The sequence below is a fragment of the Anguilla anguilla genome, chromosome 8 (assembly GCF_013347855.1).
Source record: "Anguilla anguilla isolate fAngAng1 chromosome 8, fAngAng1.pri, whole genome shotgun sequence".
Classification (NCBI taxonomy): domain Eukaryota; kingdom Metazoa; phylum Chordata; class Actinopteri; order Anguilliformes; family Anguillidae; genus Anguilla; species Anguilla anguilla.
The window spans coordinates 24,926,287-25,041,286 of record NC_049208.1 but is presented as its reverse complement, the minus strand read 5'-3'; the positions used below and the strand labels follow the sequence as shown (position 1 = coordinate 25,041,286).

General features: G+C 46.3%; 7 protein-coding genes and 2 long non-coding RNA genes across 14 annotated transcripts in view; 1 reads left to right on the top strand and 8 right to left on the bottom strand.

Annotated features, from left to right (window-relative positions):
* The window catches only part of LOC118234725, a 33,628-nt gene extending 24,546 nt beyond the window's left edge, over positions 1–9,082 (bottom strand). The window contains exon 1 of the long non-coding RNA XR_004766706.1: positions 8,513–9,082. This is a non-coding gene — a long non-coding RNA (uncharacterized LOC118234725). The remainder of the gene's footprint in view (positions 1–8,512) is intronic.
* A 1,178-nt stretch (positions 9,083–10,260) lies between these two features.
* On the bottom strand, positions 10,261–14,699 carry LOC118233601 (probable G-protein coupled receptor 139). Its single transcript, XM_035429389.1, has 2 exons — positions 14,339–14,699; positions 10,261–11,448 (listed from the first exon to the last, which is right to left on the bottom strand). Exons 1-2 carry the CDS (start codon positions 14,421–14,423, stop codon positions 10,388–10,390), a joined length of 1,146 nt encoding a protein of 381 aa, XP_035285280.1. The 5' UTR covers positions 14,424–14,699; the 3' UTR covers positions 10,261–10,387.
* Positions 14,700–14,815: 116 nt separating this feature from the next.
* yrk (Yes-related kinase) lies at positions 14,816–45,356 on the bottom strand. Of its 2 annotated transcripts, none has more exons than XM_035429386.1 (13): positions 45,096–45,356; positions 30,892–30,951; positions 26,770–27,026; positions 25,773–25,875; positions 25,326–25,424; positions 25,143–25,246; positions 24,461–24,610; positions 21,432–21,596; positions 19,208–19,387; positions 18,938–19,014; positions 17,999–18,152; positions 16,971–17,102; positions 14,816–16,503 (listed from the first exon to the last, which is right to left on the bottom strand). In XM_035429386.1, the coding sequence occupies exons 3-13, from the start codon at positions 27,017–27,019 to the stop codon at positions 16,295–16,297; spliced, it is 1,623 nt and encodes a 540-aa protein (XP_035285277.1). In that variant the 5' UTR covers positions 27,020–27,026; positions 30,892–30,951; positions 45,096–45,356; the 3' UTR covers positions 14,816–16,294. The 2 variants fall into 2 exon arrangements, with proteins under 2 accessions (XP_035285277.1, XP_035285279.1); XM_035429388.1 differs by lacking the exon at positions 21,432–21,596 and adding an exon at positions 21,001–21,156 and having other exon boundaries at positions 45,096–45,355.
* A 2,240-nt stretch (positions 45,357–47,596) lies between these two features.
* Positions 47,597–58,018, bottom strand: sesn2 (sestrin 2). Its single transcript, XM_035430715.1, has 10 exons — positions 57,181–58,018; positions 55,191–55,256; positions 53,966–54,154; positions 53,561–53,743; positions 53,006–53,224; positions 51,900–52,041; positions 51,067–51,182; positions 50,284–50,474; positions 49,692–49,836; positions 47,597–47,748 (listed from the first exon to the last, which is right to left on the bottom strand). Exons 1-10 carry the CDS (start codon positions 57,505–57,507, stop codon positions 47,662–47,664), a joined length of 1,665 nt encoding a protein of 554 aa, XP_035286606.1. The 5' UTR covers positions 57,508–58,018; the 3' UTR covers positions 47,597–47,661.
* On the top strand, positions 55,911–66,016 carry LOC118234284. 3 transcript variants are annotated; one of them, XR_004766641.1, is made up of 3 exons: positions 55,911–56,154; positions 60,238–60,555; positions 64,632–66,016. It is a non-coding gene; the product is annotated as an uncharacterized LOC118234284 (long non-coding RNA). The 3 variants fall into 3 exon arrangements; XR_004766643.1 differs by lacking the exon at positions 64,632–66,016 and adding an exon at positions 61,339–61,432; XR_004766642.1 differs by lacking the exon at positions 55,911–56,154 and adding an exon at positions 57,226–57,325.
* On the bottom strand, positions 60,550–67,552 carry matn1 (matrilin 1). The gene is made up of 8 exons (XM_035430716.1): positions 67,300–67,552; positions 64,679–65,028; positions 64,065–64,287; positions 62,681–62,815; positions 62,028–62,432; positions 61,331–61,483; positions 61,088–61,168; positions 60,550–60,658 (listed from the first exon to the last, which is right to left on the bottom strand). The coding sequence occupies exons 1-8, from the start codon at positions 67,478–67,480 to the stop codon at positions 60,609–60,611; spliced, it is 1,578 nt and encodes a 525-aa protein (XP_035286607.1). The 5' UTR covers positions 67,481–67,552; the 3' UTR covers positions 60,550–60,608.
* Positions 67,553–70,408: 2,856 nt separating this feature from the next.
* Positions 70,409–79,783, bottom strand: LOC118234333 (lysosomal-associated transmembrane protein 5). Its single transcript, XM_035430800.1, has 7 exons — positions 79,629–79,783; positions 77,941–78,046; positions 76,458–76,534; positions 74,128–74,259; positions 73,528–73,623; positions 71,660–71,749; positions 70,409–71,439 (listed from the first exon to the last, which is right to left on the bottom strand). Exons 1-7 carry the CDS (start codon positions 79,713–79,715, stop codon positions 71,365–71,367), a joined length of 663 nt encoding a protein of 220 aa, XP_035286691.1. The 5' UTR covers positions 79,716–79,783; the 3' UTR covers positions 70,409–71,364.
* Positions 79,784–83,571: 3,788 nt separating this feature from the next.
* Positions 83,572–96,968, bottom strand: LOC118233775. 3 transcript variants are annotated; one of them, XM_035429706.1, is made up of 9 exons: positions 96,927–96,968; positions 96,792–96,835; positions 93,954–94,694; positions 93,446–93,552; positions 92,690–92,808; positions 90,440–90,540; positions 87,027–87,261; positions 84,751–85,103; positions 83,572–84,245 (listed from the first exon to the last, which is right to left on the bottom strand). In XM_035429706.1, the coding sequence occupies exons 2-9, from the start codon at positions 96,823–96,825 to the stop codon at positions 83,806–83,808; spliced, it is 2,130 nt and encodes a 709-aa protein (XP_035285597.1). In that variant the 5' UTR covers positions 96,826–96,835; positions 96,927–96,968; the 3' UTR covers positions 83,572–83,805. The 3 variants fall into 3 exon arrangements, with proteins under 3 accessions (XP_035285597.1, XP_035285596.1, XP_035285595.1); XM_035429705.1 differs by lacking the exon at positions 96,927–96,968 and having other exon boundaries at positions 96,792–96,885; XM_035429704.1 differs by lacking the exons at positions 96,792–96,835; positions 96,927–96,968 and adding an exon at positions 95,373–95,514.
* A 6,519-nt stretch (positions 96,969–103,487) lies between these two features.
* The window catches only part of sdc3 (syndecan 3), a 33,414-nt gene continuing 21,901 nt past the window's right edge, over positions 103,488–115,000 (bottom strand). Inside the window, exons 2-5 of the mRNA XM_035429708.1 lie at positions 109,991–110,102; positions 106,103–106,986; positions 105,367–105,598; positions 103,488–104,113 (exon numbers count right to left, since the gene is read on the bottom strand). Of these exons, the coding sequence (XP_035285599.1) occupies positions 103,947–104,113; positions 105,367–105,598; positions 106,103–106,986; positions 109,991–110,102 (1,395 nt within the window). The 3' untranslated portion in view covers positions 103,488–103,946. The remainder of the gene's footprint in view (positions 104,114–105,366; positions 105,599–106,102; positions 106,987–109,990; positions 110,103–115,000) is intronic.

The following is a 115,000-nucleotide window of genomic DNA, read 5'->3' as shown; positions in this document are numbered from 1 at the left end:
AAGACGAGGGCTTCACTTCCTGTGAGCTTCGTGCTGAACTTCCTGTCACAGTGACATCACCAATCTGGAGTCCTGTCAATCATGAAAGGAGTGGGGGAGGTGATAGATCCATACTCTAACGCTGTCCTGCTGTTTCGTATTACTGAAAAATTAATTAGATTATGTTAGATATGATAAATTCCTTATGTCAACAAAGTTCTATTTTACACCATGCTATTTTCATTCATTCTAATGAAAAACTCAGAGCAGGTGGACTTGCATTATCGACGGGGGCAGGAGGGACTGGCTCTAGACTTGTAGAACGCAGACCGGAATTCTCAATCTGGCTACAAATACTCGATAAGCATCACAGAAAAAAAAAAAACATAATTCTTGGATGGAGTTCTCCATTAAGTGCAGCAGTATGGTGGTCTGCACCTCAGAGAGAGAGAGAGAGAGAGAGAGAGAAACAAAACGGGGAAAAAAGCGAAATTCAGAGAAACGGGCGAGACAGAAATAACAGGAGCCGGGCCGTGGTCTCTGTGGGGCTGAGCAGCGCCGTTTCATTTGGGAAAAGAAACTCGCCGACTCCCCCAGCCCGCGCAGTTTCCACGTCCACGCTGGAGCCGACAAACAAGGCTCTGACCTCTCTGTGCGTGAGAACTTTTCTACAAGGCGCACAAGATTGGCCAGATCTCCGCTAGCACACGCTGCTGCAGCTGGAGCTGCTCACAAAGGTGAAGCCAGACAGCAGAAGGCAAGCAGAGCAGACTGCCCTGTCCCACAGGCGTCTCACAGCAGCGGATGTGAAGGCCTGTCACGTGTACCTGTGTAAAAACGGTGAGACATCTGCTTACATCCATCCAGAGTTTGAAACATCCACTGGTTCCTTCCTTACCACTGCACAGTACTTGACCATTAGTGGACAGGAACTACTGGAGTGGCCAGTGAGCTATCTCTCTCTCTCTCTCTCTCTCTCTCCCTCCCTCTCTCTCTCTCTCCCGCTCACTCTCCCTCCCTCTCTCTCTCTCTCCTCCTCACTCTCCCTCCCTCTCTCTCGCGCTCACTCTCCCTCTCTCTCTCTTCCTCTCTCTCTCTCTCTCATGAAAAATTTATCTTTTGTGTCAGTGTGCTGAGGAGGCCTAAACCCCAACATCCCCCATGAGCTGAATTGTGTGTGTGTGTGTAGGCATGCGTGCGTGTGTTTGTGTGTGTGCGTGTGCATGCGTGCGTGTGTTTGTGTGTGTGCGTGTGCGTGCGTGCGTGTGTTTGTGTGTGTGCGTGTGCGTGTGTGCGTGCGTGTGCGTGTGTGTGTGCGTGTGCATGCGTGCGTGTGTTTGTGTGTGTGCGTGTGCATGCGTGCGTGTGTTTGTGTGTGTGCGTGTGCGTGTGTGCATGCATGCGTGCGTGTGTTTGTGTGTGTGTGTGTGTGTAGGCATGCGTGCATGTGTTTGTGTGTGTGCGTGTGCGTGTGTGCGTGCATGCGTGCGTGTGTTTGTGTGTGTGTGTAGGCATGCGTGCATGCATGCGTGTGTGTGTGTGTTTGATTATGCATGTGTGTTTTATTATGCATGAATACAAACACACAGACACACATATGCACACAGATATACACACTCACATGTGTAAACACAAACACACACTCACATAGACACACATGCACACACATACATGCATACTCACACACGTATAAACACACAGACCGCTGCATAATCAAATGCACACACACGTATAATCAGACACACACATACATTCACACACAGACATGCAGTGCACACACTCACACACACACACAAACACAATCACTCCCTTACACACAACTCACACACACGCATAATCACACACCCATGCGTACACACATACTGAAATTTAACTTATACATGCTTACAGAAATACAAGCACCAACTGACACACACAAAAACTCATACACACACACACACACACACACACACACACACACAGTACTCTTCTCATCATCCTTAATCTCAAACTATCCGTTTCCATAGCAACGCCTGGCCTGGTGGTTAGTCAGTTAGCTTGGACGGGGTGTGGGGGGTTGGGGTGGGGGGGTGCTGGTGGTTTGGTTACGTGAGATACAGAGTGAACAGGAGAGAGAGAGACAGAGACACATACAGAGAGACAAGCCAGAGAGAAGAGAGGGACAGAGACACACACAGAGAGACAAGCCAGAGCGAAGAGAGGGACTGAGACACATACAGAGAGACAAGCCAGAGAGAAGAGAGGGACAGAGACACATACAGAGAGACAAGCCAGAGAGAAGAGAGGGACAGAGACACATACAGAGAGACAAGCCAGAGAGAAGAGAGGGACAGAGACACACACAGAGAGACAAGCCAGAGCGAAGAGAGGGACTGAGACACATACAGAGAGACAAGCCAGAGAGAAGAGAGGGACTGAGACACATACAGAGAGACAAGCCAGAGCGAAGAGAGGGACAGAGACACATACAGAGAGACAAGCCAGAGAGAAGAGAGGGACAGAGACACATACAGAGAGACAAGCCAGAGCGAAGAGAGGGACAGAGACACATACAGAGAGACAAGCCAGAGAGAAGAGAGGGACAAAGACAGACGAAAGAGGCAAAGAGAGAGTGAGAGAGACAGAGGAAGAGAAGAAGAAGACGAGAGAAAGAGTGCATGAAAAGAGTAAGACGGTCATGTCAGGCTGCTCCAGTAAACTCAGCCTAACAGAAGCGTGTGCGTGGTCTCCCCTGGGTTTCTCTCCTTCTGTTTTCGGTCAGTTTGAGTATGCGAGACTCTGGTTAGAACAGCGCCCAAAACGGGAAAAGAAAGCATTCCCACAGCTGAGTGTGGGGGAGAGGGGGGCTGACTGGGCCCTGAGGTTCTCAACCTGGAGCACCAGCGCCTTTGCTAAGAGCCCCGACAGCAAGAGAATGTCCCAACGCTCATGGTAAATTTACCCACAACCAACACCCTCATCAGCTGGCATTGCAACTCTACTGAAACTCTCATGCTTTCTGTGTTAAAGGCACCTTTATAACACCTTTTTTAATAACCGAGATTATTATTACTGTGGACCATGTCTGACACAGAATGCCCGCGCACACACACACATGAAGACACACACATACACATGCACATACAAACACACATACACAGTCCTCAGGGACCAAATGCCCTGAATTTAATACTCAATAACTCTGAAGGCCCAGCAATTAATACATATTACGCACAAATTAGTGCCTAATTGCAGAAGCTCATCAGCAACATTAAACATTTCTGAACCTTAATGGACATTAAGTGACTACAATTAGGCAGTAATGACATTATGTCTAATAATTAAGTAGTAAATCCACACATTTCCTTACACTTTTAATGCACACGCACATACGCACACTCCCGTACTTCACCGTCCCTCACTTCCGGATTCTTCAGGTAAAGCAGATTGGTCGTTTTTCTGTTTTCTGTCCATTTATCTGTCTGTTTGTGACATCCACCCCTTTTCTCTATTCACTTGTATTTTCCAACAGGAATGCCATTCTCTTGAATATTATTACATGGTCTTAGCAAAACAGCCAATATTATTTAACAGCACATATATAACTACAGATAACCTTGTTTCAACGAAGATACACTTGGCTGACTGGCATTTTAGTAGTTCTAAATGGAACACAAATAGCTGTCTAGCAGACTCCAAGTCAACTGGACAGAATCTAAGATCATGTAAAGATAAGATGCAAGAAGATGTTTTATTATCTATTTTCTGCAAAATAACTTCAACTAATATTTGGGACTAAAGCTAAAATATCCAATAACCAGCTTAATTTCATCAACACAAACAACAAAAAATTATAAGTAACAATGTGAATGACAGGATTTGATTACGTCATGTTAATGCCCTTGAATGAGGGAACAGGATAGTGTTCCTAAATAACAGTTCAGCACACCACAGCAGTCATGTGTGACCCAACAGTGGTCAAATGGACAACATCACCAAATAACCACATTAAAAAACAAATCTCTTCATTGTTGCTTGCTTTGAAAAGCGCAAGAATAATTTCCACTCTCAGTAGTAGTAATGACTCACAAACACTGACTCCCATCACACACACACAAGCACACACACACACACACACACACACAAGCACGCACACTGACTGGATCACAGTTCATTGACACTCCATGCGGTGGTACGGCCATGACACTGCAGTGTTTTGGGTGATGTCATGCACTGCACCGAATGTGCTCCTGGTGTCACAGCCGTTAAGTCACTGCAGTTAAGTGCAATAAGCAGCAGACAACAGGCAGCCACTTACCATCATCTCGTCAATTATTCATTTTTAATATGTAGCATATGTCACAAACATATGAAACCATAACATTACAACCATATAAATATTGAATAGAAAATGCTTTAATAAATATAGGAACTGCAAGATTGTTTCAGTAAAAGATGTGTTTCCATTAGGTCACAAATGTAAGAAGCTATTTTGCATGTCAGGGCATCCCTGTCACAGGAAAGGTAACAGAACTCACAGCAGCGCATGTCTGCAAAAGGACATAGTCGAGAACAGGTCTCTGTATTTGCTCATCATGACAAGTGAAGGGATCTATCCTTCTATGCTCTGCAGCAGTTAAGTTCAATCAAAGTGGCAAGAAACAGTGTCATTCAGTTCTGGATTCATTCAGTTCAAACGTAATTGCATAAACTATTTGGTTTACGTTCACATTTTACCAGTCATTTTAACTCTGAACATTTTCTGAATGATCAGAATTCGTCATCAATATTGCATTACGCTTTTCCATAAATGTTTGCATTCCAGCAACATGTTGTTTTCCAAGAATGTTGCAATGACTTATTCAACAGAATTTATTGGTATGAAATATACATTAAAGAACTGCCAGCTCTGGGAATTTAGCAGAAACATCAGGATTGGTTAAGACTGCTCGGAAAGCCAACAGAAAAAAAAAACACAGGTCAGTATGCCTACAGGACAGGGGGCAGTCATCTCTCAGCAGAGGATAGAATGGAGCTATGCAGACCACATTCAAAAACCAGCCAAACCCTCCTCAACAACCCACATGCACTAACACCTCCAGCAACCTCAGACACACATTTTAATTCTGAAAATATATCCTCCCCAGATCTGCTATGAAGATTGCCATCTTGATTTTAACAGACCGATTTTTAACAAAATTCAGTAGAACAAATTCAGAGCACAGCATTTTGATGAAAATCAAGATACTGAAAATCTCTGGCAGTTTCAGTAATGTATTTCTCTTATAATATCACACTAGATTTTGTACTGCAAAACTTATTAGCTCTACATATACACCAAGCAATTGTGATTAGAATTTTGTATCCCAAATCAGAACAGTATCCCAAATTTTTATCCCAAAACAAGAACAGGTTGCACAAGGTCAATAGATTATTGTGACACAAACTAAAACAGGCATAAGACAAACTAAAAAAATACATTCAAATATTAACTTTTTAATAACAGTTGTAATACGACTATAACAAAAACATATCAGCATATTCACAGGACAGATGAGGCTGCATCAGCTGTACTACAGTAATTAGCACATAATTTGTACAATTGGGAAACTCCTTAATGTACATAGAAACAAACACCTCAAACAGATACCAACACTCCTCACAAACTCACAGAAACAAACACACACACACACACACACACACACACACACAGTTTACTGACTTGGTGGAATCAGTGCAGTGGTCCAAAACATTTACCGAATGTATGCGTGTATGTGTGCGCGTATGTGTCCTTAATGCATGTGTGTTTGCGTCCATACGTGATCACACGCGTACATGTTTGTATGTTCACTTGTCCATGCGCGTGATCACGTGTGGGCATAAGTTTGTGCGTGTCTGCGTGAGAGCGCCTGCACCTCTGCCTCTCCTCCACTGCTAAATAATTGAACTGATGCTGGACCCACTCATTAAAACCCCGCTCGTTAGTGTGCACCGAGGAGCCAGAGCAGGTATAGAGCACCTGCAGCACCACAGTCTGGATAATGAACCCCCCCTCACCCTGCCTCCCTTCCTCTCTCTCTCCCTCCCTCCCCCTCTCTCTCTCTCTCTCTCTCTCACTCTCACTCTCTCCACCTCTCTCCCTGCAGAGACGGGTCAAGGGTCACAGCTTCTTCTATCCACAGTCGACTTCAAACCTGCTGCTACCAACCAGGCAGGGAGGCAAAGGAGAGACAGCGAGCAAGAGGAAGGAGGGGTGGGGGGTGGGAGGAGAGCCAGGAGGATAAAGAGGAGTAAAGAGAGACGGAGAATGAAAAGGGAAAACGAACCAAGAGTGAGGCAGGCCTCTGTGTCCTTGTGATAAACAATAATACACATCTGTTACTGTGCCTCTCTCTCTGTCTCTCTTTCTTTCTCTCTCTCTCACACACACACATTTTCATTTAGCATATGCATGTGCACTCTCTCTCTCTCTCTCTCTCTATCTCTCACACACACACATACACAAAACATACACAGTCATACACACACACATACATGCACAAGCACGCACAGCATGAGTGATATTATGATTAGTTTGATACTCCTACACACAGCATCTCTGCTGAGGGATTGAAGGTGGAGGGAACCCATTTCTTACCACAGAAGACTTGGTTATGACATCATCATGGGGGGGGGGGGCAATCTGAGTGTGGGGAATGGTCTTCTGTGTTCTGTTTTGTTTTCAGTGAGTCAGTTTGGTAGAATGGCTCAGTGCATTGGTGCTGGCCTGCAGAGTGTTCTAGAGCTCAGGGTATCAGCAATATGCTGCAGTGGTTTTCGCTGCAGTGTGTTCAGTAAGTGACTCTGGTATCTAAGCACATTCATATATTGGTGTGTTGGGCACCAGAATTCAGTGTATTCAGTAGCTTGGTATGTTCAGGCAACAGCCACATAGGGAGAGAGACACTGCTGACATGCCAGCCACAGCCAAGGTCTGCCTTGGCCAATCATCAGTCTCTCCTCTCCCTGCCAATCAGCTGCTACAGCTGCTCCGGCCAGCCAGGCTTCCTCTTAATAAAGGTCGCCATGGAGATGTGAGCTGTCAGATTGGCCACAGAAGACTACTGCCATAGTGGACACTTTCACTTGCACTCACTCATTCGCACAAACAAACACGCACAAAACTGGCCAAATATACAAATCCATAATGTCTGATCATAAAAAATACTTTGCAGCAAGCAAAAAGCTTAATATTTATGAAACCTGGGCTAGTTTTTAGAAAATCCATAAAAAGTACCAATGAAAAAGGAATCCGTTCCGTGTAATGAACTGTTTTGATTTTACTCCGAAGAATCAGGGGGAAACAATATTTTAGTGTGTTGACTGCGGCGTTTCCAGGAGAGACAGCAAAAAAAGTCGGCATATAGAAAAGTAAACGTACACTCAGGTGAGTTCCAAGCTCTCCGATGAACAAATAATAGTTTGAAGATGACCATTCAAGGCATATCACAAACATGCGCACGCGGACCAGGCGCGTATTATTACGCACAACGGTGTGTGCTATGAATAAGAGAGGCTGTCACAATACAAACATTCGCCAATCGCGCGCCTATGTCTCGCAGATGGAATGGGGTTATTATCACCACAATGAGCGCGGCGTCTCGCGCTGCCGAGGTCATCATTAGCTTGCCGCCTCGTGGCCACTGCCCTCCACGATGGCTGTCACTCAAAAAATCGGAGTCTCGGAGGATAGTTGGTAATCTTAAAATCATCCGTATACGGGGTGTCTAGGTCAGCGTCTCTTTGTTATCGTTTCAATCATAATCACGCCAGGACACACAGGAGGATTAAAAACAAATAGACATAGTTGCACATAGCTACGTACCTCTCAAAATTACAACAGACAGCTGTCAAATTCGTCCTGTCTTCGCGTCTTCTCTATTCATAAATTTTAAATACGTAGAGATTGCGCGTGCGAAACAAAATAAAAATGGATACATTTCTTTCCTCATTACATTGAATAGGCATAATTCGTCTTATTTATATAGCATCTAGTAACAGCAATTATATAATTGCAATAAATATTTAATTGGCCTTCTGGTAGAATTTAGCTTAATTCACAATGATTAACAAGACTGAGAAAACGCGTTTTGAAGTAAAAAAAAAAAAAAAAAATGAAAAAAATATATTTTTTGAAAACCATTAGACAATATATTGATGAAATCAAACTCACAACTAAAAATCACTAAAATAACAACTCAAATCACTGCTAAACAATCAGGCTCCAGAAAAATTGTAATTATGTGTTTTGGATGATCTCCACAGTTTTATATTTATATAAAATTAACCCAGCCTTTTAATGACCAGATGCGTCTGTTGGACGGAATGTGCATGTCACTGCATGAACCTCATCATATATGAATGGCAGCGACGAGGTTAATAAAAATTCCCTCAATAAAAAAATACTACTGCTCGTGAAATGCAACGCAGCACGCCGCGCATCTGGCTCCGATTGAAAAGTATGCAAATATTGGTTATATACACAACGCGCGGTGAGAAGACGCAGCGCACTCACCGGGTAGCGCCGAGCTCGAGCTTGCTTCGACGTTGTCTGCTGCAGCGGCGGCGACGTTCTCGATCTTTTCTCTTGGCTTCCTCGGCTGGGTCACAGAGCCGTCGGCATCGATACCACCCTTCATAAACAGCATTTTCTGATAATCAGAGTCCGGCGGGGAAGGACATTCTTCCCGCTGAGTATTTAAATATCCCTTCTCTGTTTCTGCGTGTCTAACCTACCTCTTCTGTCAGCACACCACTATGCTATATTGGAAACGATCCTCTGTTTTTTTTAAATCACCACATATGACAACTAACACCAGAAAACGGGGAAAACGGAGAAAGAATAGTAAAAAAAGGAGCCAGCAAAACCAAATACTAATGTTGCTGTTCCCTTCGAAAAGAGCACGATTATCAATTATGTTCTCTCTTGCACCCACTACAGAACGCCCGGGGATGCAGGGAAAGGGTGAGAGAAATGAAGAAAGCCGATATGCGATGTTACTCGCCCTCCGCAATTCCGACTCGCAAGGTATCTGCCCACCACCGCTGTTCCACCTTCTCCAGACGTGTCTGGCTGTCAGTAGCATCCGGGACCCCGTAGTTTTTTTTCTTCTTCCCAAGCGCACTGGGAAGTGTAGTTTTTATGCAGAGTAGCGTCAGAGTAGCCACTAGGTTTTTAAATGAAAGACCAAGTGTCTATCCTTTTAATCCAAACCACAGCACATGTTCACCTGTGAAGAGCAGCTGGGCGCATGAAGGGAAGCGGGTCGAGCACAGGGCACAAAACTGATCACGCAGTTGTACTGTGCAACGAAATGTTATCAACGGTTCACCACCATCAACATTATCATAATTTCAGTCTTGCGTAGTGTGTTTGAGTTCCCCTAAAGCGCGCTCGTGTTCTGTTGCCTACAGGTCAACTGTCCGTAGATGATTCACGAGCTTCATTCTGCTATTACCATGGGACTCATCCAGTTAATGAGCTTAAAAAGGACTCTTTTAAAGTGGAAAATTTGCAAAACCAAAGATCTTTGGAGTTTGGCGAACCAGATTCAGGAATGCCATCAACGGCCATTAATGTTTAACATACTGTGTACGACGGGTCATCTAGTGACAGCTATTAATTAATCAATTAAATCGTTTGACAAAAATGAGATCTCATTTGTCTCTGCTTGTTTTCATCACATAATTTATTACAGGGCATTTTCCTGTCCGTAAATGTATTTCCCACACTACTTTATGAAATATGAGTTTTGGCGGAACATGTCACGATCCGTTTGAGCATTAAATCCAATATCCAGGCTGGCTGTGTTTACCTTTATCACATCAACACTGGCGCTTAAATGTAGGCTACTTCACAAACATGCAAACACTTCACTTGTACACGCAAAAATAAACATCTGCGTACAAAAATTAGATACACAGACACACAAAATTACACGTGTGTATGCTTGATGCACACACATTCAAACAGGCGTTAAAAGAGTTGGATGCACACACGTCACTGCTGTACCCTGGGGCGCGCTCCAAACGCTGTCACAGCCTCGCGGCTAGAAGCGCGATCGAGCAACAATGAGTCCGTTCTGCCATCTAGTGGACTGTCAGGGAAGTTTCACATAGGGACGCTTGATAATCATGTAAGACTCCTCATAAGTCTCTGAAGGACAGGAAGTCATTGAGAACAAGCTGTACTGTGAGTTTTTCCCAGGTAACCAAGGACTAAAATTAGAATGCTGTAAATTTTGCTTCAAGAATTAACTGTATTTAGGGTAAGTTCAATGACCCAAAACATAATCACTATCCTCCTCAAGTCCCATTACCTCCCATTCAGCCCGTCCTGCTAACATTCTAGCACGGAGGGGTGGGGGGGGGGGGGGGTGGGGTGCGATGTTCAGCTCTGCCATTTTCCGTGGTCATCCGGAACCTCCTGGACCAGCCACACCTCACAGGGTTGACTCGTGGGTGGACGTTGGGGTCGCTGGGGTCGCTGGGTGCAGCGGTTGCTCCAGGGGTATCGAGACACTGGGCTGCACCTGCAGAGTCGCCTCAGGAGGGCGAGCGTCTCGCGGCGGAAACCGGACGAGAGGAAGCAGTAGAGCAGGAAGTGAATGACCATGCTGAGCCACTGCAGCATCAGAGCCGCGCCCACCGCCACCCCCAGAGCCCCTTCCACCCTCCTGGCCTGCTCCAACAGGGCGGCCATTATGCCCTGCGTCACATAGTGGGGGAGGTTGAGGAAGACCATCACCAGCGCCACCACGACCTGGATACGGCCAGACCGTCGCATCCGCGACCCGGCGTCCCTGAAGGGGGCGCTGCTGCGCGGGGCGACCAGGGAGCGGGCGCGCTTGTGGAAGTGGAGGGACAGGAGCACGCTCAGAGACAGCGTCAGGCTCATGGGCAGCCAGCTGGACAGCAGCAGGTAGGACCAGACCAGGCCGGGGACGCGGGGAGCGTGGAGAACCCGGCACCGCGACGACAGCAGGACCTGAGACACGTTCCTCCACAGCAGCGATACGGGGGTCCAGCTCTCGGCCTCGTCCGTCGCCTCCGGGGCCTGGTACAGCCAGCAGTAGGGGAGGCTGAGGACCTGCGAGCCGAACGCGGACGCCAGCACCAGCACCAGCGCCACCTGCGACCGGGAGAGTCGGCAGGAGAGGCCCGGTCTCGGGCCCCGCCCCCGGGACACCAGGTAGCGCTCCAGGGTGAAGGCGGTGACGATCCACTGGGAGCTGCACTGCGTCCACTGCTCGTTAAAGGTGACGAAGCCACAGAGGAGGCTGCTAGGGGCCCGGGAGGTCACAGACTCCTGCCAGCTGGCCCCAACATCCACCAGCCCCCCCAGGACCATGAAGACTGTGTCCACGAGAGCCAGAGAAACCAGGTAGATCACTGTGCTGCGCGACATGCCACAGCGCTGAGAACAGAGGACCACTATGGACAGCAGGTTTGCTAGAGGTGAGCAGAGGGAGGGAGGTATGAATGAGGGAGAGAGAGAGATAAACAGAGATAAAGCAGAGGTGGTATCGGGGGGGAGAGAAAGAGAAAGAAAGAAAGAAAGAGAGAGAGAGAGAGAGAGAGATTGGTCAATTTGTCATAAGATGACAAATCAGTCATTCATCCTGCCTATCTTTATATAATTATATTTTAAAAAGCAGATTTCCTCCAAGCACTTTGTTTACACTTGGCTTTGTGTTAATCTTAAGGTAGATGTGATTAAGGTAGTGACACAAAGATCCAAGCACAATAAGAAAGCCATTTTGCTGTATCAGAGTAGACAATCATTTTGAGGCAGGACTGGGGTCGATTCCATTACAAGCCTGTCAATTTATTCATCGCAAAGTGGCCATAATGTGCCATAGAGATTTTTCAATTAATTTTTTACATTTCTATACATTTCCTGAATTTATTTATTCATATCTACATACATTTATTTTCCATTTTAATTGAATTGGCTTCAACCCTGTTGTAAGGACATGAGAACACATGTTTGCAATGTCTCCAGTCCACAAAGAGAAAGAAATAACAACTCCTTACTTCATGTCCGAAAGTCTATGGTCCAAACCTTTTGTTCTGAACTCTATGCCCAACATAAAATGGCATGTTTAATGATTGTGCATGCTTAAATGGGGCATTGAACAAGAAGGCTGCATGTTCAAATCTGGACATTTCACTTGAATTGCTTTGTTGAATGTCTGTTGATATAAATTGATAAACTTGTACAAGCACATTGCTCAGGATAAAGGCTTTTCCCTTGCAAATGTCAATATTTCTTTACAAAATTGTCATTTTTAACCATTTGTACTATCTAATTGTAGAATGCTTTTAATAAATTCATGTAATTGGTTACACTGATAGGAATTATAATTCCAATCTTTTTTTCCCCATACGCACTATCTGTTTACAGTCATTGTGGAGTAACAGTTTACATATACATATATATGTACAGTGAGCTCTATAACGTTTGGGACAAAGCCATATTTGTTTTTCTTCCTTAGCATAGCAGGCCCTTTGTGATTACTGAGCTCAGCAGTGCTCTCTTTCTTCTTAATGATGTTCCAAACAGTTGATTTTGGTTAGCCTAAGGTTTGGCCTATGTCTCTGCATTGGCACAACTCTGGTCCCCATGCTGAAAACGCCAGTAACAAAGGCAATCCAAAGCCTTGAATTAAAACTAGATATTGGAAGCTCTCTTATACCTTCACCAAAGAAGCAATTGAACACACCTGACTTGTCCCAAACTTTATGGTGCATATGGAGAATCTGAACTTTAACCACATGTGCATTGTTTGATTGCAAATCTAAAACAGTGGAGTACAGAGCCAAATCAAGAAAAAATATGTCTGCCCCAAACATTATGGAGCTCACTGTATATGTGCCTTCATTACTGAGTACATCTCAGTGAATGTTGATCAGAGACACTGAAGACTTCGGAACAGCTTCTGCAGTCTCGTTACAGCTCATTTAAATGGGTGGTTGCTTCACAACAATCGTGCAATTGTACACTGTAGATGGAAACGGTGACTTTTCCATTCAATATCAGTGTTTACCAAGAGAGGAGCCATACTTTCTATCTCATTCAGTTTGTGCACCCAATATTGTAGGCACATACAGGTACACACACACACACACACACGTACACTGAACAACGGCACTACTACACCTACGTTGTGGGAGATGACATTTGTGTATTTAGATTATGACTGTGGTCGTCTACAGATGTGAATACTCTGTATTTGTTTCTGTCATCATTTCTCTTTGTGTTCGAAAGTATCAGCCTGTGTAAGTTGGTTGTAGCTGTGCTAGTACATTACTGGTTTTTTAGATGTTCTTGTCCAACTTCTGCACAGTGACAATGCAGCCTATTACATTGACAATATATGACAGTTTTACACAGTATCCATTTATGCAGCTGATACATACTGAAGCAATTTTGGTTAAGTACCTTACTCAAGAGTAAAACAACAATGTGCTGGGAATCAAATCTGCAACCTTTGGATCACAAGCTCAGTTCCCTAACCATTATAAAACACTGCCACCCTCATAGCAGTACTGAAATTAACCATCAAGGGTCGACAATCAAGACAGGAGGGGCCTTCTGCAGAAAGAAGGCAAATGGATCCACTTCTTACTCTACATGCTGTTGTCTCTAATGGTCTAATGGAGGATATGATCTGGATTAATCCTCTTTCTTATGAATTCTGATCTCTGTGTCATGTGGGGACTTGAAAAGCAACTCTAACAGAGTTAAAAGGTTAAAAGAATGTTTAGAGTTGAGCATAAACTCTTGTTAGATTTCACACTAATAAATTCTGTGTATTCGCTACATGTTAAGATACATGTATGTATGCATATACATGCATTTTTGTATGTCGTGTTTGATAGCTCGGTGTACTGCTCTCCTATCTTCACTCTCTGTCCCTTGGCTATGCGGTGTGCATCATGCTGGATTTCAATAGCAGATGGACAGCTCACACATTTCAGCTTGAATAACATCAGACCTGTTGCAGCACATTAGTGACCACTATACTGAGTGCGCATTTCCACACGTCTTTATCGACAGCTCATTTGGCCACTGGTTCCGAGTTCTCCTCACACATTGCGCACGTCATGCTCGGCACCATAATAAACAGACTCTAATCCTCCATTCGCCACATACAGTTTGCTTGCATCCTTTCTATAGGGTTCGCAGCTGTGTTAGCACGCATGTGGTGTGTGTGGGTGTTTGTGAGCGCATGTTAATGAGCACACGCGTGTGTGTGTGTGTGTGAGAGAGAGAGAGAGAGAGAGAAAGTGGGTGAGTGGGTGCCATTATGTGGAGTATCTGAAGAGTGGTACTTACATGGGATTCCCAGGCTAGCCACCAGTATGTAGTAGATTCCCTCAGAGATGGAGAAGGGAGAGTTATGGTCCAGGAACTCTGCCATTTCTGATCAAGACACCACATACAACCACAAAAATAAAACTAAATAAAATAAAATAAAATAAAATAAATTTACAGACTAAAACACAATGAACGGAACCCCACAAACAGAGGATCACTCACAGTCCTCTGGGGAGTAGGCTGTATGTGAAAAGGACAAAGGGAGTGGCTTAGAAAAGGCAGAAAGGAAAAGGTGTGTGTGTGTGTGTATATGTGTGTGTGTGTGTGTGCATATGTGTGTGTGTGTGTTTGTGCATGTGTGCTTGTGAGCGTGGGAGCTGTACATCTGGCTATAGGAGCAAACACACATTGCTTGCCCTCTTGCATCTGTCCCCGCCCACACCTGTCAGTCTTCAATGTGCGTGGGACAAATAAAGAGACGGACCCTGCGGTGAGTTTCTCTGGAAAAGCCTTTTACATAATGTACACCTGAAAGCCATAAGGCCACAAGTCCTCACTTAAACAGGGAAAAACAAAATAACCAGCATTAAAAAAACATTTAAATCAAATCAAATAATCACCTTCATCACATAATCATAAGGCAGAGATATGATGCCCTTTAGGGTAAAAATGGTTCCCAACTAAGCAAATAACATCTTTTTTAGGCCATTGGAAAGTTCTAGAGCATTGAGGTCTTGCGGTCCTGACAGGTTGTAAATGTCCTTAACATGCTTTTAAAATTTTTTTTTTAAATTTTTTTTTTAAATTGTGACGTGAACCTATAGCTGGAATTATATGATTTTTCGTAAGAAATGAAAAACAAAATGATAAAAACACTGCTACAGCATTGCCACAACCTTACCACACTGTTGGAGTAACATGTGCTAGCAGTGTTTTTCCAAATATTACTGGGCACAGCAAGGCACAAGTGGCACTGTAGTCATGTAAATGGACATTTATATAGCGCTTTTATCCAAAGCGCTTTTATCATGTGACAAGATGCCTGCCCTTTGACCTCAGTGACTCTTTATTCTGGGAGGTTATATAGCACAACTGGCACAGGACAAATAAGACTACAATAAAAGCATGTATTAAATAATAATCACACTTATACAATATCAAATAAACATTAATCACAAAGATAAAGAGCCCTCTATTGAATTATAGCACTGCATGATGACTTTGTTCCCCCAACCCTTATTTATGAAAGTTCCCAACATTAAGTAAAAAAAAAAAAATGAAAGGAGAGCAGAAATAAAGTGACATATTTGCATGAAAGGCTCCATAGTTCTCTGTCTGCAGTCTGTGCAGATCAGATCCACACTCGTTCTTGGGCAGGCCGAAGCAACAGAGCTCAGAGCAGAGTCCAGAGTAACAGAGTCCAGACAAAGTCCGTCCATCTAAATCAAAGGAAAGAATAAATCTGAAGGCTCGGTATCCATTGTTCTGTGCCCATGGATAGCAGGAGAGAGAAAAAGAGAGGCTGCTTGTTCAGGACTCAAGGTCTCTACGGCAACAGGAAACAGGAGTGGGAGGGAGAGAGAAAGGGAGGGAGAGAGGGAGGATAGAGAGAGAAGATTTATGGCAAGACAGGGTAAGCAGGAGTAAGCAGAGAAAGAGGGGAACAGGGAAAAAAGAAAAGTTTTAAAAGAGAATAAATGAAATGGAGAAAAGAGGAATAGAGGAGAAAGGCAGGTAAATGGATTGGAGGAGGAAAGAGAAGGGGAGGGAGATGCAGAGCAGCAGAAAGAAATATCACAGTGGTTGAGGCTAAGGGTAAAGAACTGAAACTGCTTGGAGCACAAGGCACTCTTCATTAAATGTTGTGCAAGGGGGGCATTTGGAGGCGAGGGGGAAGTTTGGGGGTGGGGGGGGGCGTTTGGAGGCAAGGGGGGCATTTGGAGGCGAGGGGGGCGTTTGGGGGGACGTGCCCCCTCACAGGTTCTCTCCTGGCTGGTACTGGGGTTCTGTGGCAGTGAAGTAGTCCTCCAGGAAGCTCTGCAGGTACTCAAAGGTGTGCCGCTCATCCGCCTCCTTCCTCCAGCACTGCACCATCAGGTCATGCAGCGAGCTGGGGCAGCCCACCGGGCACGGCATGCGGTACCCCCGCTCCACCTGCTCCAGCACCTCCCGATTATTCATCCCTGAAGAGCACACACACACACGCACACGCACACGCACACGCACACACAGCTCAGTTTAGGCACCTACACAGATACTTATTTACACATACTGTATTTTGCCAACTTGAGTGTGTGCATGTTACATGTAGGAAGGACAATATGTGAGCATTGGTGGTTCAGTGGTAGAATCCTTCTGTTACCCATGTTTTCCCTTCTCAACCATTCATGCATTGGTGGTGCAGTGGTAGAGTTCTCGCCTGCCCCGCGGGAGGCCCGGGTGCGATTCCCGGCCAATGCAATCTACCCTTTTCCTGCTGCTCTTTCATTCGTATGTTAACACCTTAACAACCGCCACCGCCTACCTATATCGGCTCAAGTCAAAGCCCATTGGGCACCTAAAGGGACACCGTGAGCGTGTGTGTGTGTGTGTGTGTGCGTGTGTGTGTGCGTCTGCGTGTGCGTGAGTGTGTGTGTGTGTGTGTGTGTACCTGGGTATGGCACACGGCCCTTGGTGATGAGCTCTGTGAGGAGGATGCCAAAGGACCAGACGTCAGACTTGATGGTGAATTTGCCAAAAAGTGCTGCCTCAGGTGCTGTCCATTTGATGGGAAACTTCGCTCCTGTGACGAACAGCGACACATTTCAGTCAAACGCAACAGAGCTGCAGAGCAGGCGAAGGATGTTTCATTGTTTTCTGTCTCCTCTCTCTTTAGCCATCTGCAGTCACAATGAACTGCCCTCCTGAAAGGCGGCTACTTAGCAACAGTTTGGAAACAACAATTATTACGCTACTATTCATGGCATATATGTGGTGTGTTTTTCTTAATTGTGTTTTAATTGCCAGCGGACACAATGTATAAACAGGGTTATATTTGCATAGCATATTAAATTCCTGTTGAAAAGCTTTGCAGTGATGAGGATACTTCCTTCTCCCACAGTCAGTGTGGGACAGCAGTAAAGGTGGTGTCCAGTTTCCACTCCAAGTTTCTACCCAGGACAACCAAGGTTACATCCATGTGTTCTTTTTCTGCCACTCCTCTGCATGGCCAGTCTCACCTGAGCCTAATTTCTCTGGACAGTGACTCTCACCTGTCTGAGTCTCTGGACTGTGACTCTCACCTGTCTGAGTCTAATTTCTCTGGACTGTGATTCTCACCTGAGTCTAATTTCTCTGGACTGTGACTCTCACCTGTCTGAGTCTCTGGACTGTGACTCTCACCTGAGTCTAATTTCTTTGGACAGTGACTCTCATCTGTCTGAGTCTCTGGACTTTGAATCTCACCTGAGTCTAATTTCTCTGGACAGTGACTCTCACCTGTCTGAGTCTCTGGACTGTGACTCTCACCTGTCTGAGTCTAATTTCTGTGGACTGTGACTCTCACCTGTCTGAGTCTCTGGACTGTGACTCTCACCTGTCTGAGTCTAATTTCTGTGGACTGTGACTTTCACCTGTCTGAGTCTCTGGACTGTGACTCTCACCTGTCTGAGTCTAATTTCTCTGGACTGTGACTCTCACCTTGCCGTGCTGTGTACTCGTTATCCTCGATGAGTCGCGCCAGGCCAAAGTCTGCAATTTTGCACACCAGGTTGTCCCCCACCAGGATGTTGGCGGCACGCAGGTCCCGGTGGATGTAATTCATCCTTTCTATGTAGGCCATTCCAGCTGCAATCTGGACAGGGAGACGGACAGACAAACGCAGGCATTCAGCTTACTCACAGACTAACTGCTGGCCTTTGAGCAGAGCGCACAGTGTGGTTTCAAGAAGTACGGCATGGAAATGGCTGCTGGAATGAAACATGGAATTTGTGAGGGGGGCGTGGCTATAAATGTATATGGATATGATAAGGTAGTGGTGGTGTAAAAAGGGTGTCGCTGTTAGACTGACTGTGAGGGGGTGGGACTGTAGGAAGGGGTGTAGCTGTAAGGGGGTGGGACTGTAGGAAGGGGTGTAGTTGTAAGGGGGTGGGACTGTAGGAAGGGGTGTAGTTGTAAGGGGGTGGGACTGTAGGAAGGGGTGTAGCGGTAAGGGGGTGGGACTGTAGGAAGGGGTGTAGCTGTAAGGGGGTGGGACTGTAGGAAGGGGTGTAGTTGTAAGGGGGTGGGACTGTAGGAAGGGGTGTAGCTGTAAGGGGGTTGGACTGTAGGAAGGGGTGTAGTTGTAAGGGGGTGGGACTCTGTGATGGGTGTAGCTGTAAGGGGGTGGGACTGTAGGAAGGGGTGTAGTTGTAAGGGGGTGGGACTCTGTGATGGGTGTAGCTGTAAGGGGGTGGGACTGTAGGAAGGGGTGTAGTTGTAAGGGGGTGGGACTGTAGGAAGGGGTGTAGTTGTAAGGGGGTGGGACTCTGTGATGGGTGTAGTTGTAAGGGGGTGGGACTCTGTGAGGGGTGTAGCTATAATGGGGTGGTTGTAGGAGGGGTGTGGTTGTCAGGGGTGGGACTGCATAGATGCAGGTACCTGAGCAGCCATGTCCACAAGCTGTGGCAACTTCAGAGCCCTGCCTTCTCCATCCTTCAGGAAGTCCAGCAAGCTTCCTGTCCACACACAAAGCATTACTGCTGAGCCAGACAGAGAGCACGCTTGCATGTGCGTGTTTGTGTGTCTGTGAGCATGAGTTAGCGTGTATGCACATGAGTACATTTGCAGATCTAGTCTAGTTGTGAGTTTTTATAGGGCTGTACTGTACACATTTCTGCGTGTGTTCAGTGTAGACATTAGTATTCGCACCCTGGCTCATAAACTCAGTGATGATGTAGATGGGCTCCTCTGACACCACGGCGTACAGCTGCACCAGCTTATCGTGGCGAAGGCGCTTCATAATCTGGGCTTCCTCCAGGAAGGCCTCCGGAGACATCGTCCCGGGCTTCAGCGTCTTCACCGCTACCTTTGTGGTGCCGTTCCACATACCTGCCACAAGGGGAAGCAGTGGAGAGGAGGTGAGTGCGACAGAATAGCCATGATCCTCCAGGATTCCTGCATATGCTGCTCCTCCTTCCAGTAAAGTTTGAGAGTGAAAGCGTCTGCTAAACTGAACCTAGGTTACCGGTTTTTAAACAAGGCCAGAGAATATACAAATATAAAATGGGCACATACAGTCTTGGTTGATGAATTAAGACCACATACCAATTAACTGTGGGACCATTTTTGAGAAAGTTACTATCAAACCAGTATTGCATGAGAATTTTAGGAAAACTGCCCAATGACCGATAAGCTAAACCCGATATGACAGCCATTTCCTCAGCCAGAGCTCAGTGGTGCGGAATAGAATTGATTGAAGTTATAATGAGTCTGACTTTATGTGCTCTGATCAGTGTAAGCGTAATTGAGAGTAAGTAATGGCAGACAGAAGGAATCTGATTCCTTCAGCACAAGAACACAGCGGGGTATTTCAATGAGAAATTACTCATTACCTCCGCTATTATTTTTTTTAAAGAAATCTCACGTTAACATTAGTCCTCACTTATCTGAACAACCTCACAGAAGCCGATTAAATGTTAAATTAAGCTGCAGAGTAGAAGCTACATTTTCAATTGAAGAGAGGCCAAATAAGTAAAATGTACTAGAACAATAATGGTGCTACTAAAGAATCATAATTCTATGTCCTTCTGTTTACCACTGCACACAAGCAAACTATACTCACCATTAGACCAGTGGGTATATTCAAGGCTGTAATTTGAATGAATGTAGTTTTTTTGTAATTTATCCTTTCTACTGTGCTGTCCTATATTGTGTTGTTACTTGGCTGATTAAATACCTTCTACTTGAATGAAGAAATATTTAATATTTCTTAGTTGTTTTATGGCACTAAATGGCTGTGCTTGTCTCCTTGACTATGGGAAGTTCATCCGATCTGGAATGAGAAGCAGCATAAACAGGGAGATCCCACAGCAGGATGGACGGACGGACGGACAGATCTGTGACACACGGACACATAGGCATGCAGGAGAGGGGAGTATGGAGGGAGAGTGGAGGCAAGGAGGAGGGAGTGTGGGGGGGTGCATGAGAGGAAGGTGTCAGATGGGAAACTGAGGCAGAGCTGGACGTTGTGGAGGCAGGGCTGGATGCTACTGATTGCCAGGCACAGGTTCTGGACAGTGCGACATTAGCGGATGGACAGGGCTGCTGTGCGCTGTGGACAGTGCTGAACACTGAGGACGGCTGAGATAGCTCTGCAGAAAGCCAGGTATTCCTGGACAGCGCTGATCATTGGAGACAGCTCAAGACAATGCTGATCACTGATCACTGGAGACAGAGCAGGACAATGCTGATCGCTGATCACTGGAGACAGAGCAGGACAATGCTGATCGCTGATCACTGGAGACAGAGCAGGACAGCGCTGATCACTGATCATTGGAGACAGAGCAGGACAGCGCTGATCACTGATCACTGGAGACAGAGCAGGACAATGCTGATCGCTGATCACTGGAGACAGAGCGGGACAATGCTGATCGCTGATCAGTGGAGACAGAGCGGGACAATGCTGATCGCTGATCACTGGAGACAGAGCGGGACTCTCTCACCCATCCAGACGTCCCCAAAGCAGCCATGTCCCAGCTTGCGGGTGAGCTGGAGGGTGGTGCGGGAGATCTCCCAGGCGTCTCGCCCCAGCCCCATGGTCTGGGGGGTGGAATTGGGGCAGGGCTTGGTCAGGAAATAGCAGAGGCCATCGTTATTGCCTGGGAAGGGGGGGTGGTGAAGGGAGAGGGGTGAAATGAACTGGAGTCGCATGCAATGATGGGGGGGGGGGGAGGGGGTTAAGAGGGAGGGAGGGAGGGGCAGCAGTACATCTCCAGGAAGGGTAACTCAGGATGCTAGGGCACGGCCCCAGTGGACCTGCACTAACAGGCCCCACACATGGCTAATGGATGACTTCCTGTTTTCCTGGAGGGACTGTGCAACCCATTCCCTCGCCCCCTCTGGTGCACATTCCACACTGCAGTGTGGTTCCTACCCATCCAAACTTCCCCAAACTGCCCATTCCCCAGCTTCTTAATGAGCTGGAGAGACTCTCGCGGAATCTCCCACACGTCCTTTGTCTTGACGGACAGGTCCGCCAGCTTGGGCATTCCCCGACGACAGCTGCCAATCAATCGACAGCACAAGCCTGCAGCACGCTCTGTGATACAGGGTCCACGAGAGAGATACAGACAAAAGAGCAAAAGAAGTAGCGAGAGAGAGAGGCAACAAAGAAAAAAAGAACCCAGACAGTGAAACAGAGGCACAGGAGACAAAGGCAATGTTACACACAACCAGGCAGGCAGACAGTGCACCCAAAGCAGCCATAAATCTACAAATCCAATCAGCTCACATCAGTTCTGCCTGAGGTGGCTTGCGCTAGCAAAGCACACCATCAGTGAAAACACACAAGCATATTCGCTGGATGTGTTCTCAAGCACATGCTAGTATTCTACCTCCTAAACGTAGAAGTACAGATGTTCATGTCTGACGAATCACCGGCCATTTCTAGAATGCCTGGCTACAGGAAGTGAACAAATAATAGAACAAACGCTGAAGTCACTGAACGGGATGTTGAGCCATCAACAGCGGCAAACATGGCCTGTATGCACGTAAGAAAGCGTGCACTCTCTCCACAAGAAAACGTGCATTCTCTCCACAAGAAAACTTGCACTCTCTCCACAAGAAAGCATGCACTCTCTCCACAAGAAAGCATGCACTCCCTCCACAAGAAATCATGCACTCTCTCCAAGAAAGCATGCACTCCCTCCACAAGAAATCACGCACTCTCTCCAAGAAAGCATGCACTCTCTTCAATAAGGAAATCAATTAATCTACTTTCCAGAAGTAGAAAGCCATGCCTCAGCCATCATTATAAAAAATTCTCAGTATGGCACAGAGCTGGTGACTGAGAAGGCTGTGGCATATGCATATCATCAGCGCTCTGCTTTTCAAACCTCTGGGTGACTGCTCTTGTTCTGCGAATGCTGTCTACATACTCACAGGCACACATGGCATTGCACTATACCAAGGGTGTACGTTTCTGAACTAGGTGCAGTAACAATCTACATCCAGCAGGGTGCAGTAGTGCAGTCTATGGCCTTCGAATGAATGATGGAGCCACAGAACTGTGGGTGCGGCCCATTGTCACAGTGGGGGGTATGAAGGCCTGACTGAAGTTCTAACTGAAATGTAGAATTATAAGGAGATGCTCACCCACACCTGTAACCTTCCTTCACTGCATTGTAAGATATGGTACAAAACATATTCATGCAGTAGTGCCACTGTGAGCCTTATGACACAATTACGGACAGCGTTAGAAAAGCGGCTGTGGTTAATACAGTCAGACAAAGAGTTAGACAGACACTTAACAAAAGAAGTGAGACAAACACAGGTCCGGTTCTGATAACTCTGTTTCTTCTACCCGTAAAACCCTCACTTCAGTGCAGTAACACACACTGCTGAGCCCTAACCTGAGTACACTAACAGACACTGCTGAGCCCTAACCTGAGTACACTAACACACACTGCTGAGCCCTAACCTGAGTACACTAACACACACTGCTGAGCCCTAACCTGAGTACACTAACACACACTGCTGAGCCCTAACCTGAGTACACTAACACACACTGCTGAGCCTTAACCTGAGTACACTAACACACACTGCTGAGCCCTAACCTGAGTACACTAACACACACTGCTGAGCCCTAACCTGAGTACACTAACACACACTGCTGAGCCTTAACCTGAGTACACTAACACACTGCTGAGCCCTAACCTGAGTACACTAACACACACTGCTGAGCCCTAACCTGAGTACACTAACACACACTACTGAACCCTAACCTGAGTACACTAACACACACTGCTGAGCCCTAACCTGAGTACACTAACACACACTACTGAACCCTAACCTGAGTACACTAACACACACTGCTGAGCCCTAACCTGAGTACACTAACACACACTGCTGAGCCCTAACCTGAGTACACTAACACACACTACTGAGCCCTAACCTGAGTACACTAACACACACTACTGAGCCCTAACCTGAGTACACTAACACACACTGCTGAGCCCTAACCTGAGTACACTAACACACTGCTGAGCCCTAACCTGAGTACACTAACACACACTGCTGAGCCCTAAACTGAGTACACAAACACACACTGCTGAGCCTTAACCTGAGTACACTAACACACACTGCTGAGCCCTAACCTGAGTACACTAACACACACTGCTGAGCCTTAACCTGAGAACACTAACACACACTGCTGAGCCCTAACCTGAGTACACAAACACACACCAGCAGGAAGACACAGGAGCAGAGGTTCACACTAAGACCGGTAATAGAACAACACAAAATGAAGAAGAGCCACCTTCCATCTGTTGCAAACAACTATTTTATAGATAATTTATGAACCCCAACCTACCAGGGAGACAGTCACCCTTCAGAACATGATTTAAAATCTGAGGGGAACCATAAATAAAATGACAAAACATCAGTACATTTGAGCAAAATAGGATGAATAATGGATAAACACATTTACTATGTCGTCGATGATGATGATGATAAATTAACAAATTCTAGATCGAGAGGCAGAGCTATATTTCTCTGTGAATGTCAAACAAGTTCAGCTGAATCAGTAAAACCTTTGATAGCTCAGTTTAAAAAATAACAAATACAATAAAAAGGTAGATTTAGCTCATTTTCATGTAAGAATACCTTGTACACAGCCTACGTTCTATACATTAATGTAAGAATACACTGTACCTGGCCTAAGTTCTATACATTAATGTAAGAATACACTGTACCTGGCCTAAGTTCTATACATTAATGTAAGAATACACTGTACCTGGCCTAAGTTCTATACATTAATGTAAGAATACACTGTACCTGGCCTAAGTTCTATACGTTAATGTAAGAATACACTGTACTCGGCCTAAGTTCTATTTGTTATTCGTTAATGTAAGAACACACAGCACCTGGCCTAAGTTCTAATTGTGAATCTGTTCTTCTTCTCACCAGTGTAGTGCTCCACCAGCTGCGGCACGGTGTCGAACTGCGTGCGGGTGGTGATGTAGTAGCCTCCGTTGTCCAGCTTGCGTATCTTATAATGCTTAACGTGATCTCCTTTTCCATCATCCCAGTCTCGAATAGACAGAGAGTATGCACCTGAGAGACAGAGGGAGACTGACGTTTGATTCAGTTTCGCACATGATGATCATTTAAACTGAACAACACTTGATATGTCAAACAAAATCAATATATAATAAAAACAAATATATTTATTCTTGCATATACATTGATTTGGAGATAGACATTGATTCAATTACACATGCATGATTATTATTTAAACTCAAAAACACTGAATATCTCCAAATCAATATATAATAAAAGCAACATAGAAAGAGCTAAAAGAAGATCAGAATACGGGGAACGGGGATGTAGAAGGAGGCGGAATTGTTCAGTATTTATATCAATGCATCGTCAACGATGTTAGAGCCATCTTTAGTCCTTGGTGTTTCTACATGATGTTGAAATTTAGATTCTGTTCTATACTGGCAACCTTTTCTCTTGTCTCCCACACAACAAGTTATGGTAGCACCTGTCACTTTTAGAGCAGTACTGTCAGATGTAGGCCCTGGCAGTCAATCTGGACATCAGCGGTATGATAATTCCATAAATTGACTGGCGCCCTCCTCACCCTTGGTGGTCTCGCTCTCGCGGATGAGGAAGGTCCCACGCGGATTCCCTTGCCCCAGCAGCTGCCGCTCTGCGTCCTTCCGCCCCATCTTCCCAAAATACCACCTGGGGAGACAGAGGTACGAGGGTCAGACCAACTGCAAACCCTAATACTGTACCGCCAGCCTATCCAAGTCCTACTCACTCCTCTGCCTGTATGGAGTCCACTGGGGCCACGTAGTTGCTGGGGATGAAGCCTGAATTCCCAGTGTCGAGAGAGCGAGCTTCCCACCAGTCCCCTTCCCTGAGAAGGGAAGACAGCACTGACCACTACAATCACCACGGTTACCGTAGCCATGTGTCGCCACAATCACCACGGTTACTTTAGCCATGCGGAGCACTCCACCCTGTAAAACAAACACTGAAACTCTTGTAAGACAGGAGTCCTTGACATCAAGCTTTATCACGCACGCACGCACGCATACTCACACAGGTACACATGCACGCACACACGCACACACACACGTGCATGCATGCACACACACAAACACACACATATACATACACAGAAAGAGAAAGATGCCCACATAGATGCATGCATGTGCACTCTCCCTCTCTTTCACACACACACACACCCCAGTGTAACACTTACGTGTTGTTGATAATGTGAAATTTCTCGCCCTTCCGGAAGGACAGGTCATCTTCTGTGCGAGCCTCATAATCGTACAGGGCAATGAAGAGCGTCACACCTCCACCTGCACACACGCACATACAAGCATGCATACCCACACACACACACACAGACACATATAAACCCACATAAATGCACATACACATACAAACACACACATGCCCACACAAACAAGGTGAACAAAAATTATATATCTGAATATATTCCAAAATATGTCTCTATATTTATTAGATTTATTTCTGCCATATTTTTTTCAATCGCCACATTATTCTTTTCATTTTATGGTTGTATTTCTAATGTATTTCAGTCCATGAGCGGAGGCAGATGAACACTGAGAACCAGGCAGAAGTGCTGAACCACGGAGCTATTAATAGCAAGGCGTTCATGCTCAAACACACTTGACTGATATCTGCGCGGTTGCAGTATAGAGAAGCATTAAAAATACTGACACCGCCACACCAAAGCCTACATTTGCATGCATATGAAGCTCATATGTGCACACATGCTCAAAATAAACCCCTCCCAACACAAAGACACACACAGACACACATGAACACACACACACACACACACACACATACATACACACACACACACACACGCACACGTACACATGCACGCACACACGCACACACACACACACACACACACACACACACACACACACACAGTCCCATACAGCGATCCTTGTGAGGACTTCCCATTGACTACATTCATTCCGTAACCTCTAACCCTAACCCTAAGTCCTAACCCTAAAACAGCCTCTTGACCTTGTGGGAACCAGCAAAAGGACCCCAAAAAGATACATTTTCCTCATCTTTCTATCCTTGTGAGGACATTTGGTTCCCACAAAGATAGTATTACAAGTTCACACACACGCACACACACACACACACACGCACACACGCACACACGCACACACGCACACACGCACACACACTTTGCAGGGCTGTCTGACCTGTGATAACACCTCCTCTGGTCACAGCAGTGCTGGAGGGGAAGCAGGTGGACGAGCCGAAGGGCTGGCCCCCGCTGGCCAAGCTGGGGTAGTTGTTGAAGTCAGGAATAAGGCCTCCTGCGGGCGCCTGGGTGGGCTCTGGGGCATAGCGGGGCACGGTTGAGGGCTGTGGCACTGCTATGTCACACGCAGACTGTGCTGAGCCCTCCGCTGCTTTGGACTTCTTCTGCTTACAGTGAGCACACCCCATAGTGACACTGAGGAGAAAGGACACACTGAGAGATTCACACACACACAAACACACACACACACACACAAACGCACACGCGCACACACACATACCCACACACACACCCTCCTTCTCCCTCTCTATTCGCTGCTTTAATAATATCCACATCACCTCATATCTCGAGTAAAGACAAACGAAACTAAACCGAAGCAACGTGTCTGAGAGAAGCCCAGAGAGAAGCTCTGTCCCAGCATTAGTACGTGGGTTTAAGCTGACTAAGGTTTCTCAGACTACTGTGGCATGAACAACATGCCAGGTGCACACAGGTCAGAGACACCCCTCAGTAAGAGACAGAGCTATTGGTGATTCTGTAGACGATGTGGCTAGCGTGCTTCATGTGAGAACTTCAGTGCCATGTAGCTGGACAGGAATCATTCCTGATCACTGATATTTATTTTCCTCTCCTATCTCTCTCCCAAACTAATTCTCCCAAATATACAAACTTATTTTCTCTTTTGATAGCAGCATATCTATACCGACAGAGATGATTGGTGCGATTTCACTTCTGTAGTACTGTGTGGTGTAAAACAGGTTTTGATGACATAGCTGTAACTCGAGAGGCACATTAGCGGTCCCAAACTGAAGAGAAAAAAGGGTTTAAAGAGCTTCGTGTTCAAAGTATGTACACAAACACCTCTACTTACACACCCCTTCTAAATATACAAACACAGGGACACACAAGTTTACAAATACACACTTGGACATACACACGCAGCAGTGGTGTAACTCCACCCTTCCCTCTCTTCAGGGACCCCGCTACAAACACACACGCACACCCGCACACACACACGCACGCACACACACGCACACACAGACACCCGCAAACGCAAATACACACACACACTTCTCCCAGAGGAAAGGGACACCACCCCCCACTTCCCCTTTAAAATCACATAGCGTATGCACAAATGAGAGACAGAAGAATAGAGTATGAGCACGAGAGAGCAAGAAAAAAAAGAGAGAGAGAATGAAAGTAAAACAGAAAGAGAGGGATGGATGTGTGGCAGGATCACACTCAAGGACAGAGGGAGAAGGGGAACAGTTGGACCCCGTATCTTTGTGACTCTGTGTGTGACTGTAAATGTAGCTAAATTTATATAAAACCGCACCAGATATATACTGAATCTATATCTGAGAGTCTATATTTGTGACACGCTCCAGGCAGACGCATGTCATTTTCATGCCTCACACCAAAAAAGTCAAACAAACATGGTAACATCTGTTTTGAAGTGCATCTAATGCAGTGTTAATGATATCTTAATGGCTTCTCCATAATGGATCATAACCATTGTCTATTACGTCTTGTCTGTTATACAATATTGTGAAAGGATGGGTAAATATTGATATATTATGCTACTACAGACATAATGCTTATTGTTGCAGGCACCCCAACCTTATGACAGTTTTTATGAGCTGGTCATATTGTTTATGTGTGCTTATAACAAGGGGAATTACCATAATTGTAGCCAATAAAGATATTATGAGGATCCACATGTCATAAATATATGCATATTGTAACCCTAAAAAATTACAGAGAAACAGGACAGGACTATGTCACATTTTTCTAATTCATGGAACCACCTGCATTCACCAAAGCAACCACATTCAAAGAATCAAAACAACAAAATATCAATATTAGTTCCTGTGCTGATCATACAATTTGAAAAGCACAAAGTTGTTGGGTTGTCGTAACCACACACATTCCCTGAAAATAGTCCACATCTGCTTTCATATACCACTCAAATCTCATCTTATACAAAACTTTACCACCATGATCTCCGAGTCCACCCACTGCACTGGTCCACTACACTAGACACTGTGACCAATACATTTTACTGGAAAAAGACCAAGGAGTCTTGGGAGTGACTACTCCAGTCTTTCTTTATAACTTCCTTAACCACAGCCACAGTACATCTGTATATGGATGGACAAGCAACCCACCTGGCTGCCTATAAAAGATCCGAATGCGATGATCCATCTATAACATTCTTCTTTTTACTAACGACTCTGATCAAAAAACATAAGTGCTTCCATACTGAGCTTAGAGAGAAACTGAAAAGAATTCACCTCGTCCGTAATCACTCACCATCAGCTGGTCCAGCCCCATGTTCAGTAGATAAGAAATTATTTATATTTAATATCTGGAAACAAAATGGCATACCCCAGTACACCAGCTATTTGAAAGGAAAGTGATGTCCAGAAGTTTGAGTGAAAGACAAACACATTATCTCTAAGAAAATCCACTCATTACCCCCAACTGCAAAAAGGCTTATAATAACTCAAATATAAATACATATTCACTTAATCTACACCACTGCGTCATATTTCAGGAACTGCTGCAACTGCCTCATGGTGGGAAAAAAATTATCTCAGTTAAATAAACTTCTTTTTTTCTCATTCTAATAGTACGTGTAGAAAAATTAAAGGTAAAGACAAATGTTTTAATTTCAATATGTTCCTCCAACTTTGTCACTGCTTGTAGATACCTGTTAGCATCTTTATTCTCAAGAAAGCACTAAATCTGAACCATTGGATCATTGGTCCATGTGACCCTCTTGTTTGGCTATCTTTGATTCCTATTTATCTTAGCAATACTACAACAGAAAGTCACAGATACCGGTATAGACATCTCAGTTATGGACTGACTAGTCAAATGAACAGATGTATGAAAGTGGAAGAAGCACAGATAACTATGCCTTCTGAAGCTTCTAATTATCACTGATCCACAAAAGCATTAAGAGGATGAAAAAAAAAAATTTCTCAAGAGCTCTGAATGACCTCCATTCCCAATGCATCCATAGCCCCAAGGATCCCGGTTAACCCTATGCATCAATAAACTTTTTTGAAACTTGTTGAAAAAAGAAACGCGTAATACAGCACCATTTCACTGATAAGGCAGTATGCCAAAGCTGTTGAATCTCCCCTGCACTGTGAAATGTTCAGTGTGAAAGCAACACTGATAGAGTACATTCGATCCGTATTGGACTCATATAAACTCTGTCAGAGTAAAACTAACACTAAAAATGTTACTGTGTGTGAAATTCTGAATTAACTGAATTATTTTGACCTACGCACCTGTTTTTTTTTTTTTTTTTTGCAGAAATGGACTGCAATCCGATATTTTAAATGTTAGTTTTAAACCCACCTTTCACACGGGCACATGTAAATATGGATGAAAGAGGCCCATTAGAAAATGGTGAATTGTAAATGAAAGACTGGGTTCAGCCTGGAGATATTGTGCAGAGGAAATAAATGTAGTATGTCGCTTTAAGATATTTAACTTGTGATGCATGGTTCATGGCTTATTACAAGCAAACTTTACATGTTGGCAGACATCTCGATTTCTGAAATGCATTCATAATGGTTAGATGTGTTTATTAAATTCATATTAATTAAATATTAATTCTCTAGATCAGAGAAAATAGACATTAGGTATAAGCCCACAGAAGACTGCCAGCTGAAATAACCATTATTGATGTGAATGGGAGACTGGAAATCCCTTAGCTTTACCGAAAGTATGCTTACCAACAGGAAAACCACAAACACACAGGCTTAGCCTTCCTCTGTCTCGCTCAGCCTTTCATACTACAGTGACGACATGCTAGCCTCTGAACTTCAGCAGCTAGTGTTTCTTGTATCTCAACTGCCAGGCTGTTATCTAAATGGGTACGCTGCCATTCCCTTTCTCTATCACAATACAATAAGACATCAGAGTTATGAGCTTGTTTTTGTTTTTACTTTTCAGGTTGAGTACCATCTCCCTCTCTCTCCTGCTTCTTCCCTCTCTTTCTCTCCCTCTTTCTGTAATGCGATGGGGCGGCGCGCTTTCTCACCAGGTTCCTTCGACTCGGCGTCAGATCATCTGTCCCCCAGCATCCCCCGGGCCGCGCTGCCTGGAGTCCCACGGAGAGACGAGGACGACAGAGCGAGAGGAGTGAGAGAGAGAGAGAGAGAGAGACAGAGAGTGAGACAGAGACAGGGTCAGATGCAGGGGGGCGGAGCCACAGCATTATCACACATTCTGTCACATTGCACCGCTCGGCTTCCTCTTTCTTGCATTTCTCCCACAGGAAGAGGAAGTTACAGAACGAGTCCTGATCTCTCTTTCCTCTGACCAGACACCCGCGGCTGGACACCCATTTCCAGACCACATGGCAGGAGACCTGTGGGGGTACAGGGTGGCCCAGGGAGAGTTTGGCCCAGTAGGGCATGGCTTGGTCCGGGCTCAAGGATTGGGGTGGCTTTCACACTGCGCACAAGAGTGTTTCCTCAGGGTGGAGGAATGTGCCAATTCACCACTGACTTCCCTTTTTGCCACGGAACCTGAAGTCCGCGGAACAGACGCTCATCTGAGCTGCTAAACTACTGATCAGTCGCATTTGTGGGGGGCAGTAATGACATCAGCCCCACCCCCCAAAAAAAATTCCACAGTGGAAGGCTGTGTGTAACTATGTGTGTGTTGGTGGCTCTGTTACAACATGGAAACACAGACATGCACACACAGAAAGGTACACATACACACACACACACGCACGCACGCACACACACGCCCACACACAGTCCACCATCTATCTTTCTCCATCAGGGGAGCTACAGGAAGTCAGCTCAGCAGAGTTTCCTGTACGCCCTTCAAACCCCCCCCCCCCCCTTTTCCTGGACTGACCGGGACCAAGGACAGGGAACCCATCAACAAAGCCCAGCTGCAATTTTCTCTCCACCCTGCTGATCTCACCCCCATTCCCAAAATGTGCAGAAATTCACATTACAAAAGGTATGTATAGTAGATACATGACGTATCATGTTTTTGTGAACCAGTTCAAAGTTTCAGCTCTATACAGAACAGTATAAAGTCTCTCTCTCTCTCGCTCAGCTGGCTGCCATCCAGAGGCACACAATGGGGAGGAAACACACACAATGAAAAGTAGAGGTGCACAAATACACACAAAAACACACGAACACACACAAACTCACACACCAGGGAGTGGTCCCTGCCATGGATCCGGTGGAGTTTGTACATAAACTAATGGGGGTGACACTCTTTGTTCTCTGCTTGTTCCCTGGCTCATAACCTCCTGTCTAACAGAATCTCCACAACTCTCTCCTCCCGCTCCCTCACTCTCTCAAACAGCACAACGCACACAAACCCATTTCTGTTGGTGATGTGTCACAGTGGTTTCAGTACTCCCCCCAAGCTAACCAAGCTCTATTGCTAAAATTCCTCCTGTTGATCTCCACCAGATGGGTCTAAAATGTGTGACTCTGTGTGTTAGGGGGCAAGAAGCTAGCAGGGGCTCCTGGATCTGCTGTGTAGTGACTCTCTCCATGTGCAGAGATATGCCTGTGGATGCCACATTCCCACCCGGCTAAAGTCAGACAGATTTTCTGTGATGGTACAATGCTTTAGGCAGCAGTCTTTGTCACTTTGCAGCAAGCCACCTCAACAAGATCATACTGTAATAGAAATTGCACGTTTTATGGTAAAATACTGGCAACTATATGTAAAACATATGGCTGGAGACTGTATATTTAACAAATGGTCAATGTGGTATGGTGTTTTTCCATAAATTATAGTTTTGCACTTCTGCTATTCTATAGACGTACCATAAATGTTTTCACAGAGCATAATTGGTATTGATGAAAAAACATTCTGACTTGCCACCAGGACAGCCGGACTGCCCAGGGGAGCAATCCTAGATATGCCCCCTGTGGTCCTCAAATCCTGTGGGGCTGTCCTGTGGGATAATGCGTTATCGGTTATAGCATTGCCCAGGTAGAACTGGTCTTAGTCACTCAATTGCAACAGCAGTTAGTTCTCAGAAACCAAGAGGCTAAAATATAATCACAAGACGATGGTCTGTTCTGCATGTAAATTTAACATACAGCAATAGAGCTCAGCATTTCAACCCCCCCAATTTATCAATTTATCCGTTAAAAATCAGTTTTAATCACCAAGTAGGCTAGTCTATACTTAACAAACAAGATACACAAGTCTGTTATCTACCGTGTTAGCTTTCAGAATAACCAGCAAAAACAAAACCTGCACTTCAATTTTGTTTACAGTCTACGCATTCCAGATATTATCCATGAATACGAGTGTGGAGAAAGAAGTGCATGTATCCGCAAATAATGTTGATTAAAAATGTGCACGTACTGCAAATGAAAATAAATGTAGGCTATAAGGTGTAGGCTACTCGCTAAAACTGCCTATCTGGGGAGAGCTGGCTATATATAGCCGCGTTTCCACCAAAATTTACTTTACCAGGAACTAAAAGGTTCCTTCAGCCCATGGTTGTCTGCGTTTCCACCACGGTCTAAAGTCCCGCGAAGATTAGGCAAATTAGCCCACTGACGTATGAAAAAGCGACGTTGTCGTCGGTCCATCTGTCATATGATTTCTTCTGTAACCCCATACTACCACCGAAGTAGCCTACATTATTTTCTAATAACCGGGACAGCCCGGAGGGGTTTATTCCACTTATATACAACGGGTTACCAACAATGACTATATATGGTTACTTTTGTATTTATTGATTTTCATATATCCTCTCAAACACATTCATTATGTTTTTATGCGAACATTCGCTTTCATGTCTTGACATCCGAAGCGACAGAATGCATTCACATTTATATGTATAACTGGCAACAACAGCAGAAAACATGCACACGTTGTAAACAATTTGCTGTTTGATTACTTTCTCGTCGTCAATTCCATATAGGCTAATCGCAAAATGACAAGAATAGAACGAAAACTCGGACTTGCGTGAAAATTTAAATTAGTAGTGGTACAGCCACCGTTTGCTTTCCTTCGAAGTTACTGCTAGCCGAGCAGCGAAGTGTGCCCTCCAGATGCGAACCATGCACCATAAATGAGTCCATAGTCTTCCTGGTCTTTTCGTGGAATTGAAAAATGGCAGTAAAATTGAGTAAAATTACGGCAGTCTGAAAAAGCTTAAGGGACGATTACTAGAATTAACCTGTTATTTTACCCTGACAAAAAGTGCGGAAGGTGATTTCCAGTTTGCTTGTACTGTATCACCAATGTTAATTACGCAGAACTACCGCATACCTCACATAACTGTATCAAACGTTTTGAGTCAATTACAACGGGCTAACAAAGAAAATCCGGAAGAAAATATTCAGCAACCGAATTAATCCGTTTGAATGTTTTGGTAGCCTACGTAATATGCTGTCCCAGCACGAATGCTTAGCATTTCATAAAACAAATACTAAAGCAAGAAAAGAACAGAAGAGCACACGTTATAATTCCAAGACGTTGGCAGGCTATAACCAAAACTAGGCTACTGCGCCGCATAACATACAAGTTTGATTTGAAGTTATTATGAAAATAAATTGGTTTGTGGCTGCATATTTTCAAACATGGCGGGTAATGGCGGAAAATAAATACAAAAAAATGCTGCGAGTACTCGACCAATCAGAAATGTTCAGTGCTGCAAGCTCCACCCAAAAGGTTCCTGTACTTTCGGAAAGTACTACCCCCCGAGCAGGAACCTTTTGGGGGGTAAAATAAAGCCCCAGGAACTAAATTTAGACCCTAGTTCCTGCGGTGGAAACGCACTGAGTTCCTCAAAAGGTTCCTAGTTCCGGGGTAAAGTTCCTGCGGTGGAAACGCAGCATATGATAATGTGGCAGCTCCCTCTGGGACATACTGACATAATTCACCTCGTAATGTTGACACGGATACGTCATGAGGCTGTGACTTCTATGACGTGTTCTTTTGGGGGTTAAATTAGGGTTGCGGTTGCCTTTACTTGGTAAGCAGTCTCACAGTTTGGTTATTTCCCGTGCACCTACATTGGTGACCCTGTTCTGTCTTTGGACGATTCCAAGGATTATTTTCGAACTCACGCATCACGGAAGGGGCGAATGCAGTTTCTCGTAAATTACCGGAGCTTTGGGAACGGCAATCTGCGGCTTGGTTCGCCCAAACAGAGGCACAGTTTGCACTCCGGAGAATCACCGAGGACAACACAAAATATTATTATGTTGTTTCTGCTCTCAGCAGTTCCACCGCGGCTAGAGTCGTGAGCATTCTCGAGGACCCGCCAGAGGTAGATAAATATGCGACTTATGAAGCCTCGACACGTTCGGTCTGACTGAATCCGAGCGCGCTCATCAGCTGTTCTCTCTGCCTGGACTGGGTGATTCCAAGCCCTCGGAGTTGATGGATCATATGTTGAATCTCCTGGGAAATCATAAACCATGTTTTCTTTTCACGGAGCTGTTCATGCAACAGCTACCTACGCAAGTGCAGTCTGCCCTGGCTAACACGCACATTAAGGACTTCCGGGCTTTGGCCAGAGAAGATGACACATTTTTTTCCGCCGGCTGGCAGAGCTGCACGGCCGTCCCAGGTCCCGCCCACGTTGACTCTACACTGCCGGTGGACACAGTGGCCATGACCGGCATTACAGCTACAACCCAACAGCAAGGTCTGTGCTTTTACCATGTGCAGTGCGGTGCCAAAGCTAGAAAGTGCCACCCTCCTTGCACCTTGGGAAACGCCAGGGCCGGCTCTCACTAGCTGCCATGAGCGTCGGCCGTACGGGGAGCTTGTTATTTATTACTGACTCTGACTCTGGGAGGCGTTTTCTCTGTGACACTGGTGCTCAAGTGAGCGTTCTGCCCGCGACAACCTTGGACATACAGAGTGATGGACATGGCCCTGCCCTCCAAGCCGCCAACGACAGTTCCATCCGCACTTTTGGAAAACGGAGCGTGGCGCTGTGTTTCGGAGGACAACGATTTGTTTGGGATTTTGTCACAGCTAAGGTGTCCACTCCCCTCCTCGGTGCGGATTTTCTCTGCGCTAATAGCTTGTTGGTGGATGTTAAGAATCGACGGCTCGTCAACGCTGAGACTTTCAGCTTGCTCCCTCGCTCCCTCGCTCACTTAGTGGTTCTGGCACGTCAAAGCTGTCTAGTGCACTCTCATCTGCTGACGTGTTTTCCCGTCTCCTCGCTGAGTTCCCAAGCTTAACGGAGCCCACCTTTTCTTCTGCCTCCACTAAGCACGGGGTGGAAGACCACATCTCGACTACTGGCCCGCCTGTCCATGCCCACGCTCGATGCCCCGACCCGGGAGTTCTGCACCATGGAGCGCCTTGGCATCATTTGCCCGTCGAACAGCCCCTGGTCCTCGCCTCTCCACATCGTGCCGAAGCCCGGTGGCGGCTGGTGCCCCTGTGGAGACTATAGGCGCCTCAATGACATCACGATCCCCGACCGATACCCGATTCCTCACATCCAGGATTTTTCCACCTGCCTGGCCGGGAAAGTAATCTTTTCCAAGGTGGACCTCGTTCGTGGATACCACCAGGTTCCGGTACAGCCGCAGGACATCCAGAAGACGGCAGTGATCACGCCATTTGGCCTTTGGGAATTCCTGCGGATGCCGTTCGGCCTGAAAAACACAGCGCAGACTTTCCAGCGCCTGATGGATACAGTGCTGCGGGATCTACCATTCCTTTTTGTCTATCTGGACGATATCCTCATCGCCAGTGCCTCCATGACAGAACACGTATCACACCTTTGAATCCTCTTTGAGCGGCTCAGCCAGCACGACCTTATTAGCAATTCAGCCAAGTGCCAGTTCGGACTGGATGCCATTGACTTTCTCGGACACCGCATCACTAAGGACGGTGCGGTGCCACTGCCGTCGAAGGTGGAGGCTGTGAACGGTTTTCCCCGCCCCCTCACCGTGAAGGCCCTGCAGGAGTTCCTGGGCATGGTGAACTTTTACCATCGTTTTATTCCCCATGCAGCCCAGCTCATGCAGCCCCTTTTCGAGGCCCTCAAGGGCGTGTCCCCCAAGAAGGCCATCGATTGGTCTGGAGAGATGGACAGCACTTTCTCGGCCACGAAAAAAACTCTGGCCAACGCGGTCATGCTGGCGCACCCTGTATCTGAGGCGCTGATCGCCCTCACCACGGACGCTTCAGATTATGCTGTCGGCGCCGTGTTTGAGCAGTGGATTAATGGAGCCTGGCAGCCGCTCACCTTTTTCAGCCGCCAACTGCGCCCCAACGAGAGGAAGTATAGCGCTTTCAATCTGTGGTCCGCCCGTCAGCAGCGCCAGCTCGCTTTCATATCTGAGTTCACTACAGACATCCGACATGTTGTTGGGAAAGACAACCGTGTAGCCGACTGCCTCTCCCGGGCCGTCGTCAGCGCCGTCCACCTTGGAATCGACTACACCAGTATGGCAGTCGATCAGGCCTTGGACCCAGGTGTACTGGCCTGTAGGAATGCCGTCACGGGGCTTCAGCTACAGGACATCGCGTTCGACGCCGGCAACACACTACTTTGTGATGTTTCCACGGGGCAACCACGGCCGGTCGTGCCCGACGGGTGGAGACGACAGGTTTTCGATGCCATTCATAGTCTTTCCCACCCGGGCAAAAAGTCTACTCAGAAGATGATGTCGGCTAGGTTCGTTTGGCGCGGGCTAAAGAAGGACGTCCGCAACTGGGCCAACACCTGCATCGTATGCCAACGCTCTAAGGTGCATCGCCATGTAAAGGCCCCGTTGGCGCCTTTCTCGTGCACGTGGACCTGGTGGGGCCCCTGCCACGCTCCCACGGGTTCACTCACCTCTTCACAATGATCGACAGAACTACTCGGTGGCCGGAGGCCGTCTCGTTGGCATCGACAACGTCTGCCGATGTGGCTCGGGCATTCATCGCCACTTGGGTCGCCCGGTTCGGCGTACCGTCTGATGTCTCCTCAAACAGAGGTCCCCAGTTCACGTCAGAGCTTTGGAATGTGGTCGCCCAGGGCCTGGGAGTGAAGCTCCACCGTACCACCGCTTATCACCCCCAGGCTAATGGCTTGTGCGAGCGGTTTCATCGCTCAATGAAGACCGTGCTCCGGGCCAGCCTCCAGGATGGCAGTTGAGTCGACAGGCTTCCGTGGGTCATGCTGGGGCTCAGGACTGCCCCTGAGGAGGACCTACAGTGCTCGTCTGCCGAGCTAGTTTATGGTCAGCCACTGCGGGTGCCGGGGGATTTCGTCCCTAACACCACGAGCCCTTGGTCCACAACATGACAGCGAACCGCCCTCCTGGACAGCGCCGGGGCGTTTGCACCAGTGCCTACGTCGCAGCACGGCCTCCCCCAGTCCCATGTACCTTCCGACCTGAAGGCGGAAACCGCCACGGCGCGCATCGGGGACCGCTTTACCCTTCTTATGATGGTCCGTTTCGCGTCTTGGAGGCCGGGGACAAGGCTTTCCTAGTGGACGTCGGTGGCAAGCCGGACTATATTTCCCTGGACGGCCTCAAACCGGCCCATCTGGATCTGGACCAGCCCGTCAGGTTGGCTCGGCCCCCACGGCGGGGTCGCCCTCCGTCTGTTGCGCCACCGCAGCGCCCCCTACCTTCTGGTGGTCCCCCTGTGTCCACTCCAGCCCCCGCTCCGGCCTTGCGGACTCGTTTCGGTCGGGCGGTTCGGGCTCCCCTTAGTCTGGCGTTGCCAGTTCTGGTGAATTCTGGGGGGACGGATGTGGCAGCTACCTCTGACATAATTAACCTCGTAATGTTGACACGGATACGTCATGAGGCTGTGACTTCTATGTTCTTTGGGGGTTAAATGAGGGATATAAATAAAGCACGCGGCTGCGTTACGGTTGCCTTTACTTGGTAAGCAGTCTCACAGTTTGATTATTTCACCTACAATAGTATTGAGTAGCCCATTTTGTGGATTAAATGTATTGATACTCAAGTAAAATCAGGAGAAGATTCTGCCACTGCTTAGTGATTAAAATGGATTTTTCTAAATCGGGTTTATCATTTAATCTCCCTAACACAATGCGAAGAAGCTGTGTGTCCCTTTCCAATTGATTAGTCAGATGTTTGCATGCTTGTTAATCACTGAAAATTAATTAAAACTGTTTGAGTTCAATGATTAGTTTAAAGGAAAGATTTGTGCCTCACCAGAAAGATGGATAAAGGAGGAAGAAAGGGAGGACAAAAGAGGAGGATGACCGATTATTTTCGTGGGTAAAAAAAAATTCTCAGCATTAATGACACTCAATAAACTTGAGATATTTTATGTAAAAGCTTGCATCAATAGTATACATTATTTTTAAAACATTGTTTTCCTTAATTACAATTATGTGCACAATACATTAAAGGTACAACTATTTTGAGCTGAGACATTCATTGGTTTGTACCTTTTTTCACCCACCTCCCACCGGATCTCAAGGTCCACCCAGTTCCCAAATCCCAATTTAACCCCTGTGAATAACTGTTTTCCTACTTTCCTACTGTCCAGAAAGATTGTATTTCTTCACTCTACACCACTCGTTACTAGCTTTTGGCTACAAAACACATCATAATTGACGATTTTGCTGTAATTGATGTGTGGCACGTAACTTTGATTATGACTTCTGTTTTCATAACTGCAGAGTTAAAAAAAAGACTCATAAGACAATCTTTGTACCTTTCATGGACTTTTTACTGCTGTTAAACTCAGAAAAGGGTCATTTTTGACCCTTAGGACAACACGAAGGTTAAGAGACACTTGCAAAACCTTCAAAATGCTGAAGCCTATTCACACATTCAGTGTTAAGCTATCGGGTGAAAAGGAACACATTTTACCATACGTTTAGCATCATCCCTATACGTTTGCTAAATTCACATACAGACTTTTTATTTCTCTTCCAGTTTTCTTTTTCTTTTTTTTGATCATAAACTTTGAACTTACGCAATTTTCTGTACGGTGGTGTAATTTTTCTTTCTTCTTGGAAATCACACCATTGAGTAAAATGTTGTCCACACCCACATGTACTGTAACAACTATTCGGCTTCTCTCCGCACACCGTTTTATATAGAGGTTACTTCAACTTATTTCACTAAGATTACCATCATAGGTTGAGAAAGTGTGAAGACGAGAAAACACACACAATCTTCTGTACAAACAGGGCATATGCACTGGACAACATAGGCACAAACTAAATTGAGCTAAGGTCAATTTTCAGCTCAGCAGCTGTCACTGACACACGCTAAACACATACTAAGACACACTAACACACTGTAACAGTAACACACACTAAACACATACTGAGACACACAAACACACTGTAACAGTAACACACATTAAACACATTCTGAGACACTAACACACAGTAACAGTAACACACACTAAACACATACTGAGACACACTAACACACTGTAACAGTAACACACACTAAACACATTCTGAGACACACTAACACACTGTAACAGTAACACAGTGACACACACTAAGCACATACTGAGACACACTAACACACTGTAACACTAACACAGTGACACCACTAAGCACATACTGAGACACACTAACACACTGTAACACTAACACAGTGAGACACGCAATGCACATAGTGGGAGACACTAACACACTGTAACACTAACAGTGACACACGCTAAGCACATACTGACACACACTAAGACACTGTAACACTAACACAGTGACACACGCTAAGCACATACTAAGACACACTAACACACTGTAACAGTAACACACACTAAACACATACTGAGACACACTAACACTGTAACAGTAACACAATGACACACATTAAACACATACTGAGACACACTAACACACTATAACAGTAACACAGTGACACACGCTAAGCACATACTGAAACACACTAACACTGTAACAGTAACAGTGACACACACTAAACACATACTGAGACACACTAACACACTGTAACAGTAACGCAGTGAGACACGCAATGCACATAGTGGGAGACAGATGGTCAGCCGAGAAAGTGGGACACAGAAATGCAGAGACCACAACATGACAAGAATTCCTTTTTTTAATTTACTGGGCCAGTGTGGCATATCACAGTTAACCAGTTCACCCAATCAGGGAACTGAGGAAGAGGAACATGTAGTACACTATTTTGCAAAAATGCATGGACATGCTGTAAGTTTTTTAGAGCCCCCCCCCCCCCCCCCCGCCCCCCCCCCCAGCAGCCTAAGCAGTCAAAAATACGTAGTGGATTTGAACTCTCTGAAACATTGTACCTGGCATATCTCCTCATGGCACACTGTCTTAATTATATATTCTTAGAGAGTCAAACCAGTCGACCAGTTTTGTCAGGTTCATGGGGGCAGCTTTTGGCTAGGCAATAGTGTTCTGCAAGGAAATACATTCTAGAGAGTTCCCTAGAGAGCTAGAGCAGTCTGACCTAGGACATGCCATCTGGAGAGGTAAGGTTGACAACAGCTACAGCAGAGCGAGACATTCTGAGACTCACATACGCGCGTACAGTCTATACTAACACATGTACACAAGCACACAGAAAAATACCCGCACATACTGTACATACACACACACACACACATACATACGTACATACCCATACACACACACATGCATACACACACACATACTGTACATACACGCATACACATACACACACACCACACACAAACACACACACTCACACTTATAGGGAGGGACCCCTACCAGCACGATGTCGGTGCCACACAGGAAACAAGCACACAGGAATGTTCACAGCTGGACAGACAGAGGGACAGACACACCCTTTCCTCCACAATCTGCTGAAGATAAACAAGGACCCGAGGGACTCTGCTATGGCAACAATCCCTACCCGTCCTTCTCACGGGCCCTCACCCCTGCCTATATCTCCTATGCGGCTACGTGGAGGCCTGTTTCCATATAGATGTCTGTTTCCTTGTCTCTCCGCATAAAGTTTTCTGAGATTTTAACATTCCATCCGCCCTTTTCTTACTCCCTCTTTTATTCTCCCCCCCCTCCCTTTCTCTGCCTTGTTTTGTCTATCTGACACTGTCTTTGTGTCACTCTTTGAACAGTGGGGATTGTGATGTTCTTTATTGCTTTATTTCAGGAGCTGCTGAAAGTCAGCAGCTTGCTCTCCCTGTTCCTCCCTCCCCCCTCTCCTTATCCCTCTGTGGCAGGAACCCCCTACAGGAAATACTTGGTGAGTGCAGCAAGAGTGATAGGACACAGGGAAGTGAGTTGTCACTGTACTGTCCTTACACACTCTCAAGTGCGCATATGCAAACCAGGACGAGGCAAACGAAGAGAGAGAGAGAGAGAGAGAGAGAACAATGGAAAACTGTCCTGGGAATACAGGAAGTCAGGTGTCTCAGGAAGAGCGACTTCCTGTTTCCACATGATGTCATCGTTTCCTCTACAGAGGCTAAAGGGGCACATGCAGACAGAGAAACCAAGACCGGGAGAGAAAGAGTAAGTGATAGAAGCAGACAGAAAACCTTCAAACCAAGAGTTATGGCAAGACGAGGCTTTGCTGTAGCCATATTGTCGGACGTGGGCCGTCGTATTGACTGAAAAACGTAAAGATATTTCTAGGCAGAAAAGAGGAATACAATGCAACTATAAATTACTGTCTTTAATAAGAGAGGAAAGGGCAACTCTATTTTTACTTATTTAGAAGTAGAAAGGGAAGTTTTCGGCAGTGTGAATAAACTTTTCCTTCCCAGAAAGGGTGGACAAGATATGCTGATGTTCGCTACTTACCAATGTACCAGACCATGAGTACTGCAAAGCATTTATTCAGTCAGCCGGCAGTCAGGCAGTGCTAATGCAAGTGAACACTGGGTCTGAGGTGCTAAGCATTTTATACATTCCCTTCCCCGCCCATGACAGGAGCGAGAAACGTCCACTGTTCTGGACAGCAAGGCTTTATAAACCCCATAGTGGGTACAGCTATGCCTATCAATGTCCTGCTCCAGCTGGAATATAGCGATGCTTGGAACTGGCCGTATGGGTAGGCCAGCCTGCCCCAGGAATGAACTACCTTTCTATGAGGATTACTACGCCTCTCACCACCACCCCACCTATATCCCTCACTTTCTGTCACAGAACAAGGTCAAACGGTGTCTATAGCTATAGCCGCTAGCCCGCAACAGCACTTCCCCCATCTTCCTTCCGTTGCAGCTGGGGGTATGAAGGGAGGAAGTGACCTGGTATAAAATCAGGAAGTGATGCAGCCAGTGGCCCGAATCGCCTCATCATTTCTCAAAAATTCCCATCTTCCCTGTCTGCACTCCTACCTCTCTTTTTCTTTATTTCTCTTTCACTATCATTTCCCCCCTTTTTCACTCTCACTCTTTCTCTCTCATTTTTCCCATCTTTCCAGTTCTTATTTCTTTGATTCTTCAGCTCAATGATCGCAGCTCTCTCTGTTCCACTCCCTGAATCCCATAATACACTGGCTGCACTCTCTCACTGTGCTGAAATAGAGAGAATACACATATGCTCACAAGCCTCCAATAGAAACAACCGGGAGACATACAAACACCTCAGAGACAGACAACCACACACAAATGCAGTATATCCAGCTAAAGCAATGGTTCTCAGTCCTGTGATGTAGCTCAGGCTTGAATCTAATCCAAACTGGGCCAGTGCTGACGGTAGCCAGGGTGAGGAAACTCAGAATCACCGAAACATCACCCATGGAGAGGGTTACTGTTGGCAGGGGTTTCCCTGCATCACCACCAAACAGTGTCTCCTCCTCCTGCTCTCAGGTTCCTAGTGTTCACCTGTACCAGCTGCACTAGACATGCAGTTCTCCAGTGCAATGGCTGCACAACTCAACGGCTGAACTGAAAGTTGAAAATGAGCAGTGGGTGGCTGTGCTTCTGAAGATGCAGACATTACTCTGCACAGTGGAATAAGTGTACAGCTTTCCTGTGAACTGCCACACTGTGAAACCCCAGGCCCAACGCCTTCACTTTGGTTTATGCCCATTTCTGCTCTACTTATCAACTGCTGTCTCCACATCCTGACATTCACAAAATTCCCCACAAACTGACCTCCTGTTGAGCTGGACGTGAAGCCGCCATGGCTGACGTACTGAATTTTAACTAAACGAATTCTTACGCCTCCAGACTCATTTCAATACGTGTGCTCTTCCAAGCAGCTCAATATCAATGAGCTCGCGACACAAGGGCTTATTCATAAAAAAAACAGGTCGTTTGTATCAAAAAGTTCCTTTAACAAATGATTCGATTGACCGCCCATACTCGGAACTTGGAATCGAAAATTCCATTACAAAATGTAATCTACCATAGTCGGATGACCAGTGCTGACATCTTCAGTGCCAAAAATTTCCTGACCATAACCTCTCCTGCTTGCATACAAGGGGGTGACTTGATTGTCTTGGCTTCGATGAAAATCTACGCGTAAGTCTTATCCCAAGTGACGCACGAGATTCCAAGGCTGTAGGTCTTAAATTTTAATAAATTACAGAAATCTCTAACAAAGACAGTTGGCAGGGTCTATCAAGAAGTGATCCGCACTTTATTTGGATACAGTTCCACATCATTAGTTTTCTGTAACGGACACCTGTTGAATATTTAGTTTTGTTTCAGTTAAGACAAGGTACTCAAACACGAACGCAGGATACATCCGTCTAAATAGTTATAGGATTCTGTCTCAGTTACATGGGCTGTTTTAGTAGACCTTTCTAGACCGTTATAAATTTAACAGAGCAGTTTTCTGGTTGCCATTGTATCGCCTCAACCCGAGGTAGGGTGCCAACCGCACATCGCAATTCACGCGTCTTGTAGCGGTTGCTGTTTCAGTAAAATACATTCTAAACTACAAAATATTTATTACTTTTAACAAAAGCGGTCGTGTTCGTAAACGCAAAATGATTTCCATGGCGTAATTTACCATTGCGCAAGCAAGCAAGTGGGGCTATCGGGTAGGGAGACCTCTGACCAGGAAAAACCTGAGGTACATCCCAAAGATCAGTCAACAGCGGAAAGGGATAAAACGTAAGTCAGACGGTTCCAAAGAATGCGTATCAGTGTTGTGACCACTTACAACGATAACACATTCTTTCAAAAATAGTCCAAGAAACTCGGCAACACTCACTGAACACAAACTGTCTTTGAAAAAGAGCACCTATATTAATCTACGTCACGTGACTTCTGGAAAATATATGCCCGTAAAGACATCCCACATTGTAGGCTATTCCTTTTAGAAAGCGGATTAAAAGAGAAATGGCATACCTTGCAGGGGATTTTCTTGGTCGGCTGTCTTGGTCAAAGGACTACGTTTGGGAAAGGCAGACCAGGACATACGAGACCACCAGGCACCAGACAAAGCCGATGCGTTGGACGGTCCAATCTCTGTCTAGGACTTGCGGAGACAACGGTGGACTCGACGTTAATTCAGTGGATGCGGATGTGATCTCTGTCCTAAACGGTTAAACTATGCTCACACTGGTTGTGGAAGGCGGAGAGTTGCGGCGCTCCGTTTGACACTGCCTCCCTCGCTCAGTACACACACCCCCCCCCCCCCCCCCAACCTCAACCAAACCACACCTCCCACCCCCTCAACAAGCCCCTGTGCACTGTGAAATGGTTGCGAACTAGTATATTTTCAGACATTTTAATGCTGAATATTGCACTAGTGTACGCAGTCTGCGCCTTCTATTCATTCTCTGCATTGCATACCAAGATAGCTAACGTAGACTACTGTCAAGTTCAAGTGATACATTTTAAACATATAGAGAAATATATAAACCGTTGCGTGCAGTCGGAGCTAATCAAACGTCAAAATTAGAAATGACAGACAAGAAGAACAGCCGAATTGAACAGCAAAATAATGTTTACAAACACTGTTGACTTGGCAGTGCGCGGTTTATGGATGTAACCCAGCCAGGACAAATACATTTATGTATGTATAGATGTCCCAGTCACTAAAAATACATGAACTGGACATGACAAACGCAACGGGCAAGTTTGTAAACTCAATCATGTGAGCTGACGGTGCGCTCAGTTGTGACAGGCAGTGTGCTGATAGGCCGTTCTAACAACTGTACAGTGAGCAACCGTTTTAGACAAGGGGATGAAAAAAGCCTGAGAGAAACAGGAAGGGGTTCGAGTGTCCTGGTCATACAAACGACCTATGATGAACCGCATATGGTCCTGGGCAGACGAGAAAAGACGCAAAATCTTTTACGTCGCCTTATTCCCTACATTATACGATATACTTTAACTTGGACACTGGGGTCGTAAATCGCAAAACTTAAATCGCCGCACGGCTATTTGTGTTTTATAAACGACACAATGTTCGTCTTAGATGGGCAGGACGTATTAGCAAATTGCCACTGTGAACGTTTGTCTCCCCCTCCTGGTGAGCACGAAGAACTGCAAAAAATGAAGTCTTAAACCCGTACAAAATGGCCCTCTTGCGTTCCACAGGCTCGACGCTCACACTCAGTACCAACCCAGCACCATCAAAAGGCGCATTCACAACCACACAACACCGCATTACAGATCTGAATGTACACAACCTATAGTACTCAGATCTGATGAAAAATGACAGTTGTTCAATCGAGTCTGATCAGTTTTTTAATAATAAAATATTTCCATTTAGTGTACATAAAAATAAAATTAAGAGAAACAAACGTTACAAATTTCAACAAACGAAATACAAAATTGTACCTACAGAAAGATTCCCCAATTTCATTTAGAAAAACACCTCCAGCATTTGGATATAGTGATAAGAGTTCACATAAATGAAAGTCTCTTCAAATAATATGAAGACTAGGGGAAATGCACTAGACAAGTACTTTCTCCAGTGGAAAAGCTAATGTTGTGTGATAGGCTTTAGCATTCAGTGATGAGATTAAACATTCTGTGTTCCGTTCACATGACAGCCAGGGGCTGAAGTTAGTATGAGATTCACTCAAATAAATACTGCAACAGGAGAGGAAAATGTGTGTGCAAACACGGTTAAAAATGTATATGTAACAAAACTTGAGACCAAAAGGAACAGCAAAACTGAGTAAGTGGAAAGGAAGGGTGGTCAAGCCATAATGCTCTCACATAACACTTAATTTCAAATCTGAAATAACTGAAGCACCCTTCAAAGCTGCTCAGGCCTCTACACAGCAGGACAGATAGAGGCGTGAAGAGGAGGAAATCCACAAGGCAGAGGAAACGCTACAGGTGAGAGACTAACAGAACCAGTAACACAGAAACAAATCTACTTCTATTCAGCAACTAGACACTCGCTAGTAGATTGTGCTATTAAACCAGGAAGCACACCTGCAGGCATGCACATGCACGCGCATACACACACACACACACACACACACACACACGACACGCACGGACACACACAGAGTTTCAAAAAGTCTGTGCACGTACGAAGCGACAGGATTTGCTTTGAGTTTGAGTGTCTGTATTTATAAGCATCTGCTTAGTGTTTAAGTGTGTGCAAGTTGTACGCACATGCGGTGTTAGAAACTGAGAACATTCTGTGTATCGGTGTGTGTGTGTGTGTGTGTGTGTGTGTGTGTGTGTGTGATGTCAGACTATGAGCGTGTGTCCAGTGTGTGAACGAAAAAAAGCTTTTCTCTAACACCTATATCAAAGTCCCCTTCAAGAGAAGAATGAGAAGAATGAGGACCAGCACAAAGCGGCAGTGAGTGCTGGTCTCAGAGGCACTGCACACTGGGGGCGGTCGGGCCCTCAGGACCCAGGGCGAGGTCAGTCGGCTCTGGGTCCCCCCGGCTTGATCGGCGCGTCGGGCGCGAAGGTCGCGGCCGAGGCGGGCGTCCCGCCATCACGTCATGTAGCGGCCGATGGCCCGCAGCGCGTACTGCAGCGCCGCCTGCAGCCGGGCCTCCAGGAGCAGCAGGTTCACGTGCACCTGTGGGGGAGAGGTGGGGGGTCAGCGGGGCGCCCGACCAATCAGAGCGCCGGCGGAGCTGCCGGCCCGCGCTGCGGTTGCCATGGGCTCCGGTGCCCTGGCAACGGAACGTCTTCTGTGTGCTTCTGAATGCTGATCTGCAGCGATAAGGCCGGGGACTTTCCTGAACGCAAGACATGTCTAGCAGCGTTCTTTATTCTACAGTTAGCACAGGTGATTATCAAACTATCCAATCACGCGCTAGCGTAGGGCCCTATCGTTTCGATACAAAGGCAGTGGAAGGATAGCGGAATTCAGTAATTACCATGGAATTTATACAGATCTGGATTCGAGTGCATTCAATCTGAAGGGACACACTGCCTGAAACACTACATTTAAGATGTCCTGAAAAACTAAATGACCCAATCCACACACGTGTTAAGCGCCCTCAACTAGTGAAAATCCTTACATCAGCCACCATGTCAAAGCAACAACCCCTCTAACACAAAGCCCCCAAAAACACCATCATTCCCACGGTGTCAAAGACAAAAACAAGCAGATTCATTTTACTGCAATTTGACTATTCAATGCGTAACAGTCGTTCAAACTGTTTTGGAACTACATACAGTACAGGAAATGGTGTTATGCCACCATTTTTATTTAGTTTTATTTTTAAGTTTATGTAGAGAATTCAGTTAATGTATGAACATTTATTAAATAACAAACCATTATCAACATTTTTGATAATGGTTGAATTACAAGTAAACAGATTACTGGAAATCCATCCAGTCATTTTGCAAAGTGGGAGGAGGAGGGGTGGGAGGGAGGTGGCGAGGTAAATCCATAAGTGCAATCTCACTGGCAGCCTAATACATTTTGCCTGCAGTGCAAGTAAAATAGGCATCAAAGTTGCAAGAAATGTGGCAAAGAAGGAGTTAGGCTTAGATGTGCGGCGCCAAGTAAACATTGTAACAAGAAGGTTATTCCCAGTGAGAAATTGCAAAGCTTAAGATTTCCAGGTGCAGTGTTCAGTACACACTCAGAAGGGCCCAGCTAATGGGCAGTAATAATAACAGGAGAAGACCAGGAAGATCAAGAGGCAGCAGACAAATAGTTTCTTATGGTAGACACCACAAGATATCGTAAAACTACACCACGACCACAGGAAAAACTCAATATGATTAGAGAAACCAGTTTCCCTGACGACTACACTGGTCTAAAAGGAAGTGTATCTGCAGTAAAGCCCTTGCTACTTTCTGTTAACAAGAAGAAAATACTCCAGTGGGCCAAGCACCACTAACATAGGACCAAGAAAGTTTGGGGAAAAGGCAGATACACATCCTTTGAGACCAGCAGATCGTAGTTGCCATTTCACTGTCTTAAACTGGTTTCTCTAGTCACATTGAGTTTCTTCCTGTAGGTGTGGTGCAGTTTTACAATGTTTTATACAGTTTTGCAAGAAGCCACAATATATTAGAATTCTTCTTTATTAAAGTTATCCTTCTTTTTCCTGGTCTTCTTCCAATAATTTGTTCATTGTAATTAAAGCCAAAGGAGGCCATCTTGAAGAAAGTTGTGTCTAAGAATGTAGAAATCATCCTTTTGCTTTATTGTAGATAAAAACTGAAAAAAGAATACTTTGGCTTGTTATTCACTAAATACTCACGTTAACTGAATTCTTTACCTAAAGTAGAAAAGGTTTTTTTTTTTTTTAACCATAGGTGGCCTAATACTTTGGCCTGTACTACATAAAGCCATACTATGGAACAGATCACACTACAAAAAGCCTACTTCCACGTGATTGAACCTTATTTAAGACCCCCACGCCCAACCTTTAGCAGCGACGATAACCTGTGACTGAGCTCTGCTTCCACGTGAGCTGCTTGTACGGAAGACGACCAGCGGCAGCTCATTTGGGGAGGCGGACAGTCCCGATTGGCTGGGAGCGGTGGGTGTGGCCTAACCTTCTCAGAGTGGCGGAACTGCCTCCAGAAGCCGCTGTACATCCTGCGCGTGGTCTTCTCCGGGTAGCAGGCCACCGTCTTAATGTACACCTTCAGGCTGCGCTCCAGCAGCTGGTTCACGTCGCCGTAATCGTAGTCGTCGTACCTGCGGAACGCAGAGCCAGCACAGGTTCACGCACATCCCAATTCAACGCAGTCCACACTCAGGACACCAATGACAAAACCCAATGGAAGGGTAAATTCCCCACAGAACATTATGGGCATTTCACAAACTTAACTAAAATTAACTGAATGTATCACATTTATTTGTGGAACTGACCCCAATTTCAGTGAAACTAAAGCACACATGCAGAGCTACTGAACACAGCTGCACATATCCACTGAACACAGGTGCCAACACTTGGCACAAATGACTAAACTAGCTTCAAGACACCGACGCAAAACCTGTGCGCAGACAGACACGTTCGAAACACCATTAGACACAGACAGACAGGATAAGAGAGATTGAGAGAAATGAACAGACAGAGGAGGAGGGAGAGGAGGAGGACGGGAGCCGGAGAATGGACAGGGGCGCGGGGGACGAGGGGCCCACCGGATGCCGTAGACGCAGTGGATGTAGTTCCACACGGCCTTGCGGAGCATGAAGGTGTCCACGTCGCGGTGCATGGCCATGGTGTGGTACGTCAGGCCCAGCACCACCTGGAACTTCTCATCGAGCAGCTGGCCCATTTCCGGGTACAGGCGGTTCATCAGGGAGAAGCCGTGGTCCTCCCACGAGTAGTCCTGAGCGAGGAGCAGCGGTCACTGAGCGTGCTCGCGAGAGCAGCCGTCACTGAGCGGGCTCCTGAGAGCAGCCGTCACTGAGCGCGCTCCTGAGAGCAGCCGTCACTGAGCGCGCTCCTGAGAGCAGCCGTCACTGAGCGCGCTCCTGAGAGCAGCCGTCACTGAGCGCGCTCCTGAGAGCAGCCGTCACTGAGCGCGCTCCTGAGAGCAGCAGTCACTGAGCGCGCTCCTGAGAGCAGCCGTCACTGAGCGCGCTCCTGAGCGCAGCCGTCACTGAGCGCGCTCCTGAGAGCAGCCGTCACTGAGCGCGCTCCTGAGAGCAGCCGTCACTGAGCGCGCTCCTGAGAGCAGCCGTCATAAGAGCAGCCATTTCATGCACTACTTCATATCCATCACAGCAAACAAATCCTTATGCCTTCCCACCATTTTATTTACACTGTGCCTAAATTTACAACAGCCTTTTAAAGATAAACATAACACTTATAAGAATAAATGATACTGCGAAGGTTCAAAGTTCCAGTGAACAGGAAATGTGGTGTAAACGTTTGGGCGCTTATTGGCCGCTTCTGGGAGAAGCCGGTCGGCAGGCTACCTGGGTGCGCATGGTGGCGGGGGCCTGTTCCCCGCGGGGGGCGAAGTCCTGATAGCCATAACCAGCGTCCTCCACGAAACGGGACACGCTGTCCGGGAGGGTGCGTGGGCGTTCATCTGAGGGGAGAGACAGACGGGACTGAGAAAACCACAAAACCCCAGGAGACCCTCTGGAGACTCACATACAAAACACTCAAACACCGACTGTATCTGCGATGCCACGGGGCGCATTCGCTGTTCCTGACCACATGAGTGTGGGTATACTACCCAGCACTGTGCGTGTGTGTGTGTGTGTACACATGTTCATGGTGCACATAAGAGTGGTTGTTGCAATGTGGAGAAAGCGCATGCACGTGCCTTAACGCATCATATGCCTGTGTCATAAAGGGCGTGTGTGTTCTCGCGTTAGATGTACGACAGCTGACAGCCTCAAAGAAGGGTGTGTTTGTGTGGGTGTTCACCCGTCTGCCTAACGCAGTTTGTATGCGTCCATTGTCAAGGACATTATTGTGTGTGAGAGTGTGTGCGTGACACCAAGGACAGACGCACATTTAAAGAACGTCAATATTTTCAGGAATGCCTTAGAAAACACATTCAGAAGATATTGGAAACTGTTGACAATGCATTCAAATACTTCAAGTATTTGGGTATTTAATAACAAGCATGGAATATCCTGTGCCCATGCAAATGTACGCATGTGCGTGTGTGTGTGTGTCTGTGTGCGAGTGCGTGCGTGTGTACGTGTATATCCGTGTGTGTGTGTGCACGCGTGTGTGTGTGTGCATGTATGTCCGTGTGTGTGTGCGTGCGAGAGGGGGAAAGAGTGTGTCCTACCACACGGCGTGACCAGCAGACACTCGCGCCTCTCCTTCTCAAAGCGGGTCACCATTTCCTCCTGGCTGAACTCTTCCTCCTGCTGCTGCAGAAGCTGCATTCTCTTCATCAGGACCTCCACCTCAGTGACCGCATCTGAACCCTGTAAGTACACAGACTGCTGAAGCCAAGGACCGCGTTTCACCATAGCAAACACACAGAAGCCAAGGACCGCGTTTCACCATAGCAAACAGACAGAAGCCAAGGACCGCGTTTCACCATAGCAAACACACAGAAGCCAAGGACCGCGTTTCACCATAGCAAACAGACAGAAGCCGAGGACCGCGTTTCACCATAGCAAACACACAGAAGCCAAGGACCGCGTTTCACCATAGCAAACAGACAGAAGCCAAGGACCGCGTTTCACCATAGCAAACAGACAGAAGCCAAGGACCGCGTTTCACCATAGCAAACAGACAGAAGCCAAGGACCGCGTTTCACCATAGCAAACAGACAGAAGCCGAGGACCGCGTTTGACCATAGCAAACACACAGAAGCCAAGGACCGCGTTTCACCATAGCAAACACACAGAAGCCAAGGACCGCGTTTCACCATAGCAAACACACAGAAGCCAAGGACCGCGTTTCACCATAGCAAACAGACAGAAGCCAAGGACCACGTTTCACCATAGCAAACACACAGGGTGTTAACAGTTCATCGTTTAAACATGTCATTGAAATGTAAAAAAAATTCGCAAAACGTGCATTTTTGTGCTTTTCTTGCTAAAAACAAGAAACAAAGTCAGAAGCAGTGAGACTCAATGAGTGATTAAGTCTCAACCCCAGTACCTCTAGACTACCATAAGGTTATGAACCTGATAATTGAGGCTAGACTGCAGGGGGCCAGAGTGAAATCTCTGATGAAAGTCATAAGAAGCATCATGGAGAAAACACTACTACTAATCCCAGAAAAAGTTTTGTGTATTATTAAGTGCCGTAAATTTCTCCATGGCTGCTGTGGCCAGGTCAGCTGTTGGACTGAACCATGAGAAAGCCTCCCTGCTAATCCATCCCCTGGGTGGGCGTGGCCGGGCTGCCTCCGGGGCGTGAGCACGGCGCGGGACTCACCCCCGTCCGGCTGGCGGCGTCTTCCGGCATGGGGCTGTGGGAGGGGCGGGCGGAGGGCGACGGCGGCTGGAAGGCGTGTCCCGCCATGTGGTCGGGCTCGGGATTGACCCCGCACCCCCACACAAACGAGGAGAGGGAATGGGAGTGGGCCAGCAGGACCACGGCCTGGATCAGTTCAGCCAGGGACCAGCGGTCCTCACTCCCGGGAGATACCAACTCCTGCAGAAGAGGGGGAGACAGCCTTACTGGAACTGGAACAGGAACTCATTTTTGTAATATGTGTTCCAGTCAGAGAGTCACTCATGCTCAGTGACACCAGGACCAAACTAATGACTAAACTCCACCTTCCCTCGGCATACATTTCTCCAAATTTAGTTTATTTGGCCTGATGTACCCACCAGTAGCACTTCAAACTCGTTAAAAAGGCACACTGAGGAAGGACAGAGCCAAAGGTGGAGGAGGAAGAATGAAAGTAGAGAAGTTAGGAGTGCGGAAGGGAGCACAGAAGAGGAGGGAGAAAGTGGAGGAGTAAGAAAAGGATCGCTCCGCTCTTACCTGTATGTGCTCAGGACTGAGCAGCCAAGGCCGGTGAGCCAGCAGCTTATTGATGGGGCCGAGCCGGCGCAGTTTGGGCGGGGCGCAGTGCAGACCCTGCAGCCAGCTCTCGTCCCCGCCCGCCTGCAGGAACCAGCAGCGGTGCAGCTGCACCAGGTACGAGCAGTGGTGACGGGCGGCCGCCTGCGGAGACGCCAAAACAGAAGGGGCGGGACTTTTACTAACAACAGAAGGGGCGGGACTTTTACTAACACCATGAAAAATCAGAGAGCGCGAGCGAAGGGTGTGGGGATTATCCAGAATGTGGTGGGACAGGAAGGATGTAGTTTGGGCACTGGTGGAGGAGACTAGCAGTGGTGCAAAGTAGGTGGGACAGATGCGTTGCCACGGAGACTGTGGCCTCACCATGATGACGATGTAGTGCCTCCAGTGGCAGGGCAAGGGCCCGTCGAACTGCAGCAGGGCCTGCTGGGTGCGCAGGAAACAGCTCAGGTAGGCAGGGTGAAGCGCCATCACCATGGTCACATGGTCCACGCGCCCCATGGACAGAAAGGCCTCCATAAGCACTGGCTGGTCCCCGCCCTGCTCCAGAATCTGAGAGAGAGGCATACATGTTCCCATCATTACCAGACAGGCACACAAAAAACTGAGGCACGCATACTGCTGTCTAGCGCTGGGAAAGCAAGGTCCCATAATCCTCCGTACAGGTGGATCCATCACCATCCATCACTGATATGAAAGAACCCAACTGTTATGCTACAGGCAAAGGCTGGCCCATGCCAAGACAAGGGCTGCTAACACACAGGTACGTACAGCAACTCCACCAGTCACAAGGTTATGAGTCTCAGCCTCCTTTTCGTAACGGTGCTCATACTGAATACAGTCGCAGTGTTGGGCACAATGACAGGTGTACAGTCGCAGTGTTGGGCACAATGACAGGTGGGACAGTCAGTGTTGGGCACAATGATAGGTGTACAGTCGCAGTGTTGGGCACAATGACAGGTGTACAGTCGCAGTGTTGGGCACAATGACAGGTGTACAGTCGCAGTGTTGGGCACAATGACAGGTGTACAGTCGCAGTGTTGGGCACAATGACAGGTGGGACAGTCAGTGTTGGGCACAATGACAGGTGTACAGTCACAGTGTTGGGCACAATGACAGGTGGGACAGTCAGTGTTGGGCACAATAATAGGTGTACAGTCGCAGTTTTGGGCACAATGACAGGTGGGACAGTCAGTGTTGGGCACAATGACAGGTGTACAGTCACAGTGTTGGGCACAATGACAGGTGGGACAGTCAGTGTTGGGCACAATAATAGGTGTACAGTCGCAGTTTTGGGCACAATGACAGGTGGGACAGTCAGTGTTGGGCACAATGACAGGTGTACAGTCACAGTGTTGGGCACAATGACAGGTGGGACAGTCAGTGTTGGGCACAATAATAGGTGTACAGTCGCAGTTTTGGGCACAGTGACAGGCGGGACAGTCGGGGTGTTGGTCACAATGACAGGTGTACAGTCACAGTGTAGGGCACAATAAAAGGTGAGAGAGTCAGGGTGTTGGGCACAGTGACCGGAGGAACAGGCACGGTGTTGGGCACAATGACAGGCAGGACAGGAACTGGCACACACCTCCTCTGTTGGGATGAAGGCACTAGGTCCAGAGGCCAGAGGCTGGGGAATATCAACTCCATGGTCCTGAACACAAGACAGGGAGGCGCAAAGGAGAGCAGCGCAAGGAGACAAGGGCAGAGGGAGAGAATAAGGAGACAGAAAGGAATACATGCATTTAGTTCATCTTAAAGTTAAACATTAGTTCATTACATTTGGCTCACAAATATCTACATTGATAGCGCTGCAGAAAAATACTCCAGGCATTATTATAGAACATAAAGGCTGAAGTTGGTATGCTAAATAAAAGCAGATAATTATAAATGTGTTCGTCTTGTATCCCTAGACACAATTTCAACCAAGCTGTTAACAGACCACTATTATTTCACCTCATTACATACACTAATCCATAAGTTTCACTAGATAAGACCATACAGTAAGGCAATCAACGTGGGTTCTGGGGGTCTACAGTCAATGCTTCAAATTACTGAGGCTAAATTAGCAAATACACCAGCACTGGTTCGCTACAACATTAGACCACAGTATATGGTTTCAGCTGAAGACGCAAAGCTTTGCGTCTTCAGCTGTCACGCATGGCAAATATTTTATAAGAAAATTCTAGATCAAGTTAATAACTTGGAATACTTTAACTAGGAGAAGATGAAAGCAGGCATGCGGTCATAATCGGTCCTCCTTATGCACCCTGGTCCAAACAAATCATTACCAGCATGGAATCCTGTACGACACGATTTCCCCAATTTAGGAGTTAAAACAATGGCTAAACAAACACGCGTGCGTATGAAAAAATGTACCTTCATACTATTAATTAAAATCTCATCAGACCCACAGAACAACATGTTGCCAATCCGATAGCTACTAGTAAGTGAAATGGAGATGGAAACGATGTTATTCCACAAGAACTGCAGCTCAGTACTGTTCAGCGAGTAGGCGTGGCGCGACCTCGAGCCCAGTGCTCTCACAGACGGTGAGTCTTGCATCACCTCGTAAGTATTTTTTGTCTGATGTAACCTGTAAGCAACATGTATTGCAATCTGCTCCTGGTATGCGACTAAACAAATTTTATGTCTTATGTTCCGTTAGTCCATGTCTCCATTCATTTTTTCATTCTTACAGTCAAAGATAGCAAGCAACGTTTTGTTAGCTAAATACACATTAAACCTACTTTGAAACGCATTTCTGCGAGCTATATTCTAGCAACACAACCGACCTGGCATAAACACTATGCAGTCGATCAGGGCCACATAATTCAACTTTTTTGGAAAACGTTTTAATTGTACAGTAACTTATTTACATCCAAACGTTCTTGTTTACCGCCACCAAATGCCTTGGGCTAGCTCAGGTCAGACAGATTTAAGAAACATTTGAAATGAAAGACGAAAGAAAGAGAAATTCAGATGCCGTTTAAGTAAAACAAATGGACCTCTCGAAAACTAACACTAGTAACATATCAAGCAATTTGACGAGGCGTGACTACGAATTTAGCAACTGATAATACAATTCAGCTCTGTCTTTCCGAAAGGCTTTGCTAATGCTGTGTCAGCGAACATTAGATGACAGTAGACAAAACGTTGAGTAAATCCATTATAGACTTGTTCTACTTGCAGCACTATTGTTCGTGGGGCCTAGTTACTTGGAGGGTAAAGTCGATAACATATTTTTAGAGATTGCACCTTTCGATACGAAGTTCGCTTTCTGACCTATCGACTCGCAGCTGAGATGGCCCTCCATTTAACGTAATAACGTATACCAAGTTAGCCAACCGCGGTTAGCTAAATTCAGGGGTGAATTGCCATGCAATGGTCTGGTGTAGTAAAATCAAAACTATTTTTACTAAAATACTAAAGTCCACGTAAGTCTGAGGACAAATGAAGAGTTTTAATTTGACGCAATTATCTCGTGTTTCAGCTTGTAGGACAGTCTCCCACTGGACGTTGCGTCTGATATTAACTAGTTAGTTTGTTTAGCTGTGTAACAAGGTATCGTACATTACCTGTGCGGTTTTTAGGAGTTCTGCTGCTCTTTCCCTTATGTCCGGAAAAGGGCAAGTCTTGGCCACCTGGAGCAGTTGTAAAAGGGTGTCTTCGTCGATTCTAGCCGAATCGCCATGCTGGCCCAAACTCGACAGGACGCTCTTCGTAAGTGCCTCCAAAGCCGCAGCTCGCTCCTTCTCGTCTCTACTGCACAGGCGATAGAATTTTCTAGATTTATTCACAGTTTCGGATTTCGATTGGGGGCACTCACAATCCTGGTCTTCATTATCATGTTCCCGGCTTCGGTCCCACCCCGAGGCTGATAGTACCGGTGTCATATCCAACATATCTAGCCAGCTAGTGCGATCCGTATAAATTGCTAGTACTACCCTGCCGAGCTAACTGCCTAAGTGCTCGGACCCAGGCTTTAGCTAAACCTTCCAAAGTTCGCGAGCGGTGTCTTCCTCACTTTTCCAAGCTGAATTAGAAAACGTTATCAGCCCGTATGGTTTAATCCAACAAGCAGCTATAGTATTAGCAAAAAATCTAAGAGGTACTTTTCGAGTCGTATAAATTTATGTCGAGACGATTCGAATGCTTTCACCCAATGGGGCATATTGTCTCCTGTTCAGTTTCTTCGTATAAGCTATCTGGCTTCAGTTGGCGTCAGTCGAAGCTACATTAAAGACAAAGTTCCGCTAGCATGATGAATCCACCAGTATGTTCGATTTGCAAATGCAAACGAATATCGAGGAAGGGAGGTCATAAGTGACAGATTTGTCAGACTGCAAGCTAAATCCAATTCGGTCTTCTCTCATTTTCACTAGCATTGCATACATTTAAAGCGAGTTCCGGTCATACCGGAAAAGAGAATTACGCTTGCGCATGAAGTTGAAAATGCAAATCATTATGACAGGTAGATAAATGCATAAATACGTCAAATATTCAAATTCGATTTCAGTGAGACATAGGTCGTGTCCGAAACAGTGTACTTGCTTACTATTGACTATATAAATAGCCTGGAAGTTGTAAGTTGTATAGTCTACTCAGTAGTAGGCAAATAACTTGAGTTTTTGGATATACTCGACCAATCGCCTACAGGCTAATTTAGAGCTTCCTGAGTGATGATGCACATAGGAGACTGGTTACATGTTGAGGCATGTTCCATTTTGGTGCGTGGTGGAATTGGCAAGTTATTAAAAATGAATAAATACGTTCAGTAGAACTAATACAAGAAATTGAATAGAATAATCATGAAATATCCTCTGGAAGAATATGCTGATAGACGAATAATTTTGTGAGGGGCAAGCCCATAACATCTGTTCAGATTACAGTTCAGTTTTTCAGGTTTTGTGTTATAATTTCACATTATATTCACATCGACGTTAAGGTGCCAAATCTGTTGCGACGACTGCCTGCTACTATGCATGTCATTACTTGTATCACTGAGTAAAATCCTTTCAGATTGCCCAGACCAGGGAATCCCAAACTCGGTCCTGGGGCCCCCCTGTGTTTGCTGCTTTTCATTCAAACCAGTGCAATCCCAGAATTTTAACAAGCTGTTATTTTTTCCTAATTAGGCACTTTTGCATTTACATGGATTATTTACCCTCTTAAACCACATTATGTCAGACATAGCTACAGCATGCATGCCTAGACTAATTCAATTCCAATGTACATATTGTGTTATATTGCAAACAATCGCATTAAAAATGTAAAACATAAAATTAATGACTGATGTGAATCTAAAGGCTCCTAATTGGTGAAAGTGTGGACACCTGTACACTAAAAATACCCACCAGGAAGACAATGAATAATTCAAAGACAACGCCATTGATAAGGAGTCAAACCTGCATTGTGTTAATAAGTTTAAGGGAAAATGATTAAATAAATTAAACATGTATTCAACAACCAAATTAGAAGAGTATTTATTTACCTCTGTCTTTCATTTGCTCAAAAAGTGACCCCTTTTTATGTGATTGTGTGCAATGTAGCAGAATAAGCACAATGTAGCATAATATCAACACAGGCATTTTATTCTTTGTGGAATGCAAAGCTATTTCAGAGAAAACATGGCTTATGAGGGTAAATAATCCTTCTAAAAAGGAAAAGCACCTAATTAAGAATAATATTCAGCTTGTTAGAATGATGGGATTGTGTCTGTTTGTAAGGAAAACCAGCAAACAGAGGGGCCCCAGGACCCCAGTAAATTCCTTCCATAATCAGGAAAGCATATCTCACACCCTTTTTGCCTGGCTATCTCCTCTTTTATCTTTTCTTTTCTTGTTTTGGTATCTTTATGCCACATCACCTCAGAAAAAAAAACACAATTACAGGACACAAGCAAGCCACGTTTAATTTTTTTTTTCAGAATTTCCATTTTAATGAGTTGTTCTTGTTTTGTTATTATTACTTTGTCATATTTTCCTGCAGAGACATGCTCTTGGTTGTCACGGTCTGATGTTTTGTGTGTTTCTCTGTTTCTGGATCCCTGGGCCTGTCAGTTTCCCTGAATTGCAAGGCCCTTGCTGCCCTTGTTGTTAGTGCCACAGCCACTAACAGAGAGAGCTGTAGTTCTGTCAGTCTGACCCTGTGAGGCATGAGAACATGCGAGCAGGGCTGCTGTTACCCCCCGGGGTGGTTGTGTCCAGGGTGGACAACTGGGTAGGTTGTCCCGGACCCTGGGGGGAGTTGGGGCCCAGTGGTCTGTGAACTTGTGGTAAATATTATTGTCCTGGGCCTGGGGATCATGTAACAATATAATTTTGTCCCAGGCCTAGGAATTTTACCTGCAAGCCTTGCATACAAAAGTCTTATTTTTGCACTCCTGCTCCACACATAATCATACACTTTAGTCTAGATAGTTTCAACCTGTCAAGTATGAGATTGTATATAGTTACATGTGTATACAGTCTTATTGTTATAATTTTTTTTGTACAAATGATGTGACCCTGATTTTTTTTATTCACAAAAAAGAGTATCAACACATGTATTTGTAATAATGTCCAATCTTATATTAAATTAGCTTTATATATATATTCCATACAAAATAATAGATACCTTGTGTGTTTCTGCAGGGGAGAGAGAGGCTTAGGCAAGAAAAGAGAGAGGGGAGGGTCGAAGCTGCATTGTGGGTCTGTGCTTTGGGCACGTATAGACACGGACGCCCCCTGGTGGAGGTATCGGTACAGTGCATTCAAAGACACAGACCAGAGGTGGATGCTGCACAGCGGCGCAGTGGGCTGGCTCTTGCGGTCAGTGGTCCATCCCCTCGGAGGCCAGTGATGGACAGAAGGAAGCAAAGCTACATGGAGTTACAGAAGCAAGAGAGAGACTGAGGGCGTCACTGACTGGGGGGTGGGGGGTGCACACAGGCTCCTCTGCAGTATTTTACAGTAAGTTGTTTTACAAAAAAAGGTGAAGAATGAGAAGGGGGTGTGCAAGCTCCTCAGACGATTTTGTTCTCCAGTGCTGCGATCCTCTTCGCTATGCCCTCCAGTGACGCTGTTGTCAAGGAAACATTCGAACATACACAGACGCTTTCACATGACATCATACTGTCTCTTTCCAGAATCCCTCTCTTACTGCACACATCCCAGTGAACAACAGAGATGAAATATATATTAGTCCATGTTTCTAGCTTTTCATGCGGTCTTTAACATGCTCCTTTTCATTGACCTTCTCTCTCTCTCTTTCTCTCTCGCTCTCTCTCTCAACCACTTTCTTCCTCCCTCCTTCCCTCCTTACTCTCTCAACCACTTTCTTTCTCCCTCCTTCCCTCCTTACTCTCTCTCAACCACTTTCTTCCTTCCTCCTTCCCTCCTTACTGTCTCTCAACCACTTTCTTCTCCCTCCTTTCCTCATTACATTGCTTAAATATGCAAACATTTCTTTCAGCCACTCTTTTTCCAGTTGTGTAAAGGATATATTTTTTTGTTAATGCTTGCAAAGCAGCTTCAACCTTTTTCTGGAACTTGACAATTGATTCACATTCACAGGGATTCTCTTCTGTAGGGGATGAGACAAAGAGACAGAAATGGGAAAGTGTGTGTTTGTGTATGCACATCACATTTGTACATGGTGTGCATGGTGTGTGTCTCTGAAATTGTAGGCATTAGTGGAGTGTGACAGTGTAAACACAGATCAGGAGCCCACGCCTGTCTCTCTCACTTTCACAGATGTTCCCGGTAAGCTTCTTGGCGATCTGGTTCATCGCCTTGAAGTCAGCGGTGTAGAAGTAGTGCTCGGCAATGGGCTCAGATGCAATCTCTCTCAGCTCATCCTCCACCGCGTTCCCAACTCCCACTGCGTACATCTTATATCCTGCAACGCACGGAAGGCGCAAGATCAGCCCTTCTCTCCTATTCACCATAATTTCCTCCTCCTCCATCTTCTGCCTCTCTCATTATTCTCCTCTTGCCTTCCACTCCCATACCTCCCTATCCACAAATGTCTTCTTCCCTCCCCATAGATATCTCCATTCTTTCTCCTTCTGTTTTTAAAACCCTCAGAGACCAGCAAGTATGAACACTTAAGGCCTTTATACCCATACATCATAAGGGCAAAGTTCACAGACAGAATTAACTCTGCCCTTCATTTGGCTGTACTGTATTGTATATCAGGTATTGTTTTTGAGTGTTGCAGGTAACAAATTGGAACAACAATGCTGAACAAACTTCTAAAAGTTTCAGTGTGTCAAATCAACTGAAACTTTGAAGATGATTTGCATTCAAGTGGTGACTTATGTAAACAGCTGATGTTTTTTGGATATTTCAGTACAATAGCTCATGCATTGCCAGTCTTCAAGGGCCTTCCTCCTTTCATCCCCTCCTTATTTTTTAATGTCCCCCCTCCACACTTATCTCACCCAGCTCTTTAGCCTTCTTGGCAGCATCTCCAATGTAGTCCTGGGAACGCCCATCGGTGAAGACAATGGCCACTTTGGAGACACCTGGACGGGCCCCCTGGTTGGGTGCGAAACTGTTGTCCAGAAGGTAGCTCAGGGCCTGACCGGTCATGGTCCCCCTCTCCATGTAGGCCATCTTCTTCACGGCATCCTTCAGGTCCTTTTTAGTGTTGTATTGGCCAAGTGGGAACTCTGACTTGACCGCACTGGAGTACTGCACAAGCCCCACATGGGCCTTGTTTTCAGCCACGTCCAGCTTCTCCACGATCTGGTTGATCCACTTCTTCACCAGCTCAAAGTTCTCGGGCCGCACACTCTTGGAGCCATCGATCAGGAACACCACATCAGTAGCAGAATCACTGCAAGCTGTAAGCGGGTGGGAGGGCCGAGTTAGGTGGGGGGGGATTGGAGAGGTAAGGGGTTGGTTGGGACACAGGGAGGGGTACACGGTTGGGAGAGAAGGAGATAGTAAGGATGCTGATAAGAGAGACGAACAATAAGTCCCCGGGGAGGTGCTCATTGGTGTCTCTGACCACCTCTACCTCCACACCCTGTGGTCTTCCTCACTCTCCCATGCCCCAAAGCAATGCCCACGGGCTTCTTGCCTGCCCCACCTGCCAACTCACGACTGCAGGATCGTCCGTCCTCCATGAGGGTGAATCCCTTCTTGCAGGCGCACTTGTAAGAGCCGGGCTTGCTGATGCATACCTGCTTACAGTCGTGGTCTCCGCTTGCGCACAGGTCCGTGACTGCGCAGACGTGCGCAGGCGTAACACATAGGGAGCAGAGGGGGAGTTAGGAGGGAGAAAATAACACTATGTCAGTTAAAGAATTAGGAAACTGCACTAAGGTTGATTTTAAGGATCCACTGTGCTCCTTCATTTGTAAATGTTTACGGTGATGGTATGACTATGACATTAGAGGGCTGCTTTGGCTTGGTTGAAGGAAATGACCAGGCCCAGTGGATCTTTAAAATGAACAGGGAAGGGCAATATTGGAAAATGTTCCCATTTCTTTGAAATATGTATTTTCATTACTGTTTTAATCTTTACTATCAAAATGTTTTTCTCAGATACCGCATGGAATCATTTTCCAATTGTACAAGCACACAAAAAGTAATGAAAATACATATTTCAAATGCATGTATTCCAGATAGTGCCAATCCATGAAAAAGAACAGGACAATCCTGGTTTTTTGCTGCAGTGGGGTTTGAACCACCTGGGGAAACGACTGATGTATTTTTAAATTGATGAACTTGGTTTACTAGTGGCTGGAGCCGACTGTGCACTGCAGCAGAATGTTGCCCAGAAGTTTGGCCCTGTTAGAATTACTGACACTAATGGGCCACAAATGGTTCAGTTTCACCTCTTGGTGAACTCTGAGAGAAAGAGGAAATGCTGAAAATTTTGAGACAGGGGCCATGTCTGAATCAGTGCACTTGCTTACTATTGAGCACACAACTTGTATACTAAATAGTAGGTGAGTGTGCTGATTTGGATACGGCCAGGGTTTGTGTGGGGTAGAGTAAAATGCTAACAGATGGGGTGGGGGCATTTCTACCAGACAAGAAAAGGGAGGGCAATTTTTAGGGGAAGGGGAGGAATGGAAAATGAACTGTGGGCAGAAGGTCACGCCCCTAGAGTATGTAAAATTCCATTGATGATGATGATGATGAATGTGAAAGAGATCCAAGTTATGAGCCTGAAAATGATAATGAGGTGCAGATTGTCTAACTCTTTGCTGTTTTGTCCCAGACCCAAGCACTGGTTCTGGGTTGACCCTTTAAATGGATTTTGTGAATGGTAGCCTGAACACATCAAGGTCTGACCTCATGTATCCCCCCCTCCCCCATCTGACTGTCAGCACATCTCTCTGGTTTTCCTCACACTTCTCCGACTTATGTTTTCTTGGCTCACCCTTTCCACCCTTCTTCCTTTCCCTCCAGTTCTCCCCCCTTCCCTGTCCTCTCATCTTCCCATCTCCCTTTTGCCCCCTCACCACAGAAAGCCTCCTGGAACTTCTTGGTGAGCTTCTCAATGACACTGTAGCTCTCCACATAGTCCACGTGGTCCTCCTCAGGCTCACTGGCAATCTGCTTCAGCGTGTTCATGTCCACACGGCCCACGCCAATGGCAAACATTTCAATCCCAGAATCCCTTGCTTTTTTCGCCACATCTTTAACATTGTCCTGGGGACGCCCGTCTGTCACAATGATTGCCACCTAGTGAGAAAGAAGGAATAGAGATGTTTTAGATGTACTCCTTATCATGGATGGACTGTCTGGATTACCAGGTTGGAGGGAGATGGGTATGTTACCTTATAAGGTGGAATGTTATTGCGTTGTTTTTTAAAAATCTATTTTGAATACTAATGAAAAAGTTGAGCACACAGAAGAAAGAGGGAAGAGAGAAAAAAATAGGAAATATGACGAAGAAGATGGACAGATTGCTGAAAAGAAGCAGTCATTCAGTGGTAAAGTATTCACAGAGGCTCATCGAGAGAAGAACAGTGCAATTCTTGCAGAACTTCTGTTGTCTATTAAGGTGTTCCGCACTTCTTGTCCAGCAGGGGGCGGAGTGGAGTGGAGGCAACAGACCTCAGGCCTTACTTGCCTTGCTGACGTCGGGAGAGCGCACGCGGGCCCCCTCGGCTTCGCTAAAGGCCACGTTGACGGCGAACTGGATGGCGAGGCCGGTCATGGTGCCGGTGGAGAGCGGCTCGATGCGGGTGACGGCTTTGATCAGCGCAGCCTTGGTGCGGTGGGTCTTCAGCGACACCTCGTTCTTCACCCGGCTGGCGTAGTTGATCACGCCCACGCGGGTGGCGTTGGGTCCGACGTTCAGCCCCTCAATCACCTTAGCCAGGAACACCTTCACCTGCTCAAACTCGGATGGCCGTACACTGCGGGAGCTGTCCACTATGAATACCAGGTCTGTGGGGCGAGTCTTGCACAGGCCGGCAGCTGTATGGGGAGAGAAGCAGAGAGAGGCTGCTGAGACAGTCTGCAGCTAACATAGATGTGAAGTTGAGGTTGGCACACAGCCTCAGTGTATTTGCTCCCGCTCTCTGTTTGTCTATCTGCGTTTAAATACATAGAGCCTTTCACCATATATGCCCGAGCCAGAGGCCACAAAAACTCTTTAAAACGTGAATACTCAAGCGCTGCTCCCGTTACAGTCTGTGCCATTCATGATCAGATCATGGCATCGAGGAGGGGTTAGTGGGTCCGCTTTTTTTTTTAGGGCACAGGTTTGAATCTCAGGTTTGCAACTTATTCTGTTTACCCTCAAGTTAAACTACCGTGAATGTGATATTTTGATTGAATGCCCTTTTGGGCTGAATGGTGCTCCAGGTCCCACACACTGTAGGCATTCAACCTGCCCTACTCCCCACCCCACTAGGGACCCCCTAGTTTATCTTACTTACAGAGTGTGTTATTCCACCATGACCAGCGCCAGAATTCTCAGCACACATGGACACACACACACACACACACACACACACACCCTAGTTTCATAGTGAAGGGTCCCTCAGCGCCTGAATGTAAGCTCAGTCACGGTGGCTCTAGAGAGCCAGGCTGACAGAAGAACAGAATTTTCAGATGAAACATTGTGGGGGAGAGAAGCAAATTGCATATTTGGTTCAGAACCCTCCGTCCCCACCAAAGCAAAACATCTCGACCCCAAAAAAAAAAAGAACTTAAAGCCAACTGTGTTTGATGGGGGGAGCACCGATCCCCCTGGGAGACCAGAGGAACTGTGGTACTCAGCTGCTTGGCATAGCTGCAGGAACAAAGACAGCAGTGAGGTGCCGTGGAGCAGGATGCTCCTCACGTAGGCACACCTTCCTGCTGCTGAGCACCACTGGAAACGCTGCTGCCGCTCAATTGTATCCACAGCAATGACAGCTGTCTCTTCTAACCACTAGAAAGAGCAAATAAACCTGAAAGGTGTGTCCAGAAAAGTTGTTGTAGCCCCTAAACTGTGCTGGTCCACGCTCTTCTTAACAAAACAGATGGGGGAGTGGAAATTTAGACCGTTGAATAATGATAACATTGACACAACTTGATAATGCCGCAACCATCAGCCAACCACCATGTAAATGTTTTTGTTAAGATTTAATCTATCTCACATTCACCATACATCAGGAGCACAACATATAACTGAAAACACACTAGCAACAGTGCAGAAATAATGGTAGCAATAGCAACGACACACTAGTGATGCAGCTATTCACACCAGAAAAAAGGAAGCAGCAGGTCTGTGCACCATTAACTTTGTACAGCACATGTGTAACACAAGAACGACACTGCAGCAACATGCATGAAACAACATTCACGGTACTGAGACACAATGGATATCAGCGCCAACATTTCCATAAAAGGTCTTTATGCTCCAGATTGTACGGGTTGAATATGTCAAATGCTAATGACTAATCCATGAGGATGGCTGCAAATATGCAGTGGCTAATGCAAGAAAACATCAACAGAAACGGACTGGTAGAAGGTAAAGAAATTTGAAGCAGCTCAGTTATGATGATAACAATTTTTGAAAATGATAAAAAGGATGAATTAATGATAAAACACGACAAACTAAAAATACTGTGAAAGTCATCTCATGTTACACCACTTAATATTTCCCATCAGCTTCACACAGCACATCATTACTTTACAAAGCAACACACTGCCCACTAATTAATTCACTACATTTCAGCTTATGACCAGTGCAAGCTCCACTCTTTATAATTATCATAGAGAAATGGCTGAACAAACAGCAGTACAAGACTAAGACAAGGAGAGAATGAGATAAGGGGGGAAGGGAAAAGAAAAGGATGGATAGTGGGAAAATGGAAGGTCAGACAGAGAATTGGAAATAGAATGAAAGGGAAAGAAGAATATAAAATGGGTAGAAGGAGGGGATGTGAAGGATCTTCAGATGCCCAAATCTCTCCTAAATCTCTCTGAGGCGGCTCAGCTTCTCTGGGACCAGCGCCTCCACCCAAAGCCAGCACACAGGCACAACCTCCGGAGCTCCACACCTGAAACGCCCAGACAGGGTGGGGCACCCCGGGGCTTGTCCCTGCTCCCTCCCGCACACCGGCCTGCCGCCTCCCCCGGGGCGGCTCCCAAAAAAACCCTTAATCCCAGATCCAGGCTCCCCTCATCCTCGGCCGGAGGGTGGGCAGTAGTGGTCCGCTGCGGGTGCCCTGCGGAGGGACCGCTCCGGGCCCTTACCCATGGCGGCGGCTTGGCGGGGATCCGTGGTGGCGCGGGCCCCCAGCAGGCACAGCAGCAGGAGGCATGCGGAGGACGGCAGACCCGGCTTCATGGCTGCAGAGAGGCTGGCACTAGGGCAGGAGACTGAGTGAGCAGCACTGAGAGGGACTGGGGGGTTATCAATGGCTCTCCTTTTCATGCACACCCACACCCACACACACACACACACACACACACACACACACACACACACACCCACACATATGCAATCACACACACACACACACACACACATATACACACACACACACCCACACATATGCAATCACACACACACACACCCACACATACACACACACACACCCACACATATACACACACACACACCCACACATATGCAATCACACACACACACACCCACACATGTACAATCACACACACACACCCACACATATACAATCACACACACACATATGCAATCACACACACCCACACATATACAATCACACTCACATGCACACACACACACAATCACACATGCATGCACATGTACAATCACACGCACACACCCACACACACACTCCCACATATACAATCACACACACTCACAGACATACAATCACACACGCGCACACACATACGATCACACCCGTGCATACACACACACACACCAGCACACAGGCTCAGCCCCCTCTCAGGCCTACTTGCTTGTGTGTGTGTGTGTGTGTGTGTGTGAGAGAGAGAGAGAGAGAGTGTGTGTGTGTGTGTGGGAGAGAGAGAGAGAGAGAGAGTGAGTGTGTGTGTGTGTGTGTGGGAGAGAGAGAGAGAGAGTGTGTGTGTGTGTGTGGGAGAGAGAGAGAGAGAGTGTGTGTGTGTGTGGGAGAGAGAGAGAGAGAGAGAGTGTGTGTGTGTGTGTGTGTGTGCGGTGAGTGATTGGGGTAGGGGGTTCTGGTTCATACGGAGCCTTGTGTTCTGGTCTCCACTCTTCTATAAGTCCAGGATTAGGTCTGGCATTGGATTCAGTTCAAATAAACACAGGGATGAATTCCTCTTTATTGCTCCCTTTTCATTAAAAAAAATAACTTTTGTGGGGAGGAGTCACAGGGGTGGGGCAGGGGGTTTCATATGGAAATGAAATGAGGAAAAGGCCAATCAGATCTTATATGAAAGGCATATGGTGCTCTGCAGTGCTATCTCAGAAGCCCTGTGAGCGTGAGCTCTGTTTCTCTCCTTCTGCATCATTCTGTCTGTGCATCCGTGTCCTTGTCTGTTCACATTTCTGTCACTGTGCTTCCACTCTTTGCTGTCCAACCATTATATGTACATTGCCACCTTGTCTGCTTCTCTGATGGTGCATATACTTCATGTTTTCATGGTTGTGCATCTGTTATTTCTATGGCTATGTTTTGAGTTTCTGCCTCAGTGTTTAGCCTCAGTGTCTATGTGTCTCCCTGTGTTCCTCCCTGAGAGAACACCCTCAACTCAAGAACACAACCAAGTTTTGAATCCTTCATTGCAACTTTTCTATTAGTAGAGCTGAGTGTGGGCTGTGAAAAAGCAACATAGCTGGCCATTAAAATTCCTGGACAGGCTGTGGTCTTTGATTGCATTGGCCATCATACTCAGGGGTTTTGGAAGCTAAAGAAATAATCTCCTGATTGCTATTAAATCATCTCCAGGTTATTTACTAAATCATCTACAGGGCATTTATCAAATCATCTCCAGTTTTGTTATCGACTTGTTGCTGTTAGAAAAAAATTAAGTCTATTTTTGTGAGGCTGTGTATTTGCATGTAAAGTGTACTGACTACTCTGTTCTGGTACATGTAGTTATCCTAGGTTATTTGCATTTAGTTTTGGTTGCCATAGAAACAGCAGAATATGACTTGAGAAAAACACGGTGAAATAAATGTACTTTAATATGTATGTGTGTGTATGTGTTATGAGGGCACATTGAAGTCTATATTCATGCATATCTCTTGCAATGTATGTGTTTATTTCAGTGTATGTATGCATGTACACGTCTACATCTATATGTATATGTGTACTCATTGGTCTGAATATGTGCATGCATGTTTGTCTATGTGTGTGTGTGTGTGTGTGTGTGTGTGCTTTAAAGAGCTTGTCTTGATCCCTCTGAGTGCTCTCCAGTATACTGTACAGTGAAGGCCAGGTCTGCTGCACTCAGCCAATGAAAGAGCTCCTTTCAGGATCTGATCCCCTAACAGAGCCACATCTGTGTGATGTAGCCCAGCCCTCTGTGATCGGCCCACTAATGAGCACAGCTGTGGCCAGCCCAGCGCTGGCCCAGCCCCCGGCCCACATGCATAAACATGCCCGGAGGTGCCACAGGAATGCAGCCAGTCCAGCCAGGGGTGTCTGGGGTCAGTGTGTGACGCTGGCGGGGCTGGCTCTGACCCAGCTCCTGACCCCGCAGGGGGGAGAGTGTCTGCCACCGTCACAGAGAAACAGCCCCGGACCCCAGACGCTATGAGAAAGAGAAGCTTCCCCTATAGCCCATCAGGACAGAATCAATCCACACGCTCCAACATTAATGAAGCTGAACTGCAAAACCACAACGAAAGAGACCATCCAGGAACACTCCTTGTGAAAGACAGACCGCCTCCCAAGAAACCACTGAGGTCTCTGCTACTCAAATTATGCTCCTCAAGGGCTGAGAACAGCTGGTTTTCCTGGCAGGGTTTCCTGAAAGTCAAGTGCAAAGATGGTCTGGCCAATCAGTAGCACTGATTCAGTGGCTCTCAAACTTGGTCCTGCTCCCCTCTGTTTGCTGGTGTTCCTTCCAAGCACAATTGAAATCCAAGAATTTTAACAAACTGTTAATTTTCTTTAATTAGATGCTTTTCATGTTTAGAGGGAATACCCTCTTAATTCACATTATGTCAGAAATAGTTATGCATGCCATGAGGAATAGAAGTCCCATATTCACGTTGTGCTTACTGTGCTATACACCAATGATTTCAGCAGTGTGCCTCCCTCCTTGTAAAGCATGAAGGATAGAATATATTGTGCTTGCTCTGTTCAGAGGTATTGCAGGATCTTTGTGTCCCTGAATCGTCTGTTCAGCAGAGAAAGCAAACACTCCAAAGTAAAGACAGCACCGGCGCTGAGATTAAATGAGGTTTTATTGCTTCCTGCACAGTCACAGCCTCCAAATGCAATAAGCCAAGCATTGCTCTGTCTCTCTCTCCTTCATCCCGTGTGCTCTTCTTTTTAATTAACCCTCTAATGTGTAAAATCACAAATATGATTAGAATGGTCTTAACTGAACATTTTAATGCTGATGGCACTATCACTACTGGTAATTGAAAGCAACATAGTTCTAGAACGCTGACTTCAAATTATTGAAAAAATATTCAAAATAACATGTTCTTTAAAAGGTTACAGGTACTGTAATATACATAGCTGTGACTGGGCAATACACTGAATGGATGGTCTAGCTGTGCTCAACTCCTGCCAAACAGCAGTGGGAGCATTCACCAACCTGAAATATAGCAAGACTGAAATAGCTGACCTGCGGGTAAGGCTATTTACCTTGTTAATACGGTCATGCATTATTTGTGTATGTACTATTTAGCTCCATAAACAGATGTGATAACAATCTAAGCTTTTTAAGTAACTTTTTTTTTTTTAAATATAGTGACAAATATTTATATTTGTGCAGGAAAACTGAATGAACTGTTCAGTGCAATGTCCACTCTTGATTGTGTGAAATAAAGCATGTTTACTGTCAACTGTGAGCTCTCAGCTCATTAACACAATCAAACACATCTCCCTTCCCTCTTTAACCTGTCTTCTTTTTGTCCTCTTCTGTAGACATGCATCACAGAAGTCACAGAGCCGGAAAGATAGTTTTAATAGAAAAATAAAAATAGTCAGTCTCTCTCTCTCTCTCGCTCTCTCTCACTCTCTCGCTCTCTCTCTCTCTCATAGTAAAACTAATGAAGCAGCAGGAAATGCAGTAAGCATGTGACTGAAAGCGGTCTGGTCTGGTCAGGGAAGTGGCTACATGTGGGTGTGAAGCAGGCGTGGTCGAGCCCTTCCGCTTGTTCCGGATTGTTCTTCATATGAACTTGCAGGCTGGAGACAGCAGCTCGGGAGGCATCTTCACAGCCTCATCATAGGAGGGCAGTTTCACCTGGGACAAAAAAGCAGAGAGATAAAGACCTGGCCCACTGTTTGTCTCCAGCAGCAGCACAGTGAAACAGGCTTTCCTTTTTTATATTCACTGTATTTTTTTAAAACTGCAAGCCTATAAAACCTTAAGTGAGATTCAAGATTATTTAGATAACCTTTGGTATGAGGTCAGTGTACATATCACACACACACGCACATGATCCATGAGAGCCTCGACTCACCGATACACTCTCCTCTTTCTGGCTGTCCTTCATTTCTCCAGTCAGTTTCATCACATAGTAACACTTGGTCACAATGTGTGCTGTGTACACCTGTGAGTGGGACAACACAAGGGGACCAGTGAGAGAGTGGAGATGTGGGGGTGGGGAAGAACAGGTGAGTTTATGTCATCAAATGAAATGGGTCCTTGCATTGATGAGGCTGCTTATGGAAACATTCCCTCAGTCCTCGAACTTGCCCTGGAGTGGCCATCGTATCCACAATGCCCCAGGTATCACAGCGAGGGTCACGTGACCAGGATGGCTCAGGGGCAAAGGGTGATAAAGTGCTCAGTGGGTATCTGTGGGTCTCCCCTGGACCTCCTCTCAAGTGCTTCTTGTGTTCTTTTGAAAACCCTCGCTCTGGAGAGGTCTAGCACAGATAACCAAGGCATGGGGGCTGGAGGAAGGGTGGAGGGACTGGCCACCTTAGTGACAGGGAAATGCGGTGTACCCGGTCCCAAAATAGGGTCTAGGGGGCTATTATATTACTGGGATTTTGGTTCTTGGTTAGCATGGTTAAATTTCATTAGTGTTACAGTGATGTTGCATCTGCACTGACTAGTCTTGGAATGTTGTTAGCCAGGTCTGGAACTATCGCTCATGTAAGTCAGGTGAACGCATTCACGTTTGCGTTGCAAACTGTATTGGGAGTCTGTCAAATGAATGATGCAATGCAATGTGCTTGTTTTAGTGGTTATGGCACACAGCCTATTATAATGTTTTGTTATGGAAAGAAAGTATTCTGAAATCATCTGATTGGTTCACACATATCAACAATTGCCAGTATTCTGTGATCAGTCTGATAGCTCCACAGCAGCAATCACGAGGATCATAGAGCCTCACTCCTACATTCCTTCCTCCATCCCTCCCTCTCTCCTTCCCCTTTTCTCCACCTCTCACTTTCTCCCTTCATCTTGGGACTGTCTGGGTTTTCTTGATTACTTCTCTGTGCTGAGCAGCAGGGGCCCCATCTCTGATCCCTCAGGCAGTCAGTAAACACCTCCAAACCGGGACGCAACCCAGAGAACAGAGCGTGCTTTCTGCACCAGAGCCCCGCCCCCACCCCCACCTCACCTGAACAAGCCCCCGATTGATGGGGCCGTCAGGGAAGCTGGGGGACATGAGGTGAAGCTATACTGTACTGTCCGAGACGTGAGCAATTTCACGTAGAAAAATGAAAGAAAATCAACATGCCAAATGTCAACATGCCAAAGGAGGCCTGCAGCAGCTGAGAATAACCCCTTTTGATCAGCCAATACACTAAGCTGTGTGTGTGTGTCTGATAGCATGTGTGTGTGTGTGCATGTTTGTGTGTGTGTGCGTATGTGTGTGTTTGAATGTGTATTTGTATGTATGTAGATATATCTATATGTATATGTCAGTGTAAGTACGTGTGTGTATATACGTGTGTGTACGTGTGAGTGTACAGTACGTGTGTACATGTACATACCTGTATGTGTTTGTCTGTATACACAAGTACGGTGGGTGGAGCGTGCGTCCTCGTAAACGCGTGAGGGGGCAGAAGGTGCTCTGTGTGTGTGTGGAGCAGTGTACTAAAGGGTGGAGCACCACACACATTTCTGCCGTGTTATTTCTGGACGCCAGCTTCAGAGTCCCGTCCCCATCCCCCAACACCACATCCTGGGGGGCCCCCCAACGGAAACGCGTGTGTGGTGGGTGGGGGACGAGGGGGGAACGGGGACGGGGGTGGACAGACGAGGTCCCTGTCACATGGAAACGCCATAGAAAAGCATCCACATGACTTATGTAATAAGCCTGCTAAGGCATGCCACAGGCTGTGAGCATGCGCAGAACCCCACAGCACGCACCTTCATCAGCAGGTACAGGACAAACAGCACTCCGAATATCGTGGTGATGCGAGCAGTCTCCTTCGGCTCCAGCTGCCTTCCTCCTGTGAATTGCATCTGTGCAGGAGAAACGTGCAGGAGATGAGTAATCAGTCACAGAGAGAGAACCACAGAAGTCATAGGCCCAGAAAGACAATGAGAGACACAATGAAACAAAGAAGTATAGACAGGGGAGATATTACATTACATTACCTTAGCTTATATTACATTGCGTTCATTTTGCAGTTACTCTTATCCAGAGAGGCGTACAATGCAGGAGAACATAGTGCATTCACTTGAAAGGTATTCATGTGAGTAACAGTGCCTACCCAGGCTAACAACATTCCCAGACCTATGTAAAATCAAAAAAGCACTAAGCCAAGTCAACTATGCAAAATAACTATGCAGAAGCAAAATATAAATCCTGAAGATACACAGATTACATCCATAAGAAGACCGAAAGCCATAAAAATGCCATAACCAAACGAATGGGAGGTGAGGCTCAGTCATAGTTCTGTGGGGCAGTAAAGGTGAGGAACGCGTGAAATGCCGGGCAGACGGGTATATCGGGGTGGGGCTCACCACTAAACGGTCACTCTCTTCAAAGGTGGGGGTTCCTGGGAGCCCCCAGGGGCCACTGAAGAGAGACATCATGCTGAGCCCCAGATCCAGGTACACCTGGACGATGAAGGGTACCAGGTGTTTGGAGAATCCCTGGAGGAAGGATGGAGAAACAGGTGAGGCATGGACCGGAATGTTTCGCAACAGATCCAGCATTTCAAATATCATCTGAGTAGTCATGCCAATCAGACACTGAAAGAACACCTTCTACTAGGGCTGTTCCAGGGAGTTCCAGAGAGTCAACGTTTACTTCACAAGTTCCATTTCATATACTCCCACTGGAGTTCTATTAGGTTTCTTGGAAAATGCATTTTTCTCTTAAATTACATGTGTTCATTAGGCCAAAACATAAAGATGTATTAAATGTATAAACAAGAAAATATTAACAATTTCTTTCGATATCAATAAACATGAGCTCTACAGCTCATAAATATTGTGTTCATTCTGTACAGATATTTACTTCACGTTTAAGACAGTATGTGGATATGACAGTGAATAGTGTATCTCTGACTAAGAGACAGATTCAAGCCATCCTCTTCCTTCTCTGAGACAGATAAAGAGGGAAGAGATATAATAACCACACTTAAGGATGTAAAACATGTTTGTGTTTTCTTCCTAGCATATAAAATAGGTATTGTCTATTTATGCAGATCCTAAAATTATAGGTAGGTGGTACATATACATGTCATTAATACTAAAGTCATACTGCGCAGAATTTTCTACCTTGAAAATGTTATAACATAACTATGCTGAGGCATATCTAAGATGTAGACAATCTGTGTCTTGCCGAATTTGTGCATCTCCTCCTCTATTTGTTATGGTGAAATGTTGTCTAGACGTTTCTGGGCGTGGCACTCTTTTCTGTGTGGGAAGGAGTGGGTGTGGCTACAGAGCCTGTATTGGACAAGATTCAGAGTGTTTGTTGCTCGCTAGCCCAGATACAACAAATAAAAAAGATTCAGAGTGTTTGTTGCTCGCTAGCCCAGATACAACAAATAAAAAAGGCAAGCTGATAGGGCTCTTTAAAGAGCTAGTTAACCTTGGAATTGATTTTCCTCAGTGGTGTCAGCTGAAGTTCGCCAAGGGGGTGAAAAGCGACAAGGAGTTGGCCTGTATTCTGTTGGACCTGTAAGTGACACTACCTGCAGTGTGAAGCTAGTGACAATAAGGACTTTTGTGAGGGTCTGAAATTTTCTAAATAAAAGTCCCAACAATAAAGCCACTATTTCATTCAAAATAATGGAATTAAGCTATACTGGAATCTGCCTTCTTATTGTTGCTCACTGTCGCTCATTTCACAGTAATAATGTTAGCTCCAGCTATCCAGCTCACTACATTAGGTGGGAAATTTGGGGTGAGCAGGTTGGGTTGAAGACAAGAGGAGGAGACTTTTTTGACTGTAAACACTGGATCACAGCAAGGCTAAACCATCTTGCATAGTATGCCTTTAAGGGAAAAAAAGTGTATTATCAAAAAACCATTTGACTCTGCTGCGGTCTCTGTAATGTTGTTTGTGTTGTATGCTGTTTGTGTTTTGTATTTCTTGTCCTTTTGTCTTAATAATAAAGAGGATGGCTCATGTGAGAAACATTAACCACTGCATACATATATCTCAGATCTCTCTCTCCCTCTCTTTCTTACACACAGACAGAAATGCATACATTTAGAGCCAGTAGCTGAAGGATGATGTAGAGATATGAGAGTTTGTTTGGATTCTCTTCATGCAAACTTTCTCAGTGAATACATCTGCATGAGCTTGTGTGTGTGTGTGTGTGTGTGTGTGCGCGCGTGCGTACCACCAGAGGGCTGGAAAACTGCAAGGATTTTTGTGTTTGACCACATCCATAAATATTGAAACAAGTTCTCCTTTCTTGTGTCTCAAAATACTGTGCAAATATTGGTGTGTTGGGAAGGGAGAAACCAAAAACATTTCATACATGTGGCGCTATTTTAACTTTTTTTTTCAAGAGTATGTTCTGAGTGTGCTCTGTTCAACTGAGAGGAAAGTCCTGGAAAATCAATCATGAAAAGGAATATTTGAAGTCCCCACATTCCTCAGACCCTCTCAGGGTTATTACTGCTCTGTGAGATGGGGAATTACGCCTGGGAGGGGCCGGCTTAATGGCCTGGGCTGTTTCAGATCTGATAAAGAGGGTAATTGATAGGGCTGACGAGAATGAATGGGGGTGGACAAAATAATGTGGGGTGGTAATGCTCAGTGTCAATAGAAAATCTCAGGACTCATATATTCTACGGTTGGCCAGTTTGATTGATTGACAAAGCACGATTACCTTGCGAAGTCCAACCAGAGCAAAGACACAGGAGATCGCCATCATACACAGCAACAGGAAGTTAGAGGTGGTGTCAACTGTAGAGAGAGCAGAGAGACAGTAACACTTTACAACAGACATCGAGAGTGAGCACACAGCAAACAGAAATAAAGACAGACAGAGCCATATATTTTAACTTAAACAGAAATACAGATGCAAATATTAGACTTTAACCCTGTACCACTGACACAATGACTGTATGACACAGAGATAGAATTACTGACAGAACTAAAATAAGACACAGACAATATGACCAAGGCACAAAATCAAGAACTGTAACTGACTCTTATTACCTGTGCAGGGACAGACAGTGTCACAGACACACAAAACACTGACACACAGAGAGACGGTTTAACCCTATGATAGGACAATACCACCATATCAAAGTCACAGGGAGTCAGTTTCACTGAGAGCATAAATAATCATTCTGGTTTCACAGACCCAAAAAAGATTTTACATCACAGACACAGACATTCAGATACAACAATACAAGATCATAGACCTTCAAACACAGTTCTGGGGTTGGAAAGCAGTGCCTCAACTCATAGGTTTTCTATTCACAAGCTACATATTTACTGCTTTACTGTTTTACATTGAATGGGCTGTCATGGCCAAAAGATATAACCTACAGAGACTATCTGAAGACAGATGCTCATGAATGTTCACTAGCAGTAAGACTGATACATGTTTGATTCTGATTTGAATCTATTGATGTGGGGGAAGCCCATGAATATGCCAATAAATTCAGAATCCAGGCATAGTATGTTGTGGACCTGCCCGTTCATGAATATTCATGAGTGCTGAGAAAGTGAGCAGTCTTTTCACCAGAACTAGTTTATCAGAAACAGGAAGGAACACAGGGTGCAGCACCTTGTTTTTAACAAATAAACAAGTGAAACATTGGCCAAAAAACAGGAAGTCTGAGGCTATGTGGACCATGGAAAAAGCAGCGACACAGAGAGACAGGATATCGGAGTAACACAAACAGAGTGAAGAAATAACACGGAAGCACAGACACACAGATTGACAAGATAGCCCAGTGATACATCACAGACATGCAGAGATGAGTGTTGGCTACATTCAAATATTATTGCTGCTACACTAAGCTTTTGTGAGTCTTAAGAGAAATACAAAAAAAACCCTGCCAATAATATTGAGCATACAAACTGAGCATAAAAATGTCTCTATAAAGCCTGCTCCTGTGCAGTAATTCACACGTAAGCATAGTACGGTTATATGGTGAACAAATGAAGAGACAGGCACTGAGCCATGGACATCATGAAGGAGAGGCCTGGGAGTCACTGACCTACAGGGGTACAGACAGAGGCACAGACAGAAGCAGCAACCACACATGGAGACAGGCAGGCATAGAGAGTGAAAGCGTGTTTCTTCGGCTCACACTGAGCTTCAGAGATGGTGAAAACACCTCCACAGGGTTACTCACATATCTGCTGGCCATGGGTCAGGTGCTCGCTGTGGACAAATCCACCCAGATCTTTACCACTGAAGACCCAAACCGCTATGTCTACACATACCAGCAGAGTGGAGACCTGCATCCACAAACAAACACACACACACACACACACACACCATGTGGTTTAAGCAAGATGCTAAAATGAGAGGACATTTCTACTCCACTAAAAACACCTACCTAGCTTTTCTTAGAGTGTCTATGTGAGTGTGTGTGTGTGTGAGATAGAGAGAGAGAGGAAGTGTGTGTGTGTGTGCGTGCGTGTGTGTGAAAGGAGACACACAGACAAAAAGGACAAACTGACAAACTGAAGCTCGGGGACATCCGTGGTATGAAAGCCACAGTGATACATAGAAGTGGTATTGCCCCTGCCCCTGGGCAGAGGAAAAGGAGGGAAGAGTAGGGCTTCATAAAAAAGTTACAGAAGGGGGTGTGTATTCCCCACAGTAACTGTGTGCAGTGTGTCACAGATCTCTCTGCTTTTGAGTCAATTCTTCCTGCCAACACCAACAGCTCTGTGGCCAGCAAGTCAGGAAGACAAACTGTTTTATTAAAAAAGGCACACCAAATTGTAAATTACATAACCGTGACCGTATTTTCATATGAAACTCATTTCCCAAGTTTTCTGGCCCTCTCATATGGCCGTTGATGCAGAAGGACACAAAGATGCTTTTCAAATGATACCGCACCTCAGCTAAGATGGCACCCAAAGAGCTGAATCAAAGGTGAAATGCAGAGGTTTCAGTGAGGTGGTCCTAATTTGTCTTTTCAATCAAGTTCAATCTGAGGTTATGTCACTTTGATATGCAGTGCATTTTATCATTTAGATATTTGCACTGCATTGTATTACTTTTTCAATACATTACATTTTCATTACATTACATTCACTTAGCAGACACTCTAAGAGCGACTGGCTAACGTGCAGAACATCAGTGTTACTGTAAGGCATATTTAAAATCAATATGTGTAAAGTTAGCCAACCAAATCAACAATTTGTGTATTTTCTCACTGACAGGACATGAGTGACTCATTTCTCAAGAAGGTTTACTGTTGGAGGCCATTTGCCAGTGGGCAAAAATTAAAAGTGCGTGCAAACCTCTCTTGTCTACAGGGAGAAAATGGCGGACTTCCTATCTCAGCACCTATAATGGTGCATCTCTCTTAAAGTGCCAGTACCCCCTTCCCCGCACCCCAAGTTTGCAGCAGTTTTAAAGCATACACAGTATCTCATTCAATGGAAACAATAAAAAAACAGAAAAACTCTGAACTTAAAAAAGGTCCACCCAGTTGAAAAGAAACAGGCTGGCTAAGTTGTGAGATAAAGTTTCATTTCATGACTTCCTGAAATGGAGATTTCCATCGTAGAACAAAGTGCAGACGATGGGCTACTATTCTACATAATAATGTTTTAATAAAACACCACAGAATTATGGATGGAATAAACGTAGAAATGTAGAAACAAACAGTTTGTTCTGACTGACAGAGAGTAAACACCCTCTCAAGCTATCATAATTCTGCGCGAGCAGCACCATCAATAAACAACCGTACAAACTACCGGGTGTAGAGCAGGTCCACCTGAATGTGAGCTAACGTGGAGGAAGACCTGAGTAAAGTACGTTTAGTGTGCGTGTAAGAGAGGAGGAGAGCCCGCGGAGGGTTACCAGGTAGTAGGAGGTGAAGACAAAGGCAGCGGTGCGGACATTGCAGCACAGGCTGCGGGAGAGCAGGGCCAAGTGGACGTCGCGCATGATGGCAGCGTTTCAGACTGTTAGGGCTGTGGGGACGAAGTGAGGGAACATGAGAGCAGCTGCGACTAACCAACAACTTCCTTCCTGATCACAGCGCGGCAGCGCCGACAAACAGCAGCACACAAGCGCATGCATGCACACACTGACAAACAGCTGCACATGCGCATGCATGCACACACTGACAAACAGCTGCACATGCATGCACACACTGACAAACAGCTGCACATGCGCATGCATGCACACACTGACAAACAGCTGCACATGCATGCACACACTGACAAACACCCACATATCTGCATATACACACACTCAAATGCACAAATACCTACAAGTGAACACACACTTTTCGCAAATGCAAGCCCATGCACACACACACACACACACGCATACACACACACACACACACACATACATACACAATATACACACAGATAACACATACAGATGTCTCACGCCTGATACATGTCTACATTGGTTTGGGCATTGGTCTGGTTGTCTAAATACTGGTCAGCAAAGGGCTGGTGATACTCCACCTAGACAGACTGTGGTCTTTCATCCATTGAAAATTTTAATATTGCAAGTTGTACAAGAGTTGCAGTGACCATCCTTTGTGTGAGTGTGTGTGTGTGTGTGTGTTTGTGTGTGCGTGCGTGCGTGCATGTGTGTGTGTTTGATATGTCTGAAGGACAAAAGCTCTTCTGTAAAAAAATATTTTGGTACAAGGCTCTCACAGGCAGTTGCCAGGGCAACCAGAGCAGCCATCCAAAGAGACAGGAAGTGAAGGGGAGGTGTTTCTTATACTGTATGAGCAGGAGGAAAGGGGTCTGTTTGTCTGGCTGGCTGCGTTTTTGAACACTTTACTTTCACTTTCCTGAGCAACACAGCGTAGAACAAAACAGAAGTCTGCATTAGTCTGTAAATGGCAGGTATGCTCTCCAACATTTTAGAGTTTGTGAACGTTTGATTTGGTTTTACATTAAAAAGACATTGAGGAATGACTGCACAAAGTGCTGGACGGACTAATAGACTAGAATAGAATAGAATAGAAGGAGAAATCAGGGTAGAGAGGGATAGATAGAGGTGAAGGAATAAAGGAGATAGATAATAAAGAGACAGAGGGAGGAAAGGGGGAATGGGGAGAAACAGAAGAACAGAGAGAGACAGAGAGCTAGCCTGACATATGGAGAAAACCTTAGAGGGAGAGAAGATGGAGGGAGCAGGTAGGAGGAGAGGGGCTGGCACGCTGGGGGCTGGGGAGGCATAAATCCAGCAACACGAGCTGAGCGGGAATGTCTGCCTCCCGCTTCCTCAGACGGGGGTCCCAGGGGAACAGCCCCCGCCTCAGCTTTCCTGGGAAGCTGCCCTTCGCCTCAGTGCTGAGGAATTCTGGGTAGGGGGAGGGGGGGCACCTGAATGGGTGCTTGTTGCCTCTCTGGGCAACAGAATGAAGGATTCATTTAGAATTCAGAGAGCTTCATGCAAACTCTGAAAAACACACAGGCACACACACACACACACACACACACGCTGAAGGAGGTGGGCCCTGACGTTCTTTAATAAGCTGTATCAGAGCCAGGGCTGAAGCCAGGCGCTGCATGTGGGGAAAGTGAAGCTTCCTTTAAGGTTTACTCTCAGTGGAAAACTGTCTTTGATGCAGCTTTCTGAGCTCTGCCCAGAGGGACAATCAATCAACGTTCAACGGAACAGTTCTGTTCCCTCACAGTTAGCAAGCACTCTCTGCAGCACCAAAAGATCTCTCTCCCCCCCCCCCCCCCCCCCCCCAACAGACTCACAGATTTACACCTAGCACATACAGACCAGACATTGGGGGTGTCGCCACTTTTGGTGTTTTTTATTATTTCAGCAATCGTGTATGCTTTTGATTGGCCCAGACAGTTCTTGTGTACGATGACAGATATTTTAGATAAATACAGAAGTTTCTGACAACCTGCTAGCTTTATACTGGCTAGTCTAAGGACATTGATGGCTTCAGGGTTTAATACACTTCAAGGAACTCCATCAGGAAATAAGCACTGGCTTGATATGAGACATTATATTCATCTTTATAATTTTGAATAATAAATGCTAAAAATGAATGTGTTCACAGGTACCGCCTCTGGGAACATAACACCGTTTCGGTGTTACTTGAAGTGTATTTTTTTTCTTTAAGCCGCAAACCCATGAATGCCCCACACCAGCCCTTGTAAAGCTAGCAGATCATCAGAAAGTTCTGTAAATATTGAAAATACCCTTCCTCACACAACCGTCTGGCCCAATCAAAAACATGCACTGAAACTGAAAAAATATTTTTAAAAGACTCCAAAGTGAAAATCTCTTTAAGGTAGTGATGAAACAGCACCCTCTGGTGTATGGATTAAGAATAGCAGTGTCTCACTGGTGACATCATGCATTTACAACGCAGGAAGGAGCCCAGCATCATTTCCAGGTTGCCCTAGGCCTGCCACTTCCTGACAACACTGACTCACAATTTATAATTCATTGCCAGCATTTCATAACTGTACAGAAGTACTTTTCCAAATATAATTCCCCACCAATGCATTTGGGCTGATATAATATGTAAGGGCAGAAAGGAGAGCAGACTTTACAGCACTGACAATGTCATGTGTCTGTTCAACCACAGGAGGCCGATAGAGACAAAGCAGGTTTTTCCACCGCCACTTCCAGCTCATGTCTTCATGATCAAATATAAAAACATCTAAACAGATCCATTTCCTTCTTTCAGTCAATATCTCATTTGTCTTTGTGGGTGATCGGTTTCGAAAATGAGCGTTGCTGATGGTACTCTCATATTTTGGCAAACTAATATGGTTTATGTTTTTTTGGCAGAAAAACCACACCATGTTGCTTTACACTGGCAACCCAGGTGAGTTAGTGATGCTGTAAATGTTCCTATATTTGCTTTTTTTGTCAACAAATTCACATCATTGCTCTTTGTACCTCACACTACAGGAGAACATTTGTAATAATATTTGCCCCTTTATTGAGTGCTGTCCACGATACAGCTGGACTGACCCCTTTCACACCCTCACTCCTCTCTTATTAAATTCCTTACTCATTATTCTTTCAAGTAATGCCTCGTTCTCCCCGTTCCGCCATTTTGTGTTTATACCGCCTGAAATTCCTTAAATTATTCTTGCCTTTAATAATCCAAATGTCTCATTATCTCCTCCTCCTGAAGATACTGAACACCTGTAACCTGTGCTATACTGAATTTCTTTCTCCATTAAACGTGGTTTATTTGCATGATTATGTCAAGTTGTGGTAAAGCTGTGTAACAGTGTTAGAAACAAAAATAATCAAATACATTGTTTAAGAAAGCACACTAAAATTTAAATTTAATGGATGTAGTACTGTATTTAGTTAATTGGTTAAAAATAGTTTTTAAGCCTCAACAATGCTGTGTCAAGCTGAAGTGCTTGTCTTTTGGACACTCCTCAAGGTCTTGAATTAAAACAATTGAAATTGACTGCATAAATACATGCTTTCTTTAATCTCATATTCTACAAAAAATCCAAAATAACCTTTTTAACATCGTCAGATTGGGAGGGAGGGCGGGCATACACCCATAAACGACCCCCTGTACTTCCATGTGTTCTCCATTAGAGGTCACTGTTTACTCATCTCCTAAATTACAGCCGCTGTACCTACTCCAAACAAACGTCCACTGCGTGGTCATCATTTGTGTGAATCCACTGCTAGTTTCGGGCTGTTATTTTATTGCTATCATAACTACCACAATTTTCTTCTTCTTCTTCGAAACGCTATCATGTGGACAGGAAAAATAAATGTGGCAGCAAACAGGGGTATGAATAAATAGAACAAGCAGAAATAACACTGTTGATCACACAAATACTTTTATTTAGTGTTTGTCCCAAATACTTTTAAACTCTTTTAATTAATGCACAGAATGTTGCAAAAAGAACCTAGGGCATGACAGACACTGAACTAGTAACTTATATTAACATTCGTTAGGACAATATTCAACTTATTCAGTGCAAAACCTCAACTAAATCCCCAATGGTGCGGGGCGGGGGGATCGGCCACAGACACGCCCGTGTACCTGGGACAGTCAGAAGTTGATGGGGGAGAAGTCGCAGCTGAAGGCTGTGTCAGACTCTGTGGTCCGGGGGTCTGGCGGCTGGCTCTGATTGGGCTCGGGTGTCGGGTCGTACTCCGATTTCACCGCGACGCCAGCAGGGTCGTGCCCCATCTTGGTGCTCTGTAGGGTCCGGTCGGCCCTCTCCGGGTTCTGGTACTGGGGGCGCAGAGTGGAGGTCGGAGGGAGCTGTAAGGAGGCCACGGGGCCCACAGGCCCCCTCTGAACGGGCTGGAACACGGTCTGACCCGGTCCGGCCCCTGGCCTCTGCATCTGGATGTAGTGCTGGGCGGAGGCCAGGCCTGCAGCTCCGCCAGGCGCGTACTGGGCGCGGTGGTACACCGTGGGGGGGAACTGGCTCGTCTGGCCGTACACGTCGCTCCACGGGCAGGCCTGAAATGCGCTGATCCCACCTGCACCAGAACACAGGAGGAGGAGGAGGGGTCACGGGGGGTCGGGGGAACAGGAAGTGGAGGGGCTCAAGTGATGCAAGTATCATCAGGAGCCTCAAATAAGCACGTGAACAGGGATAACAGCACACAGCGATGTTACATAAGAACCAATCATGGACTGCAGGAGAGAGGAGCGGTGTCTCTCCACTGGAGCCAAAATACACACACACACACATACACACACACACACACACACACACACACATGCACACACACACACACACGCACACACACACACGCACACACACACACACGCACACACATGCACACACACACACACACACACACACACACACGCACACACACACACACACACGCACACACGCACACATGCACACGCACACGCACACGCACACATACACGCACACGCACACGCACACGCACACGCACACGCACACGCACACGCACACGCACACGCACATGCACATGCACACACACACACACACACACACACACCCCTCCTCACCGTGCACGCCTGACTGCAGGAGGAACTGGCTCCCGCTCTGGGACTGGAAGTAGGCCTGTCCCCCGGCTGTGTAGGTCACCACCCCTGCGCTGCCCCCCGTCCCAAACGTCAGGTACGAGGGCGGGTTGCTGTCCGGCGGGGTGGGCGCCAGGCTGGAGGAGGGGGCCAGGTAGGAGAGGCGGGAGTACTGGCCCAGGCTGGAGGCCGGCAGGAGGCTGCTGTGCTGCTGAGGGTACGGGTTGAGCTGGTACGACAGAGCGCCGCCCTGGTGGCCACTGTGGAGATAGTGCTGCGTGTCCACCTTCACCGTGTTTCCCATGGTCTCGCTGTAGTCAAACAGGGAGCTGGAGGTCCTGCGGCACACGATGCCCACATTACTGAGTTCACACCTGCTCAGGCTTATCCTACAGAAACACACGCACCACACGCACCACCTCGTCCTCTCGGGCTTGCTGTAGTACTGAAGAAAAAAAACTGTCACCAAGCACAAACTACACATTGAGAAACCCAGAAAGTGCTTTTCTACACATTTCTTCATTCGTTTCGGTTTTGCTTGTTCTTCACTATTCTGAGATGGAATTACTGCTCGCATTACTGACTGGAGGAGACGTGTTCAGCTCTAAGCCTACAGGACATAATGAGATTAGCATCCGTGTACTTATCATACGACATATAATTTTATGACATTGACCAGAATTCTCCAGACTACCCTTAATCCTGCCCAAATACCATTCAGTATAAAATGTAATTACTAATCCAGCCGTCTATCATGATCATTAATTTCCTCTCTTAGGAGATTTGATTGTTATTCAGGACAATTTACAGAGCGTGAAAAATATGAATAGAAAAATAAGTGAGCAGAGTACCACCCATAGCACACAACTACTTAAGAAGCAACAGGGCGCCATCTCATCCAATTAAAGCGCGGAGCCGTGACGCGAGACTCAGGAATAAACGCTAATCAGGAGCAGACGGGGGACAGGGCGCAGAGCGCGCCGACGGCGGCGCAGGCGATCTGCGGGAGACGGGCTCTCCCGCGCCATCGGCGGCTCGCTCTGACAGCGGCCACGCCCGCCGGACACGCCGCCGCGAGCCAGCGCGGCGAACGGCCACGGCCCCGGAGAGAACGCCAGCCCCGGCCCCACCGTAACTACATTCCCCAGATATCTGCGCCGCGCCAGCTGTGAAAATATGAAAATAACATACTTTACGCCTTTTTCATCCGCTTAAAGCTAGTTCTGAATGCCAAACGAATGTTTATTTTGGGGGGTCAAATCCACGATTTCAAAGCGTTTAGTAAACCTATAAACCGGCTATACAGGGGGAAGGACTACACCCAGTTTACAACAGCTTTGAGGCTTAAGCCCATTCAGATGAGTTTTCCAACCAAGGCTACAATTTGGGATTTCTCCTGTCTGAAACAGTCCTGACCCTGTAGTGAATTTAGTAACCGGGCATTAATGTCAGTTACGGCATGAAATGTATTTCTGGCCACAGGGCACTGGAAGCGGACGGCAGTTCTGAGCTATTTTCAGAGAATGATATTTTATTTCATATAGTTCTTTTTGAAAAGGCCCTTGTCACAGAGATTTGCACAATACCTAATAACAACAGAATCCAGCTTTCATGGCACACACTACTCAAGTCAGTAATTTGTGGGCAGGCGTTGCAACCTATAAATTAACTAGACGCTGGGAGCTATTTTTCCAGGAGGACTGACAAATAGCACTTGCTGCTCTGCTGAGGAAATCACCAGCAAGCCTGTAGTCATTATTCCAAAACAAATAAAGAAAAAGCCTGTAATCTCTGCATCCTTCCATCAGTGCCATAGGAAATAACCGGAGACTCATCCAAACATATAGTTGGCAGTATTTCCAGACATTTTGTATTCATCAGAGAAGGTCACCGCAATCTCCCCACAAGTCACATCATCACACACACAAGCCTTCACTCACACGCACACACACACAAACACAAGCCTTTCCACACACATACACACACTCCCTCACACACATACACACACACCCTTCCACACATACACACACCCTCACTCACACACACATGCACACACATAGCCTAACACATACCCTCTCACACACACGCACACCCACACGCACACACACGCACGCATATACACACATGCACGTAAACACGCACACACACACACACACGCACGCAAACCATCACACACACCTACACATGCACACCCTCACACACACGCACACACACACGGACACACGCACACACACACAGTGCTGTCTCTCTGCCAGCCCTACCCCTGGCTCTCCTTGCCAGCGCTGTCTGGATGGGGCGTGGTGAAGCTGCTGTCGGGCGTGTCCAGGAGGAGAGGGGCCAGGTGGTTGGGGGGGTTGTAGGAGGTCAGCAGGGGCAGACTGGCCCGTCGCAGGGGGGGCGGGCTCAGCATCACAGGGGGCAGGTGATCCACTGCTGGCCCGGGAGGACCTGTGGCCGTCAGGGACTGCTGCCCAACGTCCCCTCCCACCGCCACACCTGAGACAGACACAGCTGTGAGGTTTCTCACAGGCACGCATATACACTCATATGCACACACACATGCACATGCACATACACACATGCACAGATGCATGCATGCACACACATACGCTCATATGCATGCACACACGCACACACACACACACACACACACAAACACATGCACACGTACACGCACACACGCATACACACACACAAACACGCAAGTATACACACATATGCATACATACAACATATACACACACATGCATGAATACACATGCACGTACAACGCGCACACATAAACACACACGCTCACACATAGAACCACACACAAAACACATAAACGCGCAGACTTAGACAAACACAGACACACACACACACACACACACACAGACACACAGATGTACACCGGCACATACGCACGCATTCATGCACATATGCACAGTACAGGGGGTTAATTCATGGATTCACTCAGGCTGATATGTGGATCAGCTGGGTGTTTAACAAAACCGTGCAGAGGATGCAATTAAAATCCAGCTTCACCCGAAACAATCAGTCAGTATCGGTCTTAATGTTGTTGCATGTCATTAGTATTGAGCAAAAAGCGATTTCTGCTGTAATTTTCCAGTTTTTAATCATTCCCGTTTCGAGCCACAATGAACGTGTCACACAATGGTAAAGTTTGTGTCACATGGATTGGCACTTTAATCACACATATACTGCAAATTGCCATGTTGGGTCAAGTTAAAAAACATACTGGGGTGATTTCATTACGTGCTGTTGAGCCTCCATAGTGTGGGAGAGTCTGTGGGGGAAAATGCTAGCTGTTAGACCTGCTTTCAGAATGAAAGCTAAGCACAAAGGCTTGTGATTATGAGATGAGTCTAGATATACATTCAGCGCAGCTGCACAGACAACAAGCAAACACAAACATGCAGAGAGCAGTGCCATCACAAACCTCACCCACAACACACAAAACACGCACAGAACCCCTGAACACAGAGAGACCCTGAACACACAGAGGCCCCGAAATCCAACAAACAAACAAAAAGTGCAGTGGGGGACAGGCCAGCCAAGCCAAACCCCCTGTGGTCCCCAAACCACCCGCAAAATTCATTTTAATTGACTATTCGGGTGATGAACTGTGGGACTAATCCTTTAACACTCCGGACCAGATGAACAGTAGAATACTAAGTAGGTGAATTGAATACAAGTCCCAGCATGCATCTGCAACGTGCATATAACTGTTATGTAAACCATTCAAAACCATTCACTAACCAGCACTGAACATAAAACATGTTTATGAGCCTACAATGTATTCTGCAGTATACTGTTGATTTTATTACCCACCCCTTCGTGGAACACATATGACCCATATCACGTAAAACAGTCTTATAAATGTAAATGAGGAAAGGGGTATCAAATAAGGGATTTTTCTGTGGCAACTCTCCACCCATTTCTGGGGTTGGCTTGTCTGTGACTAAAGCTGCCCATTATCCTGTTTTTAACTTTTTAACTGCTTCTTTTCAGGCAAACTATGATTTAGCGACCAGCTGGGGACAATTTTGCGGTGGCGTCAGCCTTCAGGGCACTGGCGCGGGCTCTGGGGCAGGGTTTCGTACACCGCTCTGCGGGGGGGGGGGGGGGGGGGTTGAGTAGGGGAGGGGGACGTGTGGTCACGTTCAGCCCTAACGGGGCCCTGGTGGAGGGGAGTTTTTAAGGTTGTGTTAAGTAAACAGAAATACGCAGGTTAAATACACAGCATTCTGCGGTATACTGTCTGTGTGCTTTAAACAAAGGGAGGCTTCTGGTCTTTCCTGTCACTGCACACCAAGTTACACGACTGGGTCAAATACGAGCTTAAAGGAAGGCAGCACTGATAGAAGAACAGAGTGAGACCTGAACAAACAACTGCAAATCAGGAGACAAGTAGAGTTATGAGTACAAGAACAGTTTTTAATCCATATAGCCAAGCCAGTGATTAAACCTAGAGTCAAGTAAAATACTCCCTCTCTCCCTCTCTCCGGACTAATCAGAGGTCATCTCAAGGCATTTCATCCAGGGGGAGCAATTGAGCTGTAAGCAGCTTCATCCCACAGAAATCCAGTTTCAATCCTGCAACCAACAGTAGTGTGAAAAGACACATCTCTTCAGATTATACCTCTGCAGGGCACTCCTAATCTAGGATCACTTATACCCTTCCACTTTGTTCCTGTAGCACCTCCATGTTGCACATATACCTCCTGTGCCACTTTCATATTACATGTACCTCCATCCAGCACTTACATTGAACTGGTATTGTTATGTTGATATTGTAGCTTGTTGTCATGCCTCCTAATTTGACTTAACATTACACTCTGACCTAGCCTATGCTTACTGTGTGAACTGGACTTAACATGTTCAGGGCTATGAATAACTGTTACATAATGAGTATTGCACCTTATCGGATATATGTTTTGTAGTTGTTCCAATGACCTTTGGTGCTCACTTAATGTACATCGCTCTGGATAAAAGCGTCTGCCACATAAATGTAATGTAATGTAATGTAATGAAATAAGGGAACCTCAGATTGGGAGCAGCCATGTTATATCCCTGACTCAGCCAAACCAATCACAGGGTTTTCACTATGGAGAGGATAGTCTTTAAACTGGCTGATACAAGATGGATATCAAGAGTGTGTGGTGATTCAGCCCATTGCTGTGCTTCCTGAAGCCAGGCACTATGGGAAAGGAAGTTTCCTCGGGGAGAGCGGTGTTCTCCTCGTAATGAGTGAGACAGCCCCTCAGAGCAGGAGAAAGCTGACCTGATGGTGTGTGACAGAGCTGGCTGAGCACGCGCGGTCCACAGAGCCCTGTCAGTCATCTTTTGTGTGACAGCTGTCAGCCGCCGCGCGCTCAGGAGAATTACAATAATCACTTTGATAGCGCCATCAACTCATTTAACAACCGCGCACATTGCAAAGTCTCAACGGGGCCATATATCAAAGCATCTGACGGCATTAGCAACTGTCCCAATTTGTTCTATTTCAGCGATTGGAGAGAAAATTAGTACAATTGCTAGTTTGTTACTTTAAAAGTCTTCATACTTTGTGTTTGTATTCACAATATCAGATTGTTATCATGCAAACTGTAGCAGTGCAAAGGGGTCATTGCAAGAAGGGATGAGAGCGCCCTCTGCTGGTGTGTGCAGTTACCAGTGGGGCTGGGGCAGTTGGGCAGGATGGTGTTATAGTGGGGCAGGGCCTGGCTGGTCTGTGGGGTCAGACGAGATGCTTGCACTGTGGGAAGACCCCCCCTGTGAAGAGACAAGGACAGAAAGAGGAAGATAGAGAAAGAATATTGGCGAGGGAAAGATAGAGGGGGGGTAGAGAGAGAGAGTGGGTGAGGGACAAAGAGAGAGAGAGAGAGAGAGAGCAGCAGTTAAGGCATGAAAAATTTAGCACAAATCAAATTTAATACTGTTTCACTTTTGAACACTTTTAAATGAAAGTTATTTTTACCTATTTAAATTGCACAAAGGGCCAAATAATGAGCACTGGGGAAATTCCAATTCGGCTGTTTGATTTACTTCGGCACAATATTGGAGAAGAGCTTTTGAAGAACAGCTCTGTCTTCATTAGAATGTGCTGCCTGACGTTTGTACGTGCTCGGCTATACAGATGAAATGGGCCCACAGAGGCAGCGAACGAGCAGACAAAATAATGCACGGAACACAATGACACCAGAGTGCCTGCAGGGTTAAATACAAACACAGGCATGTACACACAATCACACACATCAGCACTAATGTACACACACACACACACACACACACACACTTACTCACATATACCAAACCAGACAGGAGACAGGCATGTACACACAACCACACACAACCACACACATCAGCACTAATGTACACATACACACACACACACTTACTCACATATACCAAACCAGACAGGAGACAGGCATCTACACACAACCACACACATCAGCACTAATGTACACATACACACTTACTCACATATACCAAATCAGACAGGAGACAGGCATGTACACACAACCACACACATCAGTACTAATGTACACACATATACTTATTCAGATATATCAACACAGACACACACGTACATTCGATGGGTCCACATGCCATGGCAGAATGAAGAATTAACACTGTGTACAAAACACATGATAACAAACTGAGAATACATCCAGAAATAGAGCAGGAAGCAAGGAATAAAGGATACCAGAAATGTGTAGGATGGAAAGATGGAGGGAATCCGTAGGAGGAAAAGAGAACTGAGAGTGGGAAATCTTGGCCAGGACAACCTCAGTGGATAAGTGCAGCACGATCACATTATGGAGGAACCTGAGCAAAGTGAAACCAGATATGAGTCAAAGCAGAGAAAATTAAGAGGAGGCGGGCCTGTATGGAGCCAAAATGAGCTCCATCTCAAGCTGTAACAGTGGAGGCAGCAACTGTCCATTTCAAAATGGATGAACAAAACTTTGAAACAAGATGGATCCCAAACTTATAAATGGCACCTTTGGGAAGTCTGCTTAGATCTAAGTTACATGTGACAGAGTACAACTAAATAGTAAAAAGAGTAAAAGACACAAAAATACACTAGAACAATAGAACATTATCTATACCTGCTTATCCTGGGCAGGGTCGCGGGGGTGCTGGGGCCTATACCAGTGTGCATTGGGCACGAGGCAGGAATACTCCCTGAACAGGGCACACACACATTCACTCACCATTCACTCACACACTCATACCTATGGGCAATTTAGAGTCTCCAAGTAGCCTGCCTGCATGTCTTTGGACTGTGGGCGGAAACTGGGGTACCCGGAGGAAACCTACGCCAACATGCAAACTCCACACAGAAAAGCCCACAGCTGGGATTCGAACCTTCTTGCTGTGAGGCAACAGTGCTACCCACTGCACTAATGTGCCGCCCAACACTAGAACAGTTGTTGGATATAATTAATGGGGAATGCGATGGGAGTGATGTCAACAAGCAAGCGTGCTGGGAAGCCAGCACAACTGTTATTTTCATAAAGAACAATCTGGCTTGAAACAAAGAGAATTAAGATGTTATTCAACTCACAAGTTACATCTGAGTTCAGTAATGGGGTAGAGTGTGCCCGGAAAAGACAGTGAGGGGTCTGAAAATGTTCAACCATTTCAGGTGTACGACGTGAATATAAATTTGACGGCACGAATGAGAGAGGAGAAAAAGTGACGAAGAGTGCACAGATTCATAAGTAGGCAGACGACCGATGACGGGCGGGGGGTGGGGGTGGGGGTGGGGGGGGGGGGTAATGCATTGCCTTCCTGAGGGACAGAAGCAAGATGTCCCTGAGGACTAAGGACCTGGAAATGATCCCGGTCAGCCGGAGCTGCCAGAAGCTTAAACGATGCCTGTCTGCAAGCCCCTCCCTGATTTAGCGCAGCTCACCTCGCCTGAGGGGCACAGATCTGCAGGTGGCCACGCCCCTCCTGGCTCTGCCTCCGCTCCTGCCTCCCGCTCGTCTTCTCCACTTTACGCCACTTCGCCCTCCGGTTCTGGAACCACACCTGACATGGGATGGGGGAGTGGGGGGTGCATTGAAGTACAAAAGATAAAAAAGAGGAGGGGAGGAAGGACAAATTGAGTGACAAGGACAAAGGGGAAAACATAAATCAAGAATGGGTGAGAAGCGTGCAATTCGATTGCATCTGTAGCACTTTTCAAAGAGACACCTTCACAAAGCGGCTTGACAGAAAGACGGGAAATAGGGAAGGGAGGATGAGAAGAGGGGATGTGAGAGAGCAGAAGCAATGACAGTGAGGAAACATCAGCGAAGAACAGAACAGAGAAAAGTAGAGAGAATAAATCAGTCACAGGTTACCCTCAAACTGGACAGACTGATAAGCACGGAGGGTTTCAGGTTTTTTTTAAATGATGTTTTTCAGGAAACTTCATAGTGTATTTGTTATTTTCTATCTGTACATTTTCATCTCGTTTTGCTGTATTTCTGTGATATTCCAATGTATTTGTTACGTTGTTGCATTCTCATGGTGCCACTGTGAAAGAGAGCTCTACTCTCAATCAGCCTCTGCCTGATTAAATGAAGGTCTCTATCTAAATCCGCACGTGTGATAGAGGAGAGGAGAGGGAACCACATGAGGGAAGAAAGAAAGAGAAAAAGTCAGACATTCTGAACGCACTAACCATGATTCTCTGGGGCGTGACGCCAATGGCGACCGCTATCTCTTTTCGCTTGTCGCTGTCTGGGTAGTGATCGTCCTGAAACAAGCGCTCCAGCTCCTCCAGCTGATCTGAAGGGCAGGCAAGAGAAGCGCAGGACAGTCTGGGGTGAGGGACCTGCTCCACACCCATGTGCAGGAGCACAGGGACACACACGAGCGCTGAACTCTGCTCCCGGACTTCTCTTTTTTTAGGTCGTGTAATGTGAAAAATACACGAGCGCGTTCGCGGGCGTGAGCGCCAGCATGATTAAGTAATGCTACCCGGAGTCTACCCTGAGATTATCTCATTAAGGACTGCCCTGTAGAAACAGTGCTGGCTTCCCAGACACAAAGGAACAATCAGTCAGCCTAAAACACTGGCTGCTCTGCACACGGACCCTGTGATTTAGCGCCACCGTACAGGGTGGGCGTAATCACAGCTCAGCCGCTCCACGCTGCCTAATTATGCACCGGAGACGCCGGCGGCTCACCAGTGGTGTAGAGGGTGCGCATCTTCTTCTTCGGCTTGGGGGGCATGAGGGCCGGGTCTGCGGGCTCCTCCAGCCTCAGGGCCTCGCTGCCCTCCCCGACCCCGGGGTACTGCAGGAAGGCGCCCTGCCCGCGGGCGGTGTAGCGCGTGTACCGCCGCGTGGTGTACACCTGAGTGAACTTCACCTGCAAGGGCGGGAAGTCCCCCAGACTCACCACCTTGGGCGGCAGCTTCGCGGGGGGGTTGGGCTCTGTGGACTCCAGGGGCAACAGGGGCGGGGCTTCGGAGGTAGGGCTGCCGCTATGGGGCCTCTTCTGCGGGCGGGGCTGCTGAATCCGCATGGGGCAAAAGGGCGGGGCGACCGGGCTGGAGCTGTCCGTGGGCAGGCCGGAGCTGAAGAACTCCTCCTGATCACACACCGCCAGCAGGCCGATGGGGCAGCCTGACTCCGCCCGCGGCACGTCTGGCTCCTCCTCATCTTCCAAAGAGAAGAACGACGATGGCTTTCCTCCGTCAAGGTCCTCGCCTTCCCTCTTTCTCTCATTGCTCGCTGCCACCACCTGCAGTTGCTGCTCCGCCACTTTTTCCTCAATCTCTTTCCTCTGTTCCTGCACTCTTTTTTCTCTCTCCGTCTCTTCCTGCACTCCTTTTCTGTTCTCTTTCTGACCCTTCGCTGTTTCCCCAAAGTATGGCTGCCCTGCGTCCTTCCCCACATGCTCCTCACAGAGCAGACTGGTGCTGTCTGTGAAACACACAAACACACACAGGCTTTTACACACATTCACACTCACATAGAACATTCAGCAAAAACACACACAAACACACACAGACTTACACACATTCACACTCACACAGAACATTCAGCAAAAACACACACAAACACACACAGACTTTTACACACATTCACACTCACACAGAACATTCAGCAAAAACACACACAAACACACACAGACTTTTACACACATTCACACAGAACATTCAGCAAAAACACACACAAACACACACAGACTTTTACACACATTCACACTCACACAGAACATTCAGCAAAAACTAAAACACAAACACAAAGACTTTTACATGCATTCATACACAGAAGGTTCAGCAAAAACTAACACAAACAGACAGAAGCATGTAGTTTACACACAGTTACATAATTGCACAGATTTACAGTCACACAGAAGTTGCACAGAGAGTTAATGTTCCAGATAAATTTTATCTGCAGTCAAGAATTCTCTGAATACTTTACACATACTCACCATCTCATAATACACACGCACACGCGCGCGCGTGCACACACGCACACACAGGCGCACACACACACACACACACACACACACACACAATTACTGTAAAAGCTAAACAGTGTAAAGCATGCACACGTGGGGGCGAATAAAGGATGGGGAGCTCTATGCTGTTTTACCGCTGAGCTTGAAGGTCAAGTGCACATCCCAAACAAGCTGAAATCTCAACCTTTTCTCTGGTTCGTGATAGCTTTTCTGAGTGCACATTATTTTCTCTCATTCCCTGAATGTATTCAATATGTTTATGCAGGGCCAGCCTACCACCCCCCCCCTACTGCCTTTCCCCCCCAACCCCGCAGGTCCACAATTGTTATTTCAGGGAAGGAAAACAGCAGGGTGGGAAAATAAAAGTTTGCTGAGAGCCCCCAAAAGCCAGAGCTGGAAACCCCAGGGACCAGAAAGTAAAAGTCCTGCCATGTGTTTCTTCCACCCATTAACTCTAATTAGTTCTACCTCCTGGCTGGAGAATTGTACTAATTAGCAAATCCAGGTGATTGAAACAAAATACTTGGGAGGATTTTTACTTTCTTAACCTGGATTTTCCGCCTGAACCAAAAGCTCAGGGCGTCCCTGCATTTATATCATAATATGTGGAATCTTGTTTCTGAAAACTTGTGTGAAGGTTGGTCCCTGGTTTTCATTGGTACTTGGTGCTTAATTGATAAATGAAGCCGTTTACGTTCTTTGATCACCTCAACAGCTCATTTGGGTCTGAACTGGAAAAAAATCAGGGAACCCTGTGGCTCTCCAGAACCAGGTTTGCAGACCCTGCATTATGTTAAACCATGTTCCTTTTCAATGTTCATCCAAGACCAGCCCTGGAGGGTCAGATTCTTGCAGGTTTTTTGCTGGGAACACAGAGTCGCTGTACATTTCACAGCTTGCTTAGTCCTGGAACACCAGCCCGTCTGACCTCCTATCAATGTGTGACTCCCAGGCCCTGGTCTTCCGTTTGACACCAGTGGTAATTAGTTAATTAGAACCACTAATTGTTTGGAAGCCTCCATCCTCTGTTGTTTTTAGCTCCAAGCAGCTGCTACCGGGAGGAGGGACACCACTGATAATTCCACACTGGTCAGAAAGTGCACCAAGATTAAACCTTTCAGACCTTCATACAGGCCACAATTACAAAGCTGTAAATACAATTTAGGTGCCATTTGACTCTGCATGCATTATGATAATTATTTTATTATATATATATATTTTTTTTTTTTTTTTTTTTCTTTTCTTTTATTTTTACAGAAAACGTTATAAACACTATTGGGAAAAGAACAGATAAGTATTCGAAAAATATCGAAACATAAGTTTTAGTTGACTATTATAATAAACAAATTGATGAACTCATTAAGGAATTTCAGCCGCGTATAGAAGTGTCCCCCAATAATGATTGTCTGAAAGACCCACTCAGATTTAAGCTACACGCAAACAGACACGGACCTTAAATCTAACGAGGTAATGTAATTATTGTTTACGATAAAGCAATAATAGGCCAACAATTACATGACATCCACTGATATGAAACAACTGAATTTCCTTACCAAAATCATTCACTGATTCGTGGTCGTCTTCCATTTCGAATTACCTGCAAACAGACATACACGATAACTAGCAATAACAATTAAAACACCTGGATTTTGGGAGAATCCACAATATTGACCGGAGGGGAGGCATACCATGTTGGATCAGAATAATGCCGCTTGAAAACTTGTTTCAAAAAGTCAGCGAGAACCCAAGCAAAATGACTCCCCTCGGCCGTAGGTGGTTCCTTCCAATTAATTTAAACCCTAATCAGCTGACTGGTAAACCAGATACTCAAGAAACCCCGGCAGTCTACTCTTTCTTTCCGCATATGTGTGAATATGTTATTCAGAATCTGTATTCTTGTTTCAGGTAGTAGGCATGTAATACGGTGTGGCGGGATGTAGCCTACTCAGTATTGGCTACATATCTACGCCTTTAAAACGGTTCAGGCATTCACCATTCACGTATTTAGCATAGCCACCAATAGTAACAACTCTTTAAAAACTGAATGAGATGTATTGCTTTCTGCACCATAAATCTAATTCGCCACCGCCAACTGGATTATTTTCACTGGACCAAATGTAGGGTTTATCCTTCTAGGGTCTTATGCTCTAGGCAGATTTACTGACACCATGACAGACAGACTGTAAAGGAGCGAAAGCTAGTTATTGTCTGAAGACTACAATTACATTGTACTTATGGTTATTGTTATGTAGGTAGTGGTATAAACATAAAATAATGACACTATTCATACTACAGCTTCATTGTACCTCACTTGGGAGAAGAGGAAAGCTTTCTGCAGTAACATTTGAAGTGGTCCTGGGATATGTACTTTCAAATGGCATGGGTATATGATATAGCACTTCTGTGATTATTACATATTTACATTCAATGGAGAGAGAGAGAGAGAGAATTTGAATTTAAAAAACCTTTATTTGGATAACAAAATGATAACAAATTATCAAAAATAATAGTAATGAACAAGCAAACAAAAAAGAAAAAAAGGGAAATAAAAGCAAATCAAATTGGAAAAAAAACCACCACACAATGGAACTATAGATCATGTGTGAGACCAGGTAACAGACAGAGAAGGAGGGAGAAAAGAGGTGAGCGAAAAAAGCAAGAAGGAAATGGAGGAGAAGAGAAAGACAGAGAAGGGTTGCTGAATCAGTACACAGAGCAAGAGAGAGAGAGAGAGAGAGAGATAGCGTGAGGGAGTAAGATGGAAAACTGAGCGCTGTATGTTGTGAGGAGAGGGAGAACAGAGAGGGGGGAGTGGGGAGGGAAAGCTCCCCACATTGCCGGCTCTAATTATAACTCCCAGCCGTGAAAACAAGCAATTAAATTTCAGGATGAATTTCCTTCAGCGACTGCAGCCTCATGCGGGCGAGCAGATGACGTCAACCCCCCTCAGGAGAGACAGAGAGAGAGAGAGAGAGAGAGAGAGAGAGAGAGAGAGAGAGAGAGAGAGAGAGAGAGAGAGAGAGAGAGAGAGAGAGAGAGAGAGAGAGAGAGAGAGAGAGAGAGAGAGAGAGAGAGAGAGAGAGAGAGAGAGAGAGAGAGAGAGAGAGAGAGAGAGAGAGAGAGAGAGAGAGAGAGAGAGAGAGAGAGAGAGAGAGAGAGAGAGAGAGAGAGAGAGAGAGAGAGAGAGAGAGAGAGAGAGAGAGAGAGAGAGAGAGAGAGAGAGAGACTCTGTCCCACCCCGCTGCCCTGTTTTTTTGTTTTAGGTGCTCAACCCTCCCCAAAGCTAACAGAGAATTTAATGACACTATAAAGGCTTTGCAGCTGTAGGATGAGTTGTTTTACATTTTTTACACGTGCACTAATTAGTGGCATAATACACATAATACACATAAACAATGTTCCTAGTCATAATTACCGCCGTTATACTGGACTCTAACCGTTTGTTTGGCAGTTACATGTGTAAATTTAAACCAGTGTCATGTTTTTTGTAATCCTAAATTGAATTGCGTCTTATTGTATGTTTTGCTGATTCTGGGACAGGCTAATTTTTCCCTTTGAGATTTGTGGAGCTCTGTTCTGAAATGCAGCACAAAAACAACATTTATAGCACTCTTCCGGAGGAGTTCCACATTGACAGCCACAGGGGGATTGTTACCAGCAGCATTTAAACACAATACTTGGCAGTATGCAGTTTTTCAACCATTTGTACCTCTTGCTATGCTCAAATTATGTAGCTGGCTCCATGAGGTTATAGCCGTGTTAACCGGCTTGAGCCAGTTGGAAAGCTTATTGCACATGTGCACAGAATCCATCAGCAGCTTTTGCATGAGTAATTTTTCCAAAGGGAAATCTTGCTCGCTCTTTCCTCAGCCCCTTCAATATAAACTATGGTGATGCAATTACCAAACAGAGAAAGCCTTTTTAGGTTTATTATCACTTATTTATGAATGTCAACATTGGGGCTAAAATCCTACAGCATGTCCAAGCTAATATTTTACGGTGTGGGACTTGACAGAAAACAATTAATGATCACTGATTAAGTAGAATGGATTGTGAGGTACATTGGTCCTTGCTGTGGATCAGTATTTTGCAGCGATGTGTGAGTTTGAGTCACTGGTTCATTATTGCTTGCAGTGGGAAGGTTGTTAAGAAAGAATCAGGAATTCTGAGAAGCATAAACGTCGGATAAAAATCCTAACCAGCAGTCAATTTAAAACGAATGAATAATGCATAAAATCTAGCTACTGCGACACTGCAACAACCCAAAAACACCGGCAGCGTTTTGGAAAGTGACAAGAGCGTTACATGTTGGCTGGGTAGTGCAGTCTCTGAGCATCACGCTGTGGAAAATGCTCCACTCATCTCCTTGGTAACCACAATCTCCATCTGCCTGGAGGGAGGCACTGGTTTCTTGGTTACCGTCTCTCTGACTCTCTGCTTCGTGAATCAAAGTTCGCATTGACTGGTTACGGTGTCCCGGCAACTCTTAATTCTGCACACAGAACACATTTCAGAGGTTCGCAGGTCCTTAATGTTTTCAAAGAGGTCAACTGTATTTTCAGTGAGTTGTTCAGTGAAAGCAGCTTTACCACACCTTGCCAGCAGAGGGTGCTGGCCAGAAAAACCCCACCCCTGCTACAGTAGGAAGGGGTAGGAGACAGAAAAATAGAGTATGTAATCTGGTACAATTATAAAAGGGAATGAATGTGGCTGCTGTTGGTTCAGACGTTAGGCAGAACACTGCTCGAGTCTTTCAGAAAAATGTTTCCTGAACACCCTTCAATATCACAAAAAGCAGAATCCAAATGTTCAGGTGGACCACAGATACCGCAGTGATAATATTTGTGTGTGTGTGTGAGGATAACTGAGTGCATTCACGCTGGTTTATCAGCACCGCAGCCTTCCACCTGTTCTTCCAATCCCCGCCTACTCCTTTGTCTGCTTCCTGATTGCTTTTCCTTCGGCTCCCTCAGAATTCCCACAAACCTCCCGTTCCTGCCCCACAAAATCCAATCAGATCACAGCAGACGAACACGGTGGTACCCAATCAGGCCTTTTATTTAGAACAGAGTGGCAGATTAGTGACAGGACTCGCCCGCTGAGGACCGGCAGAGCCCCCACAGGCGAGTAAAACAATAAAACAATCAACTCAGATTTTAAAAATGTGAATGTATAAAAACACAATGGGCAAATAGAAAGAACGTTTCGCCTTTCCGGTCTCAGTGAAGCCTTGTTTGGGGCGTGGCACAGAGACAGAAATCTCTCTCCTCTCATTTGGCTATATTCAGGCTTACATGGGTACAAACACCTATGTTTTTAACATCACCTTAGAAAAGACAGCAAACATATAGAGAAGTTCATTCACAAAAAATAAAATAAAAAAACCATCATTCATACATCTGCGAATGTATATAAAATGATCCTTTTCATATCTAAAGTGTGAGTGATTTCGACAAAGTTCTGTACAGAGCAGAGACCTCCGATTACAACCAGTAATCCACTGCAAGAGTGTGTGAACACTGTAAAAAAACATTCCACAGTGAGGTGTAGCTCTAGTCTCGAGTGACACTCATGACAGGTGAAGTCTACAGGTGCAGTGTACATTTACACAGGTGAGTCTATGGACAGGTGGAGGTGGGCACCCAGACAGAGGAGTCTATGGGCAGGTGGAGGTGGGCACCCAGACAGATGAGTCTATGGGCAGGTGGAGGTGACACGAGTGAGTCTAAAGGACAGGTGCGGTGTAGATGCAGGTGTGAGACTCGGACGCAGAGGACAGGTAAAGTGTAGATGAACGAGTACAGTATGAGAGAAGTGAGGGGGATTGGGTGCGACTACCTGACAATGGAAGAGAATCAGATCTGTTGGACCAGGTAAGCACACCTGCTCCAGGTACATTCCACCCAGGTGATGACCCCCCCATCTACACTTGCACACTAGACACATAAACACACACACAGACAGACACACACACACACACACACAGACACACACGCGCACCAACACAAGGGACAGATACATATACCTGTAATAACAGGTAGGTCCTTGCACATGTCTTTAGAGAAAGAGACACATACCAACTCTTCATCTCCTATTCTCTATCTCTCTTTCTCACACACACACTCACACACACACACACACACACACACACAGATATAACATGACTCACACTTGCATTTGCCTACAGTACTAAGTATAAGATATATAAGCTACAAGTACACCTGTACTGTTATGGTTATTGTTACAATCTTTAAAATAGAAAAAAAAAAAGTTACTCCCAACCACCCCCGAGCTTTCGCTGTCCAAAATACTACCCAGACGTTGCCCAAACGTTATCCACACACTGCACTAACGCTGGCGAAGCACTGGGCCAGTATCAGGGAAGAAGCCAACCAGTAAGGTGACAGGAATTCAGGTCTTAACACCAGCAAGACACCCCAAAACAATAAGATCTTGTGCTTTTACACAACAATGAAAGAACAATAAAAAAAAATACCAAGATAGAGATACACTATTATTCCATATCTCTATCAGCTATGATAGTGATTGGGGTGGTGATGATGATGATGATGATGGTGCTCTCTCTCCAGTGTGTATGCCTGTGATATGCACGGGTCTGTGTGTCTGTCAGGGGAGGGGGAGAGGAGAAGTTCCCACCCTGCCACCCAAGACACATGATCAAAAGACGGGTAGAGTCATGAAAAAAAGAATACAAAGGAAATGAAGATATTTACATCAATAAAACTTTACCAAACAGCTATATAAATGTCCTCCTGTTATATTATACTTTGTTTCCTTCATGTAGTGTTGATATATTATTGATCGTTATTACCACTATTGATCACATGTATCACTTTTTTTTATTATCATTATATTTTTTTTATACATGTATTTTTTACAGCACAGAAATGGTGACTGAACTCTGGCACTGTGTGGACAGACGGGGGACTCCTAGCAAATGGAGAACGTTCTGGAAACCTCACAATAACAACACTGGAGCACTGGGCTCAGCCCAAGCTCGGGTCTCATCTGCATCCCCAAACGGGAGGGATTCACAGAAGCACAAAGGACCAACTTCCTGCTAGACTCCCCCCTCAAAAGAAACAAAAAACAAAAAACAAAAAGAAATTGGTACAAGAAAGACGGATTCTGGTACTAGCTGGGGAGCGGCAGTAGGCTCAGTATTGGGCCAGGGCCATTCAGCCTGCTGTACACACGCCTGGTGGCAAACGCGAGCTTAGCTGAAGTACCTACGGAGACGGGAGCGCTGCTTCTCACGTATGTAAATCTGTTACGTGAAGAGGAATGCTTACTTCCGTCCGAAATGCCCGCCACGTTCAGCCTTCTTTTTACAGAGAAGCATCACAAAGACGCCTTACAGAGAGCAGAAGGAAAATTAATTATCTCAAGAGAGGAGATACGTTGTCATGAGATACGTAGTCAGGCATGATATAGGGCCTGGTTTGGGAGTGTCACGTGAGGGGTCCAACTGTACGGCCTGCACCCGCGTGGGTGCAGGAGTCAAACCAGCAGGGCAGACAGTGGGAGGTAGCTCACAGGTGTGTGTTTGGGGAGGAGGGGGGGGGGGGGAAGTCTGCTTGCAGGGTACTTCAGCTCTGGGCCACAGGGGTGGGCTTGCAGTCCGACGGTGACTCCCATCTTCCCTCTCCCCACACCCATGACACACAAGCATCTGGCATACAGAGCATTTATAACTCCCCTGCGGGTGTGTGTGAGCGTGTGAGCGTGTGTGTCTGTGTGGCGGTATGCGCGTGCGTGTGTGTGTGTGTGTGTGTGTCTGTATGCGCGTGTGTGTGTGTGTGTGTGGCTATGTGTGTGTATGCGCATGAGTGTGTGTGAGAGAGAGTGACCCACACAGAGTGGTGCTGAGGCAGAGGGGAGGCAGAGGGGAGGCAGTGTGCAGGTGTACTGGTAAAAGCACACAGGGACGGCAGGAGCTGAGGGCAGCACACACACACACACACACACACACACACAGAGCCTTATCCATCACTGCAGAGACCACGTCATTAGCACCGGGGACTGAAAGGCACAGCATGGAGACTCCAGGGCCCATGTCTGTGTGACCGCCATGTTTGTGTGACCACTCACTCGCTCGCTCGCTCGCCCACCCACCAGGCAGGCTGAGGGACAACCACTGCAACATACGGAAAACAAGGCCTCCCGCCTCCGTTATCCTGTCTGCTCTCCTTCTCTTTCTCTCTCTCCTTCTCCTTCGCCTATCTCTCTGCCTTGCTTGCATCACCCCCCCCCCCCTCTCGGGAACATCACCAGTTCCATGAAGTAAAACAGCAGCACTGTGCTGGGACCAGAATTAAAGAGCTAGTGTTGTTTTTGTGTATATCTTATTTTTACAAAATAATCATTTCATTATATCATATAACAATAACTACTATAATATTAATAACAATTATCTAAAAAAAGAAACTTTTTGTGTACGTGTTTGAATTGACTTCTTTTTTCTTTCTTGCTTTACATTTTCTTCCTGTGTCTCCTTTTTAGTTGAAACGAAACCTCAGAGTCCATGGAGAGATACTGTAGGCACTCTCGGGGGTGGGGGGGGAGGGGCAAAAAGAGGACAGAAACTCAGAAGATGAGACAAGAGAAGCGAAGAGGAGAAGAGGAGATCAGGAGAGCGGAGGTGGAGGGTCGGGAGGGTGGGGGGCGGGGGTTTCGGGCTGTCAGCGTTATGCATAGAACTCCTCCTGCTTGTCTGGTTTCTGGTAGGTGACGGTGGCCTGCTTGGGTTCCTCCAGGGTGTAGCTCCCCTCGTCCTTCTTCTTCATGCGGTAAACCAGGAGCATGACCAGGAACGCCGCAAAGAGGGCACCCACCACGCCCCCTACTATCACCGCTGCGCAGGGAGAGAGAGAGAGAGGGGGAGAGAGAGAGAGAGAGAGAGAAACAGAGAGAGACCAGTTACAGGCTACTACACACTGCAATGCACATTATGTGCCACACTGTCTTCTGGGAAAGGTGTTTAAACCTGCTGAGTGGTGTAGAGAGATATGTACTCAGGTAGAGTGAAAAACATAATAAAATGTCACTACACAATGTATTCAGTGACAAACTGCTCTCTCCACACCGCACACTACCACACCGAAAGAGTCACTGAACACACACACACACACACACACACACACATATACTGACATGTACAAACAGACATAAAGAGGTAGACACAAGCAGAATAAGCTACACACAAGCTAACGTGACGTAACACTTCCTTCACACAGAGAAACACCGTTACTGCTGGGGAGGGGGCAACCACTACGCTGGGACCGCCTGGCTTCTGCTCTATTACTGCGCTCCGTCTCCTCTAACCTCTGCTCTACCACACAGTAGTGCCCGGCCTGTGCGTTACCTATAACCAGGAAGTCTGCAAACACCACAGCTAGGAGCCCTCCAAACAGAACAGCTGGAGGAGAAAAGACAGGACAGGAACATCAGTCTGGGCACACAGGAAGTGAAGGAGGGGGGAGGAGAGAGTGAGATGGGAATAAAGGAAGGCAGATAAGGCTGGAGGGAGGGAGGGAGGGAGGGAGGGAGTGCAAAAAAAAGGGAGATGACAAGAAGGGTGGGAAGGTGTGAGGAGAGAGAGTGAGGGAGAAAAACTCCTACGGGTGCTACATATGCTGTTAAATAAAGACTGCGGATAGTCTGGTCTGTGGCACTTGCTCTGAGAGCCTCTACAGCCTGCTAACATGGGATCACTACTGATGGGGACAGAAAGCCCATCATGCCTTGCTGCATGCTATGCCTCCCCCAGCCAGAGAGAAAGACAGACAGAGAGACAGACAGGCAGATAGACAAACAGACAAAGACATTGAGAGAAAACCATGAAAGACAGAGAGAAACAAAGTGTGACTTATACACAGATACTTATATATCAGTATCTGTGTATAATATTTATGTATAGTGCATATGTATACTGTGTTCAGCACTATGCATACATGTATGTGTATGAGCATGTGTATACATATATATGGTGTGTTTGTGTGTATGGACGCATGTATGTTTGTCTGGGTGTGAGTGTGTGTGCGCATTTGTGTGTGTGTGTGTGAGTGTGTGTGTGTGTGTGTGTGTGTGTGTGTGTAAGAGTCTTACCTATCAGCACCTCCTTCCTCTCCAGGATGTTCTTCTGAGGCAGCTGCGCAGCAGAACTCCCTGTATCCACCGTGTTGCCAATCAGGTCTGGCTCCGCCCCCGTCTCGACCGCGACCTTGGCCCCTCGCACCACCTCATTGGGCGAGCGAGTGTCCTCCTCCCGGATTTCAAAGTCTCCGCTGGGACCAGCGCCGGCCACCTCATTATTGAGCCCCTCCTCCGGAGCACGAGGCTGGGGGAGGAGAGACACGACAGCGCATTTCAACGTCTCCGCAAACACACCATCCCTCACCCGCAGATAAGGATCTACTGTAATGCAATGTGTGGACGTGGCAGATAAATTTGGCGGTGCGGTGTGCATGTCCTTGATTTAAAAAGCTAGCCGGTTTAGATGCGTTGACCTTGTTTCCCTTCCCACCGCAACGCCCAGAGTTTTACGTAAGATTATCACATTTTCACATCCTTTGCTTTGGAGATAAGGGCTCCTTCTTTTCCTCTGATCTTGCGTTTTATCTGGATTGGTTTAATTTTCCCTTTTCCTACAGATTTCACCTTTTATCCGACAGTAAAAGCGCTCTCACAACGGGGGGTGGGGGCGTGGGTGTGCTTTTCATGTCAGTGTGGCTCGCCTGAATTGCGCTGGCAGCAGCGACGGCTGCCTTGCGTCAGCGAGGGGAGACGCTTCGCTAGGCGCTAGTGCTAGGCGCTAGCGGAGGTGTCGGCTGGCCGGGCTCACCTGCACTGTGGAGGGGGTCTGAAGACGCGTGCTGGCCTCCGTGGGTGTGGCCTGGCTGGGCGTGGTCTTCGGGGCCCGTGGCCACAGCGAGTCGGCACTGGGAGCCCTGGTCCTGGGTTTCGCAGTGGTGGGGGCAGCTGTCGGGGTAGTGGGTGGGGCTGTAGTAGAGGGCACTAGGGTACTGGTGGTGGTGGTGAGGGTGGTTGTTGGGACAGGTGTGGTGGAAGTGGTGATCTGTGTGGTGGACTCAATTCGGCTGGTGGGGACGGGCTCTGTCGGGCCCACGGGGATGAACACATCCGCCTCCTCCTCTTCTTCCTCTATGGCGGTGCTGAAGTCCTCCACACTGCTAGGGGGCACTGAGCTCTGCGCTGGAGTAGTGGCAGAGCTGGTGGTGGCCATGGGGACTGCAGCAGGGGATCTCGGAGAGTCTGTGGCCAGTAGAACTCTGGTCCTGTCTCTCTCTCGTTCCCGCTCCCTCTCTCGTTCTCTTTCCCTCTCCCTCTCTCGTTCTCTTTCCCGGTCCCTCTCTCTCTCTCTTTCCCTCTCCCTCTCTTTTTCCCTCTCCCTCTCCCTTTCTTTTTCCCTCTCCCTCTCTCGTTCCCTCTCCCTCTCTCTCTCCCGTTCTCGTTCTCTCTCCTTCTCCTGTTCCCTCTCTCCTTCTACCTCTTTTTCCCTTTCTCTCTCAGCCTCTCTCTCTTTCTCAGTCTCCCACGGCCCCTCGCCCTCCCCAGTCGGGCTCCAGACGGGGGTGTTGCTGGGCTCGGCGGCGGGCGGGGCGGAGGGGGCCGGGGAGGTGGCCTGGGTCGTGGACAGAGGGAGAGGCTCTTCTGTAGTGAAGGTAACGCCCATAGCTGTAGGCCTCACCTCCATCTCTGGAACCACTGAGAAAGAGGTAAACCGACACAGAGAGAAACAGATTACAGTTTGGAACATGTAACTAAAACCCGGCTCCAACTAAAGAAAAAAAACCTGCACTCTATCATCACAAGATTGTGCTGTGCTGGGTTCTATGTCACTCTGAATTAACTCACCCCAGAAAGTCTCAGGACAGAATTCAAACAGCAGGCAATGTGAACAAACCAGATGTCACCTCATCACAATCAAAATGAAATTACTTCAGTGACAGAGCTTTCCTGGCAACTCCAGGATTTGGGCCAGTTCCTCCCACCCAACAGAATTTAATCAATAATTCAGTAGCGAGACAGAAAAAATGTTTCTGTCAGTGGGAGGGATGCTGATACTGAGGTGATCCAGAAGGCCAGGTATTACTGTAAATGACTGCATTCACTGGAATCTTTCACCTTTGCTAATTGCACTAATTCTTCTTTCACGTGTGACTGCTGTACGTTTATTTGTGTCGAGTGCCATGTTTTGGTGACGTAACCTCGCTGCGCCATGTAAACAAAGCCATGTAAATCTGCACTGAAAGTGAAAGTATGGGTAGAGGGGGTGGAAGAGACTAAGAGAGAGGGACCGCGAGTGGAGAAGGATGGAGGGGGAGGGAGAGGCAGACTGAGAGACAGGGAAAGAGAGAGAAGGCAGGAGATGCATGATTTCAGATACCTACACAAGCAGTGTGAATAAATAGTGTCCGCGGTTATAAATATACATTTCCTCCTTGGGATCAGGAAGCCACAGGCATCAGCCGAGCCCTTCCATCAGCACGGAGGGAAATGACCGGATCAATACGAGTGTGTTCAATCAGGCAACTCTGATTCTACATGGAAACTGCAGGTGTAGCACAGCCGCTTCTCCAGAGGAAACACAAGCAAACAAAATGGAAACCCTCAGGCCTGAAGCCTACGCGGTGCTAGCTCCAGCATTGGCTGCCATCCCCGACCAGGAACCTGCAGGGTCAGGGCACCAAGGCTTTGACTCCACCAGGCCAGGGTGGATTTAAATCAGTTTGGTTACCTTAGCTCCCTTCAGCGTCTCCTTACGTCTCACCGGGTGCTACCTACAGGCTAGCAGTCTTAAGTCTGCGAGAGATGTGCGCTAGCTCTCCTATAGCGTAGCACGGAAGAGAGCCCGTGACCTTCAGGCGAGTGCAGGGCAGAGGTGAAAGCGCACCAGCTGCCTGGCTCGATCGGCGGGTGTGGCGCTAAAACACATTTCACTCGCCTACGACAAAAACGGGAGGAAAAGGGGATGCGAAAGATGGAAAACCCGAAGCCCACAGGGGGGAGAAGGAAAGAAAAAAGAGATTTCCTGAACCCTGGAAGCCGTCTTTCCTCTCCTTTAATCCCCCGTGCCGGCCCACCAGAGAGCCGCAGGATTAATAAAGCACCATCTCTGCCGTAATCCCTCCTCCGGCTGCCCCCCCCCCCGCGGACCGCAGACAGGATCCCGGTCCCCCCAGCGCGGCGGGGGAGCGCCACTAATTGGCTTCGGGCTGGCTTCAGCCATTTAAGGAAGCGCTGCACCGCCGCGATGTCACAAATGCGAGATGAGCGTCCCGAGACCTCCGACGCGACCGCTCTGGAGCGCCGCGCCCGCGGCATTTGCACAAACAACGCGACAATCAATTTAATATTCGCTGCGCTCCGGAGAGACCCATCGCCATGGGAACCATACCCCCTCCACCGCTCCCCCCCTCCCTTGTTTGGCAAGACGTCGCACCAGCCGCACAGAGGAAGAGCGATCCTCCTCCTCCTCGGCTGGACCAGAGCCCGGTTCACACAGTCCCCAGACCAGCAGAGACACTGGGGGTTCAGCACAGGGCTCTGTACAGGCCACATTCCTGTGGGTTTGTGCATCAGAGCTGCAGTTTGTAATCAGATTACAGTAAATAAGATCCCATAATGAGCAGAATCTGGGCGTGGGCTGTGCTACTGGCCAACTGTGTGTGTATGTGTGTGTGTGTGTGTGTGTGTACGTGCGTGTGTGTGAGCATGCGTGTGTGTGTGTGTGTATGTGCATGTGTGTGTGTGTGTGTGTGTGTGTGTGTGTGTGTGTGTGTGCATGCGTGTGTGTGTGTGTGTATGTGTGTGCATGCTTTCTTTCCCTCTTTGTAAAAGACACTCACAACCAGAGAGATGTTTTCTGCGAAGCCAGACCCAGGTTCAGAGCTCTGTTTTTACTAGGTGTTACATATTCTTCACAATCTCCACTGACAGTCTCAACAAGCATGTCTCACTGTTCGTAGGCTGACATACAACGCACAGGCATATCACTGTGTGTAGCACCTCATTTATAATGTCTAAGATCGTGAGAGAAAAAAAGAACAGTACTCCGCACAAAATTTTCCACTTCAACTTTTATCTCTCCCTACCACCATTGAGTCCCACCACACTGAATCTTTCTGCATTCTATTTTAAATACAAACAATGGCATGTTTATGCCAAAATAGTGTGTGTGTGGGTGTGTGTGTGCGCCTCCTAAAAATCGCGTACAGTTATTTCCGGTATTCATTTATTTCACTGAGATTTATGAGGGTTAAAACACAATATTTTGATATCCCTGGACAGTGGAGTTTTGGCAGATGTTTGAAGCTGCTTATTTCATGCATTTCATCATTGCTTATTTCCACTTCTGCAAGGGTCAAGGGTGCCACAGATTCCTTACTGCCATTAGTCTTCAATTTGTCATTTTCTGTGGTCAGATCTACAAGTAAAAATGTAAGGGTGACCTTCTAGTGCAAACAGACTGAAGCAGAGCGGTTATAAACTTGCATGTGGAACACTGAGTTTTTAAGTTAACCCTTTAAAGAGAAAGTTTATTGGAATGTTTTTTAGCCCAAATCCTAAGTCTAGCACTCCAGTGCTTTCATTAACCAGTATTGATTCTTACATCAGTATTAGATTGTTGAGTTAAGAATATTCTAAACACACATTTGTGATCTCACACCAGGTTGAACACAAAGCATGGAAGCACAAAAACACTCACAGCCAGAGCCAGAGCCGGAGAAGAGATCCTCATCGTCAATAAATTCATCGTTGCTCGACCCCTCCATGTCCACCGGTCTCCTCTTCTCTAGGGAGGGAGTCCATCTTTGGCCCTGGCAGACAGAGGCAGAATGAAGATTCAGAATTCACAACCAAGATTTTACTCAAATGGTTTTGCCATTTGCAATTAGCAGCAAACACCATGCAAAAGACCTTCAAAATGTATGTTAGAATATTTAACCAAATACATATTAATTCATATATATTGACCTGAAAACTATTCACTCCCTTGATCAAGATGAGCAAAGAATCATGAATAAAATGAACAATATGAGTAATAAGGTAATATTGTTAGTTTAAAATGGGAAAACTCAGAAAACGTTCATTTAAAAAGCAGTATTTTATTCTGAGGTGTCACAATTATTCAGACCATTATTCATTTAGTGCTTTAGTACAGAGTAGCCTACATTCGGAACCTTGTGCACGCACGCACGCACGCACGCACGCATGCACACACACACACACACTCCCTTTGTAAGGAGACAACACTACATAGATGTCTTCTGTGGTGTATATGAGATTTGAGAGTTGGAAAGGTTCTTTGACCATTTCTTCAAATAGAATCTTTCAAGATGCTTCAGATCCTTTGGTCTGTGGCCTGTGGACTGTCCTCTTTGACTGAAACCACAAATTTTCAATTGGGCTCGAGTGTGGGGACTGAGACAGCCACTGAAGATAGTTACGTTGTGGTCAGTTAACTATTTATTGGTTAAATCTGAGGTATGAGGGATCATTGTCTTGCTGAAAGAACCATTTGTAGCCAAGATTGAGCTTCTTGGCAGGGGGAAGGCCTGGTTAATGTGTTCTGGGCACTAAACCATTGTTGAAGACTGAAATGAAATGTTTCACTGCAAAAACCCTAATTCTTATGTACCATCATCAAATTACTCACACATGCAAACAGTAAAAAAATGGAAATAAAAGTATCATGGCATTCAATGTGTGGACAGTACCCACACATATTGTTCTCTCGAAGATGTGGCAAAAGGGAGAACAGTGTTTCAGCACAACTTCAATCACCTGCTTTTCTCTGGTTTCCTAATCTGTTTATTTTTCATCTGAGACCTAGGGGGATACTGGCATGTAAATTAACACATGCCTTTGTGTGTGTGTGTGTGAACACGTGAGTGAATGTGGGTGTGTATGCATGCAAGTCTGAGTGTGTGCATGTGTGTGAGCGTGTGTTTGTGTTTGCGTGTGTGTGCGCGCATGGGAGGCGTTGGTGGGTGATGAAACAAGGCTGTTACAATGTGAAGGGCCTCATTTGTCAAGGCATGTTCTTTGACCCTTCAGTCTTACCATTTCAAGTGGATCTCAAAACTGACAGTTCTTTGATTAACATGGTTCTGACAGATTCATCTTAGCGAGTACCTTAGTCTTATATTTAGACTTACTTTTTTTAAAAATTACTTTTTTGCTAAATAAGAAAAAAAAATTGCCAGTGAGGTGACAGTTTTGCTAATTTCAAGATTTGCCTGGGGGCAAGACAATTTCACTTGTCAAGCAAAAACTAGCTTAAAAGCCCGAACCTCTGCTTTACTCGCAAGCCTACAGGAGGATAAACCCCAACATGAACTGCTGAAAACATTACAAAAAAAACTAAACAAGCAACACTGAAGGCCGTGTACGGAATCTGACCCCGCGAGGAGAGGAGTTGGGCCGGGGGGGGCGGGGGGGGGCAGGACACGTCACATGGAATAAATTAACTGCCGTGGGGCCATCAGGAGCTGTGGTGGTCACGGGAGGCGAATCGATCAAACGGCGGGGAGTTCTGTGAGCTGTGAGAAGACGGACGGTCGGCCGCGTGGCCAGAGGGGAGGGCCCCGGCCGGGGAGAGCGCTCAAATCAAGCGCGCATTTCCCAACAGATGGATGAAAAAAAAAAACCAGGAGGGTTTTTTTTTTTCCAGGCTTATGGGCCGTATCAACGGCATTTTATGTAACTGCAATAAAGACATAAGTAACACTGCAAAGATTACTGACTGCGTGCATGCACTGTAAGCACACAACGTCCTGATTCTGATTCTTAAGCAATATGAATGTATTCACTGTTTAATTTGCACTTTGTGAAAAGGCTGAATGGTGGAGATTGTAAAGTGCCTTTCAAGATGAGGGCATGCGTGTGATGATCTGTGGTGGGGGTGGGGTGAGTTTTACAATGAGGGGGGTTGCCATGGACACCCATGAACACTGGCAGACAGCAACACTAGACAGTTATTTCATAAAAAGGAGGACATTCAGCTCTGTCAGTGCTATAAATTATTAAAGGGGGTTGAATGCAGATGAAGAGCAGAATAAACGCAAAATTGAAATAAATGGCGCGATATTCCCCCCTGACAATCCTCAAAAATGCGGAGGAAGTGACATTTCTCTTCCAGACCAGTAGCACAAAAAGCACTCACTGGGCATGCCCAGTTCTTTGAACTGTTGGCCTCTTGTGGTGATCTGAATGGGGATGGTTATCAGACTGCTGTGCCACTGACCCCCTCTCCTCTGCTTTCATCTCATGGCTAACATCCTGTCTGCCCCCCCCCCACCTCCCCCTACCCCCGCCCCCCTCCTCTTTCTACACTCCCTTCCCCCAACATCCTGCTCTAGCTAGCTGCTCTCCCAGTGGGAACCCCCCAAACACACACACACACACACAAAACACGCAGGACACACACAGGCTCTCCCTCCTGTCCCACATTCTGACACACAAGGAAAACCAATAAAAACGGGGAAAGGCATACGGCAAAATCAATTAACTCTCCTTCTCGCACACACCCACACTCGGGGACCAAGAAACGCACGGACAAATACACCCAGAGAACACAAAAAGAAGTGTCGCGCGCACATGAGCGGACGCACGTTCTCTCACAAAAACACACAAACCAAGAACACACACACCATGAACACACATACACCCCCCCCCCAAAAAACATAAAATATTTGAGAATCTCTTTACCCTACAAGAAATGCTTTACAAAACAAAAAAACAACTGAGGATTGGTGTGAACACAGTGAAAGGGGTTCTTTCTTCAGCATCTTGGTTGTTGTCCAAGCTTGGACTTCATACTGGAAAAAACATACGAAGGCGTAATGAATGCTAGAATCCCTAAAAGCCCCGCTCTAATGGCAGCGAGCTATCCCCCTCCACACTTCACAAAATGGCAGTGCCCCTTCCAGTTCAGCCTTGGCTGTGTCACATGACACAGAGAGTCTCAGCTGCTAGGACTCCCACCGGAGGACCTCTGGCCACTCGCTTCAGAGGTAGCTTTCTATGGTGTGTGCCTCTGATTCTTTGAGGGACAGCTCTAGAGCATCCGGCTCTGCTTGTCATTTAACTCTGTGGTGCGCTCCACCAGAGCAGGCTCCTCTGTAGGGGGCTCTGCCGCATGCAGAAAGGGCTGCATCTCCGTGGGTTTTCCCGATCAACACTGACAGTGCTGGGGCTGTTTGTGGGTGTAATTTTCCGTGTGATGTGATTAGGGGTTGGCGCGAGCCGTCGCTGTCTCTGTGCGAGTGCGTGTGTGGGTGCGTGTGTGTGTGCATGAGAGGGTGCGCACGCGTGTGTGTGTCTGTGTGAGGCAGAGAGAGAGAGACAAAGACCATACAGATCTTAAAAGTATCCGAGGCTGGATTTCTCCCACATGCCGGAGGATGGCAGGCATATGATCATTTCAGATGCCAGCCCATAAAATGCTTGTCTGGATCTAATCATAAAAGAAAATCTAATTGTGCACCACTGCTCCTCAATTTTCATTCCATGAGACTCCACTTTTTTCATTTAAAGGAGAGCAGGACATATTCTTGCATTTTGCAGGCAGTAAGCAGAAGGGATCAGAGCTGGGAAAGTGCGGCTAGCCCACGGACCGCGCCGCTCGGCTAGCCCACGGACCGCGCCGCTCGGCTCGCCCAAATGTGCACGTTTACACTCTCCAAAGGAAATGCGATGTCTGAAAGGGCACTACTGCGCATAACAGATATGAACAAGTAGAAGTTAAACAAATAAAAGACTAAATTAAATTAGTGAAAGCTATGACAGGAACGCTCACCTTTTTTGCTCTCCCTCTTAGAAATATGAGGAGCTGAGCAGTTTCCAAGGAGAGGTTCAAGAGGAGATATTTGTACATCTGAATTTCAGAGCAAACTTGTATTTGAGGGTCCTTCCTTTATTGTTTTTCTTTCTTTAGCTTACAGACAATTTAAGATTTGGGTGCATTCTGGGAATGTTTTCTTCCTTCCTCTCTCCCTTTCCCTCTCTCTCTCTCTCTCTCTCTATGCTGTGGTAATGTGACAAAGTAAATCACCAGCCCTTTGTGAATCTAATCCCAACTACGCCTGTGCCAGCTGCGATCGGTAGCCCGGTAGATGGGCATGTAATTGGCCACAGCGCCACTCAGGGTAAGATGGCTTCCCTTAACAGGGACCTCCTGGCCACATGGCCCAACAGCAGCTCGTTTGATTGACTGGCAGCCTCTCGTCTGCCAGCTTCATTAACGCAGTCCCCTGCGCAGTATGCGCCTTAGCCAGCGGAATACAGAGAGAAAAAGAGCGGGAAACTGACCACACGCACGTCAGAGGGTATACATTCCAATATACACTCGGCACAATGTACGGAAAAAATTACTGGGAAAAGGACACATCTATAAAATATGAGTAGGCCCTCCATGTTGATCATGTTGGGACAACAAAAAAAAAAAAACAGGAGACAAAAATGTTTAAAAAAAGAAGGACACGAGTCTTCTTCCTGCACGTCCCCCGAGCCAGCGCCTCGGACCGCGCAGATGGAGACACACTGTTTACAAAAGATCAAAAGGATGTGGAGGCCTTTCAAAACAGCCTTGATGTTTCTCAAAATACCTTTGGCATGCCTTCATCCCCAGCAGGAGCCCTTCTCTGGGTTTAAAAATAATGCATTCCCATCCCACTGCAGGCAACGGCTATTTCTACTCCATCTCTGCTGAGGA

Coding starts and splice junctions, on each gene's coding strand:
- LOC118233775 (XM_035429704.1), bottom strand. CDS start 95,460: ATGTGCACTCAGAAAAGCTATCACGAACCAGAGAAAAGGTTGAGATTT. Junction 87,262..90,439: donor CAACTGCCCCAGCCCCACTG/GTAACTGCACAC, acceptor TGTCTGTCTCAG/GTGTGGCGGTGGGAGGGGAC. Junction 85,104..87,026: donor GCTGGCAAGGAGAGCCAGGG/GTAGGGCTGGCA, acceptor CGTGTGCCGCAG/GACCTCCAGCTCCCTGTTTG.
- LOC118233601 (XM_035429389.1), bottom strand. CDS start 14,423: ATGGCAGAGTTCCTGGACCATAACTCTCCCTTCTCCATCTCTGAGGGA. Junction 11,449..14,338: donor GGCTAGCCTGGGAATCCCAT/GTAAGTACCACT, acceptor GCTCACCTCTAG/CAAACCTGCTGTCCATAGTG.
- matn1 (XM_035430716.1), bottom strand. CDS start 67,480: ATGAAAAGGAGAGCCATTGATAACCCCCCAGTCCCTCTCAGTGCTGCT. Junction 62,816..64,064: donor GTTCCAGGAGGCTTTCTGTG/GTGAGGGGGCAA, acceptor ACGTCTGCGCAG/TCACGGACCTGTGCGCAAGC. Junction 61,169..61,330: donor TACCGGGAACATCTGTGAAA/GTGAGAGAGACA, acceptor CATCCCCTACAG/AAGAGAATCCCTGTGAATGT.
- sesn2 (XM_035430715.1), bottom strand. CDS start 57,507: ATGTTGGATATGACACCGGTACTATCAGCCTCGGGGTGGGACCGAAGC. Junction 53,225..53,560: donor TCAGTCCTGAGCACATACAG/GTAAGAGCGGAG, acceptor CCTCTTCTGCAG/GAGTTGGTATCTCCCGGGAG. Junction 51,183..51,899: donor TCTGCTGGTCACGCCGTGTG/GTAGGACACACT, acceptor CTCTCCCCTCAG/ATGAACGCCCACGCACCCTC.
- LOC118234333 (XM_035430800.1), bottom strand. CDS start 79,715: ATGCGCGACGTCCACTTGGCCCTGCTCTCCCGCAGCCTGTGCTGCAAT. Junction 73,624..74,127: donor AAGAGAGTGACCGTTTAGTG/GTGAGCCCCACC, acceptor TCTCCTGCACAG/ATGCAATTCACAGGAGGAAG. Junction 71,440..71,659: donor AGAAAGAGGAGAGTGTATCG/GTGAGTCGAGGC, acceptor TTTTTGTCCCAG/GTGAAACTGCCCTCCTATGA.
- yrk (XM_035429386.1), bottom strand. CDS start 27,019: ATGGGGTGTGCTCACTGTAAGCAGAAGAAGTCCAAAGCAGCGGAGGGC. Junction 21,597..24,460: donor GCTGGTGGAGCACTACACTG/GTGAGAAGAAGA, acceptor CCTGTATCACAG/AGCGTGCTGCAGGCTTGTGC. Junction 16,504..16,970: donor GGGCCGTGTGCCATACCCAG/GTACACACACAC, acceptor TGTGCTCTTCAG/GGATGAATAATCGGGAGGTG.